This window comes from Oncorhynchus mykiss, chromosome 13 (genome assembly GCF_013265735.2).
Source record: "Oncorhynchus mykiss isolate Arlee chromosome 13, USDA_OmykA_1.1, whole genome shotgun sequence".
NCBI classification, from domain to species: Eukaryota; Metazoa; Chordata; class Actinopteri; order Salmoniformes; family Salmonidae; genus Oncorhynchus; species Oncorhynchus mykiss.
The window spans coordinates 25212227-25338352 of record NC_048577.1 but is presented as its reverse complement, the minus strand read 5'-3'; the positions used below and the strand labels follow the sequence as shown (position 1 = coordinate 25338352).

General features: G+C 42.3%; 1 protein-coding gene across 5 annotated transcripts; it reads right to left on the bottom strand.

The window, feature by feature from the left end:
• Positions 1-19141: 19141 nt before the first annotated feature.
• LOC110486047 (CSC1-like protein 2) lies at positions 19142-117817 on the bottom strand. Of its 5 annotated transcripts, XM_036940690.1 has the most exons (25): positions 117490-117817; positions 112772-112831; positions 106823-107066; positions 101978-102057; positions 96768-96806; positions 93864-93954; positions 92666-92703; positions 83331-83473; positions 81033-81084; positions 80705-80813; positions 80439-80509; positions 75102-75182; positions 71675-71798; positions 71437-71570; positions 71144-71281; positions 63138-63291; positions 48788-48894; positions 43856-43942; positions 39166-39231; positions 38709-38871; positions 38519-38624; positions 26408-26575; positions 26117-26253; positions 25890-25976; positions 19142-23319 (listed from the first exon to the last, which is right to left on the bottom strand). In XM_036940690.1, the coding sequence occupies exons 3-25, from the start codon at positions 106994-106996 to the stop codon at positions 23137-23139; spliced, it is 2532 nt and encodes an 843-aa protein (XP_036796585.1). In that variant the 5' UTR covers positions 106997-107066; positions 112772-112831; positions 117490-117817; the 3' UTR covers positions 19142-23136. The 5 variants fall into 5 exon arrangements, with proteins under 5 accessions (XP_036796585.1, XP_021413036.2, XP_021413037.2 ...); XM_021557361.2 differs by lacking the exon at positions 112772-112831; XM_021557362.2 differs by lacking the exon at positions 112772-112831 and having other exon boundaries at positions 26138-26253.
• Positions 117818-126126: the final 8309 nt, after the last annotated feature.

Genomic DNA, 126126 nt, shown 5'->3' with positions numbered 1-126126 from the left:
TTATGAGCCCTACGCTTGGCCTGAACATGAACACGGATGGCTTGTAGTACGTTTTGAAAGTATAAGGACGTTATCTTTCATATCAGCAAGAAATCATTTTCAAAAAACAAAAGGTTAAATTGATACACACCTTTTATTGGGTTAGGGGTTAGTGTTCCCACACGGCCATATCTCCGTGTTAAAGTGCATGTTTACAGAAGACAGACAGAAGATGGAGGGGCCACCTGTGCTAATTAACTATCTAGGGTGCTCTGAACACCTGTGTGTAAGGGAAGAAGGCCACCAAAAACGTGTTGTCACTGAAAATACGATTGGCTGTAACTGTGAGAAAGCCTTTTAAAACAGTGTACAGTAAGTGTATATTTAGCATTTGTGTATTTTTGTATTTGTGTATATATATTTTAAGGGTGTAGATTAGCTTTAATATTGTGGATAGATTGTAGCTTCCTACAATGTAATTCAAATCAAATCAAACCTTATTTGCCACATGCGCCGAATACAAGTGTAGACTTTACCGTGAAATTCTTACTTTACAAGTCCTTAACCAACAGTGTAGTTGAAGAAGAAGAAAATATTTACCAAGTAGGCTAAAATAAAAAAGTTATAATAAAAAGTAACACAATAAGAAGAACAATAACGAGGCTTTATACAGGAGGCCTGTAATTTTCATCATAGGTACACTTCAACCACGACAGACAAATGAGAAAACAAATCCAGAAAATCACATTGTAGGATTTTTTATTTATTTATTTGCAAATTATGGTGGAAAATAAGTATTTGGTCAATAACAAAAGTTTCTCAATACTTTGTTATATACCCTTTGTTGGCAATGACAGAGGTCAAACGTTTTCTGTAAGTCTTCACAAGGTTTTCACACACTGTTGCTGGTATTTTGGCCCATTCCTCCATGCAGATCTCCTCTAGAGCAGTGATGTTTTGGGGCTGTTGCTGGGCAACACGGACTTTCAACTCCCTCCAAAGATTTTCTATGGGGTCTCCTACCGTGACTTGGTCGTTCCAAACATCTTCCATTTAAGAATGATGGAGGCCACTGTGTTCTTGGGGACCTTCAATGCTACGGAATTTCTTCGACCTCATGGCTTGGTTTTTGCTCTGACATGTGTAACAGTATAGCTTCCGTTCCTCTCCTCGCGCCAACCTGTGCTTGAACCAGGGACCCTTTTGCACACATCAACAACTGACACCCACGAAGCATCGTTACCCATCACTCCACAAAAGCCGCGGCCCTTGCAGAGCAAGGGGAACCACTACTTCAAGGTCTCAGAGCGAGTGACGACTCCGATCGAAACGCTATTAGCGCGCACCACCACTAACTAGCTAGCCATTTCACATCGGTCACACATGCACTGTCAACCTAGAAACAGGTGTATGCCTTTCCAAATCATGTCCAATCAATTGAATTTACTACAGATGGACTTCAATCAAATTGTAGAAACATGTCAAGGATGATCAATGGAAAGAGGATGCACCTGAGCTCAATTTCGAGTCTCATAGCAAAGGGGCTGAATACTTATGTAAATAAAGTACTTCTGTTTTTAATACATTTGCAAAAATTTCCAGACCTCAACTTTTTACGAGCAGAAAAGAAAAGCACAGATGGATGGCTAACAGAAAAATGAATATACACACACTCTCTTAAACACACATTTGTATTTAAATATGTAAATACATTGTAAGTATTTGTTTATTTTAAATGTGTTATCCATTTCACACAATGGACATGTGCAGTTGTGCTTACTCAAGGTTGGTGGATAGGGCATGGATGGGAGAGATGGTCACTGACACATGACACAAAAGTATGCGAAACATCCTCCATCCAGTGCTCAGACTGTCCGCAAAAGGCTGAGAGAGGCTGGACTGAGTACTTGTAGGGCTGTTGTAAGGCAGGTACTCACCAGACATCACCGGCAACAACGTCGCCTATGGGCACAACGCCACCGTCGCTGGACCAGACAGGACTGGCAAAAAGTGCTGACGACGAGTCGCGGTTTTGTCTCAACAGGGGTGATGGTTGGATTTGCATTTTTTGTTGAAGGAATAAGCGTTACACCGAGGACTGTACTGTACCGAGGCCTCATAAGTATTTTCAATTTTTACAAAGAACTAAAAATAAACGTTATTTCATAGTCCATAATTTGGCTAACTGGTTGGGTACATGAACATTGTTTCTGAAACCTCCAGCTAATCACTCTCAGTAGCTGGTTATCAGGAGATCTTACAAATTGTCTCCTGAACTTTGATAATTAACTTATTAGTTATCAGTTAATAGTCTGCTATTTTAATGTAAACAAGGATTAAAGTAGGTTAGGTTTTAGCATATTTTCGACTTATCTAGGAAGTTTAGTATTTAGTATTTCATTAGGATCCCCATTAGCTGTTACTGAAGCAGCAGCTACTCTGCATGGGGTCCACAGACTGTTCCATCCAAATAGTTTGTTATAGTAAGTTTGTTGGCTGGTTATTTAGCATCCAGCATCTATTCAAAAGCATTTGAACTGCCATGAATCGGCACGATAGTGCCACCGACGAAGAAGAACCACCTTAGCGTAACATTATTTTCCTCACAATGATGGGATCCATGAACTTGCGAGTTCTTGGGTAAAACAGATGCCTGTCATTAAGAAGTTGACAAAAAAATAACAAACCCTATCTCCACATTTGGCAATGGGCCCACCAGCTGATCTCCTAGTATACAACAATGCGACAGTTTTTCCTGTTACGACTAATTCAACGAGCTAACTCTTGGTTTCTTAGCCTCGTTGTCATTGACGCCCCCTGCGCTTTTAGGACAAAAATTAAAGGCAGGAAAGTGAGAGTCCCTAGTCGACCTGGTTAAATATTTTAAACAACTTCCAATATTTGTGTATAAGGTGGATTTGATTTAGCTTGAAGCTTGCAATTTTGGGGCTATTCTATTTATTCCATACTAGGTAGATTAAATATAAAGTATTGTAAAGTATTTCCATCATCAGGTTGCGGTCTTTTTTACCACTCCCATTGAACACAGATCATTTCAGATAAGGCCCTATTGGTCTTTGAACTTCAGCGGTTGAGACATCGCTTGCCGTAGAACATAGTTCTGACAGACAATTGCAAGTAAGTATTGACTCTTTTCCTTAAGTTTATTTACTTTTAAGAAAATAATTTGTCTCACTTAGTCATAATCTTTCCTCAGTTTGTCATTTTTAGAAAGACCGCACACTCCAACACCCATCTTAGAAAAAAAAAACAAAGTAAAGCACAACTAGACCGTTTAGCTTTTCTCACACCATGTGAACACATTTGTCATACCAGCAATGATCAATAATATTGACAATTAGCTCCATTCTGCATGTTTCAGCAACTTTTCCTTCACTGCCATTGTTTGTTTATGTGGTGGAACATCTCTCTGATCTCAAAATGTGTCATTATTGTCACCTGTTATTGTGACTGATAGTAGACAGAAGTAAATATACACAGCATACATTGTTGAATATCGTTTAATTGCAGCTGATATCTATATGGATTTAAAAAAATTAATGATTGCACATTAGTAGACTTTGACAGAGAGCTAAAGCAAGAATCAAAAATATGGCAACATGTTGTATACAACAAGATAAAGCTTTTCTTCCGCCATAAATTACATTTTTGCCAACAATACTTAAAACTTCTTGATGCACCCATCCCGTTAGCGGGATCATTTTCGTCAACCACCGCTGAATTGCAGAGCGCCAAATTCAATTTAAATCACTAAAAATATTTAATTTTCATGAAATCACAAGTGCAACATAGCAAAACACAGCTTGGCTTGTTGTTAATCCACCTGGCGTGTCAGATTTCAATAAAGCTTTTCAGCGAAAGCATTCCAAGTGTTTATGTAAGGACATCTCTCTCAGCAGACAAAATATTACAAACAACAAACAGCCTAGTAGATTGGTCACGAACGTCAGAAAAGCAATAAATTAAATCGCTTACCTTTGATGATCTTTGGATGTTTGCACTCACGAGACTCCCAGTTACACAATAAATGTTCCTTTTGTTCCATAAAGATTATTTTTATATCCAAAATACCTCCATTTGGTTGGCGCGTTATGTTCAGAAATCAACAGGCTAGAGCGGTCACGACATCGCAGACGAAAATTCTAAATAGTATCCGTAATGTTCGTAGAAACATTTAAAATGTTTTTCATAATCAAAACATCCAAACAAGGACATTTCTAAGTAACCCCAAACTTTTGAACAGTAGTGTATAAACAGCCATTAGAGTTCAAATAGTAAAAGAGAACAAGTGAGGAATGCCAGAATTGGTGCCAGAGTTGGGCTAAATAATGTTTAGACTGAGGCAAAATCAAATCAAATCAAATTTTATTTGTCACATACACATGGTTAGCTGATGTTAATGCGAGTGTAGCGAAATGCTTGTGCTTCTAGTTCCGACAATGCAGTAATAACCAACAAGTAATCTAACTAACAATTCCAAAACTACTGTCTTAAACACAGTGTAAGGGGATAAAGAATATGTACATAAGGATATATGAATGAGTGATGGTACAGAGCAGCATAGGCAGGATACAGTAGATGGTATCGAGTACAGTATATACATGAGGTGTATGTAAACAAAGTGGCATAGTTAAAGTGGCTAGTGATACATGTATTACATAAGGATGCAGTCGATGATATAGAGTACAGTATATACGTATGCATATGAGATGAATAATGTAGGGTAAGTAACATTATATAAGGTAGCATTGTTTAAAGTGGCTAGTGATATATTTACATAATTTCCCATCAATTCCCATTATTAAAGTGGCTGGAGTTGAGTCAGTGTCAGTGTCAGTGTGTTGGCAGCAGCCACTCAATGTTAGTGGTGGCTGTTTAACAGTCTGATGGCCTTGAGATAGAAGCTGTTTTTCAGTCTCTCGGTCCCAGCTTTGATGCACCTGTACTGACCTCGCCTTCTGGATGATAGCGGGGTGAACAGGCAGTGGCTCGGGTGGTTGATGTCCTTGATGATCTTTATGGCCTTCCTGTAACATCGGGTGGTGTAGGTGTCCTGGAGGGCAGGTAGTTTGCCCCCGGTGATGCGTTGTGCAGACCTCACTACCCTCTGGAGAGCCTTACGATTGTGGGAGGAGCAGTTGCCGTACCAGGCGGTGATACAGCCCGCCAGGATGCTCTCGATTGTGCATCTGTTGAAGTTTGTGAGTGCTTTTGGTGACAAACCAAATTTCTTCAGCCTCCTGAGGTTGAAGAGGCGCTGCTGCGCCTTCTTCACGATGCTGTCTGTGTGAGTGGACAAATTCAGTTTGTCTGTGATGTGTATGCCGAGGAACTTAAAACTTGCTACCCTCTCCACTACTGTTCCATCGATGTGGATAGGGGGGTGTTCCCTCTGCTGTTTCCTGAAGTCCACAATCATCTCAGTTTTGTTGACGTTGAGTGTGAGGTTATTTTCCTGACACCACACTTCGAGGGTCCTCACCTCCTCCCTGTAGGCCGTCTCGTCGTTGTTGGTAATCAAGCCTACCACTGTTGTGTCGTCCGCAAACTTGATGATTGAGTTGGAGGCGTGCTTGGCCACGCAGTCGTGGGTGAACAGGGAGTACAGGAGAGGGCTCAGAACGCACCCTTGTGGGGCCCCAGTGTTGAGGATCAGCGGGGTGGAGATGTTGTTGCCTACCCTCACCACCTGGGGGCGGCCCGTCAGGAAGTCCAGTACCCAGTTGCACAGGGCGGGGTCGAGACCCAGGGTCTCGAGCTTGATGAGGAGCTTGGAGGGTACTATGGTGTTGAATGCCGAGCTGTAGTCGATGAACAGCATTCTCACATAGGTATTCCTCTTGTCCAGATGGGTTAGGGCAGTGTGCAGTGTGGTTGAGATTGCATCGTCTGTGGACCTATTTGGGCGGTAAGCAAATTGGAGTGGGTCTAGGGTGTCGGGTAGGGTGGAGGTGATATTGTCCTTGCCTAGTCTCTCAAAGCACTTCATGATGACGGAAGAGTGCTACGGGGCGGTAGTCATTTAGCTCAGTTACCTTAGCTTTCTTGGGAACAGGAACAATAGTGGCCCTCTTGAAGCATGTGGGAACAGCAGACTGGTATAGGGATTGATTGAATATGTCCGTAAACACACCGGCCAGCTGGTCTGCGCATGCTCTGAGGGCGCGGCTGGGGATGCCGTCTGGGCCTGCAGCCTTGCGAGGGTTAACACGTTTAAATGTCTTACTCACCTCGGCTGCAGTGAAGGAGAGTCCGCATGTTTTCGTTGCAGGCCGTGTCAGTGGCACTGTATTGTCCTCAAAGCGGGCAAAAAAAGTTATTTAGTCTGCCTGGGAGCAGGACATCCTGGTCCGTGACTGGGCTGGATTTCTTCTTGTAGTCCGTGATTGACTGTAGACCATGCCACACGCCTCTTGTGTCTGAGCCGTTGAATTGAGATTCTACTTTGTCTCTGTACTGACGCTTAGCTTGTTTGATAGCCTTGCGGAGGGAATAGCTGCACTGTTTGTATTCGGTCATGTTACCAGTCACCTTGCCCTGATTAAAAGCAGTGGTTCGCGCTTTCAGTTTCACGCGAATGCTGCCATCAATCCACGGTTTCTGGTTAGGGAATGTTTTAATCGTTGCTATGGGAACGACATCTTCAACGCACGTTCTAATGAACTCGCACACCGAATCAGCGTATTCGTCAATATTGTTATCTGACGCAATACGAAACATGTCCCAGTCCACGTGATGGAAGCAGTCTTGGAGTGTGGAGTCAGCTTGGTCGGACCAGCGTTGGACAGACCTCAGCGTGGGAGCCTCTTGTTTTAGTTTCTGTCTGTAGGCAGGGATCAACAAAATGGAGTCGTGGTCAGCTTTTCCGAAAGGAGGGCGGGGCAGGGCCTTATATGCGTCGCGGAAGTTAGAGTAACAATGATCCAAGGTTTTTCCACCCCTGGTTGCGCAATCGATATGCTGATAAAATTTAGGGAATTCTTGTTTTCAGATTAGCTAAAATCCCCAGCTACAATGAATGCAGCCTCCGGATAAATGGAATCAATCTGTGGTGGAGGAGCACTATAACTGCCACCAGAGGTTGCTCAGGCAAAAATAAAGTTTAGCTTCAAAAACGGATAAAAAAATACATTATATCACAGCGCCTCTCCTCTTTCTAAAGATCTCATTTAACTGTATTGTATATAAGAATATGAATAGTGTGTAAGTAGCATTTTTGTCTTTCCAATATTTAACTCTTTATTTATGAATTTTGTATTTAAGGTAATATCTTATGTTGTTCTTGTCTATAACTGTTCTGGACTTTATCATGTATTTGTATTTTTTGGGGGGTGTACCCCAGGAAGAGTAGTTGCTACTTGTGCAGTACCAATTTTTTCACAGGGGGTAATTTAGATGTTTTTTCTGCTTATAATTTGGTAGACTATTTCTTAGTCAATTTGTCAATAATAAAATACTGTACATGCGGCATCTCTTCTGTCATACATTGTTGAGCTAGAAGACTAAATAAAGGTTCTCACCTAAATAATGTCAAAATGATGTGCATCAGTAGGATCTAATTGACATTGGTAAAGTTATCTTTCGTTTCTGCTTCTCTCACGGAGCAAGGAAGTTTAGGGAACGGGGAGAAAACGCAATAGAGGAAACAGAGGAAATAATTTTCCCATGCAACATTTCCAAATTACATATTAGTTTCCTCACCCTGTAAGCCATCAATGGACAGGGTATGGCAGCAATCCATGCTTTGGTTGAGTTTACCTGGCACTATTTCCATATGCTAGTCTTTTAGTGGTTGTGGCACAAATCCCATTCAATTTATGGGACCGATATTAGCATTGTTTTGCACAGCATGTTCAAATCATCTATAAGTGACTTTGCTGGGTTTCACAATCAATTTCATAAATATTTTAAGAGAGTTCACTATAATATGTTCGATGTTTCTTTTGATTAAAAAAAAAAAAAAGCTTAAGTTTCACAATATTACAACGAGAGTTCAGTTTACTTAACTGGGTTGACCTTAAAATGAGAGAGAGGTTTTTAACCTTAAAAGAAATCACATGAAAATAATTATCTTCAGAAATGACTTTGTTGAAGCAACAAAATAACTAGGGCTTTACAATCATGGTGAAAACTTGGAAAGATCTTGGCACAGAGCAATATTTCAAAACTCCGAATTTTGGCACTTTAGTAAGTCTCTCTTCACATAAAGAATCTGATTTATCGACTTCTCCATGTGGTCTACAGTGCATTCGGAAAGTATTCAGACCCCTGGACTTTTTCTAAATTTTGTTACGTTACAGCCTTATTCTAAAACTGATTAAATATTTTTTTGTCCCTCATCAATCTACACACAATACCCCATAATGACAAAACAAAAACAGGTTTTTAGACATTTTGAAAATGTATAAAAAAAATGTAATTATCACATTTACATAAGTTTTCAGACCCTTTACTCAGTACTTTGTTGAAGCACCTTTGGTAGCGATTACAACCTTGAGCCTTCTTGGGTATGACACTACAAGCTTGGCACATCTGTATTTGGAGAGTTCCTCCCATTCTTCTCTACAGATCCTCTCAAGCTCTGTCAGGTTGGATGGGGCATGTCACTGTACAGCTATTTTCAGGTCTCTCCAGAGATGTTCGATTGGGTTCAAGTCCGGACTCTGGCAGGTCCACTCAAGGACATTCAGAGACTTGTTCCGAAGCCACTACTGCATTGTCTTGGCTGTGTGCTTAGGGTCAATGTCCTGTTGGAAGGTGAGCCTTTGCCCCAGTCTGAGGTCCTGACTACTCTGGAGCAGGGATTCATTAAGGATCTCTCTGTACTTTCCGCTCTTCATCTTTCCCTCGATCCTGACAAGTCTCCCAGTCCCTGCCGCTGAAAACATCCCCACAGCATGATGCTGCCACAACCATGCTTCACCGTAGGGATGGTGCCAGGTTTCCTCCAGACGTGACACTTGGCATTCAGGCCAAAGAGTTCAAGCCTTTTTGCAAACTCCAAGTGGGAGGTCATGTGCCTTTTACTGAGGACTGGATTCCTCTGGCCACTCTACCATAAAGGCCCGATTGGTGGAGTGCTGCAGAAATGGTTCTCCTTCTGGAATGTTCTCCCATCTCCACAGAGGAACTCTGGAGCTCTTTCAGAGTGACCATCGGATTCTTTGTTGTTGACCAAGGCCCTTCTCCCCCGATTGCTCAGTTTGGCCAGGCAGCCAGCTCTAGGAAGAGTCTTGGTGGTTCCAAACATCTTCTGTTTAAGAATGATGGAGGCTACTGTTTTCTTGGGGACCTTCAATGCTGCAGAATTATTTTAGCACTCTTTCCCAGATCTGTGCCTCGACACAATCCTGTCTTGGAGCTGTACGGACAATTCCTTCAACCTCATGGCTTGTTTTTTGCTCTGGCATGCACTGTCAACTGTGGGACCTTATATAGACAGGCGTGTGCCTTTCCAAATCATGTCTAATCAATCGAATTTACCACAGGTGGACTCAAATCAAGTTGTACAAACATCTCAAGGATGATCAATGGAAACAAGATGTACCTGATCTCAATTTCAAGTCCCATAGCAAAAGGTCTGAATACTTAGATAAATAAGTTATTTCTGTATTTTTTTATATGTAATACATTTGCAAACATTTCTAAAAACCTGTTTTCTTTTTGTCATTATGGAGTATTTTCGGTACATTGCTGAATATTTTTTATTTTCTTTAATCCATTTCAGAATAAGGCTGTAATGTAACAAAATGTGGAAAAATTCCAGGCGTCTGAATATTTACCCGAAGGCACTGTATATATTAAAAGGAACTTCATTGAATATAACAAGGTTTTAAAATTCAATATTGGTGCACAATTTCTACTACAAAATCAAAGGGGACTCATTTTGTGGAACGGCCCAATTATTAAAAAAATTACGGTTTATTCAGCCGTCTTTAGCATGTCGAATGACCAGTCACTTTCATAGCATATGAGTTTTGGAGTTTTTTAAATGGATTTCAATTCACTTTATGAATTGGAAAATCATGAAAACCAAGACACTTTATGTAAGTCCTTAAAATGGATTAACATGCCGTAGCAATAAAAACTTTTTAAATACTATTTTTTTAAACTACGAAAGTAGATCCTTAAACCAAAGATCACCTTCAGTCACACTGTTGATATTCTACAGGAGGGATCATCAACTAGATTCAGCCGCGACACATTGCTTTTTTCTTGAGCAGATAGTCGGGGGTTGGAACATACTTATAAATAATTTGGAGACTGCAAATTGACTGCAAGAAGCCCAAACAGATACGTTTGACTAAAGCGTAATAATTTCAAACCTTACCTAATTCCAAACCTCAATGATGAGGCTATTGATTGGGAGAATGTCTGGGAGAATATATTTCACTCATCAGATAACCCAAACCATCAGTTTATTCATTTTAAAACTTTGTCAATAGATCCTAATTGGACATCTGTTTCATGCAAAACAGGCTCCTAGCCCATACTGTGACCGATGTAACCTCGATACACTTGACACATACAAACATACATGGGGTTGTCCGGAGAAAACTGTACCTCTTGAACCAATTCCGCTTTTGCTTAACGATGATACAGGTATGTAGCTGAATGGGAAACAGCAAAAGGTTTGGCTGGTTGGGTTGACTGCTGCCCAAAACATGTTGTCCTCGCTGGGTGCCACCACATGATCTTCATATGAGGAATTGGCTGGCATACTGTCAGGGTGTAGTTATGTAGGAGTTATTCACTGCCCGTATGAATGAAGCCAGACTTAACACTTTGGAAACGTGGGAAGTAGCTGCCTCAGAAATCTCTGAATTGCTGGAGATGATGTGGGTGTGTGATAAATGCTTTCTTGATGGTGTTGTATTGGCAAATGACTTTTCTGTGTATCATTTGTATTCTAGTGTGGTGTTAATTTGAATGGTATATTATGGGTTGTCTGAGGTTGGGGATAGTAGGGTGGGGCCGCCAGGGGAATGCTTGGGATGGGTGTGTTAGTTAAAAAAAAAATGTTAGATAGCCTATTTTAGCCCCACAAGTTATTTGCATTTATTTAAATGTTCTCAAGAAGTAAAACAAGTAGCCTGATCATTTACACGTCAAAGTGTCTCAGCTAAATAAAATAATCTTTGGATAGGCTGAAATGCATAAACATCTTGACAGCTTTAAGAAATTAAATATTAAAGCCACACAATACAGGCTTTCAAGCCACAACAAGGATGTCTTCAAATGCCGGCATCAAACTGAAGGTACAGTAGGCCTGTGCATAACAGCTTAGCAGACCATAACTATACTGAACAAAAATAAAACGCAACATGCAACATTTTCAAAGATTTTACTAAGTTACAGTTCATAAAAGGAAATCAGTCACTTGAAATAAATACATTTGGCCCTAATCTATGGATTTAACATGGGTGGTCCTGGGAGGGCATAGGCAGGGGCGCAGACATGGGTGGACCTGGGAGGGCATAGGCCCACCCACTTGGGAGCCAGGCCCAGACAATCAGGATGAGTTTTTCCCCACAAAAGGGATTTATTACAGACAGAAATACTCCTCAGTAGCACCCCCTCCTCAGACAATCCCGCAGGTGAAGAAGCCGGATGTGGAGGTCCTGGGCTGGCATGGTTATACGTGGTCAGCGGTTGTGAGGCCGATTGGACGTGCTGCCAAATGATCTTAAACGACGTTGGAAGCGGCTTATGGTAGAAAAAAATAACGTTAAATTCTCTGGCAACAGCTTTGTTGGACATTCCTGCAGTCAGTATGCCAATTGTATGCTCCTTCAAAACTTGAGACAACTGGCATTGTGTTGTGAGACAACATTTGAGATGTTAGTGTCATTTTATTGTCCCCAGCACAATGTGCACCTGTGTAATGATCCTTGTTTACCATGGCAAATATACTGTGGCAATTTACCAGAAACTATGTATGAATAGAAACGAATATTGGTGTAGCAGTCTTATTTTATTTGTTTCCTATTTATGTTATTGATTAAATACAACTGTCTTTAAAATAAAAGTGTCTGGTATAGGCATTTATCATCAAGATCGGGGGAAAAATATCCCTGGACTGTCCATATTTGAAATGCGTAACTAAATCAAGTCAATCAGGGGCATTGAGTTATTTGCCAGAGGGGGGTGGGCCGGAATCGAACACACACCAACACAGTGGCCAATCTGTGAGCACTGAAGGCAACGGCCCTAACTGCTGGACCACCCACGGCCACAATTTAACAAAATTGACCGTTTTTTCAGTAGCCTTAGGTTCACTAGAAACCTTAAGATGACCTCTTTTTCGATAAACTATAGATCAAAACAATCATGGGCTGCGTTTTTGGGGTTTTAAAATCAGTCGCTCTCTTTCATGAGCCATTGTGCTCCATTATCTCACTATTCTCAATTTCATCACGTCTTTACATCAGATATTATAGGCCAATATGTGCAATTCGTTTTGATAGGCAGTAGGCTATATTTTAGTTCTAGTCTACTGTTCAGCTGCTTTTCAGAAACACTTGACACTTGTATGTTGTAGTTGATACCAATATCTGTGTGAAGCTATATAAAACTACGCTTGTTGATGTGTATGGATGCACTTCAGATATATTTTAGTTCATTTGAATGTTGTAGAAATATGATCTATAGGCCTGCAGTAGCACATTTGTTAATATTCTGTCTGGTGCGTTAGCATTTGAGCGAGGATGATTTTGATAGCTGGCACTGGTCCAAATCATTTGACTGCCCCGCATGGAGAGAATGTATCTAAATAACAAGGCTGATTTGAATTTCCTGATGCACGGGGAAAATTATACGACCAAATAGTGATCAAATTAAGATCTGGCATTGTTAGAGCTGCACCATATCTGTTGCAAATTTTAAATTATTCAAATAATTTAGATATTCAACATATTGGTAAAAAAAAAAAAAAATCTGATTCAGAATGATTTCCAGGAATTCAAGACTATGAATGGAGGATCTATATTGGTTGCTCTGTGGTTTATCGTTGACGTGATAAGAACATTGCATTGTAGCTGGCCCCATCATTAGCCCTATGCTAACCTCCTCTTCTTTGTGTGGTTTTCTGGCAGACAAGACACTTTGTTGCGTATTGCTGCCTTCAACAATTCAGAGAGTGTATTGCACATTTGTTCACAAAAACACTGTGTAGAGTATATAGGGTTACATGGTGGTGCAATTTTCTTTCAGTAAACACACCACCATCCCCAACACATCCCACCATCCCTTCCCACTACTTTGGCCCTAACAGACCCTAGAATCCCTTCTCTCAAAACCCCCTGTAGTTCTTCTGCACTAAAATACCTCTCTGCTGCTGCTAATACAATCTACTGGGATTTATTTTTTCCCCATCCGTGAGGTACAATTAATGACCATAGCAATAAACGCCAAACTGTTCAGGTCACTCTGTACTGGCCTATTACTCACAGGGATCTTCTCAGGCTCCTTCACCCTTTGCCCTCCATCCTCTACTTTCCTCACTGCCTAAGCATGTGAGACTTTCTGCGTGCATCACAGGCGCTGATCCTCAATGTCAGTCGATCCACCTCAACACCACCCCAGTTATCACTCCTTTCAGCGGCACTCTGCGCCGGAGAGCAAAGCAGGACACAGCTTTTTGTCAAGAAGATAACGTAGCGTCCTCTCACTTTGGGCAGCAGACACTCCCAAAAAAAATAAAAAATCAGCAAGTCCACTTCTGGATGATACTTGGACCGAATTGACAGAGGCCAAAGACTTTTTCACCCAGCCTGAAACCACAACTGGATCTGCCAAAAGGCATGGATCCACTATCTCCATGAATCATACTCCTAGGCCAGAGGACATCTCTGGTATTTTCCTTATCACTGGGGTGAGGCTCGGAAGCCTTCACCTCACCTGAGCAGGTTCTTCCTCTTCACTTGTCAGGTTAAATTTCTGAGAGTTTACCATCTGTCGACTGCTCAGGGTTTTCAGGAGTGTAATTACAGTATCTGTCCTGTATTTGACTCAAATTTCGCAGATGACGGTTTGGGTTTGAACCTCGTGCTCTTCTTTCTTCCTCTCCATCTCGCCATCCACTAGCTTCTTGCCCGGGCCTCTGACATGAATTTCATCTTCCCTATGCTAACCTAACCAGCTGACAAATTTCACATCAGCCTATTAAAAGATCGTAGACTTTATATCCACCAACCAATGGTATTTCTTAAAATAGATCAACTTGGCCTCCAGAGGGATATTTTAAATCTCCAAATTCAAGGTTGACTTTTGTTCCACTAGGTCCCAATACTGGATGATGCATCTTTGGCTAGGCTACTAGCTTACTAACGTTAAGACAAAATTCAGAAAGGCACATTTTCGCATATATGACAAAATCCCAAGTTTTTGCCTGTTTCATACACTGCAATAAAGATCTAGGAGGAATATACAACATGTACGTTTATTTGTACATTGTAAAAAAAAAAGTTGAAGATGCTCGTGGTCATGTCAAATAGCTGTAGTTTACCTCTTACTGTTAACCGTAAATTGGTGGTGTGATCAACTAAGGGGGTAAACCCAGAAATGGGAGATATAATGGGCGTCATTTTGAAGCCCGTGTCGAGGCAAGGTTCAAAGGTCAAATAACACATATGTGACCAGGTAGATGAATATAAAAAGTCTGATAAAACGTTGTAGGCCGACATGCCCACGTAACAGCCTATGAGGCAATAGCAGTGTGTTTGTCTGCAAGGCTGAAGGAAGACGTAGGTATTTATTAAATTCATTCTTAATCTACATTTTCAAGCTGTTGGCGGCACTTCAATTCTCAACATACAAACACAAATGTAATTCTACATTTCAAAGAAAAAAATGGTGGGATTTGAACACTTGCCACAATCTGCAACAAATGCAAGGTAGGCGCTCTACACTGTGCAATATAAATCCCCTTAGATCCTATTGACGCACCAGTGTGTCAATCTAAGTAACATAAGAAAAAAATACCCATCAAAATCCGTCAGTTTAGATATCCGTTTTTTTTTTTGTTGTTGCGTGGGCCGAGTCTCAATACACAGCATCCGCCTATGTCGCCCTTCTGCATCTGCGGTGGAAAGTTGCAGAGCAACAGCGCTGTTAATCAGACCAGGAGACATCCTGAAAATGTCTCTTCTCACAAAAAAAAGTCTGTAGCATTCCACTCTAAGGAAAGATGAGACTCACAATGGTGTTCTCCGTTTTGCTCTATGACTCCCACAAGTGTCACGGGACTCATAACCCATACAAACTTATGGAAGTATGGGGTTAGTTTTTGCCCCAAAAAATAAGAGATTAAATATATGTGTAAAAATATATATATACAGTACAAGTCAAAGGTTTGGACACACCTACTCATTCCATGTTTTTCTTTATTTTTTACTATTTTCTACATTGTAGAACAATAGTGAAGACATCAAACTATGAAATAACACATATGGAATTATGTAGTAACCAAAAAATGTTAAACAAATCAAAATATATTTCATATTTGAGATTCCTCAAAGTAGCCACCCTTTGCCTTGACAACAGCTTTGCACACTCTTGGCATTCTCTCAACCAGCATCATGAGGAAGTCACCAAGAATGCATGTCAATTAACATGTGTGCCTTGTTAAAAGTTAATTTGTGGAATTGATTTATTTATTAATGCGTTTGAGCCAATCAGTTGTTGTGACAAGGTAGGGGTGGTATACAGAAGATAGCTCTATCTGGTAAAAGACCAGATATTATTATTATATTATATTATATTATGGCAAGAACAGCTCAAAAAAGCAAATTGAAATGACAGTCCATCATTACTTTAAGACATGAAGGTCAGTCAATATGGAAAATGTCAAGAACTTTGAAAGTATCTTCAAGTGCAGTCTCAAAAACCATCATGAAACTGTCTCTCATGAGGATCCCCACAGGAAAGGAAGACCCAGAGTTACCTCTGCTGCAGAGGATACGTTCATTAGAGTTACCAGCCAAAGAGTTCAAGAAACAGACATCTCCACATCAACTATTCAGAGGAGACTTTGTGAATCAGACCTTCATGGTCAAATTGCTGCAAAGAAACCACTACTAAAGGACACCAATGAGAAGAAGAGACTTGCTTGGGCCAAGAAACACAAGCAATGGACATAGACAGGTGGAAATGTGAGATTTTTTGTTCCAACCACTGTGTCTTTGTGAAATGCAGAGTAGGTGAACGGATGATCTTCGCATTTGTGGTTCCCACTGAACTATGGAGGTCTATAAAATAGCCTCTAACACTCTACTCAACAAATTGGATGTAGTCTATCACAGTGCCATCAATTCTCTCACCAAAGCCCCATACACTACCCACCACTGCGACCTGTACGCTCTCGTTAGTTGGCCCTCGCTTCATACTCGTCGCCAAACCCACTGGCTACAGGTTATCTACAACTCTCTGCTAGGTAAAGCCGCGCCTTATCGCAGCTCACTGGTCACCATAGCAGCACCCACTCATAGCACATGCTCCAGCAGGTATATCTCACTGGTCATCCCCCAAAGCCAATTCCTCCTTTGGTCGCCTTTCCTTCCAGTTCTTTGCTGCCAATAACTGGAAAGAACTGCAAAAATCACTAGATCTGGACTCATATCTCCCTCACTAGCTTTAAGCACCAGCTGTCAGAGCAGCTCACAGATCACTGCACCTGTACATAGCCCATCTATCTACCTACCTCATCCCCATACTGTATTTATTTATTTATTTATCTTGCTCCTTTGCACCCCAGTATCTCTACTTGCACATTCATATTCTGCACATCTACCATTCCAGTGTTTAATTGCTATATTGTAATTACTTCGCCACCATGGCCTATTTTTAGCCTTACCTCCCCTTAGCTTACCTAATTTGCACTAACTGTATATAGACTTTTTGTTTTCTTTTGTTCTACTGTATTACTGACTATGTTTTGTTTATTCCATATGTAACTCTGTTGTTGTATGTGTCGAATTGCTATGCTTTATCTCGGCTAGGTCGCAGTTGCAAATGAGAACTTGTTCTCAACTAGCCTACCTGGTTAAATAAAGGTGAAATAAAAAAAGGTGTGGGGGTGCTTTGCTGGTGACACTGTCAGTGATTTATTTAGAATTCAAGGCACACTTAACCAGCATGGCTACCTGAACATTCTGAAAATGGTAAAAATAAAGAAAAAACCTTGAATGAGTAGGTGTCCAAACTTTTGGCTGGTACTGTATGTATTTCCTGGGCTTTCTTGTATCTCCTAGATATAGGACACCTTAAAACTTTATTCCTTATGATGTATTTTTAAATGTGTTTTTCAATGCTTTTCTACAGGCTATAGTAGTAAAGGCCAAATTAAATATTTGATCAAATATGTGATAAAATGGCTTAGACGTTTAAGAAATAACCAACAAATGTAATGTAGTTGCTTTGGTTATCAGAACGTTCCCGTTGGCATTCATAAACAAGTGTCGGATCACGTCCAACTAAGTCAACGATTTTAATTTGCTGATACGGAATTTGAACCGGATATTATCACGGCCAGCTGTGTGTAGGTTAGCTCAGGACTGTCTGCAGTAGTGGTGGATGGGTAAAATCACAGGGGAAGCCATAAAAAAAAGCCATATTACAACCTGTGTGTTGTGAGAATTGGGTTCTCTATAACCTGTTAGTTCATATAACTTGCACCCGTGATATGTAGGCCTAAATGCCGAATAAATTCAACCGCGCCTTTGTTTCATCACAAAACCGGAGAGCAACCTCTGTCCAGTGATGTCCACAAAGCATGTTGCATGTAACAAACAGTTACATGGTCAAGCAAGTTAATGTTTCCAACATTTTCAGACCACTAAACAGCTATTGATTTAGAACCACGTAGTTACCGCAATTCCATAGAAAACAGGAGCTGCCTCCACTATTCCAGCACCATTTAAACATCAAATCACTTACGCTTAGTCAAATACAGTGACAACTAAAAGATTCCAAAAATGATTTATTCCAATCAAAATAAGATTAACATAACGTTGCTGTCCCTGGTTCTGATTTCTGTGTGCATGTAGAAAAAAACATGTTGAGTCACCTAATTGTAGGGAAACGCCAATGCCATCCAGCAATATGAAAGAGACATTATTTTATAAGGATTTTTCCTGATACATTTTTTGGGGGAAGCCTGGCTTCCCTTGGCATCCATGAATGCACGCCACTGTCTGCCAAGTTATCTGATGGGAACAGCTAACATATTGCGCTTGATCGTGTGCAACTACTTTAAACATTTTAATTGGCAGATGCACATTTTGAGACAGAGGTCCAGGTTAAAGTACAGTGCATTCTGAAAATATTCAGATCCCTTGACGTTTTCCACATTTTCTTACGTTAACATCCCTTTTCTCAAATCTATTAAATAAAGTTTTTCCCTCAATCAATCTACACACAATAAAAAAGACAAAGCAAAAACAAGGTTTTTGCAAATGTATATATTTTTTAAATAGATACCTTATTGGCATACGTATTCAGACCCTTTGCTATGAGACTGGAACCTTATATAGTCAGGTGTGTGCCGTTCCAAATCATGTCCAATCAATCGAATTTACCACAGGTGGACTCCACTCAAGTTGTAGAAACATCTCAAGGATGGTAAATGGAAACAGGATGCCCTTGAGGGCATGACCTTAAAATGACCTTTAAAGGTGTCTACAAAGTGTGATCGGATTGTAAATTAGTGCCAGAGTCTGGTGTAGCGGTACCGCTCCTGACCAAACAAACGTCTCGGCCACTTTCCCTTAGGTGCCCTTCCATCTCTCTCACGCTCTCCCCTACTGTTCTATCACAAAAAACAAAAACATATGTAAGGGGTTTGGAAAACCAAATCTCCTACAAAACCACTGTAACTGGAATAGCATTATGTCAAACGAGATGAAATCTCTGCTTACCACAGGGATCGCTCCTCAACGTGAGGGATGAATGACGATGTTATTGCTCGAGGAACAGATAATAATGACAAATGCCTCACCACACAGACCTTTGGACAAAAGTCTAAATAAATAGTACACACAACCTGGCAAATCTACCGCATCAAATTAAATGAGTTGTCTTAGTGAAGGGAACCAGCATGAATGTTTGCAGAGACTGAAAAACAAACAAACGTGTGACCATTCGCTGTATTTACGTAGCCCTACCCATATTCATGCTTTATTAGAAACTGTAGATGTACTTTATAACACTACCATAACTTAATAGTGAATTTTGATGGCTATTTACAAAAATATATATATTGAAATCTAAACAAACTTTTAGCAAACCATTCCCAATCCTTCTGAGCATTTGACACGTTTATTTTTTAGATCACATTCTTCTTTTCACAACTTAAATCCTAAGCAACAAATATAAAATTAAATAAAAACTCAGATCATGATAAATAAAAAAATTACCAATAAATGTAACTGCATTGTCACAGCTATCAATATAATACATACATCGGTATCACATCTGGAATAGGCTGTGTCACTGAACACAGTTCCTTTTGCGATTTACCTGAATCCCAAAGCCTTTTTTGTCACCATAGAATAGTGTTGCTGTAAAATAACTTCATTTCCATTGAGAAATAGACTGTCTATTAGCAAGCAAGTCTCTTAAAATATGTCTTATTGTGTCAGGAAAATGTACTTTCACTGGATAGTGTTAGTGCACACTCACTTAAAGGGAAACAGAAGTTACAGACCAGGGTAGACACAGAAAAGCGACAATATATCCAGCATGGAGCAATGGTTTTCAAACAGGTGACAAACCACCATACAATGGTCATTTCAGTGTGTCTACAGAGGAACATGTGCTGCTAATAACAAGACAACCATGGTACATGTTTTCATTTTTCCTCTGATGGAATGTTACCAATAGCCATAGCTTTCATAGATTAGCTTCGTCAACAGATCGAAACGCTCAAAGTTGAAAACAACTAATACAATGTAAAAAAACAAACAGATGTAAACATAAAAAAAAACAAGTACACCTGAGACTGCTCTAGTTCTATTTCTTTGCTGATTGTCGCACTTGTATGTTCCTGATGCAAATTGGTAAAACATCCTTTTTTTCGTTACAAATCATTTTGCACAGAGATGAAATACAAAAACGAATGACTAATTATAGTAATACAAAAACACAGCTATACAGTGACCTCTAGCAGACCTTCACGATCACTGCACCTCATCGGTTGGACTAGTCAGTGCAGCCACACTTGGTCAATTTTTGGTCCGTAGTCTCTTCCATTTGGCCCTATCCCTATGGTGTTCGCATATCTGAAAGGACTGGCTAGGTTTATAAAGCAATACTTTGAATGCTCCACTTAACAGTATTAGGGAGCTACTAGGGCGAATGAGCCATCACTACTGTATATTGATTATACTTACCCAGTGATTTATTACTCTTGGAAAGTGACATTTATTTCCGCTTTTGTTCTGTTATACACTTTTTTCTGTTTTGGATTATATAAATCAAATTCATGAAATTGTGGTAATTTAAGACATATGAAATTATATACATAGTTGTGCATTAATTTATTTCTACCTAATGCCTTTTATGGAAGTATTTGATTGTATCTTCATGTGTTTTGCGCTTGATGTTCATTTAGAAAAGAAAGTGCACACTGGCTTTGAAATGTCATCACAATTTCCCAGAGTATAACTGAACACCAAATGGGGTAGTTGCTATGCAGGCTGAGAAAAGAGGCTGAGGGCCAAAATAGACTCTGGCCTTAATACCACAGTTCTGTTCCAGAAAGTGCAAAACAAAGATGGCCGACATCTAAGCCAAAAGGGCCAGCCCATGATGCCATGTTGTTCTCAACCGGGCATCTGACTGATTGCACTTCAATCAGAGACAACTTCATGATACTTTGCATCTAAGTGCATGAAAACACACTGCACCCAAACTGATGTGACAAAAATAAATGGAAGCATCGCTATTCATTGGTGCTGTATATCTGAAAAATGATCTTACATAAGTATGACTCCTGAGGAGCAAAATACTTTACTAAGGCTACATTTTGTTCATCTACACTTCATTACTATTGCCTCTGAGAGGAAGCATAGAAAAACAGCTAATTCATTGGGACTTGGCTCCTCCAGAGATGCATTAGCTCACCTCAGCGTACTTCTGATTGTAAGATTTTAAGGGTAGAGTGTACAACTTGAGGCAAGACCAGTTTCTTCATGTCTCCCAGTGCCCCCCCCCCCCCCCCCCCCCCCCAGATCTAGTTTATCTTTGAACACTTCTTGACTCAAAAGAACAGGCACCAGTAGATGACCATAGTCAACAAACACTAAGTGGGTACTCACAATTTAAACCTTGTTTTTTGTTCCCTGTGGGACGAAAGACAAGGCTTGACTACAAAAAATAAACAAACACAATGCTCACGCGCATGAAAGTCATTGTAAAACAATTGTTTTCCTACTTATAGATTAAAATCTGTAGTTGACCCCTCTCCAAATTTCAACTGTAAGTAAATATAAACATTGCAAGAATCAGGAATAATAAAGAATATGGGGGGGGGGGTCTGTTAATGTTTAAATCCTTAGCAACTTTGTTTGGCGTTCTCATGTTTTGATCTACTGTTAGTGCACACTTAAACACAGACAGGACCCATATACCTTCTCACAGGCCTGCTGAAAACTCCAGGCTTAAAAGGTAGATCATCAAGTGCAAAAGCACTGCTTTTCCATGGATCTACAACTCAAGCTAAACTTTTGAAAGATTGTGCAAATGTTCAAGATCAAGGTGAACAGAACTCACAGTAGAAGTTGACAACTGAACTATGCGCTGACAAGAACATTTGCTTCCTATTTCAGGTGTAGATGTCCATATGTTTAAGGTAGTAGAGGTAAAATAAAAAACAAAAAGAAAACATTTTAAAAAACTGTACAATATCAGTGGCTGCAAGAGTCCCCAAGCTATCCATGACTGACCCTTTGGAAACTGAGAAGGACAGGATGGAGGGGAGCAGAGAGACTGACAAGTCATCACTGTAGACAAATGTCATGACAACAAATCACACCAGAAATACCACAATCCAACTGAGCGGAGACTGGCAGGTTGGCTGTTTGGCATGCCATGCTCAAAGCCGTCTTTGGAATGTCTTATGACACGATAGAGGGCCGATGTCATGGCCCTGATATCCTCCAACACTGCCCATTCAGTGACGTGAGACACATGAAGTAAACACTTAAAAAAAAAAAAGAACTTGAGCGACTGCATCATCTTTTTATACGTCATGTTAAAGATGGTGTCTCCAACCACTGACTAGGATTTTCAGTGGCAGAGTGAATATCTTATGACAAACAGAAGACATCAATGAAAAAAGGGACAAGCAAGTCATTTTGTTCATAAACTAATGAGAAAGAAGACCTAATGCAGGGTGCTTTGCACGTTGACAAGAATGAACCAAGTTTAGTTTGGGTGTGAGTCTGTAGACCCATAAAAGTTAAATGGGCCCTGTGCTTGGAGCAAGACTTCATTGGAGACCTTGTAGCCTAACTTTCCTGACCTCTCCACCAGTCCTGAGCCACCCTGATGGGGATTTAGTAGTTAGACACACAAGTAAGGAAACGTGGATGAAAAGAAACTCAAACCAGGCACAATTTTTACCCCCCCTCTTCCCAATAAGAGAGACAAAAATGGGTTGGTATATTTTGGGATATGTACAAAGTCTAGGCTATTGTATGTTTTTTTCTTCCTGGGACTACATCTTTTTGGGTTTGATGAAAACCAGTGTTGGACTTGTGCTCCATAGTAGCTCCATAAAAGTGTAGGACTCCAGTAGATAAATAAATAAAACAAGGGGCGTCAACACCCAGATTCATATCGCGCAGATAGGTGTTCAAAATACACTGAGAGGGGACTTTGAAGAATCCGTACAGACAAGCTCCAAATTAGACAATTACACCGTGTGTGTGTGTGTGGCATTTTCCGGTAATGCCAATGTGCAGAGGCACAACCAAAAAAAAAAAAAAGTGACAGAGTGGGTGAGCATAGGGGAGGAATGACTGCAGATTGTTTTAGAATACAAAGTGAAGTTGGTGGTTTGTTTGTGTCTGGCATTCATCCTCTCCAAAATCCCTCTCTCACCATCTTTCTCTCTTTCTCCCTTCTCAGCTGGTAGTGTTACTGGTGGACCTCGTTGGCTATGAGGCTGTCTTCACCAGACTGGAAATCGGCTTCATTGAGACTATTCCCAGTGTTGATCATCTCCTCATCCTGTGAGGACCCCCGATCTTCCTCCCCACTACCTGTGCAAGCGTCCTCCGTGATTGGGTCCCGTAAGACCTGGGCAATGTACGTTGGTTGCTAAGGAGAAAACAAACATTCAATGTTATGCAGGATCCTGCACCTCACCATTCATATGCTTATAAATGGCATCTTGAGAAGTTAAAGGTGTTTGACATGTTACTTAGCTTTGTATTGCGTCATACTTCATCATAACCCAAACACACAATGGTTGAGTTGCTGCCCGACTACATTGCAGACCAAAGCCAGCTCTTACAAAGCCCTGGATAGGTATTTCATATATCAGTTAACCGCATCATATGATATAGCAAAATGATGCCTGACTGCACAGTCGGCGCAACCATTGATTGATGGAATACAACGCCTGGGCATTTAGTCGGGCAGGAACTCACCCATTCTATGCGATAAAATAAAATATATTTTTCACATGTTCAAATACCAAAAATGTGAACCGATCGTAAGTCAGCAAGACACTGCTGTTTGTTTACATTGAAGATGATCAGAATGGCCAGTGAACAAGCAACTTATGTTTTATTTTTCTCTTAAGGAATTGAATTCCTTTACTATAACAGATATTATAATTGACATTAAGCCCTATTTAAAAGTGCTGCTGACTCCAAACAACCACTGGGACAGGGAATACCCAGGGAGCAAATTATCTAAAGTTTATAATAATGGATTGGATTTGTATAGCGCCTTTCAAACAACTTTGGTACTCACAGCGCTATACATAATAAAGGGGGAAACTCACCTCATCCACTAGCAATGTGTGGCACTCGCCTGGGTAATGTATTTCGTGCCAGAACGCTCACCACACATCAGCTAGCATGGCGGAGAGGTGAGGAATGATATATGCCAATTAGGGGATGATTAGGTGGCCATGATGGAAATAGGGCCAGGTTGGGAATTTAGCCATGACACCCCTACTCTTGTGATAAGTGCCATGGGATTTTTAAACACAGATTTAGGACACCCATTTAATGTCACATCTGGAATATGTGAGCCTAAGCAGGGCAATGTCCCCTTCACTGCCCTGGGGTACTGACATTCAATCTTAAGACCAGAGGTGAAGAGTGTCCCATACTGGCTCTCCAACACCTCTTCCAGCAGCATCTGGTCTCCCATCCAGGGACTGACCAGGGCCGACCCTGCTTAGCTTCAGAAGCAAGACGGCAGTGGAATGCTGCTGGTGAAAAGTTGACAGGGAGATGGTACATAGTTGCATTGACGGGGAGACAAACATTTATATACAGCCAAGTCGGGCATCAGAACCCGAGTCGTCAGAATTTCCACTATAACACTAGCAATTTAGCGCTTGGAGGTAGAGCTGGAAATATAACTAAATTCAACAATTTTTATATCATTTAAAATTAAATGAACATTTCATATTCATCATCTTGAGCACCACCCCAACATCAGCATATATAATAATTAAGCAATAAGGCCTGAGAAGGAGTGGTCAATACGGGCTGTTCTTATGTACAACACAACGCGGAGTGCCTGGACACAGCCCTTAGCCGTGGTATATTGGCCATATACCACAAACCCCCGGGGTGCCTTACTGCTATTATTAACTGGTTACAAACGTAATTAGAGCAGTAAAGATAAATGTTTTGTCATGCATGTTTTGTGGTATACGGTCTAATACACCACGGCGGTCAGCCAATCAGCATTCAGGGCTCGATCCACACAGTATATAATATATAAATATATTCCATTTAGCAGACGCTATTATCCAAAGCGACTTAGTCATTTGTGCATACATTTTACGTATGGGTGCTCTTGGGAAACAAACCCATTGTCCTGGCGTTGCAAACACCATGCTTTACCAACTGAGCCACAGAGAACCACATGAAAATGGTGCGCTTCTATGTTTTGTACTCAAAAAGAAAAAGTATTTCCGATGACATGATCCGAAAACACTTGACATTGGCAGTGTTCGGGAGCATCAAAACCCATGATGCATCATGGGTAATTAATCATTGTGTGACTGATCTACAAATAATATTGAGTAGTTATTTATGACGCAAGGTGGATTTGTAGATCAGTCATTCTCGACTTGCTTTCAAAGTTGGGCTGCAATGTCGAAGTACTGTATAGCTTAAAAAAATATTAAAGCTATCATTTTGATCTCACAGTCCTTGCACCGATAGGTCGGTCTATGAATTTGAGAGTGGTTACATTTCTCCAGCCTCATCTTTTTTCATTTTCCAAAATGGCGGGGTGACCGCTTTGTTGTTTTTTTGAATCACAGATTTGGGCCAAAGTCAGTTTGTTTGTCAAGGGATCAAGCAAACACTTATTGTCGGAACACTGGACAATATTACGCATATTGTGCATTGCGATAACGTTGGGACAATCTCAGTGTGCTATCTGGGGCAGCAGGTTACTGGGCCAGTAACCGAAAGGTTTCTGGATCTAATCCCCGAGCTGACAAGGCAAAAATCTGTCGTTCTGCTATTCTCTGGTAGGCCGTACTTGTAAATAATAACTAGTTCTTAACTGACTTGCCTAGTTAAATAAAGGTTAAATAGATATATATGTTTAATCTGGACAGTTCCATTCTAGTCCCCCACAATTCAACAGCTTGGAATACTCCAAAACCAAAAGGAATTGGCTTCTCTGCTTACCTGAGACTTAGTAGAAGGAGCGGAGAAGGTGCGGAGTGGTGGGCGGCCATTTTCAACCACGTCAACATCTGTTTCCTTGGTGTCAATCTGTTTGAGACCAGAGGGGGGTAGAAAGGGTGGAAAGAAGGGGAAAAGAGCTGTCAGAGATTATCCTCTATGGGACTACTTGGCCTAAGTCTGCTAGCTGAATTTAAGGACTGGACACTTGGCATGTTGGTGAGCCGTGCCTTGAGCACAGTGACCCGTACCTTGTAGTTGTGAGCGCTGAGGTACTTGAAGTGGCCGAAGCAGACGTGCGACAGGCATACCACAATGGTGATGATTAGGACCACCAAAGTGAACATGGACGTGGGGGTCACAAAGCCTGGGTTACAACAGTGCAAAGAGACAGTAAGTTACAATGTTTGACTTCAGGGCTCACCCTCCGAATAAGGTGGTGAGTGTTAGGCACCAACACATCTTAACAATCCAATTTACCACTTTGTTTCTGGGAAGAAAAAGATCCCCCAGTGCCTTACCTGTGCGCATGGTGGAAAAGAATAGCAGCCAAAAGAGACAGAGGATGGGAGCTGCCACCACCTGATTGACAGCCCCGGAGTGGATTTTCTTGTCCAGTTTCGAGGGAAGGTAAGCGTAATACATGTTGTATCTATCCACCAGGTGCTTCAGCAGCATGTACATCAGACCTGGAAAGAGGGAGAACATGTTTTGTTTGAGAACGGTTGTTTAACCGATATAACTACTGAACATACACCTCCCATGACCTGCTCCCACCCGTTTTAAATCTTTGCTGGAGAAAACTGACATTCTGATAATAGTCTGTGCTTAATCTTTGGGGGATTACACCTGGGTTGCTACAGTTGAAATTCCTGAGTTGGGGGGTTACAAGAATTTATTAAATTAACAAATGTGTGCTCACTTCTGCCCAAAAGATAAATGTTCCCATCCTTACTAAAGTAGACAAGAGTAAATTACCCATACCAAAAACACATGTATTATAAAATACAGTACGTACATATGTGGGGGAATTCATCTAATATTTATATACACACAGTACCAGGCAAAAGTTACAGAGTGAAGGAAAAGCAGCCAACAACTTCTCAGCATATGTGGGAACTCCTTCAAGACTGTTGGAAAAACATTCCAGGTGAGAGAATACCAAGAGTGTGCAAAGGTGTCTTCAAAGTAGGGTGGCTACTTTGAAGAATTTCAAATATAAAATATGTACTATTTCATATTTTTGAAGTCTCCACTATTATTCTACAATGTAGAAAATAATAAAAAATAAAGAAAAACCCTTGAATGAGTAGGTGTCTGTATGTCCAGAAAATATTTCTGAAACATAACACATCATAGAATATGTATGTAAATATATTTTATAACATTTCTTGGTGCCACCAAAAGTATGTGGAGAGCTGATCATCAAACATCTCATTCAGAAATCACGGGCATTAATATGGCTGCTTTGCTACCAAAGCAGCCTCCACTCTTCTGGGAAGGCTTTCCAATAGATGTTGGAACATTGCTGTAGGGACTTGCTTCCATTCACCCACAAGATCATTTGTGAGGTTGGGCACTGATGTTGGGCGATTAGACCTGGCTCGCAGTCAGTGTTCCAATTCATCCCAAAGGTGTTCGATGGGGTTGAGGTCATGGTTCTGTGCAGGCCAGTCAAGTTCTTCCAAACCGATCTCGACAAACCCTTTTTGTATGGACCTCGCTTTGTGCACAGGGCATTGTCATGTTGAAACAGGAAAGGGCCTTCCCCAATCTGTTGCCAAAGTTGGAAGCACAGAATCGTCTAGAATGTCATTGTAGGCTGTAGTGTTAAAATTTCCCTTCACTGGCATTAACCAGTTAGAGCTCTAGGGGCGCTATTTCATTTTTGGATAAAAAACGTTCCCGTTTTAAGCGCGATATTTTGTCACGAAAAGATGCTCGACTATGCATATTCTTGACAGTTTTGGAAAGAAAACACTCTGAAGTTTCAGAATCTGCAAAGATTTTGTCTGTAAGTGCCCCAGAACTCATTCTACAGGCGAAACCAAGATGATGCATCACCCAGGAATTAGCAGAATTTCTGAAGCTCTGTTTTCCATTCTCTCCTTATATGGCTGTGATTGCGCAACGAATGAGCCTACACTTTCTGTCGTTCGCCCAAGGTCTTAGCAGCATTGTGACGTATTTGTAGGCATATCATTGGAAGATTGGCCATAAGAGACTACATTTTCCAGAGGTCCGCCCGGTGTCCTTTGTCTAAATTTGTGCGTAATCTTCAGGTGCGGGCATTTTCTCCTGGGATTCAGGAGAGAAAGCACACTTCCACGAACGATATATCATCGAAGAGATATGTGAAAAACACCTTGAGGATTGATTCTAAACAACGTTTGCCATGTTTTCAGTCGATATTATGGAGTTAATTTGGAAAAAAGTTTGCGTTTTGAGGACTGAATTTATGGATTTTTTTTGGTAGCCAAATGTGATGTATAAAACGGAGCTATTTCTAATACACAAGGAATCTTTTTGGAAAAACTGAGCATCTGCTATCTAACTGAGAGTATCCTCATTGAAAACATCAGAAGTTCTTCAAAGGTAAATGATTTTATTTGAAGGCTTTTATGTTTTTGTTAATGTTGCGTGCTGGATGCTAACGCTAATGCTAACGCTAAATGTTAACGCGAAATGCTAACTCTAGCTAGCTACTTTTACACAAATTATTGTTTTCCTATGGTTGAGAAGCATATTTTGAAAATCTGAGATGACAGTGTTGTTTACAAAAGGCTAAGCTTGAGAGATGGCATATTTATTTCATTTCATTTGCGATTTTCATAAATAGTTAACGTTGTGTTATGCTAATGAGCTTGCTGATAGATTTACACAATCCTGGATACAGGGGTTTTTTCATAGCTAAACGTGACGCAGAAAACGGAGCGATTTGTCCTAAACAAATAATCTTTCAGGAAAAACTGAACATTTGCTATCTGAGAGTCTCCTCATTGAAAACATCTGAAGTTCTTCAAAGGTAAATGATTTTTTTTTAATGCTTTTCTGTTTTTTTGTGTAAATGTTGCCAGCTGAATGCTAATGCTAAATGCTACGTTAGCCATCAATACTGTTACACAAATGCTTGTTTTGCAATGGTTGAGAAGCATATTTTGAAAATCTGAGATGACAGTGTTGTTAACAAAAGGCTAAGCTTGAGAGCTAGCATATTTATTTCATTTCATTTGCGATTTTCATGAATAGTTAACGTTGCGTTATGGTAATGAGCTTGAGTCTGTATTCACGAACCCGGATCCGGGATGGGGAGATCAGAAAGGTTAAGGGGCCTAGCCTGAACCATGAAAAACAGCCCCGGACCATTATTCCTCCTCCACTAAACTTTACAGTTGGGACTATTCATTGGGGTAGGTAGCGTTCTCCTGGCATCTGCCTAACCCAGATTCATCCGTTGAACTACCAGATGGTGAAGTGTAATTCATCACTCCAGAGAAAGTGTTTCCACTGCTCCAGAGTCCAATGGCGGCGAGCTTTACACCACTCCTGCTGACGCTTGGCATTACGCATGGTGATCTTGTGTGGCTGCTTGGCCATGGAAACCCATTTCATGAAGCTTCTGACGAACAGTTCTTGTGCTGACATTGCTTCCAGAGACAGTTTAGAACTCGGTAATAAGTGTTGCAACCGAGGACAAAAATGTTTACGCGCTACACTCTTCAGCACTCAACAGACCCGTTCTGTGAGCTTGTGTGGCCTACCACTTCACATCTGAGCCGTTGTTGCTCCTAGACGTTTCCATTTCACAATAACAACATTTACAGTTGACCAGGGCAGCTCTAGCAGGGCAGGAATTTGACAAACTGACTTGTTGGAAAGGTGGCATCCCATGACGGTGCCACGTTGAAAGTCACCAAGCTCTTCAGTAAGGCCATTCTACTGCCAATGTTTGTCTATGGAGATTGCATGGCTGTAGGCTCGATTTTATACACCTGTCGGCAACCACTAATTTGAAGTGGTGTCCAAATACTTAAATAGATATAGTGTATGTAAATATATTTTAAACTATATGTCAATTAAATATATTTTTGTGCCACGTCGGGTTGCAAAGGGTCGGAAACTTTCTGGGAAATTTACCGGAATTTTATAGGATACACCTAAGGCAATTCTAGGTGGCATACTTGTGGCATATTTTGGTTAAACTATCCCCAATTCAATGGAATTGCAACCCTCTGCATGCACAGTGCATTCTTCCATCACATGTGCAGTGCACTCTTCCATCACATGTACAGCTGATTCTTAAGATCTTGCACACCAATGAGATGCTATTGAGCCCACGCTACGACACTGTCTGAGCCAAGGACTACATGCTTTCTGGTACATTTTGATTACAATACTGGGTGGGGGGAATATATTTAACGACATATATTATTTTTTTGTTAACTAGTAAATAGTAGCCTACAGCACAGTGTGTTTAAATAATTTCTAAATTGTTAACAATTTCTGCTAGTTAGTGTTTGCTACCAGGTGGGTTTTGGCTTGCTTGAGCTTGTTAAATGAGGAGTGTTAATTCACCTGTTTCCATACATGTTTAATTTTAAAACATGTATCTTACAAAGGAGTTGTTTAATCCAACTGTTTATCTGTACATGGAATTGTATTTGTTGATTTTTCAACACTCTTTTTTTTCTAATCTTTACAGGAAAATGCCACAGACACTATCTGATGTGTGGAGACATTTCACTGCAGCTAATGTAGAAGGAAAAGCTGTTTACATTTGCATATACTGTGCCAAGTCATATGTGAAGAATGCAACAAAGATTACAGCTAGCTTGCAGCTAGCTAGCTCACAGCTTGCAGCTAGCTAGCTCACAGCTTGCACTCACCGTGGCACCCAGTACCGAAGCTATCCCTGAGGCCCACCTCCCGGCCTACTCAGCTGTTCACCCAAACCCCACTCATACACGGCTAGAGACCAATACTCCACCGGATCCTTGCTGTAAACTCTGGACCTTGGCACCGGATCACCGCTGCTACCGATTGGCTATAGTTGCTAACACCACTGCCACGAAGCTAGCACCAGTTAGCCGTGAGCCAGGCGCATCTCCTGGCTAGCAAACTAAATTCTACAATACCTCTTTCGCCATCTGGCTTGGATTCTCTGTCGAAACGGCGCCCCGCCGCATCACCACGACTGGCCTGCTGACGAATACTTCATCCTCTGTGCCTTCAACCGGCCCCGGGCTACTAACTTTAAACGCCGTGTCGCCCGCGTGCTAGCGTAGTGGCGGCTTCCCTGTTCCATCTACTGCTGCCCCCTGGACACTATGATCACTTGGCTACATAGATGATACCTGCTGGACTGTCCATTAATCACGGTACTTATTTATTTATTTAATCTGTCGGCCCCAGCCGTGAACTCAGGCTCTGTGTGTAGTTAATCTGACCCTCTCTGCCTAGCCATCGCCATTTTACCTGCTGATGTTGTGTTAGCTGATTAGCGGTTGTTGTCTCACCTGTTGTTTTAGCTAGCTCTCCCAATCAACACCTGCGATTACTTTATGCCTCGCTGTATGTCTCTCTCAAATGTCAATATGCCTTGGATACTGTTGTTCAGGTTAGTTATCATTGTTTTAGTTTACAAATGGAGCCCCTAGTTCCACTCTTCATACCTCCTTTGTCCCACCTCCCACACATGCGGTGACCTCACCCATTACAACCAGCATGTCCAGAGATACAACCTCTCTTATCATTTACCCAGTGCCTGGCTTACCTCCGCTGTACCCGCACCCCACCATAGCCCTGTCTGCACATTATGCCCTGAATATATTCTACCTTGCCCAGAAATCTGCTCCTTTTATTCTTTGTCCCCAACGCTCTAGGCGACCAGTTGATAGCCTTTAGCCGCACCCTCATCCTACTCCTCCTCTGTTCCCGCGGGTGATGTGGAGGTAAACCCAGGCCCTGCACGTCCCAGGCACCCTCATTGGTTGACTTCTGTGATCGAAAAAGCCTTGGTTTCATGCATGTCAACATCAGAAGCCTCCTCCCTAAGTTTGTTTTACTCACTGCTTTAGCACACTCTGGCAACCCTGATGTCCTTGCCGTGTCTGAATCCTGGCTTAGGAAGGCCACCAAAAATTCTGAGATTTCCATACCCAACTATAACATTTTTCCATCAAGATAGAATTGCCAAAGGGGGAGGAGTTGCAGTCTACTGCAGAGATAGCCTGCAAAGTAATGTCATACTTTCCAGGTCCATACCCAAACAGTTCGAACTTCAATTTTAAAAATGAATCTCTCCAGAAATAAGTCTCTCACTGTTGCCGCCTGCTACCGACCCCCCTCAGCTCCTCGCTGTGCCCTGGACACCATTTGTGAATTGATCACCCCCCATCTAGCTTCAGAGTTTGTTCTGTTACCTAAACTGGGATATGCTTAACACCCCGGCAGTCCTACAATCTAAGCTAGATGCCCTCAATCTCACACAAATCATCAAGGAACCTACCAGGTACAACTCTAAATCTGTAAACACGGGCACCCTCATAGACATTATCCTGACCAACTGGCCCTCCAAATACACCTCCGCTGTCTTCAATCAGGATCTCAGCGATCACTGCCTCATTGCCTGTATCCGCTACAGGTCCGCGGTCAAACGACCACCCCTCATCACTTTCACACGCTCCCTAAAACACTTCTGCAAGCAGGCCTTTCTAATCGACCTGGCCCGGGTATCCTGGAAGGATATTGACCATCTTATATAAGCATGCTCCGTTCAAAAAATGCAGAACTAAGAACAGATATAGCCCTTGGTGCACTCCAGACCTGACTGTCCTCGAACAGCACAAAAACATCCTGTGGCGGACTGCAATAGCATCGAATAATCGCCGCGATATGCAACTGTTCAGGGAAGTCAGGAACCAATACACGCAGTCAGTCAGGAAAGCAAAGGCCAGCTTTTTCGAGCAGAAATTTGCATCCTGTAGCTCTAACTCCAAAAGGTTCTGGACACTAAAGTCCATGGAGAACAAGAGCACCTCCTCCCAGCTGCCCACTGCACTGAGGCTAGGCAACACGGTCACCACTGATAAATCCATGATAATCGAAAACTTCAACAAGCATTTCTCAACGGCTGGCCATGCCTTCCCCCTGGCTACTCCAACCTCGGCCAACAGCCCCCCCCCCCCCCCCCCCCCCCGCAGCTACTCGCCCAAGCCTCCCCAGCTTCTCCTTTCTTTCGTATCGTCTGAGATTCCCAAGGATTGGAAAGCTGCAGCGGTCATCCCCCTCTTCAAAGGGGGAGACACCCTGGACCCAAACTGTTACAGACCTATATCCACCCTGCCCTGCCTATTTAAGGTCTTCGAAAGCCAAGTCAACAAACAGATCACTGACCATCTCGAATCCCACCGTACCTTCTCCGCTGTGCAATCTGGTTTCAGCCACGCTCAAGGTACTAAACGATATCATAACCGTCATCGATAAAAGACAGTACTGTGCAGCCGTCTTCATCGACCTGGCCAAAGCTTTCGACTCTGTTAATCATCATATTCTTATTGGCAGACTCAGTAGCCTTGGTTTTTCTAATGACTGCGTTGCCTGGTTCACCAACTACTTTGCAGACAGAGTTCAGTGTGTCAAATCGGAGGGCATGTTGTCCGGTCCTCTGGCAGTCTCTATGGGGGTGCCACAGGGTTCAATTCTCGGGCCGACTCTTTTCTCAGTATATATCAATGATGTTGATCTTGCGGTGGGCGATTCCCTGATCCACCTCTACTCAGACGACACCATTCTGTATACTTCTGGCCCTTCCTTGGACACTGTGCTATCTAACCTCCAAACGAGCTTCAATGCCATACAACACTCCTTCCGTGGCCTCCAACTGCTCTTAAACGCTAGTAAAACCAAATGCATGCTTTTCAACCGCTCCCCGTCTGCACCCGCACGCCCGGGTAGCATCACCACCCTGGATGGTTCCGACCTAGAATACGTGGACATCTATAAGTACATAGGTGTCAGGCTAGACTGTAAACTCTCCTTCCAGACTCATATCAAACATCTACAATCTAAAATCAAATCTAGAGTCGGCTTTCTATTTCACAACAAAGCCTCCTTCACTCACGCCGCCAAACTTACCCTAGTAAAACTGACTATCCTACCGATCCTCGACTTTGGCGATGTCATCTACAAAATAGCTTCCAATACTCTACTCAGCAAACTGGATGCAGTTTATCACAGTGCCATCCGTTTTGTTACTAAAGCACCTTATACCACCCACCACTGCGACCTGTATGCTCTAGTCGGCTGGCCCTCGCTACATATTCGTCGCCAGACCCACTGGCTCCAGGTCATCTACAAGTCCATGCTAGGTAAAGCTCTGCCTTATCTCAGTTCACTGGCGACGATGGCAACACCCACCCATAGCACGCGCTCCAGCAGGTGCATCTCACTGATCATCCCTAAAGCCAACACCTAATTTGGCCGCCTTTCCTTCCAGTTATTTGCTGCCTGTGACTGGAACAAATTGCAAAAATCGCTGAAGTTGGAGACTTTTATCTCCCTCACCAACTTTAAACATCTGCTATCTGAGCAGCTAACCGATCGCTGCAGCTGTACATAGTCCATCGGTAAATAGTCCACCCAATTCACCTACCTCATCCCCATACTGTTTTCATTTATTTACTTTTCTGCTCTTTTGCACACCAGTATCTCTACCTGCACATGAACATCTTTCTTTCTACTGTGTTATTGACTTGTTTATTGTTTACTCCATGTGTAACTCTGTGTTGTTATCTGTTCACACTGCTATGACTTTATCTTGGCCAGGTCGCAGTTGTAAATGAGAACTTGTTCTCAACTAGCCTACCTGGTTAAATAAAGTTGAAAAAAAAAAAAAAAAAAGATGATAAATCTGGCCAAATGCATAAAGTTCCCTCAGTGCTCAAAACAAGCAACCTCTGAAAAAAATCCCTCTACTTCTATTTGAGGTGAAAATGATGAAGCAGACACCTTATCGACAGCAACAGCTCATGGTCCTCCTGGAATCAGAAGTTTTTTTGACTCAATAGAGGAACATAGTCAGAGAAAGGCTAATGAATGTCTTGCTCAAGCTGAGTATGCAACTTCGCCCAGCATACACCCCTCCAACCAGATATGCTTTATCTACTAATTTGCTGGATGCAGAGTTCAACAGAGTTCAAGGGAAGGTCAAGCAAATCATAAAGAAAGCAGACTGCATTGCAATCATCTCTGATGGGTGGTCGAATGTTCGTGGTCAAGGAATAATTAACTACATCATCTCCAACCAGTATTCTACAAGAGCACAGACACAAGGGACAACAGACACACCGGTTCACCATTAAAGATGAGCTGAAGGCAGTCAATGACCTTGGACCACAGAAGGTATTTGCACTGGTGACAGAATGCTGAGAACATGAAGGCTACTGGTGACCCTCACATCACACCCATTGGCTGTGCTGCTCATACATTGAATCTGCTCCTCAAGGACATCATGGCACTGAAAACAATGGATACACTCTACAAGAGACCCAAGTAAATGGTTAGGTTTGTGAAGGGTCATCAAGCTATAGCAGCAATCTACCTCACCAAGTAAAGTGAGAAGAATAAGAGCACCACCAGTTGGGGTGGTGTTGTCATCATGTTTGACAGTTTCCTGGAAGGGAAGAAGTCTCTCCAAGAAATGTCCACAGTCTGCTGATATGGACAGCCCCATCAAGAGGATCCTCCTGGATGATACATTTTGGGAGAGAGTGGTAAGCAGCCCGAAACTCCTGAAACCTATAGCAGTAGGCATTGCACGGATTAAGGGAGACAATGCCATCCTGTCTGATGTTCAGACTGCTTGCATCCTGCCCACTTCATTGTTGCTCCAAGCAGAGGAAACTGCAGTTCTGAAATACATCAAAAAGCGTGAAGACTTCTGCCTGAAGCCCATACACACCGCAGTGTACATGTTGGACCCCAAGTATGCTGGCAAGAGCATCCTGTCTGGTGCAGAGATCAGCAAGGCCTGTGGTGTCATTACTACCATGTCTCGCCACTTTGGCCTGGATGAGGGCAAGGTTCTTGACAATCTGGTGAAGTACACTTCCAAGTAAGGGCTTTGGGATAGAGACACAATATGGCAGTTGTTCCAACATATCTCATCAGCCACCTGGTGGAAGAGCCACCTGGTCCTCAAGCGAGCCAGTTTCATCATAGTGCTTGATGTGTTTTGCGTCTGCACTTGAAGAAACTTTCAAAGCTTGAAATTTTCCAGATTAACTGACCTTCATGTCTTAATGTAATGATGGACTGTCATTTCTCTTTGCTTATTTGAGCTGTTCTGGCCATAATAAGGACTTGGCCTTTAACCAAATAGGGCTCTTCTATATACCACAATCTATTTTGATTTGTTTAACACTTTTTTGGTTACTACTTGATTTCATGTGTTATTTCATAGTTTGTCTTCACTATTATTCTAGAATGTAGTACAAATAAAGAAAAACCCTTCAATGAATAGGTGTCCAAACATTTGACTGGTGCTATATGTAAAAACTATTTAAATGTCGAAAAACAGCCAGAATATGTAAACATATTTATGAGTGCTTACATCCTGCTTTCATCTGTGAAGAGCACAGGGCGCCAGTGGCGAATTTGCCAATCTTGGTGTTCTCTGGCAAATGCCAAACGTCCTGCACGGTGTTGGGCTGTAAGCACAACCCCCACCTGTGGAAGTCGGGTCCTCATACCACCCTCATGGAGTCTGTTTCTGACCGTTTGAGCAGACACAGGCACATTCGTGGCCTGCTGGAGGTCATTTTGCAGGGCTCTGGCAGTGCTCCTCCTGCTCCTCCTTGCACAAAGGCGGAGGTAGCGGTCCTGCTGCTGGGTTGTTGCCCTCCTACTTCCTCCTTCACGTCTCCTGATGTACTGGCCTGTCTCCTGGTAGCGCATCCATGCTCTGGACACTACGCTGACAGACACAGCAAACCATTTTGCTGTGTTACAGCCTAAACATAAAATTGATTAAATTGAGATTTTTGTGTCACTGGTCATACCAAAAATCTGGTTACCTTCAGACCCATGCTACTTGTGGGAGTCGTGAGAATCTCCCCTTTTCACAGTGGGATCACATCAGTTTGTGTTACAGACAGAATATAACATTTATAATACTTAGATTTTGTGTCACTGGCCTACACACAATACCCCATACGGTTTTCCAATGCCTCACAAAGAAGAAGGGCACCTATTGGTAGCTGGGTAAACCCCCCAAAAAAGCAGACTTTGAATATACCTTTGAAAATTAACTACACTTTGGATGGTGTATCCTTACAAACTCAACTGCCGGAGAGGAAGGAAACCGCTCAGAGATTTCACAATGATGCAAACGGTGACTTTAAAACAGTTACTGAGTTCAATGGCTGTGATAGGAGAAAACTGAGGAAGGATCAACAGTGTAGTTACTCGACAATACTAACCTAATTGACAGAGTGAAAAGAAGGAAGCCTGTACATAATCCAAATATTCCAAAACATGGATCCTGTTTTCAACAAGATACTAAAGTAATACTGCAAAAAATGTTGCAAACCAATTCACTTTTTGTCCTGAATACAAAGTGCCATGTTTGGGGCAAATCCGATACAACACATTACCGAGTACCAATCTCCACATTTTCAAGCATAGTGGTGGCAGCATCATGTTATGCGTATGCTTGTAATCATTAATGACTGGGGAGTTTTTCTGGATAAACAAGAAATGGAATGGAGCTAAGCACAGGCAAAATCCAAGAGTGGAAGCTGATTCAGTCTGCTTTCCACCAGACAGTAGGAGATTAATTCACTTTTAGCAGGACAATAACCTAAAACACCAAGGCCAAATCTACACTGGAGTTGTTTACCAAAAAGACACTGAATGTTCCTGAGTGGCTGAGTTACAGTGACTTAAAAATGCTTGAAAATCTATGGCAAGAACTGAAAACGGTTGTCTAGCAATGATCAACAACCAATTTGAAAGAGCTTGAAGAATTTTGAATATAATAAATGGGCAAATGTTGCACAATCCAGGTATTGAAAGCTCTTAGAGACACCCAGAAAGACTGACAGTTGTAATCGCTGGCAAAGTTGCTTCTACAAAGTATTGACTCGGGTGGGAATACTTTATTTTACCATCTATTTAATTTTCCATACATTTGCTAACATTTTTGAAAACATGTTTTCACTTTGTCATTATGGTGTATTATGTGTAGATGGGTGAGACATTTAAACCATTTTGAATTCAGTCTGTAACAACAAAATGTGGAATAAGTCAAGGGGTATGAATACTTTCTGCACTTTATCTCTTAGTAAAGATACAATATACAATGTATCTATACAGTGCTTTAACATAGAGATGCACAGTAGTGACATAAATACTATATGTACACACCAGGTGTGGGTAAGCCTGTTCTTGGCGCAATGCAGTGTTTAGTTACCCTAATTTCATTGGTGATTCATTCTGACTCATACAAAGCACTGCCAGTAGGTGACCCTAGAGAGGGGAGAGTAGTCCTCTCTATCCCCAGTCACTCTTCCCATACGCCATCTCTCACCCTGTTACCCCTTTCCTCTCTGGGGAGAGGTGGGCTGACTCACCAAAGGGGACGATGATTGGACAGGTGATGCTGTATGTCATAACTACAGTGAAGACGGACATCATCCAGGCGTAGGCCGCTCCAAACTGGAATTCAAACGCTTGATGCTGAAGACACGAAAACATTCCGCATTGAAAAGTCAATTGAATTTTGAGCACAGCAGCGGCAATATTTTCCTTAATGACTCTTACCCTCTTTACGTTGCGCCTCTCTGCAGAGGAACGGGCCAGGGACAGTCGGATCATATACATGAGCAGGCCTGGAATCCGCAGCAGGTCCATGGCGTTACCGATAAACGCCGAGGCGATGACATAGTTGACGAAGAAGGCTCCGTTGTCAGGGAGGAAGACACACCTTAAACAGGGGGAGGCACCACCAGTGTGATTAGATAGCATTTAACATAGTACTGTAATTACTTTTCACAGGTATTTACGTGTAACGGCTTGACAAATCACACAGTAATTATGCTTTGGTTTCATTGAGAGAAACGCTGTTATGTACATTAAATGTACCAGGTAATTAACAATTGTGTTGAAAGTACAGAACCAGAACGTACTATTTATTTCCCCCATAATACCAGGCAAATACAAGCTGTAACAGCAACGGATCTTAATTACATTCCTCTTTTATGAAAATAGAAATACTTACTCAAATCTGACAGTGGCGTCAGCAAGGAATTTCTTATCGAACAGCCAGCGGAAGAAGACATCCAAACTATTAAAAGCAACAAAAAAATGAAATCAAATGAGCTTTTCAGATGGGTCGTAATTTGGTCGAAATCTGTAGGCAGACATTGGTTGATTATTCATGTTCTCCCCACTGTAAATGGCACAAGTATTCGATACACTGCCGATTTTGCAGGTTTTCCCACTTACAAAGCATGTAGAGGTCTGTCATTTTTATCATAGGTACACTTCAACTGTGAGAGACGGAATCTAAAACAAAAATTCAGAAAATCACATTGTATGATTTTTAAATAATTAATTTTCATTTTATTGCATGACATAAGTATTCGATACATCAGAAAAGCAGAACTTAATATTTGGTACAGAAACCTGTTTGCAATTACAGAGATCATACGTTTCCTATAGTTCTTGACCAGGTTTGCACACACTGCAGCAGGGATTTTGGCCCACTACTCCATACAGACCTTCTCCAGATCCTTCAGGATCTGTCGCTTGGCAATACGGACTTTCAGCTCCCTCCAAAGATTTTGTATTGGGTTCAGGTCTGGAGACTGGCTAGGCCACTCCAGGACCTTGAGATGCTTCTTACGGAGCCACTCCTTAGTTGCCCTGGCTGTGTGTTTCAGGTCGTTGTCATGCTGGAAGACCCAGCCACGACCCATCTTCAATGCTCTTACTGAGGGAAGGAGGTTGTTGGCCAAGATCTCGCGATACATGGCCCCATCCATCCTCCCCTCAATACGGTGCAGTCGTCCTGTCCCCTTTGCAGAAAAGCATCCCCAAAGAATGATGTTTCCACCTCCATGCTTCACGGTTGGGATGGTGTTCTTGGGGTTGTACTCATCCTTCTTCTTCCTCCAAACACAGCGAGTGGAGTTTAGACCAAAAAGCTCTATTTTTGTCTCATCAGACCACATGACCTTCTCCCATTCCTCCTCTGGATCATCCAGATGGTCATTGGCAAACTTCAGACGGGCTTGGACATACGCTGGCTTGAGCAGGGGGACCTTGCGTGCACTGCAGGATTTTAATCCATGACGGCGTAGTGTGTTACTAATGGTTTTCTTTGAGACTGTGGTCCCAGCTCTCTTCAGGTCATTGACCAGGTCCTGCCGTGTAGAGTTCTGGGCTGATGGTGATTCTCACCAAGCTGCTTGCCTATTGTCCTGTAGCCCACCCCAGCCTTGTGCAGGTCTACAATTTTATCCCTGATGTCCTTACACAGCTCTCTAGTCTTGGCCATTGTGGAGAGGTTGGAGTCTGTTTGATTGAGTGTGTGGACAGGTGCAGTTAATACAGGTAACTGGTTGGTAGGTGATCAAATACTTATGTCATGCAATTAAATGCTAATTAATTACTTAAAAATCATAAAATGTGATTTTCTGGATTTTTATTTTAGATTCCGTCTCTCACGGTTGAAGTGTACCTGTGAAAGAAATTACAGACCTCTACATGCGTTGTAAGTAGATAAACCTGCAAAATCGGCAGTGTATCAAATACTTGTTCTCCCCACTGTATTTGATAAAGTAATTTGGCAAAAACAGAGCAAGACCGATCTCGACAAGGCACTTGGGCCAAGGTGGACTTGCACAGCCAGGCACTGTAACTTCCTACCTAGGGCCTAGGAAAACTACTGTATTTCAACTGCATATTTCTAAAAGTTTTGCAATTATGCTGCAGGATTTAGAGGTAATCTGTGGTTCAGTACGGTACCCTGTGTCAATACTTCATTGCTCCAGACCAGCACAATGGGAAGTTAGACTACTGATTATGCTTTTCGGTCCCAAGGTGCACCTGTGTCTCTGTAGTACTGCAACCTACTCCCGAACCAGTTCCATTGTACAGCACCTTAGTGGCGCAGCAGTCTAAGACACTGCATCGCAGTGCAAGTGGTGTTGCTACAGATGCTGGTTCATTACCGGTGCCGGCCTCGACTGAGAGATCCAGTCTCTCCCTCTAAAAACAGAAATAAATAATTCTAAATAAACTGGCTATATTTACAAATGAGTAACAATGTCTCACCCATTGTTCAAGAATGTCCCTTTTCCTCACTCATTTTACGTTATTTTAAAACGAAATCTCCAAAACATTTTTTTAAATAAAGCAAACACTTTTACTATTATTATTCTTAGAATTATATAAAAGCCCCTTGGATATTCTCAGATATATTAACCCTGTTATTAGCATTATGTTGGTCATGGCTTCCAAGTGGCGCACAATGGGATTGCCTCGCAGTTCTCCATTTGTATCCACTGAAATAGCGGTGGGCGTGAGGGCAGGGGGCACGGGATGGGCCGGAGAACCGCACACAGAAGACAGACCTAGCCCATGGGGAAGGGAGGAGGAGGGGGGGGGGGTCCATCCCGCCCCACTGGGTAGCAAAGAGCAACACTTTAAGGGGAATTGCACTAATAATGGTGCTGACTAGGGAAACGTTCCTGCTGTTCTTAGTGCCAGTCTTCAGGTTCAAACTAAAACGTTCAAACTAAAATGTAACAAATAATGGCGCAAAAAAATCTGATTAGATATGAATTCAGAGGGCAGATATTATTAAATATTAAAGTATTAGACCTCTCACTAAAGGCGTCACTCAAAAGTTATACTTAAATCCAAACTGAATTTCACGAAAATTGACATAAAAAGCATTTGTAAATCCCAAACTCTAAAAGTAATTGGAAAGGTAGATCCAAATTACATTGTGACACTGTGTTTACAAAGAATGTAAACAAGATGCTGTGTTTTTATTTACAGTAGTGATGGAATTTAAGATTTCAAACACTTGTAGCCCGATTAGCAGGACAATTTACTATTTATAGCCGGCTATTGAAAGAGTGAAAGTCACACCTTTCCAGTACTCCTCACCCCACCCAAACTCCACCCTTAACACAGTTACCATTAAAAACGAGCTGGTTATTAAAACAAACAAAAAAAGACATTCCGACCTAAGAGAACAGACAAAATGGACATCGTTTTCATCAAGCCAGCTTCTTTCTATGGCGCTACCCATTCCAGGGTTAGGACCATAACCACGAGAGGACTTGAAAATGAGCCGGAGCTGAGAGGATTGCCCAAATTAAAAAAGGTATTTTTTGTTTCAGTGCATTTTCTTTAAAAAAAAACAACCTATCAATGTGTAGGCATATTGTGTAAGAAAATCAAGAATTAAATAAAGTCAATTATTATTTTTTTAAATGGATTGTGTACTAAAAACGTGAATGTGTTTTTGCAGAGCATACAACCATGCCGACAACCATCCTTGGAGATCAGTAGACCAAGGGCTGGACAATGGGCCGCACCAAAAATAAAACGCATGGTTGCCAAGAGAGCGGTTTGTTTTGCTAGATTCTTAAAATGTGTACGCAGCATGTTTGTGTTGGCTTCACTTTTAATTCTTAATTGATCTACCGTTTCTAACATAGGCCACTGTAAATATTGACTCTTTGCATCAACTTCATGTAATTGTCAATAAAAGCCTTTGACACTTATGAAATGCTTGTAATTATACTTCAGTATTCCATAGTAACAGTTGACATAAATATCTAACGACACTGAAGCAGAAAACTTTGTGGAAATTAATATTCGTGTCATTCTCAAAACTTTTTGCCACGACTGTATTTTAGCACCGTTTCACACTGCTCTGAGACAAGCATGGGGACTGGTCTTGATAAATCAATGAGATTTTTATTTGTGACTGAATCTCCGTTTGGGTATTGGTTAGACTACAATGAAGGTTTAGAAATGTTATGCCTTTAGTGTAACCTTTATATAACTTGTCAAGTCAGTTAAGAACAAATTCTTATTGACAAGGATAGCCTACTCCGCCTACTCCTCCCTCCCCGTCGGGAGTCCCATATTATACTAAGTTCTTAGAAAGAAAAAAAAGTTTTAAATTCTCAAGTACAGCCACTATTGAAGGCTATCAAATGCTTCTCAAATATGCACTCTGGTGGTCAAACTAGCACTAACTAGCATTAATGGTAACAGTGGTTGACACAGAATTCTGCGGCACCTTGCATGCTGTGCTGCAGAACGCTGCAACTTTTAAAGGACGAACCACTGTACAGGTATATTTCAAAGTATTCTATGATGGCATAAGAAATATAAAAACGGCTTAGGTTTTGGGGTTATTATTGAGATTCTCTGGGACTTTTGTAGACTTTGAAGCCAAAAGTAGCGTTCATGAGGCAAAAGCGGCCCCTGAAAATTGCATACTACGTCACATGTGCAGATATGTGCACCATGTCATTGCGCTCTCTTTCGCTCTGCTGTGTGTGCATCTTCCGAGCCCTCACTCAAATGGCTAAGGGCTGAAGCTCATTGGCAAAACTCGAATTGCTAAGGTGCTGGCCCACATGGGTGAAAATGTATTGAAAATGGCACAACACAGCTTCTTGAAAAACAGTCTCATTCAAACTAGGGATTCCGTGGTTAATTAAGGGAAGACAGTAATTCTGCTCATAGATTATGCATGAAGGACTCATTGACACATCCAGCCCAAAGCGGGAGGTTTAAAAAATACTTAGTAGATGTCAAAGTTCCAGAGCATGTCTTGAAGGGATATTCTTAAAAAAAGGGGTATTTTACCTTAGTTGAAATAACCAATGACCTGCATGAAATGTTTTGCGCCTTAAAACAGATAGTTTAACAGGTACCTGCTAAGACCCAGTGAAGGCAGCAAGAGGACCATGAAGATGAGGAAGGTGTAGCACTTGTGCATGGTGGTCCGGTTCTCCCCTGATCTGCCCATGAAAAAAAATTGAGAAAAAGGCCAATGTCACTGAAGGAGCTTACATGATGATAAATTCATTTAGTTTATTTAAAAGCTGAATTTCAGTAACACACAAAAAAACACATTTTAATTAATAAGATGAGATACAACAAATTGTACAAAATTAAAACGTCTGGGAATTGAGGCAAGAAGGGAGGTAGAATGGTTTGAGCGGTGGAGGGAGGATCTTGGTCACAGTCAGGGAGGTTGGTGGTCATATCAGAGTCAGGTCCGCAGCCATCAGCACACCTCGCTGTCCCTGACATCCTCAGCCTCTCCTTATGGACTCTGTAGGTACTCCTCTTCACTACTAATTTGTAGTACCCACTTGGATGATGCCCCGGCTGCCGCTGGCGCCAGAAAGCCATTGATAATCGTCAGAGTAGTTGTCCTCATCTCTAAAATGATACTAATTGAAGTCTGTGTGATCTTTAGAAAACCCAAAATCAAGAAAAAAAAACACAGTGGAAATTATAGGTCAACTGAAATAAACCACTCCCATATATTTTGATTCTTCCCCATTGCCAATATCACATCTGCACCAAGAGCTGTTTGAATTAAAGATCTCTTGCAACTTAACCTAAATAGACACAATGCAGATTTTAAAAAAATAATAATAATCTCAGAATCAAATCATTTCTGGGTAACAATTAAGTAACTTACTGTGATTATTTTTTACCGTTTTAATTTAAAACAAACAAAAATAGCTCATCCGCGGTCACAGACATTCTGAGCAATTATTACAAGGTGAGGGGAAAGCATTCATGTGCCTGCATGGAACAATTTTCTCTTATTCAACTTACTGACTCCAAAGCGTGGAGCGCAGGCCACGTAGTCTATTTCTATGCTCATTGAGGCATGTGCGCTCCGATTACATGCTGACCACACCGCTCACGTTACGTGTGCGAGCGTTGCAAAATAAATGTACACATGAATGTTATTCAATCATTTAAATCAAACTGCTCACGTGCACCAACAAGCATCTGAGTTGCCAGGCGCCAAAATAGAATTTGGTTCTGTTATTTACGAGCTTGCAAGTGCAGCCTCTCCCATCTCCTCATTGGTTTTAGGAGCATATACCACGTGGGTGATTGAAAGCTGAACTGAGGTCCACATTCCAGTCGGTGGTGGTAATGCACCTTAAAGTTGGTTGACATCCGCCATTTAAAGTCCAAAGACTGAAGAAGGAGCGATGACTAGAAACTAACTAGGTTTACCCTATTATCAGTGGATTAATTGTCGGAGTAAAAGAACTTGTGTATTTCAGGTAAAATAACAAGCCAATGTTTATATCCCAGGACAAATTAGCTAGCAACAGCAAGGGTAAGGGTAAGGGTAACACATCCTCAACACGTGTGCTCAGTCCCCTCCTGTACTCCCTGTTCACTCATGACTGCATGGCCAGGTACGACTCAAACACCATCCTCAAGTTTACCGACGACAACAGTGGTAGGCCTGGTCAACAATGATGAGACAGCCTATAGGGAGGAGGTCAAAGACCTGGCCGTGTGGTGCCAGGACAACAACCTCTCCCTCAATGTGATCAAGACTAAAGAGATGATTGTGGGCTACAGGAAAAGAAGGACAGAGCACGTCCCCATTCTCATCGACGGGGCAGCAGTGGAGCAGGTAGATAAGTTCCATGGTGTCCACATCACCAACAAACTATCATGGTCCAAACACACTAAGACAGTCCTGAAGAGGGCATGACAAAGCCTATTCCCCCTCAGGAGACATGGTTCATTGGCATGGGTCATCAGATCCTCAAAATGTTCTACAGCTGCACCAGAGAGAATCCTGACTGGTTGCACCACTTCCTGGTATTGCAACTGCTCAGCCTACGACCACAAGGCACTCCAGAGGGTAGTGCATACGGTCCAGTACATCACTGGGGCCAAGCTTCCCGCCATCCAGGACCTCTATACCAGGCGGTGTCAGGCCCTGAAAATTGTCAAAGACTCCAGCCACCCTTAGTCATAGACTGTTCTCTCTGCTACCGCACGGCAAGCGGTACCGGAGCGCCAAGTCTAGGTCCAAAAGGCTTTTTAACAGCTTCTACCCCCCCAAGCCATAAGACTCCTGAACAGCTAATCAAAGGGCTACCCAGAACCCTCTTTTACGCTGCTGCTACTCTCGGTTTATTATCTATGCAGTTACTTTAACTCTACCTACATGTACACTACCGTTCAAAAGTTTGAGGTCACTTAGAAATTTCCTTTAAAAAAAAAGAAAAGCACATTTTTTGTCCATTAAAGTAACATCAAATTGATCTGAAATACAGCGTAGACACTTAATGTTGTAAATGACTATTGGAATAATGTAATATCTACATAGTGTCATGACTGTCCTGATCAGGTCAGGTTACAGGAGACCACAACCCTACAGATTATCTCTCACCCCCAACAGGGGAGGAGAGATCTAGGATATGAAGATGTGGGGGTTTTATGACCCCTCACGCCCATGGTAAATCTTAGGCAACAGACAAAAATTCCTATGTCCTCTCACTATGGAGAACCAGCCTCAGAACATTAAACATGCAATAAATGGACTTTGGAACAATGGTTTCCGTCAGCCACAATGGTGGTAATGACGACAGATGGAATATGAAAATTGATGTCATTTTTGTGTTGTTATTAAAGGTTAAAGGACAATGTTATTACGAAAACATTGTAACGTTAAGAGTTTTCCTAGTATATGCTTGATATTTATACATTGTACGTTGTGTGGAAAATGTCCAAAGAGAATGTTTTGATAAAGATGAAATGTGAAGTTAGTTGTCTAAAATTGGATTTGAGTAAAATCTAGACCTTACCTCTTAACTTGGTACGCCCAGAGAATTGCCCTAAAGGCGGTTACGCCCACTTCTGACCCGAGGGTATAAGACATTTAAGAATTAACATATCAGACTAAGTGCAGCCAAGGTCTAAAATGTCAACAAACCCAAAACAGGGTTGAAGACAAAGAAATATTTTTTCTACACATGCTACGGATGAGTAGCTGTGTCTGAGCGGGTGAATTCAAGCCGGAACACCTGGTCTACATTCCCCATCGAATCGTGGTATCTACGCTGTTTCATTCCTACGCTGTGAGCTCTGAGATACAGAGCTGTCTGTCCTCAGAAGGCCCCTTTCAGAGCAAGGGCGAGGAATTAGACCACTAAGCCAAAAGGACACTGACATCGTGAGGACAACCAGAGAGTTGCGCCGGAGAAGTGTGTCATTGAGAAGCCTAAACAACCCACGCGGATCTTCCCATCCGAGACCTCCAACACGTAATTAAATCATTATATTCTGACCCATAAGAGCGGCAGTTCGGGGCAAGGGTTAAAATATGCATAGCTGACAAATGCACCCAAATGAATATTTCTCTCATGTACTTTCTTTTTTTCTCTATTTTTCTCTGTCTTTTAAATCCTCATTTTGGGTCACGCGCCATAGTGTGTTGGCCCATTATACTAAGTTCTAATCAATAGCCTAGACTGTGTTGTGTATCTTTTATCATCATTTTAGATTTCTAGTAAATAAATAATCAACTAATATTGGTGTGGTACGAACTCATTGGTGGGACACGGGTTTGTGCAGATTCCCGGATTATGCGACGTTCAGAATGAGACTGTAGAGGAAATTGATTATTTAGCGACTGTTGTAAAATCGATATTCTGATAATCTTTGAGTTAATTTGGAAAATAGAAACTCAATAAAACTAATTTTCCCATGGTGCCCAAGATTAATGAGTTAATAATTGCTTGATTAATTTAATCACGCCGTTAGAAACCTTTAATCATTCTATGAACAGTCGTCACATGAACTAATACAACGTCACGGCATAGAGGCCCGCCCATTATCTGCAACCATGTGTTCCAATGGCATGTTGTGTTAGTTGATCATTAGAAAACTCTTTTGCAATTATGTTAGCACAGCTGAAAACTGTTGTCCTGATTAAAGAAGCAATAAAACTGGCTTTCTTTAGACTAGTTGAGTATCTGGAGCATCAGCATTTGTGGGTTCGATTACAGGCTCAAAATTGCCAGAAACAAAGCACTTTCTTCTGAAACTCGTCAGTCTATTCTTGTTCTGAGAAATGAAAGCTATTCCATGTGAGAAATTGCCAAGAAACTGAAGATCTCGTACAACGCTGTGTACTACTCCCTTCACAGAACAGCGGAAACTGGCTCAAACCAGAATAGAAAGAGGAGTGGGAGGCTCCGGTGCACAGCTGAGCAAGAGGACAAGTACATTAGTGTCTATTTTGAAAAACAGATGCCTCACAAGTCCTCAACTGGCAGCTTCATTAAATAGTACCCACAAAACACCAATCTCAACGTCAACAATGAAGATGCGACTCCGGGAAGCTGGCCATCTAGGCAGAGTTAAAGAAAAAGCCATATCTCAGACTGCCCAATAAAAATAAAATAATTAAGATGGGCAAAATGACACTGGACAAAGAAACTCCGCCTAGAAGACCAGCATCCCGGGTTCGCACGCATGTTGATTTTGTCCATCAAAATCCTGCCGTCTAGGGAGTTTTTCCTAGTCTCTGTGCTTCTGCCTCTGCATTGCTTGCTCTTCGGGGGTTTAAGCTGAGCATCTATAAAGCACTTTGCTGATGTAAAAGGGCTTTATAAAATACATCTGATTGATTGATAACGCTTAACTCAGTGAAGAGCAACTCCAGTCGCCTTCTGTGTGTGACGATTTCTGTTCTTTACACCAAATCAGCAACTCATTTGGACTTGGAAAATCCCTAGGACCACTATAGCCTAACCCTCAGTGCAACTTGCAAACCGTATTGCTAAGGATAGGAAAGTTAACAGTACCTCGTCCAGTGTTTCTCGAAGAAAGCAGAGTAGTAGACGATGGTCGGCAGCAGGGCAGAGAAAGCCCACAGCAGCAAAGTGGGGAAAAACTGGGTGATGATGGGGTTCTGGAGAAAAATGACAGGAGAGAACAGAAGACATACATTTCCTCAATAGTCAACGAAGCCTTGCTCCTCAAAGGCCCGCATATTAAGCTCTGTACCAAATAGCTTTAGATTCTGTCCAACTGTAATCTATAACACCATGCTAAGAACAATGGCTGAATTCTCACTGAGCAAACTACTAAGGCAGGGCAGGGTATGACTACTAAATTACATCAGAAGCATTGCTGGTTTTGATTCTTACCCTCTAATCAAGGACTGAATTAGACATGGGAAAGCAGGGTTGTGTTCATTAAAGGAAATTCAATGGAAAGGGACTACCTGGAATACACCAATGACAATGATAATTGTCCATTTTCCATTGCAAAACCTTTAAAACGTTATTTTGTGGTCTAGCCTAATACAGTGTTTTTTCAAACCTCTCCTCGGGGACACCCAGACATTTCAAAATCTTATAGCCCTGAACTAGCTCTCACCTAAATTGATTGTTGACAGGTTGAATCTGGTTTACTAGCGCTGGAATATATCAAATACACGGAATTGCTAGGGGTTTAACAACCACTGCCCTAATAAACACAACCCAGATGAACTCAATCAACGCCATTCAATTAACAAACAGGTGGAAAATAACACCAGCAGTGATATGGTTTAGGGCTGGAATAAATAGCTCTGTATAAGGGTGTACTAGCAATTTCACAGTGCATCATTTTCTTTCATTATGTCAATGTAGAATCAATATGAGATGTTTGTTGACAAAGCCTTTTTTTAAATACATATTTTAGGTATTTCAGATTTTATTGAACAGATAGTGGGAGAGAATGACAGTGGCAAAAGATAGGTTGTATCAAAGGGCAGTAGGCCAGATTCGAACCCATGCCGATACGGAGGCTGGCAGAGGCTGCTACAGTGGTTGCTCCACTCAAAGTTTTGCGATTATGCTGTGGGACTTAGAGGTAATTTGTGGTTTAGTACAGCACCCTGGGTCACTACTTCATTGCTCCAGACCAGCGCAAGGGGGAGTTAGAGCACTGATTATGCTTTTGGGTCCCGAGGCGCGACTGTCTCTAAAAATATATATTTTTTGTTACTACTCGTCAGTATTACTTACTAAAACTGTTGTTACACTAAGGTTTTTATTCTAAGAGAAACTTAGACTATAATTAGGGTGTGGAAATGTTAGGATTATTTTGCTCTCACTGTAGTACTGTAGCCTACTCCCGACTGGTCACGCTGTACAGCGCCCGAGTGGCGCAGCGTTCTAAGACACTGCATTGCAGTGCAAACTGCATTGCTACAGATGCTGGTTCAATACCCTTGCTGGCCGCAACCGGGAGACCCATGAGGTGATTGTAGGCTTTTGATTTCTCTCCCTCTAATTTTTTTAAATAAATAATTCTAAATAACAAACTGGCTCTTTTACAAATTTTCAAGAATGGCATTTTTCCTTGCTCACTTTACATTTTTGAAAAGGAAATCTACAAAATATTATTTTTACAACAAAGCTATTTTTATTATTGTTATTATGAATTAAATGATAATTATATTAAAGCCCCTTAGATACATGGGCTTTAATATAACACAGATATATTATCAACACTGTTTTTCACAAGCATAACCCCCACCCCGCCCACTGGGTAGAACAGAGCAACACTAAGGGGCGTTGCATAAATAAAGGCGCTGACTAGAGAAACATTCCTGCTGTTCTTAGGGCCTGTCTGCACGTTCAAACTAAAACAATGTAACTAATAAAAGCGTGAAAAATGCCCTTTAGATATGAATTCGGAGGGCTGAAATGATTAAATAGAGTATTAGACCTTTCACAAAAGGCGTCAGTCAAAAGTTATACTGAAATCCGAGCTGGATTTAACAAAAAATGACATGAAAAGAATACATCTATAAATCCCTAAATCTAAAAGTAATTGGAAAGGTAGATAAATGATTTGTGATATTGCGGTTACAAGAAAGAATGTAAAGAGGATGTAAACAAAATGCTGTGTTTTTATTTACAGTAGTGATAGACAGCTGGAGGCATTTTGAAAAAGGTTTTCAAACACTTGTTTTTCACAAGTGTACTGTAGGACTGTGGCAGGTGTAGCCCTATCATCAGGACAATATACACTTTATAGCCCGGCTACTGTAGGTGTGAACATCCCCGGGACGAAATGGACATCATTTTCATCAAGCCAGTTTCTTTTTTTGGTGCTACCCGTTCCAGGGTTAGGATTTTCAAGAGGGCTTGAAAATGAGCCAGATCTGAGAGGATCAAAAAAACTAAAAAAAGGTATTTTGGTTTCAGTGCATTTTCTTTAAAAAAACATGAATATAGCCTATCAATGTGTAGGCATAATGTGTAATAAAATCTATAAAAAGGTGAAATAAAAAAAATGTTAAAATGACAACCATGCTGACAACAGGCCACATCTTAAAAAAAACACATTTTTGCCAAGAAAAGTCAGTTTTGCTAGATTCTTAAAATGTGTAGGCAGCATGTGCGTTGGAGTCACTTTTAATTCTTAACTTCTTATGGTTGGGGGCGCTATTTTCACGTTCGGATGAAAAGAGTGCCCAGAGTAAACTGCCTGCTACTCAGGCCCAGAAGCTAAGATATGCATATGATTAGTAGATGGATAGAAAACACTGAAGTTTCTAAAACTGTTTGAATGATGTCTGAGTATAACAGAACTCATATGGCAGGCAAAAACCTGAAAAACAAATTCAACCAGTAAGTGGGAAATCTGAGGTTTGTAGATTTTCAAGTATATGGCTATCCAAGATAGGAAGTGCAATCGGACCAAATGTACACGAACGCTTCCACTAGATGTCAACAGTCTTTAGAACCTTGTTTCAGGCTTCTAATGTGAAGGGGGAGCGAATAAGTGCTGTTTGACTAAGGGGTCTGGCAAAATGCAATGAGCCAAGTCATGCAAGCCAACTGTATGGCTTGTTTTGGTGGCTGAGCGCTGTACTCAGATTATTCCATGGTGTGCTTTCGCTGTAAAGCTTTTTTGAAATCAGACACAGCGGTTGCATTAAGGAGAAGTATATCTTTGATTCCATGCATTGCACTTGTATTTTCATCAACATTTGTGATGAGTATTTCTGTAAATTTATGTGGCTCTCTGCAAAATCGCCGGATGTTTTGGAAGCAAAACATTACTGAATATAACGCACCAATGTAAACGGAGATTTTTGGATATAAATAGGAACTTTATCAAACAAAACATACATGTATTGTGTAACATGAAGTCCTAGGAGTGCCATCTGATGAAGATCATCAAAGGTTAGTGATAAATTTTATCTCTATTTCCGCTTTTTGTGACTCCTCTCTTTAGCTGGAAAATTGGCTGTGTTGTTTTTGTGACTAGGCACTGATCTAACATAAATCACATGGTATGCTTTCGTTTTAAAGTCTTTTTGAAATCGGACACTGTGGTGGGATTAACAAGTTCATCTTTAAAATGGTGTATAATACTTGTATGTTTGAGGAATTTTAATTATGGGATTTCTGTTTGAATTTGGCGCCCTGCACTTTCACTGGCTGCTGTCAAATCGATCCTGTTAACGGGATTTCAGCCATAAGAAGTTAATGGATCTACAGTTTCTAACATAGGCCACTGTAATCGATGGGGGCTCAGGGCAGTATTATTCTGCTCATCTGATGAAGGTGCACATGGCGGCATCAGGCGGATAGTCAGGCGGCAACAGGTGGAGAGTCAGGCGGCAACAGGCGGAGAGTCAGGCGGCAACAGGCGGAGAGTCAGGCGGAGAATGGCACATTGATGAGGGTGAGGAACAAGATGGGAGTCACAATCCATGCCAGGCACACCTGTGAGCTCTGGAACGTCACCTCCGACAGGCAGAGTCAACATACCTGGTGGGTTAATCAGGTCGTCGGTTCACCCTGACATGTTCATTCCTCTTCTGACAACAGAACTTGACCAACTGCTCACCAGGCACAGCAAGGGCTGTCCGGACCATTATGCTATTCCAAGAATGTGTAACTGAAGAGAGACAGATTACCAACAGGGATGGATCCCGAGGCAAATGTGGCTTACCAGTGAACCTCCGGGTGTTCATCATTAATACTGTGTCTGTTACGGTGAGTGAATGAGGACCCAAAAGCGAACTAACTTAAACAGAGCTTCTTTAATAACCAAACTGTGGTAGGCTCAGATAGACCGGCAGATTTCGACAGGACAGGACAAGGTTACAGCAAACATGACGATAGTCTGGCTCAGGCATGAAACACAACAAACAAGAATCCGACAAGGACAGGAACAAAAACAGAGAGAGATATAGGGGACTAATCAGAGGGAAAAGGGGAACAGGTGGGAGAAGGGGTGACGAGGTAGTCAAGAGGAGACAAGGAACAGCTGGGGGAAAGCGGGGGAGAAAAGGTAACCTAATAGGACCAGCAGAGGGAGACAGGGTGAAAGGAAAGGACAGAAAGACACAACATGACAATACATGACAGTACCCCCCCACTCACCGAGCGCCTCCTGGCGCACTCGAGGAGGAAACCTGGCGGCAACGGAGGAAATCCTCGATCAGCGCACGGTCCAGCACGTCCCGAGAGGGAACCCAACTCCTCTCCTCAGGACCGTACCCCTCCCAATCAACGAGGTACTGGTGACCACGGCCCCGAGGACGCATGTCCAAAATCCTGCGGACCCTGTAGATGGGTGCGCCCTCGACAAGGATGGGGGGGGGGGGGGGAAGACGAGCGGGGGCGCGAAGAACGGGCTTAATACAGGAGACATGGAAGACCGGGTGGACGCGACGAAGGTATCGCGGAAGAAGAAGTCGAACTGCGACAGGATTAATGACCCGAGAAATACGGAACGGACCAATGAACCGCGGGGTCAACTTGCGAGAAGCCGTCTTAAGGGGAAGGTTCTGAGTGGAGAGCCAAACTCTCTGACCGCGACAATATCTAGGACTCTTAGTTCTACGCTTATTAGCAGCCCTCACAGTCTGCGTCCTATAACGGCAAAGTGCAGACCTGACCCTCTTCCAGGTGCGCTCGCAACGTTGGACAAAAGCCTGAGCGGAGGGGACGCTGGACTCGGCGAACTGAGATGAGAACAGCGGAGGCTGGTACCCGAGGCTACTCTGAAAAGGAGATAGCCCGGTCGCAGACGAAGGAAGCGAGTTGTGGGCGTATTCTGCCCAGGGGAGCTGTTCTGACCAAGACGCAGGGTTGCGAAAAGAAAGACTGCGTAAGATGCGACCAATAGTCTGATTGGCCCGTTCTGCTTGACCGTTAGACTGGGGGTGAAAGCCGGAAGAGAGACTGACGGAAGCCCCAATCAAACGGCAAAACTCCCTCCAAAATTGAGACGTGAATTGCGGACCTCTGTCCGAAACGACGTCTGACGGAAGGCCATGAATTCTGAAAACATTCTCGATGATGATTTGTGCCGTCTCTTTAGCAGAAGGAAGCTTAGCAAGGGGAATGAAATGAGCCGCCTTAGAGAACCTATCGACAACCGTAAGAATAACAGTCTTCCCCGCTGACGAAGGCAGTCCGGTGACAAAATCTAAGGCGATGTGAGACCACGGTCGAGAGGGAATGGGAAGCGGCCTGAGACGGCCGGCAGGAGGGGAGTTACCGGACTTAGTCTGCGCGCAGACCGAACAAGCAGCCACGAAACGACGCGTGTCATGCTCCCGGGTGGGCCACCAAAAACGCTGGCGAATGGAAGCAAGCGTACCCCGAACGCCAGGGTGGCCGGCTAACTTGGCAGAGTGAGCCCACTGAAGAACGGCCAGACGAGTAGGAACGGGAACGAAAAGAAGGTTCCTAGGACAAGCGCGCGGCGACGGAGTGTGAGTGAGCGCTTGCTTTACCTGCCTCTCAATTCCCCAGACAGTCAACCCGACAACACGCCCCTCAGGGAGAATCCCCTCGGGGTCAGTGGAGGCTACTGAAGAACTGAAGAGACGAGATAAAGCATCAGGCTTGGTGTTCTTAGAGCCCGGACGATAAGAAATCACGAACTCGAAACGAGCGAAAAACAGCGCCCAACGCGCCTGACGCGCATTAAGTCGTTTGGCAGAACGGATGTACTCAAGGTTCCTATGGTCAGTCCAAACGACAAAAGGAACGGTCGCCCCCTCCAACCACTGTCGCCATTCGCCTAGGGCTAACCGGATGGCGAGCAGTTCGCGGTTTCCCACATCATAGTTACGTTCCGACGGCGACAGGCGATGAGAAAAATACGCGCATGGGTGGACCTTGTCGTCAGAGAGGGAGCGCTGAGAAAGAATGGCTCCCACGCCCACCTCTGACGCGTCAACCTCGACAACGAACTGTCTAGAGACGTCAGGTGTAACAAGGATAGGAGCGGATGTAAAACGATTCTTGAGGAGATCAAAAGCTCCCTGGGCGGAAACGGACCACTTAAAGCACGTCTTGACAGAAGTAAGGGCTGTGAGAGGAGCTGCCACCTGACCGAAATTACGGATGAAACGACGATAGAAGTTCGCGAAGCCGAGAAAGCGCTGCAGCTCGACGCGTGACTTAGGGGCGGGCCAATCAATGACAGCTTGGACCTTAGCGGGATCCATCTTAATGCCTTCAGCGGAAATAACAGAACCGAGAAATGTGACGGAGGAGGCATGAAAAGTGCACTTCTCAGCCTTCACAAAAAGACAATTCTCTAAAAGGCGCTGGAGGACACGTCGAACGTGCTGAAGATGAATCTGGAGTGACGGTGAAAAAAATCAGGATATCGTCAAGGTAAACGAAAACAAAGATGTTCAGCATGTCTCTCAGGACATCATTGACTAATGCCTGAAAGACAGCTGGAGCGTTAGCGAGGCCGAAAGGAAGAACCCGGTATTCAAAGTGCCCTAACGGAGTGTTAAACGCCGTCTTCCACTCGTCCCCCTCCCTGATGCGCACGAGATGGTAAGCGTTACGAAGGTCCAACTTAGTGAAAAACCTGGCTCCCTGCAGGATCTCGAAGGCTGAAGACATAAGAGGAAGCGGATAACGATTCTTAACTGTTATGTCATTCAGCCCTCGATAATCTATGCAGGGGCGCAGAGACCCGTCCTTCTTCTTGACAAAAAAAAACCCTGCTCCGGCGGGAGAGGAGGAGGGGACTATGGTACCGGCGTCAAGAGCTACAGACAAATAATCCTCGAGAGCCTTACGTTCGGGAGCCGACAGAGAGTATAGTCTACCCCGGGGGGGAGTGGTTCCCGGAAGGAGATCAATACTACAATCATACGACCGGTGTGGAGGAAGAGAGGTGGCCCTGGACCGACTGAACACCGTGCGCAGATCGTGATATTCCTCCGGCACCCCTGTCAAATCACCAGGCTCCTCCTGTGAAGAAGAGACAGAGGAAACAGGAGGGATAGCAGACATTAAACATTTCACATGACAAGAGACGTTCCAGGAGAGGATAGAATTACTAGACCAATTAATGGAAGGATTATGACAAACTAGCCAGGGATGGCCCAAAACAACAGGTGTAAAAGGTGAACGAAAAATCAAAAAAGAAATGGTTTCGCTATGATTACCAGAAACAGTGAGGGTTAAAGGTAGCGTCTCACGCTGAATCCTGGGGAGAGGACTACCATCCAGGGCGAACAAGGCCGTGGACTCCCTTAACTGTCTGAGAGGAATGTCATGTTCCCGAGCCCAGGTCTCGTCCATAAAACAGCCCTCCGCCCCAGAGTCTATTAAGGCACTGCAGGAAGCTGACGAACCGGTCCAGCGTAGATGGACCGACAAGGTAGTGCAGGATCTTGAAGGAGAGACAGGAGTAGTAGCGCTCACCAGTAGCCCTCCGCTTACTGATGAGCTCTGGCTTTTACTGGACATGAAGTGACAAAATGACCAGCAGAACCGCAATAGAGACAGAGGCGATTGGTGATTCTCCGTTCCCTCTCCTTAGTCGAGATGCGGATACCTCCCAGCTGCATAGGCTCAGCTCCCGAGCCGGCAGAGGAAGATGGTAGTGATGCGGAGAGGGGGGCAACGGAGAACGCGAGCTCCTTTCCACGAGCTCGGTGACGAAGATCAACCCGTCGCTCAATGCGAATAGCGAGTTCAATCAGGGAATCCACGCTGGAAGGGACCTCCCGGGAGAGAATCTCATCCTTTACCTCTGCGCGGAGACCCTCCAGAAAACGAGCGAGCAAAGCCGGCTCGTTCCAGCCACTGGAGGCAGCAAGAGTGCGAAACTCAATAGAGTAGTCTGTTATGGATCGATTACCTTGACATAGGGAAGACAGGGCCCTGGAAGCCTCCTCCCCAAAAACAGATCGATCAAAAACCCGTATCATCTCCTCCTTAAAGTCCTGATACTGGTTAGTACACTCAGCCCTTGCCTCCCAGATTGCCGTGCCCCACTCACGAGCCCGTCCAATAAGGAGAGATATGACGTAGGCGACACGAGCAGTGCTCCTGGAGTAAGTGTTGGGCTGGAGAGAAAACACAATATCACACTGGGTGAGGAACGAGCGGCATTCAGTGGGCTCCCCAGAGTAACACGGCGGGTTATTGATTCTGGGCTCCGGAGATTCGAAAGCCCTGGAAGTGGCCGGTGGATCGAGGCGGAGATGGTGAACCTGTTCTGTGAGGTTGGAGACTTGGGTGGCCAGGGTCTCAACGGCATGTCGAGCAGCAGACAATTCCTGCTCGTGTCTGCCTAGCATCGCTCCCTGGATCTCGACGGCTGAGTGGAGGGGATCCGAAGTCGCTGGGTCCATTCTTGGTCGGATTCTTCTGTTACGGTGAGTGAATGAGGACCCAAAAGCGAACTAACTTAAACAGAGCTTCTTTAATAACCAAACTGTGGTAGGCTCAGATAGACCGGCAGATTCCGACAGGACAGGACAAGGTTACAGCAAACATGACGATAGTCTGGCTCAGGCATGAAACACAACAAACAAGAATCCGACAAGGACAGGAACAAAAACAGAGAGAGATATAGGGGACTAATCAGAGGGAAAAGGGGAACAGGTGGGAGAAGGGGTGACGAGGTAGTCAAGAGGAGACAAGGAACAGCTGGGGGAAAGCGGGGGAGAAAAGGTAACCTAATAGGACCAGCAGAGGGAGACAGGGTGAAAGGAAAGGACAGAAAGACACAACATGACAATACATGACAGTGTCTTAGAAGTTTCTGTCCATGACTGACAGTAGGTCAGTAGGTGGCTTCTATCTTCAAAAAGCTTTAAATGCTTTATTATCCAAATGTTTAAAGTGCGTGGGCGACCTCATGCAACTGCAAAATGTCGGAAAAGCATACAGTACTGTATTTCTTCATCAGTTTATTTTTTTTCACCTTTATTTAACCAGGTAGGCTAGTTGAGAACATTTCTCATTTACAACTGCGACCTGGCCAAGATAAAGCAAAGTAGTGGGAAAAACAAACACAGTGTTACAAAATAAACAAACATACAGTCAATTATACAATAGAAAAAAAGTCTATATACAGTGTGCAAAAGAGGTAGGATAAGGGAAATAAGGCAATAAAAAGACCATAGTGGTGAAATAATTACAATATAGCAATTAAACACTGGAGTGATAGACCAGCTCTGACAGCTGGTGCTTAAAGTTAGTGAGTGAGATATGAGTCTCCAGCTTCAGATATTTTTGCAGTTCATTCCAGTCATTGGCAGCAGAGAACTGGAAGGAAAGGCAGCCAAAGGAGGAATTGGCTTTGGGGGTGACCAGTGAAATATACCTGCTGAAGCGCGTGCTATGGGTGGGTGCTGCTATGGTGACCAGTGAGCTGAGATAAGACAAGGGCTTTACCTAGCAAAGACTTACAGATGACCTGGAGCCAGTGGGTTTGGCGACGAATATGAAGCTAGGGCCAGCCAACGAGAGCATTCAGGACGCAGTGGTGGGTAGTATATGGGGCTTTGGTGACAAAACGGATGGCACTGTGATAGACTGCATCCAGTTTGCTCAGTGTTGGAGGCTATTTTGTAAATGACGTCGCCGAAGTCAAGAATCGGTAGGATAGTCAGTTTTACAAGGGTATGTTTGGCAGCATAAGTGAAGGATGCTTTGTTGTGAAATAGGAAGCTGACTCTAGATTTAATTTTGGATTGGAAATGCTTAATGCGAGGCTGGAAGGAGAGTTTACAGTATAACCACACACCTTAGAATATGTGGACATCTACAAATACCAAGTCAGAATTGTCCAGAGTAATGATGCAACACGGGCGGGTGGGTGTCGGCAGTGATCGGTTGAAGAACATGCATTTAGTTTTACTTGCATTTAAGAGCAGTTGGAGGCCACGGAAGGAGAGTTGTATGGTGTTGAAGCTCGTCTGGAGGTGAGTTAAAACAGTGTCCAACGAAGGGCCAGAAGTATACAGAATGGTGTTGTCTGCGCAGAGGTGGGTCAGAGAATCCCCAGCAGCAAGAACGACATCATTGATGTATACAGAGAAAAGAGTCGGCCCGAGAATTGAACCCTGTGGCACCCCCATACAGACTGCCAGAGGTCCGGACAACAGGCCTTCCAATTCTACACACTGAACTCTATCTGAGAAGTAGTTGGTGAACCAGGTGAGGCAGTCATTTGACAAACCAAGGCTGTTGAGTCTGCCGATAAGCCTTGGCCAGGTCGATGAATACAGCTGCACAGTATTGTCTCTTATCGATGGCAGTTATGATATTGTTTAGGACCTTGAGGTGGCTGAGGTGCACACATTACCAGCTTGGAAACCAGATTGCATAGCGGAGAAGGTACGGTGGGATTCGAAATGGTTGGTGATCTGTTTGTTAACTTGGCTTTCGAAGACATTAGAAAGGCAGGGTAGGAAAGATATAGGTATGCAGCAGTTTGGGTCTAGAGTGTATCCCCCTTTGAAGAGGGGGATGACCGTGGCAGCTTTCTAATCTTTGGGGATCTCAGACGATATGAAAGAGGTTGAACAGGCTAGTAATAGGGGTTGCAACAATTGCGGCGGATAATTTTAGAAAGAGAGTTTACAGATTGTCTAGGCCTGCTGATTTGTAGGGGTCCAGAATTTGTAGCTCTTTCAGAGCATCAGCAGGATTTGGCTGAAGTAGAAATGGGGGAGGCTTGGGAAGTTGCTGTGGGGGGTGCAGGGCTGTTGACCGGGGTAGGGGTAACCAGGTGGAAAGCATGGCCAGCCATAGAAAAATGCTTATTGAAATTCTCAATTATCGTGGATTTATCGGTGGTGACAGTGTTTCCTAGCCTCAGTGCAGTGGGCAGCTGGGAGGAGGTTCTCTTATTCTCCATGGACTTTAGTGTCCCAGAACTTTTGGGAGTTTGTGCTACAGGATGCAAATTTCTGCTTGAAAAAGCTAGCCTTTGTTTTCCTAACTGCCTGTTTTTATAGGTTCCTAACTCCCCTGAAAAGTTGCATATCGCGGGGGCTATTCAATGCTAATGCGGCACACCACAGGATGTTTTTGTGCTGGTCAAGGGCAGTCAGGTCTGGAGTGAACCAAGGGCTATATCTGTTCCTGGTTATATGTTTTTTGAATGGGGCATGCTTATTTAAGATGGTGAGGAAAGCACTTTTAAAGAATAACCACGTATCCTCTAATGACGGAATGAGGACAATATCCTTCCAGGATACCCGGGCCAGGTCGAGTAGAAAGGCCTGCTCTCTGAAATGTTTTAGGGAGCGTTTGACAGTGATGAGGGGTGGTCGCAGAACCATTACGGATGCAGGCAATGAGGCAGTGATCGTTGAGATCCTGGTTGAAGACAGTAGAGGTGTAGTATTTGGAGGGCAGGTTGGTTAGGATGATATCTATGAGGGTGCCCATGTTTACAGATTTGGGGTTGTACTTGGTATGCTTTCGTTAATAAAATAATGATAAAAATACTCTCAAAATGCAGATGTTAATTTCCTTATGGATCCATAAGGAATTACTATGGGAATAAATATCACTGAATGACAGAAATATTGGAAAAAAGTAGGCTAATGAAGGCAAACAAATTGTTGCTTACTGGAAAATACTCTTTCAAACACATACGGTCATGTTGTACAGCGCCATTATGGTTATTAGCAGAGCTATTAGCAGGACAATAGAATTGCCTAGGAGGAGGGTAGGGGGAGAATTCTATCGTCAAATGTATTTCTCAGCTTGGTTGGCAGTATTGCAATTTCAGTTTAATCCACCAGAAAATACAGAACAAATAATATAACAAATATTGTGATTAAACAGAAATATCCTAATTGATAAAAATTTATCAATTTGAACCTTTAACATGTGGACGGAGGGAAAGGTATTATTATTATTAGTATTATGTATCACATTCGACCATGGTTGGGAGTACATTGGGCGGCGCACAATTAGCCCAGCGTTTCTCTCCCTCTAAAAACATAATTAATTGTTTTGGCCTTTATTCAGATTACAATCGCTCACTTTCGTTTTTTGAAAATGAAATCTCCAAAATATCGTTATATACAATCAAGTTGATGGCACAGTCATATTGCCCCGGTCACCTACATAAGCTTGAGTGACTCACTCATTCATGGCTTTGGATCAAAATAAAAAAGCACCAACATTATTTATGATAGTCTTAATAAAATAAATGTTTTGATTATCCTTACCTGTACAGTATTATAATAGCCCCTTATGGGCTATTAGCAGGACAATATACCTTTACTAACACCTCTATGTATTTTGATACTTTGTGCAAGGCAATTAATCAGCATTAAAAACTTTGTGTATGGGGACTCCCGAGTGGTGCAGCAGTCTTAACTGGCTTTATTTACAAATTAGTGAGAATGTCTCACCCCATGTTCAGGAATGGCATTCAAATGCTCACTCAATGAAAACTAAATCTCCAAAATCTTGTTAATTTTTAAACAAAGCTATTATTATTATTAATTCATTCATAATTATATAAAAGCCTCTTAGATATTATCACAGATCCGATTTGCCGTAAAGAAAAATGCCCCTTAGATAATCATTCAGAATCCTCAAATGTAATTATTGGCGGAGAGTCACGTAAATGTTTTTATTTTTATTTTTTTTAGATCTACAGTAGACCTACAGTATGCGAAATGAGTCTCACTAGTGTCGAGTAATGTGCTGTTAACCTGTTGAGGGTAGGGGGCAGTATTTTGATGTTTGGATGAAAAACGTAACCAAATTAAACTGCCTATTTCTCAGGCCCAGAATCTAGAAAATGCATATAATTAATTGTCAGATTAGGATAGAAAAAAACTCTAAAGTTTCCAAAACTGTCAAAATATTGTCTGAGTATGACAGAACTGATATTGCAGGTGAAAACCTGAGGAAAATCCAACCTGGAAGTACTGTTTTTCCTGAAAGCTCTCTGTTCCATTGCCTGCCATTGCTCCATTTAAAAGTGGTGTAGGTTTTATTTATTTTAAAAGCATATTGAAGTTAGAAGCAATAGGATTTGAAGCAATAGGATTTGAAGCAATAACTATTTCAGCATTGTTTTATGCTGCTCTGAGACAAATATGGGGACTGGTCTTGATAAATCAATGAGATTTTTTATTTTCACTGAATATCCGTTTGGGTATTGGTTACACTACAATTAGGGTGTGGAAATGTTATGCCCCATAGATATTAATTTAGACTATTCCAATACTTTTATGCTCTTAAGTAGTGTAGCCTACTCCCGACCGTCATGTTGTACAGCGCCATAGTTTTCGTACCATCCTAACGGAAACCCTGAGGGTTTCATTTTTTGATTTTCTTGCAGTAGAAACACCATAATATTAATAAATTAGTTAATAAGCTACATTTCTTAAAATCAATTCCATATACTATGTTCTTTTTTATTTATTTTATTTTACCTTTATTTAACCAGGCAAGTCAGTTAAGAACAAATTCTTATTTTCAATGACGGCCTGGGAACAGTGGGTTAACTGCCTGTTCAGGGGCAGAACGACAGATTTGTACCTTGTCAGCTCGGGGGTTTGAACTCGCAACCTTCCGGTTACTAGTCCAACGCACTAGGCTACCCTGCCGCCCCGTTCTTACAAAAAATGTTTTAAATTCTCTAGTAATGCCAATACTGAAGACTATCAAATACTTCTCAAAGATGCCCTCTGGTGACCAAACTAGCACTAACTTGCATTAATGGTAATAATGGCTGACAAATAACGTGCCATAGAATTCTGCAGCAGCCCACAAGGTGTGCTGCATGCAGTATAGCATCTTTTAAAAGGAGGAACCACTGTAGAACATCTAGGCCACGACAAAACCTTTGATATGGAGTGAAATACATTGAGGGATATTGAAGATTTCTTACATTGAGATACTCCACAGGCTTGGTGACGTTAAACTTGTCCATCGTGGAGATAATGATGGCGGGCGTGGTGAGAAAGAAGAGCAGGAGGAAAAGGATGCAGTTGATGATGAAGCAGCGAATCCACCAGGAAATCCCTCCCAATGATAAGTGCTCCCTGTCAGAGAAGTTGACATACACAGAGATCATTTGTAAACCATCCAGCATTTAAACAGGTCATCCCACATGCACATTAAAGTGCTACCTTCATATCAGACTTAATACAATACCTTCTGGTAATGTAACATACATAAGAAAAATAGAACACTAGTTTTAAAAGATAATACAATCCAAAGATGTGTTGATATCAAATCTATCGAGCAGAATTCACACCTGTGTGCACACGCACATACTACTATTCTGTTTTACGGGCCCCGACCAATTGTGCTATTATATTTTCATTTTTTTCCTTATCTTAACTCTTGTACATAATGTTACCACCATAGTTCCTATGACTAAAAGAGCTTCTGGATATCAGAACAACGATCCTCGATATGGAGGAGGAGGAGTTCTACTTCAATGAGTCGGTGGCGAAGGACAGGCCCAAATCCCAGCCATTCGAAAAAAGGAAGAGGCGGCGTTATAGAGGCTGGCATGTGGGATACCTGACGAGACTATGTCGGCGAGTGGATAAACCACCTCTACCCTCTGTTCTATTGGCGCATGTGCAATCACTGGAGAATAAACTTGACGAGTTCTGCTCGAGACTATCAACATGATCGGAAGAAATCGAATATCCTGTGTTTCTCAGAGTCATGGCTGAACAAGGACATGGAAACTATAAATCTAGCTGGTTTATCTATACATCGGTAGGACATAACAGCAGGGTTGGGTAAACTCAAGGGGGGGGGGGGGGGTGCGTCTCTTTGTTAACAGCTGATGCGCAATCTATAATATTAAGTAAGTTGAGGTTCTGCTCGCCTGAGTGAGAATACCTAATGATAAGCTGTACCACCATAACATTTCTGTCATCTATATTTTTCGTAGCTGTCAATTTACTACCACAAACAGATACTGGCTGGAACTAAAACCACACTCAACAAGCTGTATGGGGACATTAGCAAACAAGAAAATACTCATCCAGAGGCGGCGCTTCTAGTGCCCGGTGATATTAATGCAGGAAAACTGAAATCAGTCTTACATAATTTCTACCAGCATTTCACCAGTGCAACTAGAGGCGAAAGAAAACTGTAGAGCATCTTTACTCCACACACAAAGATGCATAACAAAGCTCTCCCTCACCCTCCATTTGGAAAATCTGACCATAACTATCCTCCTGATTCCTGCTTACAATCAAAAACTTAAATCAAATCAAAGTGTCACGTGAGCCAAATACAACAGGTGTAAAACAGGTGTTTCACCTTACAGTGAAATTGCCTACTTAAAAATTGCACTGTTGGTTAGGGCTTGTAAGTAAAAAAAAAGAGGTATTAGGTAAACAATAGATAGGTAAAGAAATGTCTTAATTTCAATAAAATGACAATGAAAATAACAGTAGGGAGGCTAAATACAGGTGGTACCAGTACAGAGTCAATGTGTGGGGGCACCGGTTAGTCGGGCTAATTGAGGTAATATGCACGTGGGCATAGTTAAAGTGACTATGCAAAAATGATAAACAGAGAGTAGCAGCAGCGTAATAGGGGGTTGGCGGGTTGGGGGTGGCGGGACACAATGCAAATAGTACGGGTAGCCATTTGATTATCTGTTCAGGAGGCTTATGGCTTAGAGGTAAAAGCTGTTGAGAAGCCTTTTGGTCCTTGACTTGGCACTCTGGTACCGCTTGCCATGAGGTTGCAGAGAGAACAGTCTAGGGTGGCTGGAGTATTTTTAAGGTCTTCCTCTTGACACCGCCTGGTGTAGAGGTCCTGGATGGCAGGCAGCTTTGCCCCAGTGACGTACTGGGCCATACGCACAACCCTCTGTAGTGTCTTGCTGCCGTAGGCCGAGCAGTTGCAGTACCAGGCAGAGATACAACCAGTCAGAATGCTCTCGATGTTTCAGCTGTAGAACCTTTTGAGGATCTGAGGACCAATGGCAAATCTTTTCAGTCTCCTGAGGGGCAATAGGTTTTGTCGTACCCTCTTCACGACTGTCTTGGTGTGCTTGGACCATTCTAGTTAGTTGGTGATGTGGACACAAGCTCTCAACAAGCTCCTCTACAGCCCAGTCAATGAGAATGGGGGCGTACACGGTCCTCCTTTTCCTGTAGTCCACAATCATCTCCTTTGTCTTGATTACGTTGAGGGATAAGGTTGTTATTCTGGCACCACCCGGCCAGGTCTCTGACCTCCTCCCTATAGGGTGTCTGGTCGTTGTCGGCGATGAGGCTGTTGTGGTGATGAGGCTGGTACCACTGTTGTGTCGTCTGATGTTGGAGTCGTGCCTGGCCATGCAGTCGTGGGTGAACAGGAACAGTGGGTGAACTGCCTTGTTCATGGGCAGAATTACATATTTTTTACCTTGTCAGCTCGGGGATTCGATCTTGCAACCTTCCAGTTACTAGTCCAACGCTCTAACTACTAAGCTACCTGCCGCCAACATAGCCTAGTGTATGTACTGAGAAAACATACTTTGTAGCGCTACTGTCAATATTTGTCATAATATAGAGAAAATAAGATATCCACATGCCTATCTCAGGATATCTATTGAGTCAATATCCTGCCATACCATTTATTATCATAAATAATTCTGGAAAGAATCAAAAAATTATTTGTGCATGAAAGAAATATGGATTTCATATTTGTCAAATGATTGAGCAGGTGCTATAAAACTCAAAAAATGCATCAGAAATCGTGCTTTAGCATTGGATATGGACCTCCGCCAACAGAAGCATATGTGTAATCAATATATCTTCATATCTTGAATGTGCTGAGAAAACAGATATGCAATGTATGCAGTCAGTATTTGTCAACACGAAGACAGAAAATAGGATGTCACCAATCTCAGAATATTGAATGAGTCCATATCCGGCCATAGGAAATGTCCATGTGTGATTCGCGGTGTAGTCACAAAATCATATGTCTAAAAGCCACATCTGGATTCAGACTTTTTCAGGATATAATGCATATCCACAAAACTAGAAACATGCATTGGAAATTGTCTTTATTCTCTAGAATATTAGAAAGTGTCACGTAAAGAGATCCCCTGATATGGACAGTTTACGCCCAGTGCATTGGCTATGGAAGAGCGTGATCACACAGTCATCCAGAACAGCTGGTTCTCCCATGCATCGTTCAGTGTTGCATGACTCGAAGGGAGCATAGAAGGCATTTCCCTAGCCTGGTAGGCTTGCGTCAATGGGCAGCTCGTGGCTTGGTTTCCCTTTGTAATCCTTGATAGTATGCAAGACCAACCACATCTGATCAGCATGGGAGCGGTTGTTGTAGGATTCAATCTTATTCCTGTATTGACAGAGTTTGATTGTTCTTCGGAGGGGGTAGCAAGATATCTTACAAAAGTCCGGATTAGTGTTCCGCTCCTTGAAAGCGGCAGCTCTAGCCTTCAGCTCAGTGTGGATGTTGGCTGTAAACCATGGCTTCTGATTGGGATATGTACATATGATCACTCTGAGAACCAGAGGAGGCTGGTGGAAGGAGCTAAAGGAGGACAGGCTCCTTGTAATGGCTGGCATGGAATAAATGGAACGGTATCAAACCTATGTAAAGCACGTGTTTGACTCCGTTCCAATTCATTAATTCCAGCCATTAGAATGAGCCTTCCCTCCGATTGCTCCTTCCACCAGCCTCCACTGGTGAGCATGTCATGGTAAATAAACTTATTCATGAAGCCGATGACTGGGATAAATTCTTGAATGCCATCGGATGAATCCCGGCACTTATTCCAGTGTGTGTGTTAGTGAAACAGTCCTGTAGCTTAGCATCCGCTTCATCCGACCACTTCTGTATTGAGTCGGTGTCCACATCACTAAGGACCTATCATGGTCCAAACACAACAACACAGTCGTGAAGAGGGCACGACAATGCCTCTTCCATCTCAGGAGGCTGAAAAGATTTGTCATGGGCCCTCGGATCCTCAAAAAGTTATACAGCCGCACCATTGAGAGCATCTTGACTGGTTCTCTGTCATCTAGGACTCCTATACCTGGCGGTGTCAGAGGAACACCCTAAAAAGTGTCACAGACTCCAGCCACCTTAGTCATAGACTGTTCTCTCTGCTACCGCATGGCAAGTTGAACCAGAGCTCCAAGTCTGGGACCAAAAGGCTCATGAACAGATTCTACCCCCAAGCCATGAGACTGCTTAAGAGTTAATCAAATGGCTACTCGGAGTATTTTCATTGACCCTCTTTTTTTCTTTGCACTCTCTTACACTGGCTGTGGACCCCAGGAACAGTACCGTCTATGCACACTTACTGGACTCATCGACACATACAGTGCCTTGCGAAAGTATTCGGCCCCCTTGAACTTTGCGACCTTTTGCCACATTTCAGGCTTCAAACATAAAGATATAAAACTGTATTTTTTTTGTGAAGAATCAACAACAAGTGGGACACAATCATGAAGTGGAACGACATTTATTGGATATTTCAAACTTTTTTAACAAATCAAAAACTGAAAAATTGGGCGTGCAAAATTATTCAGCCCCTTTACTTTCAGTGCAGCAAACTCTCTCCAGAAGTTCAGTGAGGATCTCTGAATGATCCAATGTTGACCTAAATGACTAATGATGATAAATACAATCCACCTGTGTGTTATCAAGTCACCGTATAAATGCACCTGCACTGTGATAGTCTCAGAGGTCCGTTAAAAGTGCAGAGAGCATCATGAAGAACAAGGAACACACCAGGCAGGTCCGAGATACTGTTGTGAAGAAGTTTAAAGCCGGATTTGGATACAAAAAGATTTCCCAAGCTTTAAACATCCCAAGGAGCACTGTGCAAGCAATAATATTGAAATGGAAGGAGTATCAGGCCACTGCAAATCTACCAAGACCTGGCCGTCCCTCTAAACTTTCAGCTCATACAAGGAGAAGACTGATCAGAGATGCAGCCAAGAGGCCCATGATCACTCTGGATGAACTGCAGAGATCTACAGCTGAGGTGGGAGACTCTGTCCATAGGACAACAATCAGTCGTATATTGCACAAATCTGGCCTTTATGGAAGAGTGGCAAGAAGAAAGCAATTTCTTAAAGATATCCATAAAAAGTGTTGTTTAAAGTTTGCCACAAGCCACCTGAGAGACACACCAAACATGTGGAAGAAGGTGCTCTGGTCAGATGAAACCAAAATTGAACTTTTTGGCAACAATGCAAAACGTTATGTTTGGCGTAAAAGCAACACAGCACATCACCCTGATCACACCATCTCCACTGTCAAACATGGTGGTGGCAGCATCATGGTTTGGGCCTGCTTTTCTTCAGCAGGGACAGGGAAGATGGTTAAAATTGATGGGAAGATGGATGGAGCCAAATACAGGACCATTCTGGAAGAAAACCTGATGGAGTCTGCAAAAGACCCGAGACTGGGACGGAGATTTGTCTTCCAACAAGACAATGATCCAAAACATAAAGCAAAATCTACAATGGAATGGTTCAAAAATAAACATATCCAGGTGTTAGAATGGCCAAGTCAAAGTCCAGACCTGAATCCAATCGAGAATCTGTGGAAAGAACTGAAAACTGCTGTTCACAAATGCTCTCCATCCAACCTCACTGAGCTCGAGCTGTTTTGCAAGGAGGAATGGGAAAAAATGTCAGTCTCTCGATGTGCAAAACTGATAGAGACATACCCCAAGCGACTTACAGCTGTAATCGCAGCAAAAGGTGGCGCTACAAAGTATTAACTTAAGGGGGCTGAATAATTTTGCACGCCCAATTTTTCAGTTTTTGATTTGTTAAAAAAGTTTGAAATATCCAATAAATGTCGTTCCACTTCATGATTGTGTCCCACTTGTTGTTGATTCTTCACAAAAAAATACAGTTTTATATCTTTATGTTTGAAGCCTGAAATGTGGCAAAAGGTCGCAAAATTCAAGGGGGCCGAATACTTTCGCAAGGCACTGTACTACACTAAAATTCCAACACACGCATGCATATTGATGCCACACACACACACACACTCTTCACATACGCTGCTGTTACACTGTTTATTATCTATTTTGATTGCCAAGTAACTTTTAACCCTACCTATATGTACAGTCGTGGCCAAAAGTTGAGAATGACACAAATATTAATTTCCACAAAGTTTGCTGCTTCAGTTTCTTTAGATATTTATGTCAGATGTTTCTTTGGAATACTTAAGTATAATTACAAGCATTTCATAAGTGTCAAAGGCTTTTATTGACAATTTGTGGCAGGGCTGAAATGCAGTGGAAATGTTTTTGGGGGATTCAGTTCATTTGCATCGCAAAGAGGGACTTTGCAATTAATTGCAATTAATCTGATCACTCTTTATAACATTCTGGAGTATGTGCAAATTGTCATCATACAAACTGAGGCAACAGACTGTGAAAATTAATATTTGTGTCATTCTCTCAACTTTTGGCCACGACTGTACATATTACCTCAACTACCTCGTAGCCCCTAAAACATTGACTTGGTAACAGTACTTCTTTTATATAACATTGTTCTTGTTATTTTATTGTGTTACTATTTCCTTTTTTTTTTCGCAAATTTGTCTTACTTTTTAACTCTGCAGTGTTGGAAAAGAGCTCGTAAGTAAGCATGTAGCGGTAAAGTCTACACCTGTTGTATTCGGCGCATGTGACAAAACGTTTTATTCGATGTGGAGCCAGCTAAGCATGGGCGGAGACTGAGTGGGTTATTAAGTTATTGGCAAGCATTCAGTAAACCGCAAAGCTCCAAAGTCACGGTTTCAGGAAAAGAGCTGACTGGAGGTCAAGGGGGGCTGAGGATCACTAATGAGTTTTGGACAAATACCTATCATCACACCATCCCCTCCTTTCCATAGCCACATTTTGTCCTTGAGTGCAAAGGTGTGGAGTGTAGTCGTTCTACAGAAAGGATTACTCAGCACTTCACATCACGGACAAACTGAAATGGCACATCACAGATAAACTGAAATGGTCCACCTTCAGAGAGTGTGGTGAAGAAGGAGTCAGGGGGCTGAAGAAATTTAGCTTGTCACCTAAAACCATCACAAACTTTTACAGATGCATAATTGAGAGCATCCTGTATGACCTCCTGGTATGGCAACTGCACCGCCCACAACCGCAATGCTCTCCAGAGGGTGGTGCAGTTTGCACAACGTATCACCGGGGACAAACTACCTGCCCTCCAGGACACCTACACCACCCGATGTCACAGGAAGACCAAAATGATCATCAAGGACAACAACCACCCGAGCCACTGCCTGTTCACCCCGCTACCATCCAGGCAGTCAGGTCAGAATAGGTGCATCAAAGCTGGTACCGAGAGAATGAAAAACAGCTTCTAGCTCAAGGCCATCAGACTGTTAAACAGCCATCACTAACACAGAGAGGTTGCTGCCTACATACAGACTTGAAATCATTGGCCACTTTAATAAATGGATCACTAGTCAATTTAGTAATGCCACTTTAATGTTCACATATCTTGCATTACTCATCTCTTATGTATATACTGTATTTTATACCCTCTATTGTGCCTTGCCTATGCCGCTCTGTCATTGCTCATCCATATATTTATATGTATATATTCTTATTCCATTCCTTTACTTAGATTTGTGTGTATTAGGTAGTTGTTGTGGAATTGTTAGATTACATGTTAGACATTGCTGCACTGTCAGAACTAGAAGCACAAGCAGTTCGCTACACTCGATATAACATCTGCTAACCATGTGTATGTGTCCAATAAAAATGGATTTGATGAGAAGAGTCCCTTTTTAGCCATTCTGATGCCCTCCTTTGTTCTACCTCAACATCATAGTTTGTGCTAGCCCCATAGAAATAGAATGAGTATTATATTCTAAATTCTATGGCTGGCCCACCCTGTGCAGGACACTGTCTCTTACCAGCGCACGTTCTGAGGGTCAGGAGCATAGCTCACACTCCAGTTGTAGACGTGGAGACTTTCACTGAACTGGGATGACTTGGGCTCTTGGCGACAAGTGCAGCCATGGCATTGGCAGGCATTGAAGTCCTTTAGGATTCTGTGATAAGCGGTAAATGGCAGGGAAATTGAGTAGGCTACACAAGCTTTTATTACATATGGCATTTGGTGATGGCACTGATCTACTGAGGCGGTTTGAAAGACCATCCTGGTCAGATATAGCACAAACATCAAATTATGTTAAGATCGACTCACATTGCGGTCATGGCCTCATTCTGGAAAGTGACGAACGCCATGCCAAGGGGTTTGGTGTTGACCTTCTCTTTCTCCTTTCTGTAGTCCTCCTTCAGTTTGGCCTCCCGCTTAGTATAGAAGCTCACCGCCTCTTCCTGAAATATGACAGATTATAATTTACATAACATTGCACAGTAGTCCAATTTTCATTGCCTAAAGGTACAGCCTAAAACATTTGGTGGTTTTCTGGGTGTCGAACCTGCTCACAGCCTTTGATGACACAGCAGCAGAGGTGCCCACAGGGTTTGGGGTTGACCATGGTGGGCATGTGCTCTTTGGCCATGAGATCAGTGAAGAACTTTAAACTGCGCTCTGTCTTCTTCCTGTGAGGCAACACACGCACACAAAAATCATATTATAAGCTCTACACATGGTGCACACAACACACAATTCTGCACACATGCATGGTGACATCCATTACGACCACACAATCTAATCAGAGCTTCTACACCTGCATTGCTAGCTGTTTGGGGTTTTAGGCTGGGTTTCTGTACAGCACTTTGAGATATCAGCTGATGTACGAAGGGCTATATAAATACATTTGATTTGATTTGATCCGTATATACACTCGCGAACATGCATATACACGCTCACACATATAGCACCAGTCAGAAGTTCAGAAGTTAGGACAGACCTACTCATTCCAGGGATTTTGTTAATTTGGACTATTTGCTACATTGTACAATAATAGTGAAGACATCAAAACTATTAAACAACACATATTGAATCATGTGGTAACCAAACTTTTGACTGGTACAACAGACAAAGTAAGGCTCAAGACTTCGGGTGGGTGCATTCCGACACCTAACTTTGGCAATCAATTCCAGTAGCATGGAGGATTTCCCCAGCCACTGGAGATCAATAGTGTTTAGCATCAGTGGGAGAGTAGGAGGAGATCAAGATGGCCACTGCTGAGTCATCAAGGGCTACTTCAGTCATCAGAACTCACTGACCTAAAAAAATAAGGCCTCTCTCCTCCGATATCTTTTAGGTCACACAGATAACATGTCTTTGCAACAGTGTCCATAACTTTGACTAACTTTGTTTAAAGGGGTTTGTCTACAGGTTATTTTCTAAGTGTAATGAATTACAGTTACCTATCCAACATTATAATCAGTAAAGTAACTTTTGGATTACCCAAACTCTATTAAGTAATCTAAGTTTAGGCATTAACTCCGAATGGTTAAGGTTTGTAATAGGCTTAGAACAAAAATATAAAAAAACAACTTTCTATCGGTGGATTCAGACATGCAACCTTTGGAACCAGAGGCAGACACCCATCCACCATCTCCATTCACAACACCCTAGCAAAACCAAAGCCTACTTGATGGTAACAGAGCTCACTGTTGCCCCTAGTGGCTGGTTCCGACATCCTCAGACATGGATGGATGAATGTTGAATCCTGACTTGTATCACGGGTGAACTACCTGTTCAAGATATAGGATTTTCAAGAAGCAAAGTGTAACTTGCCACATCACTGTATTAATTAAACTAAATTAAAAAAATACCCAAATATAGTTTGCGTGGATTATTCCTTGAAGAGGCATTAGAAGACAAAAATAAACCATCAAACACATTTGGTGTGTCATCATAGTGGTCTCGGATTTGTGGTCAGACTCGCTCACCTGGAACAAACTTTTTCCAATGCTGAATTGACATGTCATTGAGAAAACAAAGGAGTTAATGTATTTTTTCTCAATCATCGTTTCTGCATTTAAATGTAATCCAAGAAGTAAACATGTAACAGTTACTTTCTAAATGTAATCTGTTACAGTTAACTATCCAAAATTCTAATCAGTAAACGGTATTTATGGATTACCCAAACTCAGTAAAGTAATCTAAGTGTAGGCATTAAATCCACATTCTTAAGGTTAGGCATTAACCAGTGATGGAAAAAGTACCCAATTGTCATACTTGAGTCATTTTCTGTTAAGGTATCTTTACTTTTACTCAAGTAAAAGTCACACAGTAAAATGCTACTTGAGTAAAAGTGAAAAAGTATTTGATTTTAAATATACTTAAGTATCACAAGTAAAAGTATAAATCATTTCAAAATCCTTATATTAGGCAAACCTGAAGGCGTGATTGTCTTCGTTATTTACGGATAGGCCAGGGGCACAGCTTCAGACTTAATTTACAAGTAAAGCATTTGTATTTAGTGAGTCTGCCAGATCAGAGGCAGTAGGGATGAGCAGGGATGTTCTCTTGATAAGTGTGTAAATTGGACTATTTTCCTGTCCTGTTAAGCATTCAAAATGTAGCGGGGTACTTTTGGGTGTCAAGGAAAATGTATGGTGTAAAAAGTACATTATTTTCTTTAGGAATGGAGTGAAGTAAACGCTGTCAAAAATATAAATAATAAAGTAAAATACAGATACCAAAAAAACTACTTAAGTAGTACTTTAAAGTATTTTTACACCACAGGCATCAACTCTGAATGGTTAAAGTTAGAGTTAAGGATTAGTTACTCCCCATGTAGTTACTCCTCAACCCTGTGTCTCCATATACAATTCAAACACTATTTTATGAACATTACACTTGCCTTGTTGGCCCATTTGTTGAGAGTGAGGAGGTAATGAATTAAATGTATATCTCCAACAATGTTTTTGCTTTTGAGCCCTTTTTTTCCCCTTCAAAAAGACAGGAATAAATTCCACCTGGAGTTCTTCTACAGTAACTACAGATGTAGGATCTTAATTAGACCGGTATTGTCGGAGGAAAATAATAATCCTGAATAAACCGGATTTGTACGTTTAGTCCATCATGTAGCTGGATCAAAACGAGGCTACATGAAGTGGAATACTGATAATGTGTGTTAGCGCGGGTTTCAGTGAAAATATGTTCAATCACTCATCTGCATTGCAGCGCAGGAAAATCAAAGCAACAAAAGAGTGATCAAATTAAATGGGAAGTCATATTTATAATATAGGCTATAGAATATACCTCACGTGACAAGACTATGTAATTATCCTATTAAAAATGTTTGACTCCATAAAGATTATTTAGCAAAATGCAAGAAACTGTAGTTGACTTACAGTAATAGGCTATCAAGAAAGTTGTCTTTCAAAAGGCAAAAAACTGTAATATTATTGTCAAATAAATGAAAAACTTGTACAAGGCACAAGCTTAAGTTACAAAGCCTTATTGTAGGTATGATCAGGCCGGGAACAAGAGAGAAGTCATGGCTTGTGCCATAGCTCTTGGGGGAGAGAGAGGTAGAAAGACTGTATATTTCACAAACGCAGGTCAAGAACAAAGAGAAAGAGACAATGAATCTAGGAGCTTTTTTTTATAAGAATCTGACTTGTTGACCAATGGCATTACTGTTGAGTTAACTTCCAATCATATCAGACCCGCAGGATATAAAGACAACAGAACCTCTGCTTTACAGAGGTGTGACAGAATGGGGTATGTGGAGAGCAACACAGAGAAGGCTAAATTCTTAAGACAAAATAAAATCTTTGCATACAGTGTAGATTCACTTCAGGGGCTGGGCCGCCGTATAATCCTTCATCTGTACAATTTTGTCAAGCAAAGCCATTTTATGTAGTGAGGGTTGGATATGTTCGGGGCTGAAATTGTGACTAAGCAGTGAGAATGAACACAACAGCAGGTAAAGGTCTCACCTCTCAGCATTCAGGGACATGAGTTTGGCTACGTTGTAGCAGATTCGAGCATCCAGAACAGTGCAGTTCTCATAGGCTTGTCTGTGGGACAATGGCAAGAGAAAACAAAACAGAACAATTACCATACTATAACGAGTTGATAAAGTCAGTGATCTTAAAATGTAGTGACATTTTTTTTATATTAAGCAAACCAGATGGCACAACTTTGTTTTTTAAATTTACAGATAGCCAGGGGAACACTCCAACACTCAAGACATCATTTACAAATGAAGCATGTGTGTTTAGTGAATCTGCCAGATCAAAGGCATGGCGATGACCAGGGATGTTCACTTGTTAAGTGTGTGAATTATACAACTTTCCTGTGTTACGTTCTAAATAACAGGGTACAACCTGACAGACAACTAGGAAAATCTCAAACCAAGTTTATTCACCCAATGGGTCAGACAGCTGAACAGACAAAGACATTCACACAAGCAATTGAACTATTCCTCCTATGCCGAGTGTCCTTCTTACACATCTGAACAGCCAATACACCTCTGTTGCTAGACAAAACATTAGTGATCTATTCTTCCTCACTTCATCAGACCTGACCTCAGCCCAAATTCCTCACTCCTCCCCAACTCACGGCTGTCCTGTTGACTTGTACCAGACTGTGGCCCTTCTCCTTTCCATAGGATCCCTGATGTCTAATAATAACATATCTTTATGAATGTAATGGAGTAAAAGTAGTAAAACATATAAATAGTAAAGTACATATACCCCCCAAAACAACTTATGTAGTACTTTAAAGTATTCTTACTTAAGTACTTTACACCACTGATCTTCACCCACTTCCTACATACAGCGCCTTCAGAAAGTATTCAAAATGGACAGCCTGAATTCAAAATGGATTAAATGTTGTTGTTGTTTTTAGAAATGTTTGCTAATGTATTGAAAAATAAATGCGGCAATATCTAATTTCCATAAGTATTCACACCTTTGGCCAAAATTACAGCTTTGAGTCATCTTGTATCAGCTTTGCATATCTGGATTTGGGGATTTCCTCCAATTCTTCCTTGCAGATTCTCTCAAGCGCTGTTAAATTATATGGGGAGCAGCATTGAACAGTAATCTTAAAGTATTTCCACAGATTTTCAATAGTATTCAAGTCTGGGCTTTGCCTGGGCCACTCAAGGACGTTCACATTTTTCTTCGAAAGCCATTCCAACATTGCTTTGGCTGTATGCTTGGGGTCATTGTCCAGTTGGAAAGTAAATCTTTACACTGGTTTAAGGTCTTTTGCACTGTGAAGCAGGTTCTCATCAAGGATTTGCCTGCATTTGGATACATTCATTGTTCCCCTCTATCCTTACCAGGCTCACAGTACCTGCCACTGAAAAGCATCCCCAAAGCATGCTGCCACCACCATGCGTCACAGTAGGGTGGTGTTAGACAGGTGATGAGCTGTGCCTGATTTTCTCCAGATATAGTGCTTTGCATTCAGGCCAAAGAGTTCAATTTTGGTCTCATCAGACCACATAATCTTTTGCCTTATGCGTATGGACAGCCAGCTGGGTAGTTGTTTTCAATTTCCCAATGATGGAGACCACCGTACTCTTGGAAACTTTCAATACCTCTAGAAATTGTTTTATATCCTTTGTAGTGGAAATGTTTAGTGTCCTCTGTGTGTCTGCAAATGCGTGACTACATGTAGCATATTGTTTCTTGTTATTGTGTTAGGATGGGAACACATTGTTACTTTGGCCCAACGCCTAGAAACTGCGTGTGAAAGGTCATGGTCAGCCTATTGCACCCCGAGAGCAGAGACGCCTAGTTTGTGCATGAGCATAAAGAGTGCTGAAGGAAGAGCATCCCTTCACAGCTTCTGACAGACTTGTACTTTGAGTATTAAGTTTGTTGTAACCTCTCCGACCATGATAATACATCTGTTCATTAACTTTGACTGAGTCCTTAATGTTGAATTTCCACGACACCGTCCCCAGCGGTACCGGAGTGCCAAGTCGAGATCCAAAAGGCTTCTTAACAGCTTCTACCAACTAGCCATAATACACCTGAACAGCTAATCAAAGGGCTAGCCTGAACAGCTAATCAAAGGGCTAGCCTGAACAGCTAATCAAAGGGCTAGCCTGAACAGCTAATCAAAGGGCTAGCCTGAACAGCTAATCAAAGGGCTAGCCTGAACAGCTAATCAAAGGGCTAGCCTGAACAGCTAATCAAAGGGCAACCCAGACCGCTCTTTTACGCTGCTGCTACTCTGTTTATAATCTATGCATAGTCACTTTAACTCTACCTATATGTACATTATTAACTCAATTACCTCGACTAACCAGTGCCCCCTCACATTGACTCTGTACCAGTATCCCCAATATTATAGCCTCCCTTGTTATTTTACTGCTGCTGTTTAATTATTTGTTACTTTTACCGGCTTGTAAGTAAACATTTCACTGTAAGGTCTACTACACCTGTTGTATTCGGTGCATGTGACAAATAGAATTGGATTTCATATACTGTACGCCTCATCACAGTTCAATTTCAGATATCTACAGACAGTTTCTTGGACTTCATGTTATGATTTATACTCTGACAAGAATTGTCAATTGTGTTTCTTTCTAAATGTCCAAACAATTGAATACTTAAAAATCAGGTTGTAGTAACAGCTCAAGGATGACCAAAGGAAATTGGAGTGTCATAGCAAAGGGGTGTGAATACTTACGTTAATGAGATATTTCTGTATTTCATTTTCAATACATTTGTAAATCTTTCTAAAAACATGTTCTCACTTTGTCATTATGGGGTATTGTGTGTGGTTGGGTGAGATGTTATATTTGAATCCATTTTGAGTTCATACTGTAACAAAGAAATATGGAATAAGTCAAGGGGTATGAATACTTTTTTTGGCACATACAGTGGGGTCGGAAATTATTGACACCCTTGATTAAGATGAGCAATAATGACTGTATAAAATTCAAAGACTGAGCTTTATATTATGCTCAAAAAAAATTGGGACTGGTATTTATTAAGGATCCCCATTACCTGCTGCCAAGGCGCCAGCTACTCTTCCTGGGGTCCAGCAACATTAATGCCGTTTTATACCATTTCAAATATTACATGACATTACATTTCGTAACACTTTACCCAATACATTAAGTGTGTTCCCTCAGGCCACTATCACATATTTACAAAACAACATCCATGTGTACGAGTGTAGAGTGTGTGTCTTATGTGCCTGTGTGAGCGCGTCTTCACAGTCCCCGCTGTTCCATAAGGTGTTTTTATCTTAAATGTATTTTAAATCTGATTCTACTGCTTGCATCAGTTACCTGATGTGGAATAGAGTTCCATGTAGCAATGGCTCTATGTAGTACTGTGCGCCTCCCATAGTCTGTTCTTGACTTGGGGATTGTGAAGAGACCTTTGGTGGCATGTCTTGCGGGGTATGCATGGGTGTCTGAGCTGTGTGCTAGTGGTTTAAAAACATACACCTCAGTGCATTCAGCTGGTCAACACTTCTTACAAAAATAAGTGGTGATGAAGTCAATCTCTCTTCCACTTTGAGCCATGAGAGATGTACATGTATATCATTCATGTTAGCTCTCCGTGCACATTTAAGGGCTCGCCGTGCTGCCTTGTTCTGAGTCAATTGTAATTCTCTGAAGTCTCTGTGTTTCACCTGACCACACAACTGAACAGTGGTCCCGGTGCAACAAAACTAGAGCCTGTAGGACCTGCCTTGTTGATAGTGTTGTTAAAAAGGCTTTACTCAAAGCCAGTGGCATTTCGTTAGTAAAGATTGAGAAAAGTAAGGGGTCTAGGACAGCCAACCTCGGAAATTCCTGATTCTACCTGGATTGTGTTGGAGAGGCTTCCATTAAGTTAACACACTGTTCTGTTAGACAGTTAACTCCTTATCCAAAATATAGCAGGGGGTGTAAAGCCATAACTCATGTTTTTCCATCAGCAGACTATGATCAATAATGTCAAAAGCCGTACTAAAGTCTAACAAAACAGCTCGCACAATCTCTAACATCATTTCTCTCAGCCAATCATCAGTCATTTGTGTAAGTGCAGTGCATGTTGAATGTCCTTCTCTATAAGCATGCGGAGATTCGTGTTAATTTGTTTACAGTAAAATAGCACTGTTCTTAAACAATTTTTTCCAAATATTTATCAAGAGTTGGTAATAGGCTGATTGATCAGCTATTTGAGCCAGTAAAGGGGGCTTTACTATTCTTGGGTAGCGGAATTACTTTTGCTTCCCTCCAGGCCTGGGGGCAAACTTTCTAGTAGGCTTAGACTGAAGATATGGCAAATAGGAGTGTCAATATCATCCACTATTATCCTCAGTAATTTTCCATCCAAGTTGTGAGACCCCCGTGGCTTGTCATTGTTGATATAAAACAAAAAAAATATTGTCTAACAATACAATTCTTCAGAGAAATACATTTAGTTAAACAAGTAATATTTTTTTTCTCTAAAAAAGGGTCAAAATGATTTACACCCATACATATTCTTTTTAATAAAGTAGTAAAATATGTAGTATTTGGTCCCTTATTCCAAGCATGAAATGACTACATCAAGCATGTGACTCTACAAACTTGTTGGACGCATTTAGTTATTTTGTGTTTAAGATGATTTTATGCCCAATATAAATGAAATGGAAAATAATGTACTGTGTCATTTGAGTCACTTTTACTGTAAATCAGAATATACCATTTTTCTAAACACTTAAGCTACCATGTTACAGATAATCCTGAATTAATCGTGAATAATGAGTGAGATCATACCCCCAAGACATGCTAACCTCCCCCTGTTACTGGTAATGTTAAGAAACATATGTTTTGAATGTGTTTAGAAACATTCTGTTCTTATTTACAATAGAATTAACTACAAAATGACAACACATTACTTACCATTAATTTATATTGGGCACAACATAATCGGAAACACAACCAAAAGGAACTGCAAATGCATTTGTAGGGTCACAAGCTTGATGTAGTCACTGCATGCTAGGAATATAGGACCAAGGACTACCTTATTTATAAGTCTTTGGGGGTGTGAATCATTTTGACACCTTTCCCTTTTGAGAAAATAAATATTGCTGGTAAAACAAAATCTCTTTCTCGGAACAATTGTATTAGTATGAAATATAATTTCCCTTTTTTTTTTGCATACAATATAGGTCAGTATTTGGATTATTTACTTTACACAGTCATTATTGATCATCTTTATCAATGACGTCAATAAATTCTGACCATACTGTAGAATTTACCACACATGCAGGTGCAAGCCAATGCCTTGCTGATGCCTGACAGGAAATGAAACCAGAGAAACGCTTACTCAAAGTGTTGTTTTATGTGGACCTCTTCGGCATATTTGGAGATCCCATTGATAAATAAAGTGCGTTTCACCTGGAAAAAAAGAGCATATGCCTTGATTTATGACTGCTGAAAATAACACATCTGTTAATCAGATGTTGACATTTACTGTACATCAGAACAATTACATTCCAAATGTTCCTATAGTGGCCCCACTGATTAAGTGGACTTTGCATTCATCTGATTTTGACTAAGCTGGATAAACAAATAAAATAAAATCAACTTTACCAGGTCGTCCTCCTTGTAATGCATCTTGGAAGTGTGTCGTCTCATGCTGTACACAGTCAGAAGCAGGTATATGAATGCAAACGAAGTGTGGAGCCACAAGAGGTTAGTCCTGAGAAAAATGCAGAAGAGGTTTTAAACATGTGTTGGTTAAAATATGTCTAAAAACATTACAATTAGCATATAATCATCTGATCATGATGTCACAAAACATTGCAACCAGTTTTGCCTGCTGGGATTGTCCGTAACTACCAATCATTCTTTATTTTCAAATAATGCCATTGGTTTAATAACCAACTATATAAAAGCATGTTATAAAATATGTACCAACCCAGACTTCAGGTTTGCTATAGTGGTCCGCCCAAAGCTGTATGCATTATTTTCTGCTGACAAAAAGAGAACAATGTATATAGACGTTTCCTTGTGAAATTACCTTTAACTATTTATATTGTCTGTAGTTAGTTATCGGTTTGTCAATTTAAATAAGACTGATAGTCAACCTAAACAAAGTAGTCTGCCAAAGAATACAACCTAAGAGCCGAGATACACTACGTGACCAAAAATATGCAGACACCTGCTCGTTGAATATCTCATTCCAAAATCAAGGGCATTAACATGAAGTTGGTCCCCTCTTTGCTGCAATAACAGCCTACACTCTTCTGGGAAGGCTTTCCGCTAGATATTGGAACACTGCTACGTGTACTTGCTTCCATTCAGCCACTAATGTTGAACGATTACGCCTGGCTCGCAGTCGGCATTCCAATTCATCCCAAAGGTATTTGATGGGATTGAGGTCAGGGTTCTATGCAGACCTGTCAAGTTCTTCCACACTGATTTTGACAACATTTCTGTATAGGCCTTGCTTTGTGCACAGGGGCATTGTCATGCTGAAACAGGACAGGGCCTTCCCCAAACTGAACAATGAAAAACTGCCCCAGACCATTATTCCTCCTTCACCAAACTTTACAGTTGCCACTAGGAATTGGGACAGGTAGCATTCTCCTGGCATCCGCCAAACCCAGATTAGTCCATCGGACTGCCAGAAGGTGAAGCGTGATTCATCACTCCAGAGAAAGCATTTCCACAGCTCCAGAGTCCAGTGGCGGCGAGCTTTACGCCACTCCAGCCGACGCTTGGCATTGCGCATGGTGATCTTAGGCTTGTGTGCGGCTGCTCGGCGATTGAAACCCATTTCATGAAACTCCCAACAAACAGTTATTGTACTGACGTTGCTTCCAGAGGCAGTTTGGAAGTCGGTAGTGATGACAAGGAAGCCTGTACAGAATAAAAATATTCCAAAATATGCATCTTGTTTGCAATAAGGCACTAAAGTAAAACAGCAAAAAATGTGGCAAAGAAATTAACTTTCTCAGTGCCGAGGTGTCACTACAGCCTCGGGTTCGATCCCGTGACCGGGAGACCCATGAGGCGGCGCACAAATGGTCCAGCGTCATCCTGGTTTTGCCAGCCAGGAATTCCTCGTCTCATCTTGTCTCTAGCGACACCTTGTGGCCGGCCGGGCGCCTGCAAGCTGACTTCAGTTATCAGTTAGACAGTGTTTCCAACGACACATTGGTACAGCTGGCTTTCACGTTAAGCGAGCAGTGTGTCAAGAAGCAGGGCGGCTTTGTATGGTCTTGTTTCGGAGGATGCATGCTTCTCGACCTTTGCCTCTCCTGAGTCCATAGGTGAGTTGCAGCGATGAGACAAGACTAACTACCGATTGGATATCACGGAATTCGGAATAAAAAGGGGTAAAAGTAAAAAATTGGAGTAGGGAGTGTTTAGGAAAAAAATAAATGTAATAGAGCTAAGCACCGATAAAATCCTAAAGGAAAACCTAGTTCAGTGCTATCCAACAGACACTTGGAGACAAATTCACAGTACAGTAGACCAATATCCTAAAACACAAGGCCAAATACATGATGGAATTGCTTACCAAGATGATGTTGAATGTTCCTGGGTGGCGTAGTTACAGTTTTGACTTAAATTGGCTTAAAAATCTATGGCAGTGCTTGAAGAACTTTAGAAAAGAATAATATGCAAATATTGTACAATCCAAGTGTGCAAATTTCTTAGAGACATACTCAGAAAGACTCACAGCTTTAATGGATGCCAACGTGATTCTAACATGTATTGACTGAGGGTTGTGTTCAATATATTTGCAAAAAATTCTACAAGTATGTTTTTACTTTTTCATTATGGTGTATTGTATGTAGATGGGATTCCATTTTGAATTCAGGCTGTAACAACAAAATGTGAAATAAGTCACGGGGTTTGAATACTTTTTGAAGGCACTGCAAATGCCTTAATGGGCTGTTTTGCCATATCATAAACCCAAACAAGGACCCATTGGACCATTTGTGTTTTTGTTGTCATAGGAGATTTTGTAAACTGTTAACTGCACAATGGAGAGCAGATATGCTACTTCTATGTGCCTATCTGATGGAATACGCCTTCCTTCATCTTGTTCCATTGTTTATTTCTTTGTTGAAGTCACATTATTTATGTACAGTCTCATATGACAAAAACAATGTAGTGTGTCTTTAGCTTAAGGTGATCTCATTAATAAGGGATTTATAAGGTAAACAAGAGGTACATATCATTAATCGAAATCTAGCACACTCACCCAAAAGGTCTCCAGAAAAGTTGACCGGCAGGACGATGCCCACAGACAGAACCCCAACAACCACAAGCTGGCCGATGATGTGGCGCTGGAAGGAAAGGTAGTGCACAGCATCCTCACCACACTTCTCCCGGATCTCCTCGTCCCTAGGTGGGGTGAGGGCAGGATCAACACCCTGACCTTGACTACCTGGAATTTTGACCTTTGACCCTAGATATCATTTATTTTACCTACTCTTTCATATGAGCCCATAGAAGTGGGTTCACTTTTGGAGTATAAGCTGAGCTCCATTTTCACAGAGACAAGAAAGTTATTTTTAAACTTTTTGACCTTATTTTTGGTGAAAGGGGTAGGGGGTAACATTTTTTACATTCTAACCACAACAAGCCCAGCATGAGACCTAGTCATGTGCAGACCTGGGATAACTAGTTTAACTATGCTTTGTGCAAAGTAACAATTTTTTAGGAGAAACAAATTGTTTGCTTGGAGGTGACTACAATAAATGGTATGGCTGTATCTGGAACTGCATGTTGCAGATAGAAACAATTTCCTATACTATTCCAATCTATCCGACAGCAGATCAACTGAAAGCTGCAATTGATTTTATGATAGCTGAAAATACTGCAGAGACATTCAAAGCCATTTGCAAACATCAAGTTGGATGCTTAGAAAAAACAATTTAACATATTTTTTCATCTGAGGGTAAGTGCTCGTTTCAAACACACACTATACCATCTTTAAAGGGACAGTTTACACAGAATACAAACTAAAAATGATTTTCAACCTACCTTGGCTGTAGTTAATTCCGTTTTTTCCCTTTTGACATTTAATAGTCATATTTAGTTAACATTGAACTGTTCTTATGCCTGTGTAATAAAACAAATTACTTTTGGCGCAACATTTTATTAGCATGTTGTTAAATAACGTTTTGATAATTTCATAGCAATGAGTTGAGTATTTATAACGATTACTATTATGCAAATTATTTGGAAAAAAAAGTCCTATGTAACACCAATGTTGCTATTGTAATAATCAGTAACTTACACATGTATACGAACTTGATGTCAAGTGTTATTATATTACCTTGTGTCTCACTCATTATGAAAATATATGTGTTAGACATTTAGAAATGGCAAAAGTGGTCTACTCTAATATTGAGATGATTCTCTGTCCCCCGCGTATTTATTTCTAGGATATATATTAAAATTCATGTATAAGAGCCCTCCAAACCATGTGCTAATGATCATACACTGAACAAAAATAAAAACAACATGCAACAACTTCAAAGATTTTACAGAGTTGCAGTTCATAAGGAAATCCGTCAATTGAAATAAACTCACAAAATGTAAGAAATAAGTATTTTGTGCTTATGGAACATTTCATGGGTGTTTTAATTCAGCTCATGAAACCAATACGTTACATGTTGTTTATATTTTTGTTCAGTATATATTTAGTATACTAATTCAACTAGCTGTTGTAGTTTTTGGTTCTTCAAATATTTGGCAGCCATCAAATAAACACGTTGGTGTTTTCAAATGACTTGCATTCAGTGCCTTCAGAAAGTATTCAGCTCCCTCGATTTTTACCACTTTTTTTTGTTACAGACTAAATTTAAAATGGATTAAATTGAATGGCTGTGATTGCAGTTACTCCACAATACTAACCTAATTGACTGAGTGAAAAGGCTGTACAGAATACAAATATTGCAAAACATGCATCCTGTTTGCAACACGCCACTAAAGTAATACTGCAAAAGAAATAGGCAACGCAATTAACTCTTTGTCCTGAATATGTTATGTTTTGGGTAAATTCAATACAACATTACTGAGTACCACGGTCTATATTTACAAGGATAGTGATGACTGCATCATGTTATGGGTTTGCTTGTAATCGTGATGGACTGGGGAGTTTTTCAGGATACATGTTTTTTTTTTTTACTGAATGGAGCTAAGCACAGACAAAATTCTAGAGGAAAACCTGGTTCAGTCTGCTTTCCAACAGACACTGCCAAAAACTACACTGGAATTGCTTACCAAGACGACTGTGATTGTTACAGATGACTCTTGCTTGACAATCTACGGCAAGACCAAAAAAAATGGTTGTCTAGCAATGATCAACAACCAGTTTAACAGAGCTTGACGAATTTTGAAAAGAATAATGGTTAAATGTTGCACAATTCAGGTGTGGAAAGCTCTGAGACGTACCCAGAAATACTCACAGCCCACAACTCTCAAGTGATTCTAACATGTATCGACTCAGGGGGTTTGAAAACCTATCTAATCAAGATACATTAGTGTTATTTTTATTTTTTATTTGACAAATATTAGAATTTCTTCCAATTTGACTTGAATATTTTGTGTAGATCGTTGACCAAAAAAAATGACAATTAAATCCATCTTAATCCCACTTTGTAATACAACATCTGGAAAAAGGGATGTGAATACTTTCTGAAGGTACTTCCAATATTATTTGATTTTCTGAAAGATATGCAAAATACTTTGAAACCTAATTTGCTTTTTTTGTGACCCGTATATGAATAACAAAGGAAATAATTGCCTTTGAAAACTCAATTTTTAAAAAACTCTATATTCAACTACCTAGAGTCTTTGAAAAGTTGGTATTTAAAATAAACAAAATACAACTATTTCTGCCCAGGTCTGTGACCAGGTAAATTCATTAACACTTGCATTGTTAAAGACCATTATAATTTGAAATTCAAACAGCCCTCGTGGTTTAACAACCCAGCCCTTCCAAATTGCCGGTTGCACATTGATACTTACAAAAGGGGACACACCTAAAACATTTTTTTTTTCCCAAGAGGCTGTTTAAACAAAGGCCATTCACACTCTTAAATTTGTGTATGAGCATTTCTTGTTTGTGGGGAATGTATAAAACTGTTAGATTACAGTATTCGATTTTAATTTTATTTAACCTTTATTTAGGCAGGGGAGTCCCATTGATAACAAAGGAATCTTTTTCAAGTGAGCACTACATGACAAGACCAAGTAATTACACAATCAAGGACGGACCAGAGGAAACAAAGAAAAATACAAAAAAACACAATCATAAAAAATAAAAAAAACACATTCCCCAGTGAAGAGGTCGACCAACAATCTGAATTGTCTGAATGGGACCAACGCGTACAACTGTAGGGCTTTCTGAAAATTCTTCGCACATCACTAAGAACACACTAAAAGCAGTTTCACCTAAATCTGTAGTGGCAGAAGAATTTTCAAGAGTTACCATATCCTGTCGCAGGGATGGCTCTCTCATACTTCAATAGGTTAGTTACAATGTTAGGTAATTTGGGTGTTTTAGCAAAAGGCCTTTATAAACAAACAGAATGCAATGTTTTGACCTACGCAACGTCAAAGAGGGACAGCCTATTTTCTGATAGGGAATGCAGTGATGAGTGCAAAACCTTTTGCCTGTGATAAAACAAAGTGTACTGCATGTAATGGCTATAATTAATGAAGTGGCAGCTGCAACAATGTAGAAGATGTCGCCATAGTCTAGGACTGGTAGGAACGTTGACGGAAAGATCTGCTTTCTACAATTAAGCAAGAGGCATAACCTATTTATATAATGCATAGTTTTATTCTCAACTTCTTAGTTATCCAAATGCCCAGATATTTGTAAACAGGGACGCAATGAATTTGGGCACCATCCAAGGAGTCATTGTTGAGCGCTCTAGAAAACAACATATACTTTGTTTTTCCCCTATTTAATACAAATGTCGGGTGAATTTGTGTTTTTTGTAAGACAATGAAAGCAGTCTGTAGGTCAGATAGAGCCTGGTCCATGGTGGAGGGGAATAAAATAGACACCAGTATTATCCCCATACAGGTGCAGTTTACAGTTATTCACAGACAAACCAATATTGTTCATGTAGATAGTAATAAGTACTGCACCAATAATAGGCCCATCAATAGATACACATTGTGTTAGATCTGTCAAGTAGTTTTTAAAGGAAAGGTTCATATATTTTGAATGTTATATGGTTTCTGTGCATTTCTGTTCTATCGATTTCCTGAGTTTTATGTGTACAGTTGAAGTCAGAAGTTTACATACACATAGGTTGGAGTCATTAAAACCCGTTTTTCAACCACTCCACAAATTTCTTGTTAACAAACTAGTTTTGGCAGGTCGGTTAGGACATCTACTTTCTGCATGACAAGTTATTTGTCCAAAAATTTTTACAGACAGATTATATCACTTATAATTCACTGTATCACAATTCCAGTGGGTCAGAAGTTCACATACACTAAGTTGACTGTGCCTTTCAACAGCTTGGAAAATTCCAGAAAATTATGTCATGGCTTTAGAAGAATCTGATAGGCTAATTGACATCATTTGAGTCAATTGGAGGTGTACCTGTGGATGTATTACAAGGTCTACCTTCAAACTCACTGCCTCTTTGCTTGACAAAAATCAAAAGAAATCAGCCAAGAACTAAAAAAAAAATAATAATTGTAGAGCAATTTCCAAATGCATGAAGGTACCACGTTCATCTGTACAAACAATAGTACGCAAGTATAAACACCATGGGAACACGCAGCCGTCATACCGCTCAGGAAGGAAACGCGTTCTGTTTCCTAGAGAGGAACGTACTTTGGTGCGAAAAGTGCAAATCAATCCCAGAACAACAGCGAAGGACCTTGTGAAGACGCTGGAAGAAACCGGTACAAAATATCTATATCCACAATAAAACGAGTCCAATATCGACATAACCTGAAAGGCCGCTCAGCAAGGAAGAAGCCACTGCTCCAAAACCGCCATAAAATAGCCCGACTATGGTTTTCAACTGCACATGGGGACAAAGATTGTACTTTTTGGAGAAATGCCCTCTGGTCTGATGAAACAAAAATAGAACTGTTTGGCCATAATGTCCATCGTTATGTTTGGAGGAAAAAAAGGGGGGGGGGGCTTGCAAGCCAAAGAACACCATCCCAACCGTGAAGCACGGGGGTGGCAGCATCATGTTGTGGGGGTGCTTTGCTGCAGGAGGGAGTGGTGCACTTCACAAAAAAGATTGCATCATGAGGAAAGAAAATTATGTGAATATATTGAAGCAACATCTCAAGACATCAGTCAGGAAGTTAAAGCTTGGTCGTAAATGGGTCTTCCAAATGAACAATGACCCCAAGCATACTTCCAAAGTTGTGGCAAAATGGCTTAAGGACAACAAAGTCAAGGTATTGGAGTGGCCATCACAAAGCCCTGACCTCAATCCCATAGGAAATTTGTGGGCAGAAGTGAAAAAGCGTGTGCGAGCAGGGAGGCCTACAAACGTGACTCAGTTACACAAGCTCTGTCAGGAGGATTGGGACAAAGTTCACCCAACGTATTGTGAGGGTTGATAATATGTTTTGGTTGCTATTCAGATTTTGTTTAAGCTGAAGCTATAATAAAAGTGTGCAACATATTGTGTGACTAGCTGAAGGCTGTGGCTAACCTTGGGTGTGGGCAGTTATCACGAGTTGTTGTGGACACATACAGAACGTAATGTAGCAAACAACAGACTGTCTTTTGTTAGAACTCAAACTTGGCAATAATGGGAAAGAGGTGTGGGTTCATAAGATATTCTGCCCAGCAACAACTACACCTGCCAACGGGAGTGCCTGGGGGCTGGGACCGACCCGTGCGCCAACGATAGGCTGAGTGAGTCTAAACCACGCTCAGCCTCTACTCTGACAGGCCAGCTCAGAAGCAGGAACTACTTCTGTCAGAGTATATTAGAAGAACTTTGTCAGGAACTAGTCAGTTCTCTGTTCTGCCCTGCGTGGTGTTACAGTGAACCCATATATACGAAAATTGCATTTACCATTTATTGCTTGACTAATAATAAAAAACATAGAAGATTCTCAGTGACTCCGTGTCACCTTCTATCCTGATGCCAGATTCGATTGACGCAACTAACAAATCTATTGTGGGAAGCTTGTGGAAGGCTCCACAAAACATTTGACCCAAGTTAAACAATTTAAAGGCAATGCAACCAAATACTAATTGAGTGTATGTAAACTTCTGACCCACTGGGAATGTGATGAAAGAAATAAAAGCTGAAATAAATCACTCTACTATTATTCTGACATTTCACATTCTAAAAGTGTGTGATGATCCTAACTGACGTAAAACAGGGACATTTTATGAGGATTAAATGTCAGGAATTGTTAAAAACAGTTTAAATGTACAAGATGTATGTAAACTTCCGACTTCAACTGTATCTGAGTTATTGGCGTTCAAGCAGACAGAAATCGATCCGATATGACGTAGCACTGTGATTAAGTCGCTCTCACTACACTGGAAGTTAATAGGGATATGATATTTAGATTGCAAAAATGTCTATCGTACATGTCAGATTTCAATAATGGCCGATGTCATAACTCGGGAGGATGTTTCCTCTCGAATGAGCCATTGATTATATTTTTGTGATATTCCTACCTCGAGAAATGTGTAATTTAACAGTGGGTCTAGGACATTTTTCCTGTTTGTCTTCCTCTTAAGTCCAGGGGGCATTGCATGGTTCCATAGCTAGAGATATTTACAGAAAGGAGATAGGAATCCAATGAATGAAGAACGTATAAAACCCCACCTAGCAGACTGTCCACAAATCGCATTCACGTTATCATGCTGCGTCACGCGGTTGCTAAACTAATCATCACGCAATCCCTTCAAAGTCAGTGTATATATCTATTTTCAACGAAAGCACGCAACGTCACGATTCCAAAATGTATACGATGTTACAGATAGCAAGTTAATTATCGCATATCTCAGATTTTTTTGGGAAATATTGTACTTATCTTTGAGGAAATTGGTGCTAAAGTTGGATTTGAGCTAGCGCTCAACAGACTCACATTCACTCCTTTACAGGAGAGCGCTCCTTCTCCCAGAATCGCAAAGAATGCACCGCACTGCCCATTGACGTAGCATGTTCCCATCTCCTCAAAAGTACACTGCTAAAAAAAATTAAGGGAACACTTAAACAACACAATGTAACTCCAAGTCAATCACACTTCTGTGAAATCAAACTGTCCACTTAGGAAGCAACACTGATTGACAATACATTTCACATGCTGTTGTGCAAATGGAATAGACAACAGGTGGAAATTATAGGCAATTAGCAAGACACCCAATAAAGGAATGGTTCTGCAGGTGATAACCACAGACCACTTCTCAGTTCCTATGCTTCCTGGCTGATGTTTTGGTCACTTTTGAATGCTGGCGGTGCTTTCACTCTAGTGGTAGCATGAGACGGAGTCTACAACCCACACAAGTGGCTCAGGTAGTGCAGCTCATCCAGGATGGCACATCAATGCGAGCTGTGGCAAGAAGGTTTGCTGTGTCTGTCAGCGTAGTATATCCAGAGCATGGAGGCGCTACCAGGAGACAGGCCAGTACATCAAGAGACGTGGAGGAGGCCGTAGGAGGGCAACAACCCAGCAGCAGGACCGCTACCTCCACCTTTGTGCAAGGAGGAGCAGGAGGAGCACTGCCAGAGCCCTGCAAAATTACCTCCAGCAGGTCCACAAATGTGCATGTGTCTGCTCAAACGGTCAGAAACAGACTCCATGAGGGTGGTATGAGGGCCCGACATCCACAGGTGGGGGTTGTGCTTACAGCCCAACACCGTGCAGGATGTTTGGCTTTTGCCAGAGAACACCAAGACTGGCAAATTCGCCACTGGCGCCCTATGCTCTTCACAGATGAAAGCAGGTTCACACTGAGCACATGTGACAGACGTGACGGAGTCTGGAGACGCCGTGGAGAACGTTCAGCTGCCTGCAACATCCTCCAGCATGACCGGTTTGGCGGTGGGTCAGTCATGGTGTGGGGTGGCATTTCTTTGGGGGGCCGCACAGCCCTCCATGTACTCGCCAGAGGTAGCCTGACTGCCATTAGGTACCAAGATGAGATCCTCAGACCCCTTGTGAGACCACATGCTGGTGCGGTTGGCCCTGGGTTCCTCCTAATGCAAGACAATGCTAGACCTCATGTGGCTGGAGTGTGTCAGCAGTTCCTGCAAGAGGAAGGCATTGATGCTATGGACTGGCCCGCCTGTTCCCCAGACCTGAATCCAATTGAGCACATCTGGGACATCATGTTTCGCTCCATCCACCAACAGACGTTGCACCACAGACTGTCCAGGAGTTGGCGGATGCTTTAGTCCAGGTCTGGGAGGAGATCCCTCAGGAGACCATCCACCACCTCATCAGGAGCCCAGGCATTGTAGGGAGGTCATACAGGCACGTGGAGGCCACACACACTACTGAGCCTCATTTTGACTTGTTTTAAGGACATTACATCAAAGTTGTATCAGCCTGTAGTGTGGTTTTCCACTTTAATTTTGAGTGTGACTCCAAATCCAGACCTCCATGGGTTGATACATTTGATTTCCATTGATCATTTTTGGGTGATTTTGTTGTCAGCACATTCAACTATGTAAAAAAAAGTATTTAATAAGAATATTTCATTCATTCAGATCTAGGATGTGTTATTTTAGTGTTCACTTTATTTTTTGGAGCAGTGTATATCAGCCGTTGCGAATGTCAACCCCCACTCTGATCTACATTGATCTGCAGGTTGAACATGGTGAGATCGTAGACTCCTAAATTGATAGTGCAATTTGTTTAGGCGATTTTACAGTGAACTAGCTACTTTACATGCTGATATCGTCTTTGGTTTCATTGCGTGTAGCTATGTTTGCTAGCTAGCTACCTAGCCCGCCAGCCAACCATAGAGTCCACTTGAGCTGCAATAGATTTCCACAACAATGTTACATGTTGCTACCAACCTTACAGATAACGCCAAAATGAAACATTTGTTCACAAAAATATTTTGTTCTAACATAGTGTTATTTAATACTGTAAATTAAAGGAATGAGTGGTTTTGGCTGGATTTGTTATTTAAACCAATTGCAAGTGGCATGACCTAAAGCCAATTAAAGTTAGCCTCTGAATGAGCAGGGAATGATCAACAGTGTAACATGCTTTGGAAAGGTCTAGAAAGGCGGCAGCACAATGTCTCTTGTCCATACAATTGACTACATGAGATGCAGCAGAGATGGTGCCATGTCCTGGTCTAAAACCAGACTGATGAACAATCTGGATACATTTCATAGATAAGAAAGAGTGTAGCTGAGAATTAATCGAGGATCCAATACTTTTGCTAGGCAATAATGTTTTGAAATAGGAACAAACAGTGATAAATAACTAATCGCCCTATCAGAGGTGGCCTTTAGCACAGTAGCAGAACTATTAATTTGGTTGCACATTTTGTGGCAACATTGGCTTTCTCCCAATCAAGTATTTACATAGAATGTTGATAACAGACCCACTTACTTTATTCTGAAGATGGCAGTTAACCAGGAACAGAAGCCCTGCAGTGTAGACATGCACAATGAAAATCAGACATTTGAAAAATATGCAGTTGAAAACATTAGTCACCAGTCACATTTTCAACACATGAAGATTTAAAAATAAAAAAAATAATGAAATTCCACACAATCAAATAACTTGACAGTGTGATGCGTTATAAAAATGTTTTAGTTTTTAGGCCCCAATTCAATCAATTGCAGATAAATAAAAAACACAATGCTGGTTTATGCTGTATCAGAGGTGTTTAAATCCAACAGAGCAACATGCTATTCTCATGGTCATTGACATTGAACGTTAGTGTGAAACCTAAATTCAAAACACAGTGTAAACATTCTGAATTAAACTATGGTGTTACATTATCTGCAATTTATTTCATTGGGGCCCAAGTACTGTATGACCCGAGAGGGCAATAAAGAGGGGACTGTCTGGGGTAAAGCCAACCTGATCTGGACGGCTATAGCGGTAGCCCAATCGTGATGTGAGTTTTAGTGAACAGACAGGGAGAGAGGAGGAAGAGCCTTAGCCTGCCAGCTGGGATTAAAAGGCTAGGAGATAGAAAGATAACATGGACCTGAATTGACCTACTAGGGTGATTACAGTGCAACGTATGACTCGGGGATATGGTATGGAGTTGCATAGAATGTTCTTGGGGGACATTGGCGTGTGGATAACTGACTGGTCTAGCTTATATTTCTGTAGTAGTCACAAGTTGTTTGGACTAAAGGAAAACGTCTGTTCCACACACTGGGGCATTTTGCCTGAAGGATATTAATTTAAACTATCACCATATATGAATCACCATATCTAATATTGTGTGGTATTAGTTGGAAGTCAAGAGTGATGGAGATAAGTCTCCCTTATTATAAAACATCTATGTACTGTATCTATAAGGGGTGGGTAGTCTTCATCAGGAGTCACTAAGTGGAAATCTGTCTGGTGGACAGGACCCACACTATACCCTCCCCCACCTGACTCCACCCACATCCAAGGCTGGCAGCCAACGGCTTTACAGTCCTTTGCTTGTCCTGCATTATTTAACAGGGATGGGAGGCAAAGCCAATGGAGTTGTTTAAAGAGCTGCACGTGTGACTAGTAGGAGACAACCTCAGTGGTGGGGAGACATTCAGAGGTGGGGAGACATTCGGAGGGAGGGATTTCTCACTTTATCCCGTTGATCGAAGTCGACAGAGCTGGAGACTGAAGTGAGACGTTCATAGCGGTCTGGCGCTTCAGAATGCAGAGCTGAGGCATCACTGGAAACAGAGGACAAGTGTCAGGCTTTGACGGAGGCACAAAGAACACGGCAGGACCGGGTTCTGCAACTGTTACGTTTGTTAATTTATGGTTTGAAACAGAATGGAAATGAGACTAGACGGATTTCCTCACAATTAAAATGAACAGTAGTCACAGCTAATGGGGTCGATTCCATTTAAATTCCATCAATTCAGAAAGTAAACAGAAAATTGGAATTGGAATGTCAGTTTACAACATTTAAATGGAATTGACCCCAACCAACATCTTTCACTACTGCACATTTATCATAAAAATGCCCTTTTATTAAATTAACCCATAATAGTTCCTCAACAATGTCCATAGAACCATGCCATTCTGTTTATTTTATAGTCAGTTTGATAAACTCCATCTCTCTGAGGGTCTAACATGATACATTCAAGATCCCATCATCCTAGGCGGAATTACTGGCCAATCAAGCATTGCGGAGTTGGCACGCATGTAATCCTATATTTTTTTACTGTAGATACTATGCACTAACAAAATCACAGAACATTTCACTTGAACTCCCCACTCCAAGGCAAACATCAAGAAGGCTTCTACGTGAATGACATAATAGATGCCCAGCTCCACGAGTTCAACATAGCTACACAAACGTCAAACTCGTGGGGCTGGATAGATGTCTAGATAATGGTTTGTGCCATGACTGTAAAGACATCTGCCTTGTCAGGGAGGTATCAAGTAAAGGGTTACCCCTCACTCTATAGGACAAGGGACAAACACAGTGTGTAACTCGGACCAACACAACTCTGGCTGAGGTTGCCCCAAGTATGCCAAACATCTCAAAAATAAGGTAGGCATCATTGAGGATACCCTCGAGCCAAATAATGGTTAAACACCAAGGGCCCTATTCAATTATCTTATTTTTTTAATGCCAGGCACTACAGGCTACTGACTAACAGTTTCCAGAAAAAGAGAGAGACAGACAGAGAGACAGACAGAGAGAGAGAGAGAGAGAAGAGGTCAAACAGGGAAATGGTTCCAATCATTTGTCCATCATAGATTTCTCATAGGGGATATGACACTTAAGATAAGAGCTGTGTTTCGTGTAGGCTTACCATGGCGTGACGTTTTGATAACCATGTAACTCTTTCTAGGACAAGGTCAATATATCTGTTTGTATTTAACCCCCCCCCCCCCCCCCCCACAAAATGAAATGCTAATTGGCTGCTAATGTGGCTATCATAAAGAACTACAAATTCCATGATGATTTGGACAAGACCGCCGAATCCAGGCAAAGGTCATCTCTGGATGAACCATCTAATGTTAGTTAAATATGGTAATAAACAAATTGGGTCTGTGAACAGTCTTGTGCAAGTTTTAAATTGACACAATTTCCTTTTAGCAAAGGTGTCAACTAGAGATGACGTGCAGGAGCTTGCAGGGATTTGTAGTTTTGCATGACGTCTACTGATGTTAAGTAGCATTTTCAAATCAGAGTAAATAGAGCCGAATATATTGATAAGTCACCTTGTCTGACTGAGATTTGCATGGCTCTCAAAACGTCACACCAGGGTAAGCCTATACGAAACACATGCCTTATTTTAAGTGTTTCTAAAAATCCCCTATGGAAAAAAATGAATGGTGAAAAATATGATTGGAACCATTTCCCTGTCTGACTGCTAGGTTTTATGGGTATTATGACACCTCCACTGTGGGGTTCTACAGCCTAGGTGATTGTGATTAAGGGGGGAAAAATACACTATTAGTGTGGTGCCTGGCCTCAACAACAACAGTTTTACTCCATCATTTCTTGAAGGGTAGGATTTGTTTTGACATATTCCGGAAAGCCAGTTAGCGATATTGAATTGGGCCCAAAGTCCACAAATAGATTGTGTTTTAGCTGCATCACCGAGTGTATATTATATCTCCCACCCTTATATCCTACAACAGAAGATCTACCACAGTCCAACAGTACACTTAGTCCAATGACAACATGTACAGATATGGGGGCAGTATACATTTCTCTGTCAGGGCAGAAGACCACATTCCACTTTCTAGCTGGATTCCAATCTGAAAACACTCCTGTCCTCTGCCTTTATTGAGGGGGAAGGGATGATTTTTTTGGACTGAGAACCCAGCCCGTTGAGAACTTTGCTTCTTGTGGTCTAATAAAAAGGGTTCACCCTGGAGGCGCTATCATCACAGCTAATGTCACAAGGATTCACAAAGACGCCACAGCAAGAGGGCCTAGGGAAGTTAACATCCACCCTGATTCACCGTTTACCTTGTATTATTTGCTCTCAGTGTATCATAGTTACCCTTTTCTCTTCTCCGACTATGTTATATTCAAAACGTGTAAAAAGGAAGCATGCATGTCAAAAGATTCATATGTTAGGTGACAGTCAAAGCATCAGAAGCCATGGCAGATACACTGGTGGAAGTAAACAGTATGGTTAATGACACACAAGGCACTTATGGTGGGTTAACCAAAGTCAGAGTCGACACCCAATAAAATCCACAGCAAAAAGCAGTGACGGAGACCTCACACCAAACCATCTTGCTTGTTAATTAGACACACATACACCTTTCTCACACACACACACACCAACCCACAGCACACCCCAATTGGGGTGGATTCCAGTCCATTCTGGAATTGGATTGCAAGCATGCGCACACACGCGCACCTATCCGAAATGGAAAAAGAGAGAAAGTGTTAGTGCACCAGTTAGCAGGACAACAAGTACAGTTAGGGCTGTAAAAGCAACCAGGGAAAAGAGAAGACAACATTGGAAAACCAGGACATAAACAAAAACGTGTTAAAAAAACAACATACTATTCCCGCTCCTCCAATCCGCTGAAACACTTCTTCGATCTTCACAGTGAAACAAAAAGAGAAGAAATTAGCATAATTGTCATGAATTGGAGTACACATTTACTTCATTAAGGTTAGTCCTGGATAGAAATACTGAAGTATCAACAAATTGGATGTTACAATATATCGAGGCAGGAGAGGTTTATTAGAGCCATGGGAAGATGTGTCGCCGTCCCCCCCCCCCCATCCCCTCACCGCACAAGGACATACAACCACTGGTGACACCTGCCTCGTCGCAGCTCTGAAAGAGAGCCCATGAAAGCAAGAAAACAGCTGTGTGTGTTGAGCGATTAACAAATGTGTGGAAAGTTACTACAGCGCTGAGCAGTATGCAACCATACGGCCGATGCACAGGCGTCGACTCCACTTCTGTCGGCAGCGTACATTTTTTGGAAAGCTGGGAAACTTATTTTGGCTATGATCTGGCAGAAATTCGCCCATAGGTTGATGCAATTCATCGACTGACCAGGGGAACAAGACCACACACAGACCACATGAGAGGAAGTAAAGTTGTGAATGAATTAATTGATAGGCAGTAAAATGGGCAGTCACTGCCATCATGGGGCTTTTATTAGCTAATTGTTTTATTATGGGTAGTTACATTTAAAAAAAAATCTAACCAATTTTTCGAAAACCGAACAGAAACCAACTTCAAAAAGCATGAATGACTCAGCACTAGTGTGTGTGTGTGTGTGTAGGGAGTGACAAGGGAGAAGGAGAGCAAGCGAGACAGACAAGAAAACAGGAAGTATGTGGCGCAAAAGAGATTGTCTAGTCAGTTGTGGGACTACAGCAGGAAACGGTTTGCCCATATCTCTCTGTCCTTTAAATGATTGGGAGGACAGAACTATTTCAGAAAGGCAAAAGACACATAGCACTTAGAATCATATCCATAAGTAGACCCAGGTCACTTTAAAATAACCAAATAAGTCTTCAACTATTATTGTACCTAAAAGGGGCCATCCAGGATTGGTACACAGTAAATCAAGGAGACTTGAAATCACAGTGTTAAAATAATTTGGGTTAAATTAACTCTACTTGAGTTACCTTAACTGGCAGAGTGATACGCTCTCTGGAGTTAGTTGGGACAGAGTACTTTTAAATCAATTAAGAGTAACCAGAGAGAGGGAGTTAAATCTATGGAATATCCACAAATGTGGGAGAGGCCTCTGTCATATTTCCCAGCATGCTCTGTTGCGGGAAGATTTTTTTTTTTTTAATTGTTTATTTTAATATCTGTCATTTTGCATGTACATTGATTGTTTACGATCATGTTCTTCTAACTTTCTGCTCGGACAGGCTTTCTGAATGCAAGTCCTGAGTGAAATTGCTGGATATCTTCCCTTGAGTTGGATTACAACAGGGATTGGATATCACTTTGCTAGTTACCATAATGTGACACATTAAGATGTTGCAAATAAGGCATCACCCTTACACTTCAGTAGTAGTAGTAAACTGATAGAGAAATGTACACTGGTGGAGTTCTGTGTTTTGAATTAACAGTCAAGTGTAAAACTGCAAGAGTTGACTAAAATCACACTAAAAAAAGAGTAATCAACTCTGAGTTGGATTTTTACTCTATTAGTTTAATACATTATAATGAAAAACAGCCTGGCATCAAAGACTAGACGTAACATAGTAAATGTAAAGCGGAGACACTCATTAGTATACGTTACATTTGGTACGATTACAAAAAGACAGATGGTTACTTAAAACCCTTTACACACGTGAGAATTGGCCTATTTGGATAGGGTGTAAATAAAATGTTTCTTGCTGAAGAAATATGAAAATAATATATATATATAAGCAATTGAAATGGAACAGTTTGGATATTATGGGGAAATGATTAGGTCAAAATTGAGGACACAGCAGTTCACCTGTTGTTGCAGTGTTAATTGTAAGTCCATTTTACATTCACTGTACTTTTCACTGTATTTGTTGAAATTAAATCTGAAAATACTCCAGATACATTCAGTAACAACATATTATTCGTGGAAAATGTGGGGTAGGTGCAACACATTACAAAACAATGACAAGGGTTTGAGTGAGAGGACTAACTGTGGCCACAAACCTCTCCAAAATGTGCACAGTTCCTAAGTCATTTCGATGCAGTTTTATGACTCAAAGAAGAGTCTTCGACTATAATGGGTTTTTTTTTGGGGGGGGGGGGGGGGGGGGGTTCTCCTAGCTGTGCCAGTGAGGAACTAGAGAAAGGACACTTGTAGTTGCTTGGTTTGGCACACAACCCTGCATCCTCCATCACAATTACTGTTGTGACGGTTACTGTACAGTCACTGTATTCCAATTTACGCGCTTATCAGTGCCAAAATCGGCTATTTTCAACCTATACGAGTGCGAGTGTAAAGGGCTACAGGTAGACACAGTGATATGACCTAGGTGCACAAAGTCAACAGCATAGTGGGTCAATTTCCGCAACAACCTAAGAGCATTGAAGCGCAAGGCTAAACTCCCTCACTGTTTTGGTCCCATACATGCGCAGCTACTGTGTGGGAGCAAAGTCTTGCATCTCACTTACTGCAACATCTGCGGATCTGCTCTTGGCAATGTCATTTCAGAGTCTACCTTTAAGCCAAATATGAAAGGTTGGTCGGAGAGGATGGGTGGGCGTATATCGCAAAAGTCAAGCTACCCCAAAGGTTGCATGTTTGAATCACATCACAGACAACTTTAGCTAATTAGCAACTTTGCAACTAATTACTACTTTTTAGCTACTTTGCAACTGCAGAGAGTTGCAAAGTACACTGCTCCAAAAAATAAAGGGAACACTAAAATAACACATCCTAGATCTGAATTAATGAAATATTCTTATTAAATACTTTTTTCTTTACATAGTTGAATGTGCTGACAACAAAATCACACAAAAATTATCAATGGAAATCAAATTTATCAACCCATGGAGATCTGGATTTGGAGTGACACTCAAAATTAAAGTGGAAAACCACACTACAGGCTGATCCAACTTTGATGTAATGTCCTTAAAACAAGTCAAAATTAGGTTCAGTAGTGTGTGTGGCCTCCACGTGCCTGTATGACCACCCTACAACGCCTGGGCATGCTCCTGATGAGGTGGCGGATGGTCTCCTGAGGGATCTCCTCCCAGACCTGGACTAAAGCATCTGCCAACTCCTGGACAGTCTGTGGTGCAACGTGGCGTTGGTGGATTGAGCGAGACATGATGTCCCAGATGTGTTCAATTGGATTCAGGTCTGGGGAACGGGCGGGCCAGTCCATAGCATCAATGCCTTCCACTTGCAGGAACTGCTGACACACTCCAGCCACATGAGGTCTAGCATTGTCTTGCATTAGGAGGAACCCAGGACCAACCGCACCAGCATATAGTCTCACAAGGGGTCTGAGGATCTCATCTCGGTACCTAATGGCAGTCAGGCTACCTCTGGCGAGCACATGGAGGGCTGTGCGGCCCCCCAAAGAAATGCCACCCCACACCATGACTGACCCACCGCCAAACCGGTCATGCTGGAGGATGTTGGAGGCAGCAGAACGTTCTCCACGGCGTCTCCAGACTCTGTGACGTCTGTCACGTGCTCAGTGTGAACCTGCTTTCATCTGTGAAGAGCACAGGGCGCCAGTGGCGAATTTGCCAATCTTGGTGTTCTCTGGCAAATGCCAAACGTCCTGCACGGTGTTGGGCTGTAAGCACAACCCCCACCTGTGGACGTCGGGCCGTCATTACCTACGGCCTCCTCCACGTCTCCTGATGTACTGGCCTGTCTCCTGGTAGTGCCTCCATGCTCTGGACACTACGCTGACAGACACAGCAACCCTTCTTGCCACAGCTCGCATTGATGTGCCATCCTGGATGAGCTGCACTACCTGAGCCACTTGTGTGGGTTGTAGACTCCGTCTCATGCTACCATTAGAGTGAAAGCACCGCCAGCATTCATAAGTGACCAAAACATCAGCCAGGAAGCATAGGAACTGAGAAGTGGTCTGTGGTTACATAACCACTCCTTATTGGGGGTGTCTTGCTAATTGCCTATAATTTCCACCTGTTGTCTATTCCATTTGCACAAGAGCATGTAAAATGTATTGTTAATCAGTGTTGCTTCCTAAGTGGACAGTTTGATTTCACAGAAGTGTGATTGACTTGGAGTTACATTGTTGTTTAAGTGTTCCCTTTATTTTTTTGAGCAGTGTAGTTGATCAAATTACACGAGATTAGACTTATCTAAGGAGTGACCCCAAACCACAATTTGGTTTTCATAGAAAAGTCACTGCCAAGAAATGCTTATGTTAGCATGACACATTTTTTTGTTTTTTTATTTACTCCGCAAAGAGTGTGTTTGAATTTTCCTCTTTGCTTGACATCATGGTAAAATCAAAAGAATTCAGCCAAGACCTCATAAAAAAAAATTGTAGACCTCCACAGGTCTGGTTCATCCTTGGGAGCAATTTCCAAATGCCTGAAGGTACCACATTCATCTGAACAAACAATAGTACGCAAGTATAAACACCATGGGACCACAGAGCCGTCATACCACACAGGAAGGAGACGCATTCTGTCTCCTAGAGAGGAACGTACATTGGTGCGAAAAGTGCAAATCAATCCCAGAACAACAAAAGTGTCTATATCCACAGTAAAACGAGTCCTATATCAACATAACCTGAAAGGCCGCTCAGCAAGGAAGAAGCCACTGCTCCAAAGCCGCCATAAAAAAGCCAAACTACCGTTTGCAACTGCACATGGGGACAAATATCGTACTTTTTGGAGAAATGTCTTCTGGTCTAATGAAACAAAAATAGAAGAAAAAAAAATCCTACAATGTGATTTCCCAGATTTTTTTCTCTCATTTTGTCTGTCATAGTTGAAGTGAACCTATGATGAAAATTACAGGCCTCTCATATTTTTAAGTGGGAGAACTTGCACAATTGGTGGCTGACTAAATACTTTTTTGCCCCACTAAGTGACAGTGAAACAAGTCTCCCTGAATGACTTGCAAACCAATAATCCTGAAGGAAGAGGTAGGAAGGAATGGTGATGGGGTTACTAAAGGCACACTGTCATAATAGGCAAGTAATTCTCACAATTCAACAGACAAGAGCCAATGATCAGTAGGACTACACCAGGGCAGTGCGTGTGTACTCATGCGAGTGTGATGTAACACCTCAGAGTCATTTGTTAGGCCTACCTGTCAGCGTCTGTCACCAATGCCAAGCGTCCATAATCCCAGGCCACTTTCCGCAATATTGAGAAGACAAATAGAAGCACCTGAAAGCACAGAGGAAAGTAATGCTATATGATTTACATCTTCATTGGTGTTTTTCAGGTGAAGCCGCAAGAACATATGGTGTATCACTCAAATGTTGAAATTGATTTTATAGCAATGTCACTGCTGTTCTAAAACCATGTTCTAAGACCAGTAAGTAAGCACTTACCGGGCTCCAAAACGATGGACACCCTTGATAAAGATTAACAATAATGACGGGAAAACATGTACAAATTCCAAGCAATATTGTACGCTCCAAAAATTGGAAAGATTTCAAAACGTCTTGGGGTTACGATCTTTGACCCTCAAAACTTTCTTACTCACATTCATGTAGAAGTGTTCAGAAACATTTTCTATTCTTACTTACAATAAAAGTGACTCCAAAATGAAATGATTTACCTTTTATTTCTACTGAGCACTAAATAATCTGAAACACAACCAAAACAAAAAAAAACGTAATTACTTTATTTAAAATCAAAATCTTATTTGTCACATGCTCCAATCTGAATACACACAGGTTACCGTGAAATGCTTACTTACAAGCCCTTAACTCTTTCTTGAACTGCATTGCTGGTTAAGAAAATAAAAATAAAAAAGTAGCACAAAAATAAAGAGGCTATATACTGAGTCAATGTGCGGGGGTACAGGTTAGTCGAGGTATTTTGAACATGTAAGTAGGGGTGAAGTGACTATGCATAGATAATAAATAGGGAGTAGCTGCAGTGTAAAAACAAAGGGAGAGGGGGTGTCAATGTAAATAGTCCGGGTGGCCATTTGATTAATTGTTCCGCTTTCTTCTGGCTTGGGGGGTAGAAGCTGTTAAGGAGCCTTTTGGTCCGAGATTTAAGAATATTTAGGAGTGTCAACCCTACCTTCTTGAGGAAAAAAAATATATTAAATGTTAAACAAAATCTTTGAGTAATTCTATAAAATATAATTTAACATTTTTTTTGCATAGCTCAGTATTTGAATGATGTATTTTATACAGTCATTATTGCTCAAGGGTGTCAATCATTCAGACACCACTTCATATTGAGGTAAATGTAGTATGATTAGAGGATGACAATAAAAAGAAGCAACATTGGTGCTTAATTCTAAGGGATAAAAAAAAAAGTTAAAGTATAAAAAGGCCAGCACTCAGATTCCAAAAATGCATATTTATTTCACACTTTCCTTACGCTGACAAATACTGAGTAATGACATGAAATAAATTGACTAAACTATCTAGCCTTCTTCATCTGTTCATCATGTTATGATGTCATATCCATGTTAGTATATTTTATTTAACCAGGAATAGACAAGACTCTTGAGGTCAGAAACCTGTTTTGGGAAGGGGACCTGCTATATGCTACTTTATGAGCATCAACGTGACATTGTCCTGAGAAACAAAATCCGTGAGAGACAGGGATCTTTGAGTGCACAGGCACACATTATGAAATTTGTGACCCTGTCATTTTGAATGAAAACGCATTCTGGACACATCTATTTCATAGATGTACAGTTATTGACTTAAATTAGTCTGTCCACAACACTTTTTTCCCCCCAATCTTCCTCTGTCCAGTGTCAATGTTCTTTTCCCCATCTTAATCTTTTCTATTTATTGGCCAGTCTGAGATATGGATTTTTCTTTGCAACTCTGTCTAGAAGGCCAGCATTCCAGAGTCGCCTCTTCACTGTTGAGTTGAGAATGGTGTTCGCGGGTATTATTTAATGAAGCTGCCAGTTGAGGACTTGTGAGGTATCTGTTTCTCAAACTAGACACTAATGTACTTGTCCTCTTGCTCAGTTATGCACCGGGACCTCCCACTCTTTCTATTCTGGTTAGTGCCAGTTTGCGCTGTTCTGTGAAGGGAGTAGTGCACAACGTTGTACGAGATCTTCAGTTTCTTGGCAATTTCTCGCATGGAATAGCCTTCATTTCTCAGACCAAGAAGAGACTGATGAGTTTCAGAAGAAAGTGCTTTGGTTCTGGCCATTTTGTGCCTGTAATCGAACCCACAAATGCTGATGCTCCAGATACTCAACTAGTTTAAAGGCCAGGTGTATTGCTTCTTCAAATCAGAACAGTTTTCAACTGAGCTAACATAATTGCAAAATGGTTTTCTAATGATCAATTAGCCTTTTAAAATCATAAACTTGGATTGGCTATCACAACGTGCCATTGGAACACAGAAGTGATGATTGTTGATAATGGGCCTCTGTACGCCTATGTAGATATTCCATTAAAAGTCAGCCGTTTCCAGCTACAGTAGTCATTTACAACATTAACAATGTCTACACTGTGTTTATGATCAATTTAATGTTTTAAAGGACAAAATGTGCTTTTCTTTCAAAAACAAGGACATTTTTTGGACAGTAGAACATCTTTTGAACAGTATGTGTGTGTGCATGGTTTCTGATAATAGGCCTCTTTATGCATATGTAGATATTCCATTTTTTTTAAATGAAATCAGCTGTTTCCAGCTACAGTCATTTACAACATTAATGTCTACACTGTACTTCTGATCAATTGGATGTGATTTTAAAAGGACAAAAAAAATGTCCTTGTTTAAAAAAAAGCCCATTTCTACTTTTGAACTGTACTTTAGATTTTTGTTTTTTGTTTTCCTCAGCAGATAACCATATCTTTCAAATTCTGTGCACGTTACTAAGTTGTTTCGACAAAATATATATAATATTTAACAAAATCTCCCTGTGTTTTAATACGCAGGATGTTGAAAGACAATCGCAACAAATATGACCGTACCCTTGTTGCCTGGCTACATAAAGTGCATAGTACACTAATCAGGGTTGGGGTCATTCCATTCAATTCGATTCAGTCAGTGGCATAAGATACTTATAACATGATTGAATTGGAATGTAAAATAAAATGTATGTTATATTTTTTAAGTTAAAGTTATATTTGCTTTTTGAATTGACTGTAAGTTAACACTGCTTGAGACACCTTGACATTTTGGAGAAAAAAAGTTAAAAAGTAAACATTGCTGGAGACAAGGTCTCCGAAACGGCAAGGTATCTCAAGCAGTGTTAACTTCCAGTCAATTCAAAAAATAATAAATACAGTATAATGACAAAGCAAGAACTGTTTTTTAGAAATGTTTGCTAACCTAAAATAATAACTGAAACATTACATTTACATAATTATTCAGACACTTTACTCAGTACTTTGTTGAAGAACATTTGGCAGTGATTAGTCTTCTTGGGTAGGAAGCTACAAGCTTGGCACACCTGTATTTGGGGAGTTCTCCCATTCTTCTCTGAAGTTCTGTCAGGTTGGATTGGGAGCGCTGCCGCACAGCCATTTGCAGGTCTCCCCAGAGATGTTCGATCAGGTTCAAGCTGGGACATTGAGACTTGTCCCAAAGCCACTCCTGCATTGTCTGTGTGTTTAGGGTCATTGTCCTGTTGAAAGGAGAACCTTTACCCCAGTCTGAGGTCCTGAGAACTCTAGAGCAGGTTTTCATCAAGGATCTTTCTGTATGTTGCTCCGTTCATCTTTTCCTCGATCACGACTAGTCTTCCAGTCCCTGCCACTGAAAAACATCACCACAGCCTGATGCTGCCACCACCATGCTTCACTGTAGGGATGGTGCCAGGTTTCCTCTAGGAGGGACGCTTGGCATTCAGGCCAAAGAGTTCAATCTTGCTTTCATCAGACCAGAGAATCTTGTTTCTCATGATCCGAGAGTCTTTAGTTGCCTTTTGTCAGACTCAAAGAGGGCTATCATGTGCCTTTTCCTGAGCAGTGGCTTCCGTCTGGCCACTCTACCATAAAGGCCTGATTGGTGGAGTGCTGCAGAGATGGTTGTCCTTCTGGAAGATTATCCCATCTCCACAGAGGAACTTCAGAGCTCTTTCAGAGTGACCATCAGGTTCTTGGTCACCTCCCTGACCAAGGCCCTTCTCCTACGAATGCTCAGTTTGACAGGGTGGCCAGCTCTAGGAAGAGTCTTGGTGGTTCAAAACTTCTTCCATTTAAGAATGATGGAGGCCACTGTGTTCTTGGGAACCTTCAATATTGCAGACTCTTTTTGGTACCGTTCCCCAGATCTGTGCCTCAACACAATCCTGTCTCAGAGGTTTATGGACAATTCTTTCGACCTCATGGCTTGGTTTGTGCTCTGACATGCACTGTCAACTGTGGGGATCTTATATATACACAGGTGTGTGCCTTTCCAAATCATGCCCAATCAATTTTATTTACCATAGATGGACTCCAAGTTGTAGAAACATCTCAAGGATGATCAATGGAAACAGGATGCACCGGAGCTCAATTTGTCAATTTGAGTCTCATAGCAAAGGGTCTGACTACTTCTGTAAATAATATATATATTTTAGATATATATTCATTTGCAAAGAATTCTAAAAACCTGTTTTCGCTTTGTCATTATGGGGTATTGTGTGTAGATTGCTGAATAATTTTAAAAAATCAATTTTAGAGTAAGGCCGTAATGTAACAAAATGTGGAAAAGTCAAGGGGTCTGAATGCTTTCAGAAGGCACTGTAAACACACACAGATATGTACACATACATATACTGTATACCTATGTGATTGTTGTAGGTCAGGACTTCAAATATGGACCTTCAGGTTAGAAGTATTGCTGTACACAGACCTGGGATCCCAGGTAAGTAGAATCTCTGGCCAATGAATCAGTGACATAAGTCAATAAATTAACTACGGGGGAGAGCTAAAAGATCCTGCAGCACTGGAATGGGTCTAGGAATCTATTTGAAATTCAGGCAAGACTGATCTCTAGGCAGACTCACCAGGAAGCACATAAAGTCCAGCGCAAGGACTGTGGGGACGCCTCCAAAGGGTAGGCCCTGAAGCACGGTGCTGCGGATTCGGGCGGAGTAACAGTAGTCCTTGGATTCATTGTTGGCAGAGCAGTTCTCCTGGCCTGCAATGCAGGCCCGGACACCCCCTGGCCATATCCCCATGGTCACGATCAGGTGAAGACCCACAGGATCAGCACTCTGAGCAAGCTCACAGCCGCATCTTCCTGGGAACCTATCGTGGAAGGAAGGAAGGTGAAACCACCTATTTCAGATATCTAGATAAACCACACAGAAATCTGAAAATATCTGAAACCTCAGATCTTTGTAAATTACTGTTTCTAAAACTAGAACATGTTGTGAACACAATTCCATAAATAGAGCAAGTGCCGTGCCGCTAAGGACCATTTCACAAAGCAGAATAAGCTTGTTAAGGGCACTTCACAGTAACAGAATTGTCACTTTACAAATTAGGCCAAACAAAAACCATTGATTGCAAAGTTAAACCATACAACTCTATGTGGCCATTATGGTATTGATATGATATACTATATTCTAGTGCCAAAATGTACTACAAAGTGTAAATAGGATAATTTTGGTCATAAAGTAAGTCTTGTCCAAAAGGTTTTGAGAGTTCATCACAACTTACATGAGGGTTGGTTTGGATTACAATTACATCAACATACATGCCCCCTTTTTGCCCAATAACATGTGGTGGCAAAGCCTAGGGAGAATTGCCACTACTCATGCTCAACTGAAAATGTAACCCGTCTCATCACAATTGAAGTCACTCTAAAAAAAAAAGTTATGAGGTAGGGTGGTGTTTTACATCAAATTGCTCTGCAATTGACCCGTGTTTTATTTAGCTCCACTCACCCCTGTGCACTCATGGCGAATTTCGGAGCGGTAAAATGCTTAACCATACCACTACTAAAAACTCAAAGTTTTAAAAAAAGGTGGAGTTTGCGCATATTCAGGAGTTGAGAATTAAATCGAATGGGAATGGACAGCTTTTAACAAAGCCCATTAAAACTGCTGTTTTCCCACTATTGCGCTCATAATTGAATGCGCCTCGAGAGGAATATTTCCCTTGCATTGAACACAAAACAAGCCGACTAGGTAAATGGATGAACTATTATACTATGGGGTAGTCTGGCTTTTCTATTAATTACTTGTTTTGTTTGCAGAGCAAAATTAAAATGTGGACTGTTTGACCATCTTCAAAAACACACCGCAGATATTTTTCAGACGTTGCGGCAATGATTTTGCCTTGGCACGTAGCCACAAACTAGTCTAAAGAAGGCCAGTTTTATTGCTTCCTTAGAACAACAATTTTCAGCTGTGCTAACAATTGCAACAGGGTTTTCTAATGAACAATTAGCCTTTTAAAATGCTAAACTTGGATTAGCTAACACAACATGCCATTGGAACACAGGAGTGATGGTTGTTGATAATGGGCTTCTTTACACCCATGTAGATATTCCAGATACAATAGTCATTTACAACATTAACAATGTCTACACTGTATTTCTGATCAATTTGATGTTATTTTAAAATGGTCAAAACATTTTTTTTTCAAAAACAAGGACATTTCTAAGTGACCCCAAACTTTTGAATGGTAGTGTGGCGACATGGGGCGGCAGGGTAGCCTAGTGGTTAGAGCGTTGGACTAGTAACCGAAAGGTTGCAAGTTCAAATCCCCGAGCTGACAAGGTACAAATCTGTCGTTCTGCCCCTGAACAGGCAGTTAACCCACTAGGCCGTCATTGAAAATAAGAATTTGTTCTTAACTGACTTGCCTAGTTAAATAAAAGGTCAAATAAATAAATAAATAAATAAAAACTCTGCAAAAAAAGAAACAGCCTCACTGTCAACTGCGTTTATTTTCAGCAAACTTAACGTGTAAATATTTGTATGAACATAAGATTCAACAACAGAAACTGAACAAGTTCCACAGACATGTGACTAAACAAAATGGAATAGTGTGTCCCTGAACAAAGGGACACAGTCAGTATCTGGTGTGGCTACCAGAGTACTGCCATGAATCTCCTGCTCTTGGACTGCACCAGATTTGCCAATTCTTGCTGTGAGATGTTACCTCACTCTTCCACCAAGGCACCTGCAAGTTTCCAGGCATTTCTGGGGGGGTGAAATGGCCCTAGCCCTCACCCTCCAATCCAACAGGTCCCAGACGTGCTCAATGGGATTGAGATCCGGGCTCGTCCCTGGACATGGCAGAACACTGACATTCCTGTCTTGCAGGAAATCACGCACAGAATGAGCAGTATGGCTGGTGGAAGGAAGGGTACCACATGAGGGAGGAGGATGTCTTCCCTGTAACGCACAGCGTTGAGATTGCCTGCAATGACAACAAGCTCAGTCCGATGATGCTGACACACAGCCCCAGAACCTGATGGACCCTCCACCTCCAAATCAATCCCTCTCCAGAGTACAGGCCTCTGTGAAACGCTCATTCCTTTGACGATCAACAAGAATCAGACCATCACCCCTGGTGAGACAAAACCACGACTCATCAGTGATGAGCACTTGTCTGGTCTTTAGACGGTGGGTTTGTGTCCATAGGTGACGTTGTTGCCAGTGATGTAAGGCAAGTCCTCACCAGACAACAGGCCTACAAGCCCTCAGTCCAGCCTCAGCCTATTGCGGACAGTGAGCACTGATGGAGGGACTGTGCGTTCCTGGTGTAACTCAGGCAGTTGTTGTTGCCATCCTGTACCTGTCCCGCAGGTGTGATGTTCGAATGTACCGATCCTGTGCAGGTGTTGTTACACGTGGTCTGCCACCGCGAGGACGATCAGCTGTCCGTCCTGTCTCCCTGTAGCGCCGTCTTAGGCGTCTTACAGACGTTGCAATTTATTGCCCTGGCCACATCTGCAATCCTCATGCCTCCTTGCAGCATGCCTAAGGCACGTTCACACAGATGAGCAGGGACCCTGGGCATCTTTCTTTGTGTTTTTCAGAGTCAGTAGAAAGGCCTCTTTAGTGTCCTAAATTTTCATAACTGTCTTAACGACAGTTCCACATGTGCATGTTCATGAATTGTTTAAGGTTCATTGAACAAGCATGGAAAACCGTGTTTAAACCCTTTATAATGAAGATCTGTGAAGTTCATTTGGATTTTTACAAATAATCTTTGAAGGACAGGGTCCTGAAAAAGGGATGTTTCTTTTTTTGCTGAGTTTACATACTGTATGCTACAGTAGAAACAACACGATATACAGAAAATAAGGCACTTACTTTGATAGGAACGCACATGTCCAAAATTATTATTGTAAGGAAAAAAACAATGCGAACGCCAGCCCCAAAAAAGTGCCAGTTCGTGTAAGACTGCGCAAATGTCTGCATACTTCATGTGCGAAAAAAATGGGGAAGAGCTCTCCTCGAAGAGGGAAGTTTGAGGCTTTACTGAGTTGGACAAACATAAATTGTCTGCAACACTGAAATGGGCTACTTCTACGTGAATTAATGAGGCGGCAGAACACACCTCAATTCAAACCGTTAGAAAATAATTTGAAATGGACAGGTTGAAACATAGCCTACACATAATTAGCAGACAGCATGTGTGAACTGTCCTATTGTGTAACAATCACATTTTGGAACAGTGAGGGCATTCTGACATCACGTGTATAGACTGCACTTGTGAAGGTGGTAAATTACCCTTTAATGGCATCAGACAGAGGCTCTGCATCTGTCCTCGTGCTCCTAGACCTTAGTGCTGCTTTTGATACCATCGATCACCACATTCTTTTGGAGAGATTGGAAACCCAAATTGGTCTACACGGACAAGTTCTGGCCTGGTTTAGATCTTATCTGTCGGAAAAATATCAGTTTGTCTCTGTGAATGGTTTGTCCTCTGACAAATCAACTGTAAATTTCGGTGTTCCTCAAGGTTCCGTTTTAGGACCACTATTGTTTTCACTATATATTTGACCTCTTGGGGATGTCATTCGAAAACATCATGTTAACTTTCACTGCTATGCGGATGACACACAGCTGTACATTTCAATGAAGCATGGTGAAGCCCCAAAATTGCCCTCGCTAGAAGCATGTGTTTCAGACATAAGGAAGTGGATGGCTGCAAACTTTCTACTTTTAAACTCGGACAAAACAGAGATGCTTGTTCTAGGTCCCAAGAAACAAAGAGATCTTCTGTTGAATCTGACAATTAACCTTAATGGTTGTACAGTCGTCTCAAATAAAACTGAAGGACCTCGTCGTTACTCTGGATCCTGATCTCTCTTTTGAAGAACATATCAAGACCATTTCAAGGACAGCTTTTTCCATCTAGGTAACATTGCAAAAATCAGAAACTTTCTGTCCAACAATGATGCAGAAAAATTAATCCATGCTTTTGTCACTTCTAGGTTAGACTACTGCAATACTCTACTTTCCGGCTACAAGGATAAAGCACTAAATAAACTTCAGTTAGTGCTAAATAAGGCTGCTAGAATCCTGACTAGAACCAAAAAAATTGATCATATTACTCCAGTGCTAGCCTCCCTACACTGGCTTCCTGTCAAAGCAAGGGCTGATTTCAAGGTTTTACTGCTAACCTACAAAGCATTACATGGGCATGCTCCTACCTAGCTCTCTGATTTGGTCCTGCCTTACATACCTACACGTACGCTACGGTCACAAGACGCAGGCCTCCTAATTGTCCCTAGAATTTCTAAGCAAACAGCTGGAGGCAGGGCTTTCTCCTATAGAGCTCCATTTTTATGGAACAGTATGCCTACTCAAGTCAGAGACGCAAACTCGGTCTCAACCTTTAAGTCTTTACTGAAGACTCTTCTCTTCAGTGGGTCATATGATTGAGTGTAGTCTGGCCCAGGAGTGGGAAGGTGAACGGAAAGGCTCTGGAGCAACGAACCGCCCTTGCTGTCTCTGCCTGGCCGGTTCCCCTCTTTCCACTGGGATTCTCTGCCTCTAACCCTATTACAGGGGCTGAGTCACTGGCTTACTGGGGCTCTCTCATACTGTCCCTGGGAGGGGTGCGTCACCTGAGTGGTTGAGTCACTGATCATCCTGCCTGGCGCCCCCCCCCCCCCCTTTGGGTTGTGCCGTGGCGGAGATCTTTGTGGGCTATACTCAGCCTTGTCTCAGGATGGTAAGTTGGTGGTTGAAAATATCCCTCTACTGGTGTGGGGGCTGTGCTTTGGCAAAGTGGGTGGGGTTATATCCTTCCTGTTTGGCCCTGTCCGGGGGTGTCCTCGGAGTGGGCCACAGTGTCTCCTGACCCCTCCTGTCTCAGCCTCCAGTATTTATGCTGCAGTAGTTTGTGTCGGGGGGCTAGGGTAAGTTTGTTATATCTGGAGTGCTTCTCCTGTCCTATTCGGTGTCCTGTGTGAATTTAAGTATGCTCTCTCTAATTCTCTCTTTCTTTCTCTCTCTCGGAGGACCTGAGCCCTAGGACCATGCCTCAGGACTACCGGGCATGATGACTTCTTGCTGTCCCCAGTCCACCTGGCCGTGCTGCTGCTCCAGTTTCAACTGTTCTGCCTTATTATTATTATTGGACCATGCTGGTCATTTAGGAACATTTGAACATCTTGGCCATGTTCTGTTATAATCTCCACCCGGCACAGCCAGAAGAGGACTGGCCACCCCACATAGCCTGGTTCCTCTCTAGGTTTCTTCCTAGGTTTTGGCCTTTCTAGGGAGTTTTTCCTAGCCACCGTGCTTCTACACCTGCATTGCTTGCTGTTTGGGGTTTTAGGCTGGGTTTCTGTACAGCACTTTGAGATATCAGCTGATGTACGAAGGGCTATATAAATAAATTTGATTTGATACTCTAACCATTGTCCCGGTTTCCAAGAACTCCAAGGTAACCTCACAGCTGTAATTATGAAGTGTTTTGAAAGACTGGTCATGACACACATCAACATCACAGACACACTGGACTCATTTCAATTCACATACCGTCCAAAAAGATCCACAGATGACTCAATCTCAACTGCACTTCACAATGCCCTCTTCCACCTGGACAAGAGGGGAAATATTTGTGAGAATGCTGTTCATAGACTACAGCTCAGCGTTCAACACCATAGTCCCCTCCAAGCTCATCACCAAGCTGGGGACCTTGGGACTGAACACCTCCCTCTGTAACGACATCCTGGACTTCCTGACGGGACAGACCCAGGTGGTGAATGTAGGCAACAACAACCTGTGTGTGCTTAATCCCCTCCTGTACTCCCTGTTCACTCACGACTGAGGTTTGATTAATCTCGCCCGGGCAGGCGTGTTTTGCATCGGCTAAAAGTTGATTGCATTCAATTTGGAAACGGGCTGCCTCCCGGGCATGAGCCAGGTGCCCCGCTCTGTCCGATGGCGATGTCCGCTCAAGACAAAAGTGACATAATTAAGCACCTGTAGCAATTACTAGGGATGTGTGTTTTCCCATGCAAAAGTGAATTGTATCGATAAAAATCTAACATTAATTTGATGGAAAAACAATGTGTGTTTCTGGACGATGTACCATGCTGCATCTTTGACAACATGGACGAGCAGATTACTGTTCGATTTGCGCCCCTCCCTCCACACTTTCCCCTGATGACGTGAGGGGCCAAAGAGTTCTAAAAACAGAAGTTCTGTAACTAAAACAAGTTTTATTAGACAAATGCAGGTAGGTCCCTCGCAGTTTCATTCAGTTTGCTTCCATGTAGCCCTTTCGACTCACAGGCTGTCATCCAATATACTCAAAAGGAGTCAGTGTTCTGAAAGATGAGACATTGTTATAATCCTCAAAGTCCGCTTTGATGTCATATACAAGCAAACCACACACCCATGAGTCCAAATGTGCACTTCACCATTTCCATATTTGAAAATGTAAAATTACAATCCGTTTGTCTGACGTGTCTTTGAAAGCCTAACACTAAGATAGTATTTTATAATTCAGCTAGCTGTGCTGGCAATAGAATAAGCTTTCGTGAAGCCCACCTGACTCAGATTGTGATTCATAATGGAAAGTTTTTGGATTGCATAAACAGTCATTTTGTTTCAAACAAAAAGCGTGTTTGCTTCAGTTCCTCAATGGCAAAGCTAGAAGAGCTAAAAATTATTATTATTTTTTTTTAAAAAGCACCTTACAGTTGAAGGCTCCTTCCTTTCCTCTTTCCATAAAAGTGCATTGAAATGACTTCGGAATGACCTGGAGATACCAGTTAGACCTCACTCAAACCCTTGTAATCATTTTTTCTTATCTTGCAACTACTCCAAAAATGTATATTAATGTTCTTATGTTACTGAATGTATTTTCAGATTTAGTTATTGAAAAGTACAGTAAACAAAAAATGCACATAAAATCAACAGTGTAATGTTTGGATTCCTGTGTCAGGTGAACGGTTGTGCCCTCACCTTTGGTCTGATAATTTCCCCATAATCTCCAGTGTCCTTTCAATTGCTACCAAGGTCATGCAATAGGAAAGTATTCAGACCTCTTGACTTCTTCAGCCGTATTCTAAAATGTGAGCTCTAGAGTTCTTCTGTGGAGATGGGAAAACCTTCCAGAAGGACAACTATCTCTGCAGCACTCCACCAGATGGAAGCCACTCCTCAGTAAAAGGCACATGACAGCCCGCTTGGAGTTTGCCAAAAAGGCACTTAAATAATCCCAGACCATGAGAAACAAGATTCTCTGGTCAGATGAAACCAAGATTGAACTCTTTGGCCTGAATTCCAAGCGTCACATCTGGAAGACTCCTGGCATCATCACTACGGTGAAGCATGGTGGTGGCAGCATCATGCTGTGCATATGTTTTTCAGCAGCAGGGACTGATTTATCAGTGGTGACCGTGTTACCTAGCCTCAGTGCAGTGGGCAGCTGGGAGGAGGTTCTCTTATTCTCCATGGACTTTAGTGTCCCAAAACTTTTTGGAGTTGGAGCTACAGGATGCAAATTTCTGTTTGAAAAAGCTAGCCTTTGATTTCCTGACTGACTGTGTATATAGGTTCCTGACTTCCCTGAACAGTTGCATATCGCTGGGACTATTCGATGCTATTGCAGTCCGCCACAGGATGTTTTTGTGCTGGTCAAGGGCAGTCAGGTCTGGAGTGAACCATGGCCTAGATCTGTTCTTAGTTCTACATTTTTGAAAGGGGCATGCTTATTTAAGATGGTGAGGAAATTACTTTTAAAGAACGACTAGGCATCCTTGACTGACGGGATGAGGTCATTATCCTTCCAGGATACCTGGGCCAGGTCGATTAGAAAGGCCTGCTCGCATAAGTGTTTTAGGGAGCGTTTGACAGTGATGAGGGGTGGTCGTTTGACCGCGGACCCATAGCGGATGCAGAAAATGAGGCAGTGATCGCTGAGATCCTGATTGAAAACAGGATCTCAAGACCTGGAGAATAAAACCTCCTCCTCAGAGCTGCCCATGTCCCTTAATGTGGATGATGTGGTTGTTACTGACAAGAAGCACATGGCTGAGCTCTTTAATCACCACTTCATTAAGTCAGGATTCCTATTTCACTCAGCCATGCCTCCTTTCCTGTCCAACATTTCCTCATCTCCCACCCCTTCCAAATCGACTAGCCCCGATGCTCCTCCCTCTTTTTTCCCTGCCCCACTACAAAGTTTCTCCCTGCAGGGGTCACTGAGTCCAAGCTGCTGAAGGAGCTCCTTAAAACTAGACCCCCCAAAAACATCTGGGCCCTGTTTATCAAAACTGTTGGGAAAAAAACATGTCAATAATCAACTGACTGGCTTTCTTGATGTCTATAGTATTCTCTCTGGTATGCAATTTGGTTTTCCGCTCAGGTTATGGATGTGTCACTGCAACCTTAAAAAAGGACCTCAACAACGTCCCCTTTGCCCTTGATTCTAAGCAATGTGGTGCTGCTCTTTTTATTGACTTGGCCAAAGCTTTTGATACGGTAGACCATTTCATTCTCGTTGGCCAGCTAAGGAGTATTGGTTTCTCTGAGGGGTCTTTGGCCTGGTTTGCTAACTACCTCTCAATTTAAAGTTTATTTGTCACGTGCGCCGAATACAACAGGTATTCGGCGCACGTGAATACCTGTACAGTGAAATGCTTACTTACAGGCTCTAACCAATAGTGTGGAGACAAAAAAGTGTGTGTGTAGGTAAGTAAAGAAATAAATAAAACAGTAAAAAGAGTAGCAAGGCTATATCCAGACACCGGTTAGTCAGGCTTATTGAGGTAGTATGTACATGTGGGTATGGTTAAAGTGACTATGCATATAAGATAAACAGAGATGCAGCAGCGTAAAAGAGGGGTTGGGGGAGGTACACAATGCAAATAGTCCGGGTAACCATTTGGTTACCTGTTCAGGAGTCTTATGGCTTGGGGGTAAAAACTGTTGAGAAGCCTTTTTGTCCTAGACTTGGCACTCCGGTACCGCTTGCCATGCAGAACAGTCTATGACTGGGATCTTTGACAATTTTCAGGGCCTTCCTCTGACACCACCTGGTGTAGAGGTCCTGGATGGCAGGCAGCTTTGCCCCAGTGATGTACTGGGCCCTACGCACTACCCTATGTAGTGCCTTGCGGTCGGAGGCCGAGCAATTGCCGTACCAGGCAGTGATGCAACCGGTCAGGATGCTCTCGATGTTGCAGCTGTAGGATGCGCTCTCATCCATTTATATGCAGATGATACTGTCTTCTACTCAGCTGGCCTCTCCCAGGATTTTGTGTTAAACACTCTACAACAAAGCACTCTTAGTGTCCAACAAGCTGTGTCTGCCCTTAACCCGGTTCTGAACACCTCCAAAACAAAGGTCATGTGGTTTGGTAAGAACTAACCCTGATTCAAATGACCATCCTAACCATGTTAGATTACGGCGACGTAATTTATAGATCGGCAGGTAAGAGTGCTCTCGAGCGGCTAGATGTTCTTTACCATTCGGCCATCAGATTTGCCACCATTGCTCCTTATAGGGCACATCACTGCACTCTATACTTGTGTAACCTGGTCATCTCTGTATACCCATCGCAAGACCCACTGGTTGATGCTTATTTATAAAACCCTCTAAAGCCTCACTCCCCCCTATCTGAGATATCTACTGCAGCCCTCATCGTCCACATACAACACCCGTTCTGCCAGTCACACATCCCTGGGTCGCTTGTCTTTTCAGTTCACTGCAGCTAGCAACTTAAATGAGCTGCAAACACTCAAACTGGACAGTTTTATCTCAATTTCTTCATTCAAAGACTCAATCGTGGACACTCTTACTGACAGGTGCTGCTGCCACGTTGTTACCATGCTGTGTTGTCATGTGTTGCTGCCATGCTTTTGTTGTCTTAGGTATCTCTTCATGTAGTGTTGTCTCTATGTAGTGTTGTCTCTCTTGTCCTATATATTTTATTTTATTTATTTTTAATCCCAGCCCCGTTCCCGCAGGAGGCGTTTTAGGAGGCGTTTTGGTAGGCCGCCATTATAAATACGAATTTGTTCTTAACTGACTTGCCTAGTTAAATAAAAAAATAATTTAAAAAAACTCAACTAGCCTATGGGCGTGACAGGCCCAGATCAAATTAGTGCGAATGCCATTCTGCATGATTGCTGCGTCAACATTTTAAAACACGTGAACCCTCACAATAGTCTATATTGTATGTAGGTCTTTAACTGCAGGCCATATGACAAAACAAATTAAATGAAGCCGCAGCGTCTTTTACCTGGCAATCCAATTTGATGTTCCGTTTGAGTCTTCTCTTTCTCCAATGGCAATACCCCAAACGCGATAGGCTAAATATATCGTTACAACTCCACCACCAAGGTGACGAGGTCTAGAAACCAAGCAATCAGCCTCACGAGAGTAAGCTATTGAGAAGCGTCAGAAACATATTTGAAATCCATTATGGGCTTTTTGTTGCAAAAGTTTAAAAAGCGGCGAATTGCTTCACAGTCCCATTGAACGACACCGAAAATGGATGCGGACGCTCCGGGAATAATTACAGGCAATTGGAAGCCCGACATATTCCATTATGAGCCTCTCTTCCAAAAACAAACACGAGGTGGCGACAAATTAACACTTCCGTTTGGTTTTCAGAATAAAAGTCCCCTTACCCAACAACACATGCAAAGTCATTTTGCAAACTGTGACTTTCAGTGTCCACAGGCATTTTGTAAAGTGTTATTTTATTTAATTCCTATTAGTTACACCTCATTGGAATCATTGGAACACATCTGTTTTATTTACTTGAAATCTTGAGGACAAAAAAATATATTATCTCAACTAAAAACGAGTCCAGTAAGCTCACCAAAAACAAATGTTATTTGTATGGAAGTTGCAAATTACAAAGTGGCATCTGCAGATCATACTGCTTACTTAAGGAGTGCCACTTCCACCCGCTTTGGCTTCTACCCAGTTCAAACTCAGGACCTCTGCCTCGCAAGCACACATGACCGCCCTCCTAGAGCGTTCCAACCCATTGCACTGCCAAAAAAGGCCTATTTCAATAGTGCAAGGGGTGACACTTTCAGGCTGAGAAGTGAGTTTCACAGATCCCCATCTGCTACGTATGCACAGATAGATCAGTATATCAGTAACCATAACCCCCCCAAAAAATTAAGACTAATGATAATGTAAATTAACCACTATGATCATTTTTTACACTCATCCATATTAGGCTACCAGAAGACTGCTGTTTTTGATCATTAATGTAGCAAATTCAAGGGTAAGCCCAATTTGGGATTTTGACTATTACACCTCTCGATGAGGTCACTAGTTGTTGTACAAAGATCTCTACATGCTTACTGAATGCTACTGCCATCCCTATGTTTCGATGGCCTCACCATCCCACTTCCAGTTCTAACACCAGTGTAGCGAATATGGGGAGTAGCCCGACCAGGACACAAACCCAGGTTACTGCTACTGTAGTAGTCAAAAACTTTAATTGTTACACCAAGAGGTCCGAACTTTCTGATGAGATATTTAATAATTTGTTATGGTGTGTCCCTTTCGGGAAATTTGTCTTGCATCTCAACAAACAACAGCACAGCATCACCAATAAGTGCAATAAATACATAAATACATACATAAATCACAACCAACTACAGCAGACATGTGGACACAGTTCGGAATTCAGTTCGTCAGTTCTGGTGGGGGGGAGCAGTTATTTATTCAATTGATTTTTACTGGTGGGAATGAATGATTTCTGGGCTCTGGTGGTTTTGTAAAGATCGACTCTGCATTGGCGGCATGATGGTATGAGCTGGTACTCCTGGTTGAGTGGGTGTGTCCGGTCGGTGGCAATTCTCGCTCCTGCCCTTTAGTACTCTCTCCAAGAACAGCGTTTCCATGTTCTTGATATTAACAGATTTACTATTTTGTGTATAAATATATATTTTTTTTAATGGATAGCTGATTGTGCCAAGCTTGGAAACAGAAAGTGGCAACACTAAGCAAAGGATGTGTAGAATATGGTTGTTATTCTTTTATTGACCTGATATTTAATTAATCTCCTCATGAAATACAGTCGTTGTTGTCCCTTTTTGTACATCTGTTCTGTGTTTGCAGTCCAGGAAAGTTTTGAGTCAATTGTAAACTCAGCAACCCTTAAACACTGTTTCCCATGCTTGTTCAATGAACCATAAACAATTAATGAACATGCACCTGTGGAACGGTCGTTAAGACACTAACAGCTTACAGAAAATAGGCAGTTAAGGACACAGTTATGAAAACTTAGGACACTAAAGAGGCCTTTCTACTGACTCTGAAAAACACCAAAAGAAAGATGCCCAGGGTCCCTGCTCATCTCCGTGAACGTGCCTTAAGGCATGCTGCAAGGAGGCATGAGAACTGCCGATGTGGCCAGGGCAATAAATTGCAATGCCTGAAACGCCGAAGACAGCGTTACAGGGAGACAGGACGGACAGCTGATCATCCTCGCAGTGGCAGACCACGTGCAACAACACCTGCACATCCGAACATCACACCTGCGGGACACGTACAGGATGGCAACAACAACTGCCCGAGTTACACCAACTTGATAGGAGTCCATCTGTGGTAAATTCGATTGATTGGACATAATTGGGAAAGGCACACACATGTCTATGTAAGGTCCCACAGTTGACAGTGCATGTCAGAGCAAAAACCAAGCCATGAGGTCGAAGGAATTGTCTGTAGATCTGGGGAAGGGAAGGGTACCTAAACATTCCTGCAGCACTGAAAGTCCCCAAGAGCACAGTGGCCTCCATCATTCTTAAAAGGAAGAAGTTTGGAACCACCAAGACTCTTCCTAGAGCTGTACGCCCGGCCAAACTGAGCAATCGGGGGAGAAGGGCCTTGGTCAGTGAGGTGACCAAGAACCCGATGGTCACTCTGAAAGAGCTCCAGAGTTCCTCTGTGGAGATGGGAGAACCTTCCAGAAGGACAACCATCTTTGCAGCACTCCGCCAATCAGACTTTTATGATAAAGTGGCCAGACGCAAACCAGTCCTCAGTAAAAGGCACATGACAGCCGCTTGGAGTTTGCCAAAATACACCTAAAGGATTCTCAGACCATGAGAAACAAGATTCTCTGGTCTGATGAAACCAAGATTGAACTCTTGCGTCACGTCTGGAGGAAACCTGGCCCCATCCCTACGGTGAAGCATGGTGGTGGCAGCATCAGGCTGTGGTGATGTTTTTCAGCGGCAGGGACTGGGAGACTAGTCAGGATCGAGGGAAAGATGAATGGAGCAAAGTACAGAGAGATCCTTGATGAAAACCTGTTCCAGAGTTCTCAGGACCTCAGACTGGGGTGAAGTTTCACCTTCCAACAGAACAACGATCCAAAGCACACAGCCAAGACTACACAGGAGTGGCTTCGGGACAAGTCTCTGAATGTCCTTGAGTGGCCCAGCCAGAGCTTAGAATTGAACCCAAATACAGTTGTGACAACCTTGTAGTGTCATACCCAAGAAGACTCAAGGCTGTAATCACTGACAAAGGGTCTGAATATATATGTAATATTTCCATTTGTATTTTTAATACATTTGCACACATTAAAAAAAAACACTGTTATTGGTTTGACGTTATGGGGTATTGTGTGTAGATTGATGAAGGAAAAAAACGATTTAATCAATTTTATAATAAGGCTGTAACGTAACAAAATGTGGAAAAGGTCAAGGGGTCTGACTACTTTCCTAATGCACTGTAATTGGCAAAAGATCAGAATTGGGCTGTGTAAGGCAGCTTTAGTAACAAAGGAAGTAAGCTCAATTGTTCATGATTTTATTCACCCTGAAATAAGACTTTATTATTACACTGATAAGTGATAAACCACTCACTGCCAAGAATTCTACAATCTGTGAAGAGCAATTATAAATATAAAATTGTAAACATTTTTTTTGTCCCAATTTGGTGTAACTACTGTACATGATATGTCAGATTTTGCCTGTCTTTCAATCTTTAGAACACTTTGTAAAATACATGTTTTAACATTTTCTTTAGAAAGTCACCTGATCAAAACAGTAGTTTGATGGCCCATGTACTCTACTTATTATTGTTGTGTTTTATTTATTTTACATTGATGTAGAAAATTGCACTGAGAAAATCGACATTGAAGTCTTCAGCCTAGCCTGGAAGCCTGTGTTTCAGACATAAGGAAGTGGATTGCGGCAATGTTTTACTTTTAAACTCGAACTGTTACGGTGAGTGAATGAGGACCCAAAAGCGAACTAACTTAAACAGAGCTTCTTTAATAACCAAACATAGGTAGGCTCAGATAGACCGGCAGATTCCGACAGGACAGGACAAGGTTACAGCAAACATGACGATAGTCTGGTTCAGGCATGAAACACAACAAACAAGAATCCGACAAGGACAGGAACAAAAACAGAGAGAGATATAGGGGACTAATCAGAGGGAAAAAGGGAACAGGTGGGAAAAGGGGTGACGAGGTAGTCAAGAGGAGACAAGGAACAGCTGGGGGAAAGCGGGGGAGAAAAGGTAACCTAATACGACCAGCAGAGGGAGACAGGGTGAAAGGAAAGGACAGAAAGACACAACATGACAATACATGACAGTACCCCCCCACTCACCGAGCGCCTCCTGGCGCACTCGAGGAGGAAACCTGGCGGCAACGGAGGAAATCCTCGATCAGCGCACGGTCCAGCACGTCCCGAGAGGGAACCCAACTCCTCTCCTCAGGACCGTACCCCTCCCAATCAACGAGGTACTGGTGACCACGGCCCCGAGGACGCATGTCCAAAATCCTGCGGACCCTGTAGATGGGTGCGCCCTCGACAAGGATGGGGGGGGGGGGGGGGGGGGAAGACGAGCGGGGGCGCGAAGAACGGGCTTGATACAGGAGACATGGAAGACCGGGTGGACGCGACGAAGGTATCGCGGAAGAAGAAGTCGAACTGCGACAGGATTAATGACCCGAGAAATACGGAACGGACCAATGAACCGCGGGGTCAACTTGCGAGAAGCCGTCTTAAGGGGAAGGTTCTGAGTGGAGAGCCAAACTCTCTGACCGCGACAATATCTAGGACTCTTAGTTCTACGCTTATTAGCAGCCCTCACAGTCTGCGTCCTATAACGGCAAAGTGCAGACCTGACCCTCTTCCAGGTGCGCTCGCAACGTTGGACAAAAGCCTGAGCGGAGGGGACGCTGGACTCGGCGAACTGAGATGAGAACAGCGGAGGCTGGTACCCGAGGCTACTCTGAAAAGGAGATAGCCCGGTCGCAGACGAAGGAAGCGAGTTGTGGGCGTATTCTGCCCAGGGGAGCTGTTCTGACCAAGACGCAGGGTTGCGAAAAGAAAGACTGCGTAAGATGCGACCAATAGTCTGATTGGCCCGTTCTGCTTGACCGTTAGACTGGGGGTGAAAGCCGGAAGAGAGACTGACGGAAGCCCCAATCAAACGGCAAAACTCCCTCCAAAATTGAGACGTGAATTGCGGACCTCTGTCCGAAACGACGTCTGACGGAAGGCCATGAATTCTGAAAACATTCTCGATGATGATTTGTGCCGTCTCTTTAGAAGGAAGGAAGCTTAGCAAGGGGAATGAAATGAGCCGCCTTAGAGAACCTATCGACAACCGTAAGAATAACAGTCTTCCCCGCTGACGAAGGCAGTCCGGTGACAAAATCTAAGGCGATGTGAGACCACGGTCGAGAGGGAATGGGAAGCGGCCTGAGACGGCCGGCAGGAGGGGAGTTACCGGACTTAGTCTGCGCGCAGACCGAACAAGCAGCCACGAAACGACGCGTGTCATGCTCCCGGGTGGGCCACCAAAAACGCTGGCGAATGGAAGCAAGCGTACCCCGAACGCCAGGGTGGCCGGCTAACTTGGCAGAGTGAGCCCACTGAAGAACGGCCAGACGAGTAGGAACGGGAACGAAAAGAAGGTTCCTAGGACAAGCGCGCGGCGACGGAGTGTGAGTGAGCGCTTGCTTTACCTGCCTCTCAATTCCCCAGACAGTCAACCCGACAACACGCCCCTCAGGAAGAATCCCCTCGGGGTCAGTGGAGGCTACTGAAGAACTGAAGAGACGAGATAAAGCATCAGGCTTGGTGTTCTTAGAGCCCGGACGATAAGAAATCACGAACTCGAAACGAGCGAAAAACAGCGCCCAGCGCGCCTGACGCGCATTAAGTCGTTTGGCAGAACGGATGTACTCAAGGTTCCTATGGTCAGTCCAAACGACAAAAGGAACGGTCGCCCCCTCCAACCACTGTCGCCATTCGCCTAGGGCTAACCGGATGGCGAGCAGTTCGCGGTTTCCCACATCATAGTTACGTTCCGACGGCGACAGGCGATGAGAAAAATACGCGCATGGGTGGACCTTGTCGTCAGAGAGGGAGCGCTGAGAAAGAATGGCTCCCACGCCCACCTCTGACGCGTCAACCTCGACAACGAACTGTCTAGAGACGTCAGGTGTAACAAGGATAGGAGCGGATGTAAAACGATTCTTGAGGAGATCAAAAGCTCCCTGGGCGGAAACGGACCACTTAAAGCACGTCTTGACAGAAGTAAGGGCTGTGAGAGGAGCTGCCACCTGACCGAAATTACGGATGAAACGACGATAGAAGTTCGCGAAGCCGAGAAAGCGCTGCAGCTCGACGCGTGACTTAGGGGCGGGCCAATCAATGACAGCTTGGACCTTAGCGGGATCCATCTTAATGCCTTCAGCGGAAATAACAGAACCGAGAAATGTGACGGAGGAGGCATGAAAAGTGCACTTCTCAGCCTTCACAAAAAGACAATTCTCTAAAAGGCGCTGGAGGACACGTCGAACGTGCTGAACATGAATCTGGAGTGACGGTGAAAAAATCAGGATATCGTCAAGGTAAACGAAAACAAAGATGTTCAGCATGTCTCTCAGGACATCATTGACTAATGCCTGAAAGACAGCTGGAGCGTTAGCGAGGCCGAAAGGAAGAACCCGGTATTCAAAGTGCCCTAACGGAGTGTTAAACGCCGTCTTCCACTCGTCCCCCTCCCTGATGCGCACGAGATGGTAAGCGTTACGAAGGTCCAACTTAGTGAAAAACCTGGCTCCCTGCAGGATCTCGAAGGCTGAAGACATAAGAGGAAGCGGATAACGATTCTTAACTGTTATGTCATTCAGCCCTCGATAATCTATGCAGGGGCGCAGAGACCCGTCCTTCTTCTTGACAAAAAAAAACCCCGCTCCGGCGGGAGAGGAGGAGGGGACTATGGTACCGGCGTCAAGAGCTACAGACAAATAATCCTCGAGAGCCTTACGTTCGGGAGCCGACAGAGAGTATAGTCTACCCCGGGGGGGAGTGGTTCCCGGAAGGAGATCAATACTACAATCATACGACCGGTGTGGAGGAAGAGAGGTGGCCCTGGACCGACTGAACACCGTGCGCAGATCGTGATATTCCTCCGGCACCCCTGTCAAATCACCAGGCTCCTCCTGTGAAGAAGAGACAGAGGAAACAGGAGGGATAGCAGACATTAAACATTTCACATGACAAGAGACGTTCCAGGAGAGGATAGAATTACTAGACCAATTAATGGAAGGATTATGACAAACTAGCCAGGGATGGCCCAAAACAACAGGTGTAAAAGGTGAACGAAAAATCAAAAAAGAAATGGTTTCGCTATGATTACCAGAAACAGTGAGGGTTAAAGGTAGCGTCTCACGCTGAATCCTGGGGAGAGGACTACCATCCAGGGCGAACAAGGCCGTGGACTCCCTTAACTGTCTGAGAGGAATGTCATGTTCCCGAGCCCAGGTCTCGTCCATAAAACAGCCCTCCGCCCCAGAGTCTATTAAGGCACTGCAGGAAGCTGACGAACCGGTCCAGCGTAGATGGACCGACAAGGTAGTGCAGGATCTTGAAGGAGAGACAGGAGTAGTAGCGCTCACCAGTAGCCCTCCGCTTACTGATGAGCTCTGGCTTTTACTGGACATGAAGTGACAAAATGACCAGCAGAACCGCAATAGAGACAGAGGCGGTTGGTGATTCTCCGTTCCCTCTCCTTAGTCGAGATGCGGATACCTCCCAGCTGCATAGGCTCAGCACCCGAGCCGGCAGAGGAAGATGGTAGTAATGCGGAGAGGGGGGCAACGGAGAACGCGAGCTCCTTTCCACGAGCTCGGTGACGAAGATCAACCCGTCGCTCAATGCGAATAGCGAGTTCAATCAGGGAATCCACGCTGGAAGGGACCTCCCGGGAGAGAATCTCATCCTTTACCTCTGCGCGGAGACCCTCCAGAAAACGAGCGAGCAAAGCCGGCTCGTTCCAGCCACTGGAGGCAGCAAGAGTGCGAAACTCAATAGAGTAGTCTGTTATGGATCGATTACCTTGACATAGGGAAGACAGGACCCTGGAAGCCTCCTCCCCAAAAACAGATCGATCAAAAACCCGTATCATCTCCTCCTTAAAGGCCTGATACTGGTTAGTACACTCAGCCCTTGCCTCCCAGATTGCCGTGCCCCACTCACGAGCCCGTCCAATAAGGAGAGATATGACGTAGGCGACACGAGCAGTGCTCCTGGAGTAAGTGTTGGGCTGGAGAGAAAACACAATATCACACTGGGTGAGGAACGAGCGGCATTCAGTGGGCTCCCCAGAGTAACACGGCGGGTTATTGATTCTGGGCTCCGGAGATTCGAAAGCCCTGGAAGTGGCCGGTGGATCGAGGCGGAGATGGTGAACCTGTTCTGTGAGGTTGGAGACTTGGGTGGCCAGGGTCTCAACGGCATGTCGAGCAGCAGACAATTCCTGCTCGTGTCTGCCTAGCATCGCTCCCTGGATCTCGACGGCTGAGTGGAGAGGATCCGAAGTCGCTGGGTCCATTCTTGGTCGGATTCTTCTGTTACGGTGAGTGAATGAGGACCCA

Coding starts and splice junctions, on each gene's coding strand:
- LOC110486047 (XM_036940690.1), bottom strand. CDS start 106,996: ATGGGGATATGGCCAGGGGGTGTCCGGGCCTGCATTGCAGGCCAGGAG. Junction 92,704..93,863: donor ACTTCGATCAACGGGATAAA/GTGAGAAATCCC, acceptor TCTACACTGCAG/GGCTTCTGTTCCTGGTTAAC. Junction 81,085..83,330: donor CTTTTCTGGAGACCTTTTGG/GTGAGTGTGCTA, acceptor TTTTGTCAGCAG/AAAATAATGCATACAGCTTT.